This window comes from Sphaerodactylus townsendi, linkage group LG01 (assembly GCF_021028975.2).
Source record: "Sphaerodactylus townsendi isolate TG3544 linkage group LG01, MPM_Stown_v2.3, whole genome shotgun sequence".
In the NCBI taxonomy this organism is placed as follows: domain Eukaryota; kingdom Metazoa; phylum Chordata; class Lepidosauria; order Squamata; family Sphaerodactylidae; genus Sphaerodactylus; species Sphaerodactylus townsendi.
The window spans coordinates 61,095,217-61,239,395 of NC_059425.1; the positions used below are offsets into that span (position 1 = coordinate 61,095,217).

General features: G+C 42.1%; 3 protein-coding genes across 6 annotated transcripts; 1 reads left to right on the top strand and 2 right to left on the bottom strand.

Annotated features, from left to right (window-relative positions):
* Positions 1-1,671: 1,671 nt before the first annotated feature.
* On the bottom strand, positions 1,672-20,679 carry BPNT1 (3'(2'), 5'-bisphosphate nucleotidase 1). The gene is made up of 9 exons (XM_048497721.1): positions 20,570-20,679; positions 17,372-17,496; positions 13,481-13,585; positions 12,973-13,080; positions 11,536-11,584; positions 10,215-10,306; positions 4,722-4,919; positions 3,706-3,811; positions 1,672-2,265 (listed from the first exon to the last, which is right to left on the bottom strand). The coding sequence occupies exons 2-9, from the start codon at positions 17,489-17,491 to the stop codon at positions 2,117-2,119; spliced, it is 927 nt and encodes a 308-aa protein (XP_048353678.1). The 5' UTR covers positions 17,492-17,496; positions 20,570-20,679; the 3' UTR covers positions 1,672-2,116.
* Positions 20,680-21,649: 970 nt separating this feature from the next.
* IARS2 (isoleucyl-tRNA synthetase 2, mitochondrial) lies at positions 21,650-57,139 on the top strand. 2 transcript variants are annotated; one of them, XM_048497507.1, is made up of 23 exons: positions 21,650-21,939; positions 22,836-22,958; positions 27,095-27,251; positions 28,040-28,188; positions 28,278-28,327; positions 28,679-28,788; positions 28,875-28,965; positions 29,676-29,791; positions 30,343-30,512; positions 31,892-31,982; positions 32,097-32,248; positions 32,952-33,112; positions 42,874-42,976; positions 43,398-43,491; positions 48,365-48,473; positions 48,998-49,100; positions 51,619-51,744; positions 52,645-52,776; positions 53,344-53,450; positions 53,848-53,993; positions 55,296-55,486; positions 56,523-56,667; positions 56,790-57,139. In XM_048497507.1, exons 1-23 carry the CDS (start codon positions 21,739-21,741, stop codon positions 56,930-56,932), a joined length of 2,970 nt encoding a protein of 989 aa, XP_048353464.1. In that variant the 5' UTR covers positions 21,650-21,738; the 3' UTR covers positions 56,933-57,139. The 2 variants fall into 2 exon arrangements, with proteins under 2 accessions (XP_048353464.1, XP_048353550.1); XM_048497593.1 differs by having other exon boundaries at positions 56,523-56,706; positions 56,759-56,863.
* Positions 57,140-58,375: 1,236 nt separating this feature from the next.
* On the bottom strand, positions 58,376-110,460 carry RAB3GAP2 (RAB3 GTPase activating non-catalytic protein subunit 2). Of its 3 annotated transcripts, none has more exons than XM_048497894.1 (35): positions 110,265-110,460; positions 105,468-105,535; positions 103,442-103,565; positions 94,522-94,603; positions 92,313-92,360; positions 92,129-92,204; positions 91,668-91,769; positions 91,259-91,358; positions 90,420-90,518; positions 89,326-89,474; positions 88,283-88,362; positions 88,077-88,166; positions 87,337-87,476; positions 85,016-85,232; positions 83,707-83,850; positions 81,122-81,204; positions 78,072-78,136; positions 77,265-77,355; positions 75,801-75,928; positions 74,632-74,845; positions 73,833-73,930; positions 73,055-73,160; positions 71,249-71,409; positions 70,324-70,540; positions 67,810-67,974; positions 67,564-67,670; positions 66,364-66,430; positions 64,721-64,791; positions 63,897-63,932; positions 63,248-63,322; positions 62,651-62,869; positions 62,007-62,096; positions 61,702-61,920; positions 60,951-61,109; positions 58,376-59,660 (listed from the first exon to the last, which is right to left on the bottom strand). In XM_048497894.1, the coding sequence occupies exons 1-35, from the start codon at positions 110,386-110,388 to the stop codon at positions 59,517-59,519; spliced, it is 4,158 nt and encodes a 1,385-aa protein (XP_048353851.1). In that variant the 5' UTR covers positions 110,389-110,460; the 3' UTR covers positions 58,376-59,516. The 3 variants fall into 3 exon arrangements, with proteins under 3 accessions (XP_048353851.1, XP_048353922.1, XP_048353790.1); XM_048497965.1 differs by having other exon boundaries at positions 90,420-90,512; positions 103,442-103,568; XM_048497833.1 differs by having other exon boundaries at positions 103,442-103,568.
* Positions 110,461-144,179: the final 33,719 nt, after the last annotated feature.

Here is a 144,179-nt window from a genome sequence, read left to right on the forward strand (position 1 = left end):
CCTCACACACTATGTTTGGGAACCAGGCTTAGTAAATGAGTGTCAATTTTAAAAAGATGCAGCTACTAACCATTTTCTGTGCCATCATAACTGTAGTGGTCTTTGCAGAGTTCAATTTAAAATCTGACCCAGAAAATATATTTTAGTTAAGCTGTGAACAGTCATAATCTAAATAATGTCATTACCATTAAATATGCTGATGCTGAATTTAAAATATAATTTTCTTCTGAAATGAGTATGTTTAAAAAAACATTCTATTATTAATTCTAGATAGAAATCAAGTGAATTTAAAATGACAAAGACAAATGCAAAGATATTTAAATTAGGGAAAGGACATTGGCAGAAGCTTGCTTAAAGTTTCCAGGTCCAATTCCCAGCATTTCCAATTCATAGAATCATAGAGTTGGAAGAAACCACAGGGGCCATCAAGTCCAACCCCCTGCAATGCAGGAACACACAATCAAAGCATTCCTGCCAGATGGCCATCCAGGCTCTCTTTAAAAACCTCCAAAGAAGGAGACTCGAACAGCCCTTACTGTCAGGAAGTTTTCCTGATGTTTAGGTGGAATCTCTTTTCCTTCACCTTGAACCCATTACTTCTGGTTCTATTCTCTGGAGCAGCAGAAAACAAGCTTGCTCCCTCACCAATATGACATCCTTTCAAATATCTAAGCATGGCTATCTCTCCCCTCTTAACCTTCTCTTCACCAAACTAAACATACCCAGCTTCCCAAGTCTCTCCTCGTAGAGCATCAATTCCAGACTGATTGAAGGCATTAGGTCATAGGTCAGGGGTAGGGAACCTGCGGCTCTCCAGATGTTCAGGAACTACAATTCCCATCAGCCTCTGTCAGCATGGCCAATTGGCCATGCTGGTAGGGGCTGATGGGAATTGTAGTTCCTGAACATCTGGAGAGCCGCAGGTTCCCTACCCCTGTCATAGGTGATGTGACAGACCTCTGCCTGAAATGCTGGAGTGCCACAACCAGTCAGAACATACAAGAATGGCCTTGATACACCACTCCCTCCTCACACCCACTGCATAAGGAGCAACCCCGCTGGTGCAGGGAGAAAATGTGCTGGTGGCCAGCCACCCCTCAGCTTTGTGGTGGGTGAGCCCAGAAGTCCAGGTTGCCACAGAGCTGTGCTGGTGGCCAGAACAGAGGCCTCTATGCAGGAGGGGGCGAGTGACATTCTTGGGGGTGGAGCCGACATTAGTCAGCTTCTACCCCAGGTTTGTGGGCAGTTGCACTGCAGCCCTGATGGTGCACGTCTATTGGACCCCACGGAGGCCTTTCCAGCTGTGGGGAGGGTTTTTTCTTACTCCTCACGCTTCTGGAAAGCTCATTGGAGGTGGCACAGTGCTGCCTTCACCATGCTACCTCTGTGGCAATCTGGATCGTGCTATAATCATCCAATATAGATGCAGCTCCATCTGTGTTAATTTAAAACAGTATTTTAAAACAAAAGGAGCTCTGTACACTTTTAGTATTAATGCACATAAGCAAAGTGCTGGATTCATATGAGAGCTTTCTTCCAATCTTCTAAAATATTGTATTGTGAAAGATGTAAAGAGTGAGGCAAACTTGAGTCAGAAGAGACAGTGAGTGGGAATTGCTAAACCTTCAGTCTATCAATTCCTTGACAGCTTTTATAACTATACAAATGTGATATAAGAAAAATTACTTTATTCTCTTTGACATTTTGAATTCACTCAAGACAAATCATGTTCTACATATAAAAGCCAAACTATATACAATTTCATACAAAGATTACTTGGTACCATCAAAAGGCAACAGAGGTGGGATTACAGTTGTCATTACAATTTTTGTATCTTTCCTTCAGTTAAGCTAATGGGATTGATCTGGAATCCAGCTATTCAGTAGGAATGTATACTGAATTGTCATGTTCAACATGAAATTCAATTATTCCACTTAAAAAATCAAGTCAAATTCTCAACCAGTACTATACGTACACAATTTTTTTTAAAAAAAAGTAGATCTCGAAGCATTATGACAGAAAGAATAGTTAACCCAGTTCCACGAACATTAACCAATTGCGGCTAAAAATAATACAGACATTTTTCCCCAACTAAGAGGAATGTACCATCAATCTTTTAAGGCACAAGAGCTTGCTTAACTGCCTCAGGAACTCTACTGGCATAATAGCCATGATTTCTTAAAGTAGCGAGGACACCTCCTGAATTCATGTGCTTGACCTCTTTATTATAATTAAAGAAATTCCCATGAATATCAGTAAGCTTGCCTAAAAAAAAGGAAAACAAATATTAGTGTTTGTGCTTTTAGACTCAACAGTTGCATTAGACCTCTCTTTTCACAAACCTTGATTATCTAAATTGACATTCATCCCTGCCAGTAATCTCTAACAGGACACCCACAAACTTTCCAATGTGATTCCTGGCATCACTTCTTTCTTCCCCAAAACACCTCTTTTCCAGAACATAGAACCCGTTTTCAGCTTTCATCGACCTTACTGGCACAAGAGGTGCTTCAATAGGCCATAGGAGACATCACCTGTAGGTTTGCAAGAAGCTCTTATTTCCACCAATCACAGGGAGTTATCTGGCTTGTCCCTCACCCCACCTCCCACCTTGACATTCATTTTGTGGTGGTAAAGCGTTGTCAAGTTACAACTGACTTATGGGGACCCCTTTCAAGGAGGTGGTGATGGCCACTAACCTGGATAGCTTTAAAAGGGGCTTGGACAGATTTATGGAGGATAAGTCGATCTATGGCTACCAATCTTGATCCTCTTTGATCTGAGATTGCAAATGCCTTAACAGACCAGGTGATCGGGAGCAACAGCCGCAGAAGGCCATTGCGTTCACATCCTACATGTGAGCTCCCAAAGGCACCTGGTGGGCCACTGCGAGTAGCAGAGAGCTGGACTAGATGGACTTTGGTCTGATCCAGCTGGCTTGTTCTTATGTTCTTATGTTCTTAAGGCAAGTGAGATGCAGACCTTATTTGCCATTGCCGCCTTCTTCACAGTCTTCCTTGGTGGTCTCCCTTCCAAGTGCTTACCCAGCTTAGCTTCTGAGATCAGGTTATACTATACCATTCCACATGGCACCTACTACCCTTTCTCAAAAATTCAGAAGGACCCACAAGCTCAACATGGCTGAGGAGCTCAAATTTGCGTTATAGTCCTAATTTGTTTCCCACTTAAATTATGCTGCTAGAGAATATTCGAGTAAAATCAAATTTTAAAAGCTGGAAGACCTATGATCACATTGGTCCCTCATTTAAAGGAAAAGAGTGTAAATAAGTATGAATGTGAGCAGGAGGGATCTGGATAAGGGCCATGGCACACAGAGAGAAAGAAAATCCTTCCCCACAGCCATGCAGGTCAAACCTCAGCACTGTGGCTCCAATCTGAATGATTCTTCTCCCACCTTTTGCAGTTGCGATATACTTTTTAAAACACTGGGAAGATCCAACCACAAATCTTCCCAAGTCACATCTGCTTTTGCCCCTAATCTTATTATGACAAAGGTGCATCAAGAAAACCCAACTGACCGTAAAAAACACAGGTCGTAAAGGCAAAGCAATACTAGGTAAACTCAACACCTGGCTGACGGAAAGAGATGCCACCGGCACACGAACACCAATGCTTTTGTGCTGCATTTTTAAGTACATGGAAAAAGTTTCAATTCCTCCAAACATGCCTCACCAGTTAACTTACCTCCTACAGCATGCAAAATAGCTTCCGGGGCACAAGTATCCCACTTCTTGCACCCAGGGCTGGCAAATACATAAGCAGAAGCCTTGCCTTCTACAAGCTGAATGATCTGATAAAAAGAAAGAAGGTAGCGACATTTTTCATGACATTTTTGACATTTTTCATGACATTTTTCACCACAGGCTCTACACAATGACATTTTCACCACATGTTCTACACAATGTCTTTAAAAAACTAACATCCCACAAACTTTTTCAGTGATTAGGGTTACATATTTGTCTTCTTTAGTTTTGATAGCTACTCAGCAGCAGGCTTGTGTGCATATTTTCCTTTTATCCATCACACTGATGCTGTAATAGGATATACTGAATCCACTATCTGAACACAGGGAATCCTTTTTGAGATCTAAGCAGCCCACACTAATTCCAGCAAAAAGACCACTTCTGTTCAACAATTTTAGCTACAGGTAAGGCCTGCATCTATTTCACTAAAATATGCATAATGGGCACTCTCTTGGTCCTTAAATAAACATCACGAGCAGCAGTGGCGTAGTGGTTAAGAGCAGGTGCATTCTAATCATGCCTCTCTCTCATTCCTGTCATACAAGTACAAATACCAATATGGTAACTATTTAAAGATTGCCAAATATATCTTGACTATTAAATTGTGCTGCTAGAGTTAAATTAATGCCTAGTTAAATATCCAATGATTGTGGCTATTTTAATAGTAATTTTAATTCACTTTTAAAATATGTATTCAATATTTACTTTTTCCTAAAGCGCTCAATGTTCCTTTTTCTCATCTGTTTCAATTAGTTTATATTATTTTGTCCAAAAGCCTTTGTGCTATGCAGACCACCTTGAATAAATGAAAAACCCTTGCTCCTGATTCCTGAAACATCATGAAAGCTGAGGGAGGGGGAGAAATGCACTAGTTTCACTAACAGAAAAACTTCATATTCCAACTTAAAAAAAAATTATCCTCATTTTCATATAGCTGCAATAAAATGATCTCCGTACCTTATTTCCTGCCCCTCCAACTCTCACCACAGTATCAGGGTTCATAGCACTAACGCAGTCATTGACCAGTTTGCTGCTGTGTGACCGTGTAGTGGTGATAATGTGTTTCCCAGCAGGCACCTCTTTGAGCTGAAATCCAAAGGCACCCATTCCCAGGACTCCCCAGATTGTCCGCCCCAGGGATGCATCTGCACCGGCCTGCAGATAAGATAAAAAAATTCAAGACATGGTAATGGTGGCCTGCAGCATGGCTTTAAAGCAGGAGTCCCCAAACTTTTTAAACAGGGGGCCAGTTCACATATGGCCAGAGCCCAGCCGGGGGCCGGACCAAGTGCCGCCCACGGGGGGGCGCCATCCATCCGCCCTCGACCCGCCCCTGGCCAAGCCCCCCACCCCCGCGGTCCCCTTCCAATCCGGCCCTGAAGCTCCGCCGCCTTTCTCTCTCCCCCCTTTGCCGCATTGGTACGGTCCCCTCCTGGGGCCGCCTGGAGTTTGGCACCCCGACCCCCAGGTTTACGGTCCCCTCCGGCCGCTTGGAATGAGCAGCGAGTCGCCCGCGCTTAATGCTGTTTGTAAACCTGGGGAAAAGGAGATAGAGAAGGGGGAGATCCGTTTCTGCCCAGCGGGCCGGATAAATGTCTTCCGGGGGCCTGATTTGGCCCGCGGGCCTTAGTTTGGGGACCCCTGCTTTAAAGAGAAAGATGGAAAAAATATTAACTGGAAGTACTACCAGCTACATCGTATATATTTAAAAAACCTGATTTAGTGGCAGTATTGTCATTTCTCCATATTTTATGCATTTGCTGTCCTCTCTAGATACATATGAGTTCTATCAGATATATCAGATATTATTCTGTAGAGTATTAGCCAGGTTTTTAGGCAAGGGGGAGGGTGGCAGAGTCATGGGGGCACCAACTTTGGGGCTGGGGATCCCTGTATTGATGGGACGGGGTAGATACTGCGGTAGGCGGCGGCCATATGATAGAAGACACATGAGATATAACTATGCTCGTCTGCCTTCTGACCTCCGACCTATCCCGAGAAACGATGGTGGTTGGGATCAGGGACACTCTGCTTCGTCTTTGGTGCTAATTAATGCCAGGTCCATCAATAATAAGACCGCAGTGCTCCGAGATTTTCTCGGAGCCCAACAGGTGGACCTGGCATGTGTCACCGAGACCTGGGTGCGCGAAGGTGAGACCGTCGCCTTAGGCGAGGTCGCGCCCCCAGGTTTCGCGTGCCTTCACCAATCTCGAACACAGGGCTGGGGGGGCAGTGTAGCATTGTTCATCCGTGAATCTATTCCCTTTAGGGCAGTCCCCGTCCCGGAGGTCTCCGGCACAGAGTGTGTCGGCCTGGAATGGTTGGCCCCGGAGAGGTTGGCCGTTCTCCTAGTGTACCGGTCGCCTAGCGCACCGGGAAGCGGCCTGCCACAGCTGCTGGAGGTGGTGTCGGACTGGGCGTTGCGGTTTCCAAAGCTTATTGTTTTGGGGGACTTCAACGCCCATGTCGATGCCGCCTCATGTACAGCGGCTGCGGACCTAGTGTCATCCATGGCGACGCTAGGCCTCTCCTTAATAAATTCTGGCCCCACCCATGAGGCTGGGCACACGCTGGATTTGGTCTTCGGGTCGGGGGTAAATTTGGTCGTATCCTCTACTGAAAGAGTGCCATGGTCCGACCATTATGCCCTGAAGGTCCGGGTGGACCTGCCGCATCAACCCCGTCTAGGCGACGGGCTAATTTACGCCCGCCCGCGGAGACTTATGGATCCACTTGGCTTCCTGAATGCTCTGCAGCACCCTGCACCCGCCGCCACGCCGATGAGCAGGTGGAGGACTGGAATTCCCGGCTCTCTGATGCCATCGATGCTGTTGCTCCCCGGCGCCCTCTACGTCCCCGCGTGCGACGCGCTCCGTGGTATACAGAGGAGTTGCGCCGCATGAAGCGGGAACTTAGACGCCTAGAGCGAGTGTGGAGGAAAACTCGTGACGAAGCTGCGCGAACACCCTATAGGACGCTTATGAAAGCCTATGAGGTGGCGACGAAGGAAGTGAAGAGGGCTTTCTTCTCCTCCTCCCTTGCATCCGCTAGCTCTCGCCCAGCACAACTGTTAGGCATAATTTGGTCACTGACCTCCTTATCGGAGAGATCTTCAAATTCCCAATTGAGTATTAGCTGTGAGGCATTTATGAGCTTTTTTGCTGATAAGATTGCGTCGCTCCGCCGTGACCTTTCGCCCACATTAGCTACAATTAGTGAACTGGAGACTCCCTTGCCGTCTTCAGGCCCTTGTTTGGCCCGGTTCTCCCTGCTCTCTGAAGCCGCTGTCGACAGAGCCTTAGCTGCTGTTAGACCTACTACCTGTCCTCTGGATCCGTGCCCGTCCTGGCTTGTAAAACCTGCCGGGCGGAGCTACGACCCCATCTGTTGAGTATAATCAACGGTTCCCTTGAGCAAGGAACCTTCCCGGATGGGTTGAAGGAGGCAGTGGTCCGCCCACTCTTAAAAAGACCATCGTTAGATCCGAGTGATCTGGCCAATTACCGCCCCGTCTCGAATCTTTCGTTTCTGGGGAAGGTAATTGAAAGAGTGGTGCTGGAGCAGCTTCAAGGTTTTCTGGATGACGCATCGGCTTTCGACCCCTTCCAGTCCGGCTTCCGTGCTGGGCATGGGACGGAGACTGTTCTACACTCCGTATTCAGCTTGACCGAGGCAGATCGGCGCTGCTGGTGTTGTTAGATCTCACCGCAGCGTTTGACGTGGTCGATCACGACCTTTTGACCCACCGCCTGGCTGCCTCTGGAGTGCGAGGCACTGTCCTTCAATGGATTGTCTCGTTCCTCCAGGGCCGGAGTCAGCAAGTGAGGTGCGGGGATCAAGCCTCCCGGAAGTGCCCGCTCCAATGCGGTGTACCCCAGGGGGCACTACTATCCCCGCTGCTATTTAACATCTATATGCGACCCCTTGCTCAGCTGGTACGGAGTTTCGGGCTGGTATGTCATCAGTACGCAGATGACACTCAGCTCGTTCTGTTGATGGAGGGGGGAGCAGCCGCCGCCCCTGTGGCTCTACAGCATTGGTTGGAGACGGTCGCTGGTTGGTTGCGACAGAGCAGGTTGAAACTGAACCCATCGAAGACGGAGATCCTCTGGCTTGGCCGTAGGGGGGGGGGAGAGTCTTTCCAGCCGCCGGTGTGGGAGGGGGCCACTTTGGTACCGACCCCCTCCGTGACGCAGCCGGGGGGTCCACCTGGATTCGCCTCTGTCAATGTAGATCCAGGTTACCCATACAACCCGAGCTGCTTTTTTCCATCTTCGTCAGGCCCGGCGGCTGGCGCCCTTCCTCTCCCAAACGGACCTAGCCACTGTGATCCACGCAACGGTCATCTCCAGATTGGACTATTGTAACTCGCTCTACGCGGGCCTTCCCTTGCGTTTGATCCGAGATTAAAACTGGTCCAGCACCCAGCGCCACGCCTCCTTGCCGCTACTGCCCCCTCGCTACATATCCAACCTATACCGCGCCAGCTGCACTGGCTCCCGGTGGAATTCCGGATCATCTTCAAGGTGTTGGTACTGACCTTCAAGGCCTTACGCGGCCTGGGACCATCGTATCTTCGAGACCGCATCACCCCATACGTCCCCGCACGGCCTCTCCGATCGGTTGAGGCCAATTTACTGGTGGTCCCTGGCCCCTCGATGATACGGCTGGTTTCCACACGGGCCAGAGCCTTTACGGCTCTGGCCCCGCCTGGTGGAACGCCTCCAGCTGTCCGGGCCCTGCGGGACCTTTGGTGAGTTCCGCAGGGCCTGTAAGACGGAGCTGTTCCGCCGGGCCTTTGAGGTACTCAGCCGTTGATGGTGCTCCGCCCTTGGCCCGCCCTGATACTCGATACTGATACTTGGGCCGGGCCCTGACATCTCTAAGCTGCTATCTCAGACTTCGCCATTCCTCCCTTTTGGAAGGGGGGAGGGAACGTTTAGGTTAGAATGCTGGATCTTTTGGGGGGGATGAGATTACAATAGTAGATTATTGAACGCCATCTATTTTACTGTAAATTATTATATTTATTAGGAATGTTTTATGGTTGTCGCTGCTTTTAAAATGTTTTAAGTATTTACATTGTTTTCTTTCTGCTGTACACCGCCCAGAGCCCTCCGGGGATGGGGCGGTATAAAAGCTTAAAAAATAAATAAAAATAAATAAATCACTGGAAGTGAGTATGTAATAAAGATTAGGAAGGGCATCCATACCCTATGGTTCTAACACCCAGTTAAACCCATCCAGTCTTTCCCAAATTTGCTTTGCTGTGACATTTGGGGAAAGCTCACAGCAAAGCCAGGGTAACACCCATGTGAACAGGAAAGTTCTGTCCATATCAACATAATGTCCCTGCCCCAGTTCCCTGCAACAGCAATTTCTCTACTACCACCAGAGGGCTTTAAAAAAAACTGGCAACCAAATATAATTATATATTAATTATAACATTGTAACAATCAGCCTATTGGGTTCTCTGAATTCTCAGCTTTTAATTAAATATGTGTCTAGCCCGTTTTGTTGCAGATATACACTTTTCCTTTTATATCTCCACAACGAAGATGTTAGATACTTACTTTAGGAAAAAACAAAAGCTAAGAATTCAGGGAATCCAATAGATAGACTATTATAATGCTATACTAATACTATAACACTATGTTATTTTTTTAATGCCTTGGAACCTTGCTGGGTGACCTTGGCCCAGTCATATACTCTCTGCCCTAACCCTGGCTAGTATCTGAATGGGAGACCTTCAAGAAATACCAGGGTCATGAGATGGAGGCAAGCAAAGGCAAGCTACCTTCAAATGTATGTAGCCTTGAAAACCCTACAGAGTTGACACAAGTCAGCTGTGACTCGATGGCACAAAATATTTTTATTTGTATCATAACAGATGGACTTACTAGGACTGTCACATTCACTTTGTATCCCAACTTTTAGAACTTTTTTGATAAGGGCAACAGATGAGAAGTATATGATCATCTTTGAAAGGGATCTAGAAAGACTTTACGTATTCAGGCTTCATATTAACAGAGCATAGATTATAGTTATGCTTTATGAAAGTGAAAAAAATAAGAATTTTACAGTTATTTGTTATAGACATCATCATGCTAATATTAACCTCAAATCATATACCAATTCAAAGCTCCCCCATGAGCTCCTTTTTAAAAATCTCTAGGAATTCTGAACAGTAACTATGAATGATACCCAATAATTTTCTGTTTGGTTTATGGAGGGTACTGCCCCATGTTCTCAATAAATTGCAGCAAGTTTGCAGAGGTTAATCAATATTGACTACAGGTACAGCATCTGATAAGATGGACTTTAGAAAAAACAAATTATCCATCCTTCAATTCATCTACTGACATTTAGCAGTGCTGTGTACAGAAATGAGGATATGACCTTAAAATAAATATTATTCAGTACTTTCCAGGAAATCAAATAATCTTCTACCTCATAGTTGTAGTAGGGTTGGTTGATAACTCCTGCTATTGCTTTTCCTTCATAAGCAATTCCAATAAGAACAGTTACGTGATCAAGAAGGCCTAGAAGAAGTCATAAATATAGTTGACAGTAGTTATAAAAAGGAATGCGGAAGAAAATGATAAGCCACGTATAGTTCTAACTTTCTGCCACCATCACACCTTGTGAAGTAGTTGGGCAAACAGCATGTGACTGGCCCAATGGTCACCCTGCAAACTTCATGGCAGTGTTAAGATTTGAGCCTAGATCTCTCAGAACATCATCTAACGCTAACAACTATGTTATAACAGCTCTTCTCGAGATGAAGCTGAGTCAGATAAATCTTACATATTATAAATGGCATAACAGTGAACTGTAGATAATGGAGATTGAGGTTTTTGCTATTGCTGTCAAATCACAGCTGACTTACAGTGACCCGCGTAGGGTCAATAGCAGATCTGGGCAGGGGGGACCAGAGGGGTCAGACGATCCAGGCACCACATTAAGGTGTCACATGAGGGGCACTATTGGGCCAGTCTTCTCCCACCCCCCCCACCCCGCCTTTTGGTAGGGTACCTACCATACCATTAAAATCCCAGAGTTGCTGGGTCATGGCAGCAAGCTGCTTCCCAGCCCCATCTGTCCCTCAGGAAAGGTGAGTGGGAAGGCAAGCGCAGATGCTGGGTAATTCCTTGGCAGCCACTCAGCAGGGAGGGCAGCACAATACCCTTCTGCACAGCTGTTTCTTCACCCAGCTTGCTTGCCCATTCTTCTTCCCTAATAGCGGAAAAGGGAGAAGAGTGAGCAAGCAAGCCGGGTGAAAGAGTGGCCACACTGAAGGGCAGCCCAAAGCTCAAGTGGCCACCCAGGGATTACCCAGTGCCTGAACTCACCCAGCTGCTCACCCTTTGCTTGTTGCCACCTCTTCTGTAGGATGGAGGGGGTGGGTAAGCAGCTGGTCACTGCCATGATCCAGTGACTCTAGGATTTTAATAGTATGGTAGGTACCCTACCAAAAGGGGCTTTTGGGCAGGGTCAGTGAAGTGGGACTTTGGCAGGGGGCTTCTGGGCAGCGCCATTTGAGAGCTTGCCCAGGGTGCCATTTTCCCTGAATACATCCACTGCATAGGCAAGAGATGTTCAGAGGTGGTTTGCCATTGCCCTGCCTCTGCCTGCCCACTCACTCTGTCTGTCTAGTTAAAGAATATATTTACTTATGAAAGTTTAAAACTGAAAATTCCAGAAACACAGTGTGTTGTACTTATTCAAAATAATAAAACTCTCAGTGCATATAAAGAAAGAAATCCCAAACCTTCTGTGTATTCTTTGGTTCCATCCAGCGGGTCAACCCATATAACAAGCTTTAAAAAGAGTTAATACTAGTGAGTTTCAAGAAGACACACAAGTTAAGAATATGCAAATTCTGCAAACAGAGTTTCTGGTTTGAAAGAAGCCATGGCTTGTTTAAACTGGAGATCTTTAACAAATTGCAGTTTCTTTTTGCCTACAAAGTGGGGTTCTAAATCATGGCTTAGAACATCAGTTTGAAAGCAACAAACAAATTGCAATTATTTTCAAAAATGCTCTGTGTGTGAAGGGAGAGAAAATATGCAAAACTGAGGATAATTCAGGCTTACAACAAATGAGAGGTTACAGCTGACTATAGTCATTGTTTTTAGAGTTTTTATCTGTAAACTGCTTAGAAAACACTGGATCTTGGTGAGAAAGGCAGACTATAAGTAAAATAAATAAATAGAATCCCATTTAAGTTAAATAAAAGTTAACATCCCCTTCAAATAAATAAAAAAACATGAAGCTGCTTTAATATAAGGCAGACCATTGGTCTAGCGCAGGGGTCCCCAGTCTTTTTGAGCCTGGGGGCACATCTGGAAATTCTGATATGGCATGGTGAGCACAGGAAGAAGAAGAAGAAGAGTTTGGATTTATATCCCCCCTTTCTCTCCTGCAGGAGACTCAAAGGGGCTGACAAGCTCCTTGTCCTTCCCCCCTCACAACAAACACCCTGTGAGGTGGGTGGGGCTGAGAGAGCTCCGAGAAGCTGTGACTAGCCCAAGGTCACCCAGCTGGCATGTGTGGGAGTGCACAGGCTAATCTGAATTCCCCAGATAAGCCTCCACAGCTCAGGCGGCAGAGCTGGGAATCAAACCCGGTTCCTCCAGATTAGATACACGAGCTCTTAACCTCCTACGCCACTGGAACAAAATGGCTGCCACAGGAGGCACAGCCAGCCACAAAATGATTCCCACAGCTTAACTTCTACAACACAATGCAGATCCTTGTGATGTAGTGGCAGTGGCTGCCAAACCAGCATTTAAAAATCTGTACAGTCAGTCAGAATCTCACTTCCTAAAACACTTGCTGAGTGCTAGAAAATGTGTCAGTGGGCACATGGTGCCCTCAGGTACCACAGGCATATTGAAGAGCTCTGGTCTACTGAGTCAGAGGTCTACTCTGACTGGCAGCAGCTGTCCTTCCCATCACCTTCTACCTTATCCCTTTAAACAGAAATGCAGTGAGAATTGAACCTAGGACCCTCTGAATGCAAAGCAGAAACTCTTCCCACTGAGCCATGGCCTCCTGGAAGCCTTCCAGCAACTACTTTTAATGCTAATTTATTACTGAATTCCTCAATTGTGAACCCAATAGTAGCAGGTTCAACAAAAAACTTGAAACATGGGCCTATCATACTGAAACAGTTCAATCATTAGTAAAACCTAATTTTAAATACCTCTTCCTCTTTCACAGAATTATACTGAGGAGGACATGCTTTCTTCAGTATCTCCTCACACTGGCCATCCTCAAGTAGTTCTTCATTTACCTCTTCAGAAGGAAGATCCTGATTTTAAAAAAAGATACACACCTTCAAAGCCAACAATGATCATCCAAGCTGGAAAACAGAAATTCACCTATTTACATCTAAGAAGCCAGACAGGGAAGCTTTTACAAGCTGGATAAGGTGGGCTCAGCATGCCACAAATTCCTAGCACAAGCCAGAAACCCACAGGATGGTGGGAGTTCTGTCTCACCACTGAACCCCTTTCTACATATGAGCATGCAGATGTATACAGCTGCTTATAGGAGGAATCTCACAATGAGAGGAGACCATGACTAATGGTATAGATTTCGATGTTTGGGATTTTCCCAAATCAGCAGGTATGAACAAATAGCATATCAAACTAAGCAAACGATCAATGTAAACTACAAAGGGGAAAACTGCAGGATTTCAGAGTCCTCACCTCTTCCGCAATAATTGTCACCTTTGGGAATTTCCGGGCCAGGGAGGAACAAATGCTCATCTGTACCAGTCGGTCTGCTTTGGTCTGCAGGTCATTAGCTCCACACTATTAGGAAGGAAAATCAATGAGTTGATGTTTATAGCAATGATACAGGTTATGTAGAACTCCCAACCTCCCACTCCCAGTGGGAATACACTAATATCAATGACAGTGCAACCCTTCTAAGCCCACTCACTTTCACCAGGCTTACTGTTCTAGCAACAGAGCATATAAAAAATGTCTGCTGTCTGGGCTCCTCTTCTTTGTTTTCTTTCAAGCTTTGATTTCTGATTGTCAGTAGCTACATTTCTTTGCCTTAACCACCCTTCCCATCCTAGGTGAGTATTCCAAACAACAGAGTGAATACAAAAATAGACAGTTCTATATAAACATTCCAGAACACAGAAATGACAAACAATTTCCAGAGGACTCCCCACACCATTCCCAAATTCACAAAAACAAATGTCTTAAAAAAACAGGTATGGATTATTCTTTCAAAAGGTTAACCTTGATACTGGCATGATCCAGATTCAACATTAATTTAATTCTGCTGATAGGGAGACTTTTGATTCCTTCCACGTTAGTTGCTAAATCTATCCTTTTGACTTATAATAAGGTATGATATTTATTATTTATAAAGCATCTTGCAAGCTACATGTTGGACAATAATCACATTAAAAAGAATAAGGCTTGCTGTCTCAAAGAATCAGTCCAATTTGAAAAGTATCAAAATACTTTTGCACTGGACACACATTCATAAGTTGTACCTGAAATGGAAGGTTTTTTTCCCATTTAAAGCATAATTTATTGGGAATAAATTTCACTAATCTCAGTAGGACTCACTTCCTAGAAAACGTGTATAGAATCGGACAAGGTTGGTGCGTCATTCCTCTTTAGATTCCAACATGTCAGATACTAAATGAAGTAAGAAAGCAATATCATATACACTTCAATGAAGTGAAATGTTACTTCTATCGCCTGTAAAACTCTTGAAGAATCTTACCCGTTGCCATATCTAACTAAATCTGGCTATACATTTACCTTATTCACTTGAAAGGAACATGACCTTGAATATAAGATTTTTAAAATGTACACGCACAAAAGTGCTTTTATTATAGGATCAAAAATGTATTATAAATTTTATTATAGGATCAAAAATGACACCCTCTTTGTTTTTTGATGAGATATTTGGGGCGGAAACCTAGTCTTCCATTTGAGTAAAGACAGTAGTACAGCAGGGAATTCTTAAGGTCATTGTCCCCTGTATCTTCTTCCCTGTACAATTTCTGCTTTTTTCTACCCTTCCTTACTTCATTCTGTTCAACAACTGACTTTTCCTTTATCTGCTCCCACAGCTTTATTTATTGTTTTCTTCATTTATACCCCACCTTTGTCTCCAATGGTTTTCATATGCAAGCCCATAACTAAACAGGGGGGCCATTTCTAATGCCCTTAGTCAAGTCTTTATATCATAGACAGCTCAAACTAATATGAATGCCAATCAGTTAATGAGTTTTGAAACAAAGGGGGGTTTGTCTGACACATGCTTCCTCCTCCCAATTCAGGTATGCATAGCAGCTAACAACACTTTCCCTGAAGACTTAGCCTGTTGAATCTGGGAAACAACAGCACAGCCTTGAGAAGGCACACCTGTCTCTGACCTCGCAAAAAAACTTGTAGATGCCCATACCATGACTCTTATCAGCAAACCAGCTAGATCACCTGAATCCTTTCTCCAAAACATTAGTGTAATCTTAAACCTCCTATCCAGCCATTAAAGAACCATCAACCTTCTGGAGATTTATGTTTATAACTCTGGACTTCAAATGCCCCTGGTCTTAATTTCACCAATGCAGTGACCCCAGGTCTTAACCCAATCAAGCCGTTTTCCATGGCATTGTTCCTGCCTGGGAACATAACTCTGCATTGTTTCTGGAAAATAGCCCTTCTTATCCTAGCCAGAGGGTTAACTTTTTCCATAAATCAACCCCCACCCCCATCCATGACTCTTTGCAGCTGGATGTCCTCCTTGTGCCCATGAGTAGTGCTGGTGCTGTCTCTTGTTCTTCTTGGACCTCTTCTTCACTTCTGGAATGGTAAATATCACTGTTCCCTCAATGCCCTTTTCTGTCTCCTCTATCGATCATCACTCTTTACATCCTAGGCTTCTTGAAACTGTGTGTGTGTGTTTGCAACTTTTTCTGCAAACTTTTGGTTTTTCTCAGATTGGTAGAAAGATTTGTCGTGTGTACTTATGGTTTCAGTTTCTGGATTATAAATCCATTTAGAGCCATGTTGAGAATTAGACATATGGACAAGTGAGGACCTGTGAGAAATTTGTGAGGGAGCTATTCCCCACACCTTTGATTCCTCCCCCCCCCCCCCATTCTCTCAGGCTCTCACCTTTTCTCCCAACTGCCACACATTTTCTAACCCTTTCTTGCTCTTCCATGCCAGTCACTTTATCTCTCTTTCTGCCCCCCATCACTCTCCCCATCACTCTGTTTCTTCCTTTCTCAACACAGCAAGAGTGGTAGCAGCAACTCTCCTGAAATCACAACAGATCTCCCAATTACAGAGATCAGTTTCCCTTAGGGGTGCCAACTCCAGGTTGGAAAATTCCTGGAGATTTGGGATTAAGCCTTGGGAGGGTGAATTTTGGAGAGGGAAGCAACTTCAGCAGGGTATAATGCCATGGACTCCACCATCTACATTTATACTTTTTCTCCACAGCGGGGGCCAAAGCAGCTTACATTACTCACTCTCCTTTTTATCTGCAAACAATCCTGTGAGGTCGGTTAGCCTGAAAGTATGTGACTGATCCAAAATCACCCAGTGAGTTTCCACAGCAAGAGGTGGATTGGAACATAGGTCTCTCAGACCCTGCTCTGAAGATCTGACTACATCACACTGGCTTTCAGAGTGGCTGCTGTTGAACAGTAGCAAACGGTCAGGCCTAGTTGAGTCATGGAAGTCAGGTGAAATCCAGTCACCCCAAGGTTGCCATCAGGCATAGGACTGCCAGCCTCTCGTGGGACCTGGAGATTCCCTGGAACAACAACAACTGAACTCCAGAGATTTGTTGCCCTTCAAATGACAGAGTAACTCTCTGAGCTGCTCTCCCTTGTGAGGCAGGAACAAAACTGAGCTCCAAGGGCAGGAATAACCTGTACTCTGAAGATGTCCTCCTGCTCAGAGAGAGAATACATGTGTTACAATACTGTGCTAAGTCCTTTCTCAGTATTATAATGCAAAGATGTAGTTAGCCATTCACTGATTTGCCAAACATGTATAACAATTGGTCTCAGTCAAGAAGTAAACAACAACAATCCTCCTAAAGAATTAGTCTGCAGGGCTTTGAAAGTAATTGCCATAGCACAAGAGTGGTTGGTTGGTGTGTGTTTTTCACATTCAGGCTTCACTTTGGCACACATGACACAATAAGGGAACAAAAAGTCTAAATAGATCTCAAAATAAATCACATAGGATCAATATGGTACAACCCAAAAAGTAGTTACAAACTGTAAGAGGGGCAGAAATGTTTAAAAGCACTCAAATGAAGAAATGACACATCAGCATCAAAAATGATTTTACCTTTAGGTACAGGAAAGGGACAGGGCTTAGGCACTTCAGGTTCAATATTTCTTAAGTTTCTCAACTACAGCCTTAGACAAGTTGACTCACATTAATCTTGACAGTGGACAGACAGACACATTGAACACTTACAGAAGATTTATAATGGTTCAAGGAACCAGCATTTTTCTTGCAGTCATCTGATGCTGCCACGATTTATCAAAATAAGCTCAGATTTTTTTCAAGCAAAATTATACAGGCATCCATCAGTACAATTACCTTCTCCACTATGCCCAAGTCTCCACCAGCCATCACTTTCCTGACAATTGTTCCTGCTTTATTAGCAACAGAATATGCGGAAGCCACCAGACGCATCAAGACATTTGTATTAGAAGCCATGCTTACTGCACAAGGGGAGAAAATCAAGAAGTTTTGTGAACGATACAGCCAACAGCTATCTGAAACAAACACTGGTCACAGGAGTAGCACAATCAAATACAAGTAAAAAGGGACAAATTACATTTGGAGGACCCATATCAGAAGTATGCTGTCCCTCTGCTGTTACTCATATATTTATATCCTGTTTTTCTCCCTATGGAGACCCAAAGTCAATCACAACATCATTCACTTTTCCTCCATTTCATCCTCCCAATGACAACTTTGTGATGTAGGTTAGGCTGAGAGAGGATTACTGGCCTGAAGTCACCCAGTGAGCACCCATGGCAGAGTGGGGAGTCAAACATTTCATCTTTCAGATCAAAGCCCAACCCGTATACCACTGCTGCCTTTTTAGCAGCAATGGTCACATCGGAATCCATGAACTTAGTGCATCATTTTGTACTGCTATGGTCACACCACTGCTTTTGATGTGTTGCACTCTTATCCTGGTTGGCATCATCAAAATTTTTTTCAAAAGAATTAATCTTTGTTAGAGGGACTGACTAAACAGATAATGTTTAGGCTGCTGAGTTATGAAAGGTTAACTCACACAACCCTCTCTTCATTTTCAGGGGGCAATTTTAGGAGTCCCAGCTTTCATTAAACACAATATATTTCAAGTTCTCTTATATGTGGAAATATGTAATGTGGTTGATCAATGCTGAATATAAAACAAAGCTAAAGTAAAATCCTGTGCCCTGCACAAAATCCCGCATAACAGATGAGCACTGAAGAGATACTTATAGCTGCAAAGGGCACATCTCTAAATTCAAAGACTAGTTCATCTGGATCATCAAAAGAAACTAGAACACTCTGAATTAATCTTACCTTTTATAAAGGAAAATTTCCATGGGTTCACTCTGTTTGCTTTTCTCCTGATTCTCAGAGGTGTTTCTTACCTTTGATCCACTTATGCAATGAACAGCTTTTCTTGTTTTAAAGAGGTACTTCCTTATTCAACTCCTATTACAATCTAACTTTTACTAAGTATTTCCATTGCTTTGCCCTTCTTTTCTTTTAAAAAGTTACCAAAAATATCAGTGTAAACTTCCTTCAGTTTTGAAAATAGTGCAAAAAGGGCACCTAGATCATCCCAAGCATCATGGGCTACAATCCTGTGCGCCCCACTAGGCTTCTCTCAATCTTTGTCTGAGAGAGAACCAATAAGAATGACATCTCTGTACACAGATTCTATTTATGATATTTGACACTAGATTAACGAGATTTAATATCAGTCTAGATTTAATATCAGTCACTGGGTAACCTCTTCTTGAATTAATATGGTGAGAGGGTTTGTGAAAGTGCATTATTCAGCATGTGCGAAAGTACCCTAAAATTACCAAGAGTAGATGGCATAGCAATAGAGTTACTTCAAGCTATAGCACTTGAGTTCATCAGAATCTTAACAAAAATATGCCAACAAATATGGAAAACAAAACAAGGCTCACAGACTGGAAACACTCAATCTACATTTCAACTCCAAAAAAAGGAGATGTCAAAGATTGCCAGAACTATTGGACCATCACATTAATTTCTGACATGAGTAAAGTGATGCTCAAAGCCTTAAAACTGTTACTATATATAGAACAAGAAGCGCTAGATGTTCAAGCTGGATTCAGACAGAGGTGAAGACAGCAGGCAAAAAGGAAGATCCAATATGAGATGGTATTGTATATATATTAATGTTGTGCACCGCCCAGAGCCCCTTGGGGATGGGGCGGTTTATAAATCGAATAAATAAATAAATAAACTCAATAAAGGAAGCCATGGCCCTCAGTTTGCAGGGACATTTTGGAGGTCAGTAATTTGTAGGATCACTATAAATCAGAAGTGATTTGATGGCACTTAACACACACAAGGTTGACAATAGAGACAGTGAAACTTGACAACACAACTTTCAGACTGATGACAAAGAAATTGAAATAGTTAAAAGATTTTCTATTCCTTGGCTCAATCATGAAGAACAGGGAGACTGAAATCAAGAAATCAAAAGGAGACATACTAGGAAGAGCAGCCACGAAAGAACTAAAAAAGATCCGTAAGTGGAAGGATGTGTCACTGGAAATTAAGATCAAGTTAATTCATGCTGTAGTATTTACTATGTATGGATTTGAAAGATGGACAGTGAGGAAAATGGACAGGATGAAAGTAGATTCCTTTGAAACGTGGTGTTGGAAGAGAGTGTTATGGATACCAGGGATTACCAAAAAAACAAATAAGTGGGTTGTTAATCAAGCCTGAACTGTCCCTAGAAACTAACAGGAATAAACTGCGGTACCTTGTTCGTGTTATGAGAAGAGGCACTATTAAAGACAATAACAATAGGAAAAGTTTAAGGCAGCAGGAAAGAGGAATAACCAACATGAGATGGATTGACTCTGTAAAGGAAGCCTTGCAAACCTGAGCTAGGCTTTTAATGGTAGGACCTTTTAAAGGTCAATAATTCATACTGTCACCATAAATCAAAAGTGATTTGATGGCACTTAACACAAAGACTACACAACAGTTCTGATTTTTTTCTCGAAACAACAAAATTTTCACTCCTATTATAATTAAACTGACTTTATTTTAAGCAGCCCGAACCTATACTGCACATGGCTGGCAGTGATCAACAGGAAATGTTTATAGGAGTATGAGCACACAAATGTAATCAAAATTTAACATGGATTACCAGTCTCTTAAACACGAGTAATGAAAGGCAACCAGAGAATGCTCACAGGATTTGCTTTTCTTCTTTCTTGCAACATACACATTTGTGCAACAGACGAGATTGTTACATGAATGACTAATATCCTAATTAAAATTAGGTAGTGATCCCAAACTAATTTATGTAAATCAGTTCCGTGCTAACAGACCAAGAAAATTATGCAACAAATCTTGCAAAACCCTCCTGTTTTAGCAATCGTCCACCCAATAAATTACATGAAATTATATTTATTTCCTCCGCCACGTCGATCTTTATGGTTACCACATACATTCCATTAACTATAAAATAAACTGAAAAGGAATGAGAGAAATTTCCAGACGAGGAAAACATACCTAAACTTGCAAATGCAACTCGCAGACCAAGACGTACGCCGAAGAGCTTCGTCCTCCGAGCCCGAGAATGCAATGACTTCCTCTACTCCCCGCCCAGTCTCCGCCTCTTCACCGGCATCCACCGGGTCCTACAGATCGGGGCTCGTGTTTTTTTTCTACCAGTTTCAACCCATGGTCGGATATATGCAAACATTTACTGCATACAGGTTCAGCTTTGAGTATGTACTTAGTGGGGATGGTTACCCATCGTAGCCAAGTTAGGTCTATTTGCAGCACACGTACACTACTCTGCACTGGAGAGTGCTTTTAGACAGTTGAAGCAGGCATGCTCCTTCTTTCGCAGAGAACAGGCGTATAGAGAAAGCCGAAATTTTTGACGGCGTCAGGTTAAGAAAAAGGAACATCTGGCTGCAATACTAGGCACGCTTCTTCGAGAGTAAGTCACCGTGAATGAAAACAGGATGTACTTCTCAGTGCTCGATCCTATGCATGTTTGCGCAGAAAGAAATAAAGGTTGGTTCAATGTGTTTTATTCCCAACTAATCATAGATAGGATTGCAACCTATGTGAGAATACGCTCCATCGGAACTACTCCTGAGTACACACGATAAGGTCGGGCTGTTAATACAGAAGCCCAGCTATAATAAATACAGCAGGGCTCTGGTTCTGTTGCACTGACAATGCAGTCCTGTGCAGAGTTAATCTAGTTCAGTTTAGTGGGTTTATTCTTTAAAAAGGTCGCGTACCCGGTTCAGGTCGGTTGTTGTGGCAAAAAGCATGCAAATCCACTGGAGCATAGCTCTGCAGGGGAATGGATTCCCTTACAGCAAGCTGCTTCCTGCGCAGTTTTTCTGAAGACTCTCGGAACACTTGATGCGGCGGCCGCGATTCGTTTCTCTAGAAGGAGTCTAGAGTCTCAGTTCTGCCTCCAGCAGCAGGCACTCCAGGCACCACGACTCTTTCTATACAGCGCTTTAAGATTGACTCCTCAGTACCCGACCGACCGTCTGAGGTTGCAGAAGCGAGGACCGAGCTCTAGGGGGCGCGTGAGAATCAAGCCCCGACTGGCAAAGTCTTCGCGTGAAGTAGAATGTTCCCTCTCGCAGACCGTTCTGCGTCCTCTGTTAGTCGTAACGCGCCCGGAAGTGTTTGTCGGCCTGGTGTGGAAGATGTTGTGGGTGTCGGCGGCGGTGCGGTCCACGCCGCGTGCCTGGTGCCGGACTCGGTGGGTGGCCACCTCCGGAGCCAACAGAAACCAAAAAGCGAGGCCGGATGCCAAGTACCGTGACACAGTGTTGTTGCCCCACAGCGATTTCCCTGTTCAGCTGCCCGGCCGGCTGCAGCCCGAAACTGAGTTGGAAATACAGCAGGTACAATGGGGAGGAGAACGGAGGCTGTTTGAATAGGGTTGAAGGAGGATGCAGAGGGAGAGAGGGAGAGAGAGAGAGGAAATTGTATCGTGCACACGTGCTTCTCAAGCCAGACTGTGGCTCACTCACTGTTTGTACCCCTCAAAGTGAACGCCCATAATGTGCAGTACAGAGTGCTGTAATCAAGGATCTGGAGAGGAGCTCTTTATAGAGCAGATAATTTTAGATGGACTTAAGGGGCAATATTGTTCACTCTGAAGAAAGCCCTGTCAGGATGCGTAGGGTTGTAGCCTGCAGAAAATGAGTATGCCACAATCCAAGGGAACTAAATTAGGGTGTTCAGCAAATTTGATATTTGTGAATCACTTTCCTGTAAGCCTTTGGAAGAAGCAGCCTAATAGACCAGCCTGATATTGCCATAGCTTGGAAGTGGAGCGGAGTTGGCCATGGTTGGTATTTGGATGGCAGGTCACCAAGGAAGACTGGGGTTGCAGTATTAAGGAATACAATGGCAAGCCACATCTGTTCATCTCTTGCCTTGAAAACCCATTTTTCCTGGGTTGTAATGAGTTGGTTGTGATTTATTAACATGTTGTTAAACTGGTATAAAACAGTATAACTTTGTCATGTAACTATGTGCCCAAAGCAGTAACTAGAGGATGCAATTGTTAAAGAAGCGATGTGTCTGTAAATGTCAAGTTCTTTCAACATAATGCTTGTTTGTATTGTTAAACAAATGGTTTTTGTATTTGAAAACAGCATAACAAACATTTATTAGGTGCTACATGTTAGCTTGCTATGACTGAATATGAGAATATGTTTCAATCTCCTGGGTTTTTTTTACTTGTTAGAATGTGTTATTAGTAAAACTGCATTCTGATTCTGTATTTCTGTAGAAATGTGGCTTTTCAGAACTGTATTCACGGCAAAGACAAAGGAAAACAAAGCAAGAATTTTGTCTTCACGATGGACCACCATATGCCAATGGAGACCCACATGTTGGTCATGCATTGAATAAAGTGAGTATATTTATGTTAAATTAATTTTCTTTGTCTTCATGGCACATAAGAACATAAGTTCTTCACATATTGTATGAGAAGATCTTAACTGGCAGGCTGGCCAAGTCCTTCTATTTGTGCCCTCCTTTAGGAGTGAGGCAGGTGACAACCAGAGACAGGGCTTTTTCAGTAGAGACTTACTCTTCTCTTCCAGGCTTAGTTATCATCAGTGCTGTCAAAGCATCTTTTGTATTTCTATCACCACAACATCAGTTTTGAGATATAATGACCAGAATTGCACACAGATTAGGAAGCAGCATAACTTTGTATAAGGCTATTACAGTATTAACTGTTCTATTTTGATCACCTTTCCTAGTAATTTCTAGCATAGAGTTTGTCACTGCAGCTGCTCAGTGAGTTGATGTTTTCATTGAGCTGTCAGTCACTACCCCAAAATATCTTTCAGCTAGTTCCAACCTGATATATTTAAAATTAGGGCTTTCTGTTCTAGTATGCATCACCTTGCACTTACCCATGTTGAACTTCATTTGACTTGTTATTGCCCACTCACCCAATTTAGATAGAGCTTCTTGTAGCTCTTCACAATTTGCCTTGGTTTTCAGTGTCCTGAATAATGTGGTATCATTGACTACTTCACTACTCACCCTCAAATCCAAATTATTTATGCACAATTTAAGTAGCAGTGTTCCCAATACCAGTCCTTGTGGGACCTGTGGCTCATTTTCCTCCAGTGTGAGAATTGTCCATTTATTCCTGCTGCCTGCTTTCTGACTTTTAATCCATAAGAGGAGCTGTCCTATGTCAGCTAAGTTTACACAGGAGTCTTTGGTGAGGTACTTGTCACCCATTGTACCTTTTGTAACTCCACATATATAATGTCCATCTTGGTCACTTGCTTATTAACCTGCTCCAATAATTCCAAGACATTGGTGAAGCAGGACTTCTCTTTGCAGAAGTTGTGCTGATTTGCCATCATTAGGCTTTGTTCCTCTGGGTGCTTAATCACTCTTTCTTTAATAACCGTTTTTACTAATTTACGTGGAATACTGTCAGGCCTGTAATTTCTTGAATCCCCCTGGACCTCCTTTAAAAATTGGCATGACATTTGCTATGTACTCAGTATTCAGTTAAATCTTCAATATCTAATATATAATTTTAGATTTATATGCAATTTAGTGCAGAATGATTGCTGAACTCTTCTGCCAGTTTAACCCCATTTCTTCAATAATTTTTGCTGTATTCCTGCTGCTGGAAAGGTGAGACATTGCCAAAGTCTAGTATTCCATATTTGAAACATGTATATGTTTCATCTCCCAGCTGCAGTGTTCCCTTTTGCCTGGATACACATATGCTGACAGCATACTGAAAGAGATTCTCGGTGGACCAAACAAAGCTTGGTCAGCTTTATTCAAAGTGTTACTTGGTGCCTTCATATTTTGTGAGAGGGTTTGCAGGCTACAAATTAAAAGGACATTATCAATATTTGAGCAAGAAACCCTGTTAACTCAAGTAAATGTCAGATCAGATACGAAAAAGTGTATCCCCTGACTGTCCTAATAAATTTTCTCCAGGTCATCTTCTAATAATTGACATAGCATAGAGTAAGCTATGAACTGGCAAGTCTCTTAATTTGGTGTGAATTGCTTTAATGTTTCAGATAAGCCACTTTGTCCCTCCTAACTTCATTCACGTGCACGTGTGAAATGATTTGAGTGCTCCAAAGTGCTGTACAAATTCTATGTACTTTTAAAATTGATTACCTGGTGGTTTGAGAAGCGGTTGCTAATTTTATGTTGAAGGGTTATTATTGTAATCTTGACTTGCTTGGGGACTTTATCAAATGTTTTGGTGGTCTTGACTAACAATTGATTCTGCATTTTAGCTTGTGTTCATGCTGACATCAGAATTTGCTGTCAAGTAAATATCAAAAGCACTAAAATGAAAAGAAACACCAACTATCTTCTTTTGTTTTTGTTAATCTACAGACATAATGGCCTTCTTGGTCTGATGTATATGACAGTCATTACTTACAAGGTCACAGTAGCTCACTCTAGATTTGACCTTGACTATTACTGCCATGCTAGACCCATCTCGGAGTCCCATGACTCGCTTCCAGTCGTTTTCTGGGTGTTTTTTAAGCTCTTCCTTGTCTTCTTGGAGAAATGTTTCTACCTCTGGAAAGGTTTTGAGCCATTGTTGATCCTCTTGGAAATGTTCTTTAATCAATTCTTGTAATTCTTGAAATGCTTGGCTATTCATTTCTTTATCTCCGTACAGGATATCATCTAGCTCTGTTTGGGAAGACTCTTCTGTTTCCCCTGCTTTGGGTGCCAAATTTATCTTTTCCCTGCCTTCTGCTGCCTCTTACTGTTCGCTTTCTGCTTCTTCTGCCAATTCTTCTAATTGCTTAGTCATTTGATTGTTTTGTTGTTGTAAGGTTTGAAGGATATTCTCCCACATACAATTTGCTTTTTCCATTTTTTTCACTTCTTCTTGCGCTTCTCGGTTTCTCGAGCTATGTCCTATAGTTATTTTACGTGTTATTCCTCTGCTCCGCTCTTGGATTCGAGCAATATCGTTATTAATTTTCCTTCAGGATTTACTGTTTTTGAGTGTAGCCGAGGGGTCAGCAACCTTTAACACCCAAAGAGCCATTTGTACCCGTTTTCCACGGAAAGAAAACACTTGGATCCGCAAATACTTTTTGACATCTAAAATGAAGATAACACTATATATTCTCATGCAGGGAGAAGTTCCCTTCTTTGGGGCCCATTTTTACCCATCAAAGCAAAAAAAAAGGGGGGGGAGGTAAAAAGCCTGTTGTTTTGTACATGATTCAAATGACCAGCAATAGAAAACCCGTTTCACACATTTCTCTTTTCTTGTGTTGAAAGACACTGATTATTCCTCCCCAAAAGAACCTCCTCAAATTCCACTTTGATGATGGATCAAAATTGGTGCCTTTAATGGGGTTGTCAACTTCCGGGGGGAGGGGGGGCTGAACTTCTCCCCCCCGCCCCGGAGAAAATATCTGCCATGGAGGGTGGACTCAACAGCCATATTCCTCACTGAGCATGACCCCTGCCCTGGTCCCAAAAGCCACAGCTTCTGAGAATCTACCTCCAAATGTCCTGGGATTTGCCCGCCGGGAGTTGGCAAACTGCGACAACCATGGCTGAGGATGATCCTGGTCTTCCTCCTTTGGATGATCTACAAGCTTACCCTCCACTGGCTTACTCTGAAGTAAAGCTTCCAAGATCCATGTGTAAGGCTTTCCCCATGCGCTTCTGCCCTCCTTGGCAATGCAGAAGCAAACAATTCCCATCCACCCCCACCTCCCCATCAAACAGCCCCAACAAATGCAACCTTGCAGGTCTGCAGGTAATAACTCCTTTAAAACCTGACATCATCTTTCTCACCTGGACTCAGCCAGACTGCCATCCACCAGTAAAGCCATCCGCCAGTAAAGTAGGGCTGCTGGGGGGTCTGCAACCCAAGGTGGCATTGCTGGGGTCCCCCATGTAGTCCTGCCCCACAAGGAGGAACCGGGGGAGAGGAAAATGAGGCCACCCAAAGCAGGGGCGACTCCTGACCCCCCATTCAAGGGGGGTGGACTGAGGTTAGGATTTCGCTGAAAATCTGCGCTTCTGCAACTCCCTCCCATATTCCACCTTCGCCGCTCACCTGTTCAAGAGGATCCACCAGTGGTGCTCCGCTCCCGCTCTGCGCCATCATCACCAGCATCAGCCAACCAGGCAGCTGAGACAAGGAAGCCGGAAGTGGCTTGGGATAGCCGTCTCGGGCTGTGCCTCTCTAGGAATGGGGACTCTTTTCCATTAACCTTTAGGGCAACTCTCCAAAGGAGGCTGAGAGGACCCGAGCCACACAGAGCTACAAGGATGAAAGAGCTGCATGGGGCTCCGGAGCCGCAGGTTGCAAACCCCTGGTGTAGCCTATGCTTTTTCTTAAAATGCCTTAGTAACGTCCTGTTAGAAATTACATACTAGAGGATAGAGAGATGTGTAACGCTCCCTGTATGTTTCTGAAGCATTTGAAATGTAAACTAAACATTGTAGGGTGCTTGTGAATTTGAAGGGTAAGATTGGAAGCACATCCTTTTTTCCCTCCCCTTTCAGATTTTGAAAGACATCACCAATCGATTTTACATGATGCGAGGCTATACTGTACATTATGTGCCGGGCTGGGATTGCCATGGATTACCCATTGAGTTGAAGGCATTATCAGAACTTGAAGGGACACAGCATCTTTCAGCAATGGAAATCAGACAGAGAGGTATTTTGCAAGTGGGGGGGGGGGTTGTGACATGGGCATGCTGCTCAGTGAGCATGAGAGTCTTTGTCATGAAAATGAAAGAACCTTGAAACATTGTGTGCCTTGAAACATTTGAGGGATTGTACCCTCATAGACCAGTGATTTAATTTCAGATTGAAAGGGTGTTAGGAAGATGAAAATATACTAAAGAATTGTTTGAGTAGTCAGAAAAGAGCTGGGCTGCAAATCATATGATCAGATCTTTTGTTCTTTTGAAATGGGTTCTACTTCTCTGTGTGAACTTGGTCCAATCATTCTCTACATCTGATTACTAAAGCAGGTTTGTGCCATAAATGCTGAAGCTCGATTTTCAAACACCTTTTTGTGTTCTTTTTCAATGATCCTGCTGTCACCGTGTACTGCTGTGTTGGTGATGGTCACTTTCTTGTCCTTGATCACTGTGATATCTGGTATATTGTGTTTCAACACTTGGTCCATTTGGATTAAGTGCTGAAACACAGTACAGCAGACATCACTGGGGTAAGATCTAATAATACCAGCAGCGCCGATCTGCCTTGGTTGAGCTGCTTTTGGAGCACATCTGTGATGGCGACACTGTGACTGTCCCATGCCCAGCATGGAAGCCGGACTGGAAGGGATTGAGTGCCACCATATCTTATTGTGTTCTGCATTACCTTATGGCTTATGTTCCTGTTTTTGTTTTTGTTTTTGGTTGGCTGATAATTAAGCTGGTAACACTTCCCTGATATTGGCTAATTTGCTATTAGTCACATATTTTCCTTTTTCAGCCAAAGAATTTGCACAAAAGGTGATTGAAAAACAGAAATCAGCCTTCATTCGCTGGGGCATAATGGCAGATTGGGAGAACAGTTACCATACATTTGATAAAAAGTATGAAGCAAAACAACTGTCTATTTTTCACCAAATGTATGATAAGGTAGGTTAACACTTGACTCTATCACAGAATCTCAGCTTCCAAGAAACAAGTCTGTTTTGATGATTTCAGCTTTCTCTTTCTTCCATTAGGGTTATATTTATCAGGACTATAAGCCAGTGTTTTGGTCTCCTTCAACAAAGTAAGTACTCATCTTGGTTTTTTATCCTCAAATATAATTTTGGAAGGGGCAGGAGCAGAACTGGCTGTATAGTGGGTGGCAGATTTGGGGAGTGGAAGCTGTCACCTTGGTACTGTACCTATTTCCATTTCTTCTCTTTCCCCAGTACACCTTGCAACACTGGGTCTTTAAACACAATGTTGCAAGATGTATTGCAGGAGTTTGTAAAGCCTTATTGGGCATGCAGACCTGCCATTTTTTTAAAAAAGTGGACATGGGAAGAAATATTAGCTACCTTAGGGGAAGGGCCTCAAATTGCTGTTGGAAGAAAGATTTTTGAGTTGGTGTCTTCTGTTCTTGTTCTTTATCCAGTACAGCCCTGGCTGAAGCTGAGCTTGAATACAATGAGCAGCATGTTAGCCGTTCTGTCTATGTCAGATTTCCCTTGTTGAAAGCGCCACCCAAATTGGCTTCTCTGATAGGTATGCATTGTGTTCCCTGTACAGTGCAAGTTCATTATTTTGGTTCTCCAAATAGATGGGTTAACGGAATGCATTTCCATCTCTAGATGGAGCACCGGCTGCAAGTTTGATAGTTTGGACCACACAACCCTGGACTATTCCAGCCAATCAGGCTGTCTGTTATATGCCAAATTCAGAGTATGTAAGCAGTTTATTTGATTTGTCTCTGGTACTGGAATGACTTGAAATTTGTTTATATGTTTTCAGTGATGTGGTGTAAATAATAGTACTAAACTAATCATGTGGGCTGCTTGATCTGATTTGTTTATTCAGAATCAAATGCCACTGTTTACAACCAGGAAAGTGTTCCTGTAGGGCAGCATATGAATAATTTGACAGCATTGAATACATAAATCCAAAATGCTACAGTTCCAAAAAGGAGACTTGTACATCTGTCCCTTCCACATCACAGGGGTTTGGGGCATTGCGTCCCCCACGATCTGGAAAATCCACATAAATCTGCTCCCTGGCTTGCCTATTGTTTGAGGGAGGGTGTGGGGGGGGGGTGCCTGGCCCAACAGTATTGTTCTGTGGTTGCCGGCAGCTGCAGGGTGACAAGTCCTTTCTGGCAGCCAATATGCCTGAGTCCTAGGTAGCAGTGAAGTGAAGATTTCTTTAAAATAATTCTCTTGAAATGAGCTTTTGTTCTTTTTTACTTTTATTGCAATAAGTCCTGTGAAAATGATGCTTCCTTCTGTGTGACAGAAAGTTCATTTTCAACATCACTGTGTCCTGTGAATTGGCACGATGTAAGGAAGATCTGCTATGTTTATTTGGATTATCTGTAAAATAGCTTCTTACTCTTCTATACAGTATTATAGAATGTTATTTTGTGCATAAAATTGTAGGTATTCCATTGTGAAGTGCACTGATACCGGGGAGCACTTTATTGTGGGTGCGGACAGAGTTCAGTATGTAGCTGCCATGCTGGATACAGAGTTTGATGTGATTTCAACATGTAAAGGTAAAATTTTCAATACTCTGATGTTAAGAAACCTTAAACGTTTAGATGTAAAAATCCTGATACTGTAGAATATCATTTACTGAGTGACTAGTGAGTCCTGCTTGCATTCTGATGCCATATTTAATACATTTTGTTAAGCAATAATTAGATTATAAATCCAAGTATTCTACTTCAGGAACTGCCTTTGAGGTAATCCTTTGGTGTCAATTGAAGTGGTGTTGTTTAATTTGCTTTTAATGATAGCCATTCTCTCTGATTGGTTTATAAAATGTATAGTGTGTGGTAGCTTCAATTACTTGTCTAATTTCTCACTCGAAGTAATCCTGAAATATGATATGTATCTTTTTGGTGGGTTTTTTTACAAATCAGTATATTAAAGCGTTTGGCAGAGATGCTGAAGACTTATGAACAGGGGGGGAGGAAGTCAATACAGCTGGGCAACAATCTTCCTTTAAGACTTGACCAGAGTTCAATTCCTGTAATGTCAGAAGTAATTCTTGTGTTTCTATTTCTGTGTTTTGTGGTTTTTTGGTTTTCTTCTTTCAATTCAGGGGTAGATTTGGAAAGTGGTGCATGTTCACATCCTACGATTCCTGGGAAAGAGTCTCCACTGCTGCCTGCAAATCATGTGACCATGTCAAAAGGAACAGGATTAGTTCATACAGCCCCAGCTCATGGTATGGAAGATTACAGTGTAGCTTCTCAACACCACCTTCCCATGGTACTGTGGTTTTGCTTGCTTGGTTTTTTAATCTGTGTTTTGTTGTTTTCAAACATTCTTAATGTCAGACATTTATAGATGGAGCAAGAAAGACTAGAAGCTCTTAATGTCATTTTTAAAGCTCTTCCAAGAGTAGCTTATAGCTCTTAAAGCATTTGTAAAGTTACCAGCTATTCTGAGTTGGATCTTGTCTAAGAGGTCATCTCTCCCCCACCCCGCCCCCATCCTTGCCACTTCCCAAGAGAAGTCTGTTTCCCCCTATTATAACTAGTATATAGTTCTCCCCATATTATATCTATTATATCTCCCCACTCTTCATATTATATCTATTAGCATTTGCAGGAGGAGGATGTTCTTGTAAACAGTGTAAAGGAAAGAGCTACTTGCATGTATGCCCCAATTCAAAGTTACTCCCCCCCACCCCCCCACCCACCCCCACCCCCGCTGAAATCCTAAATTGGAAGACCCAGTCATGGACTTCCAACATTGTGTGTAATTTCGCCTTGGTGTTCTTTTCATATGATTGGCCAAGAAAAGAAGACTTCTGAGGCGCTTGTGTACTAGAATGGAATGATTCCATCCTGAAAATTATCCAGTTAGATATCGTGAATCCTTAAGCAAATTCAATTAATTGTATTGTTGAAGGCCACACAGCCCAGAAAACTCACCACAATCAGTTAACTGTATTTGGATAAACTCAATTTCTGTAGCCAGTAGTACTCTTCTCCTACAGAAAACATGTTAGACTGGAGAAAGACTGCAAACTTTGCTCAGTGAAATGGTAGGGTAACCCCCTCCTTCCTGCTCACTTTCTCTCTTTTCCCTGTGGATACACTCATAACAAGGGGAGAAATGAGTGTGGGGGAAGGAAGCCAGGAGCTTTTTCTAGTAGTTGTTGCTGCATTGTTTTTGAGATTTTTGGGTTGCTAACCAAAATGTTGTGGAACTTCAGTGTGCAGGGAATTTTGTATTCCCAATTTTTTAAAAAAATTTCTTGCAAGCTTGGGAGTTCCACTAGTTTTGTGGAAGCCTGCATTGTAGCTGTAGCTAGCCCTGTTGGATGGATTTCTTAACTATTAGATATATAGACAGATGTTTCTGTTGTACTTTCAGACGTTCAAAGCACACGTCATAAATTGCTTTGTACAGTTTATTACAATAAGCCTTATTAAAGCAGGTCAGCATTTTTCCTCATTTTGGAGAATGGGAGCTTAGCTAAAAAAGATTAACTTATGTCAGGTCACCTAGTGAACTCTTTGCAGCACTAAGAGTTGCACCAGGAACTTCCTAATTCAGCAGTCTTCAACAACTGTCTTTAATCAAGTCCTTGATCAGTTGTTCTCAACTTTAAAGTATAATCCCAGCTAATGTTCTTCTAGGATTCTCTGGTGGATGAAGGTGGATTTTTCACAGAAGCTGCAGGATCTGAACTTCAGAACAAAGCTGTTCTTGAAGAAGGAAATGAAACAGGCATGTATCACGATTTCTATCTGAAACTAAGGGAGGACATGGCAGAGCTCATCTCCAGTTGTGCTTGGCTATGACATTTGACACTCACAGTGATCTTTTCATGGCTTTCCGCAGTGATTCAGATGCTTCAAGCAGCCAAGAATTTATTAAAAGAACAGAAATTCACTCACAGCTACCCATATGACTGGAGGACTAAAAAACCAGTGATTATTCGTGCCAGCAAGCAGTGGTTCATTAATACAGCCAGCCTCAAGGCTGCTGCTAAGGTACCAGACAGACTCTCTGAACCTTTCACTCTTCCTAAATTATCAGGTGTAATTTTCTTTATTCTACTCGGTTGTGAATGCCAATAAGTCACCTCCAGATGAGAATCTCATGTAGGATATATAAAGGCAGTAGATAAGATTCTAAGTCATTTCTGCATTTATGGCAGAGGTTTTGTGAATTTCCTACTCAAGATAAAGCCTCCCCACAACCCTGCCCCATCCCGTGCTTTTTTGGCGGCACAGGGGTGGAAACAGATGGAGTAATAAACTACTTCTTGGCAAGACAGCGGTTCTTAAAAACACACACAAGAAAGTGCACAGTGTCCAGTTCTCTGGCAACTTGAAATTTGTGGTAGCTGCCATTTGCCAGGCCAGTTAGGAAGGAATTTAGACTGACCTGAAACAGATTTCTTGATGTATTGGTGCAGCTGCTAAGGCATTTGGGTCCTATGCAGTACCAGGCTTCAATGTCACTGTCCCCACAGCAACTCTGAATGTGAACTGAACTCCTAAATATGCAGTGTTTATTTCAAAAATACATCTGTGAGACCCCCTGTTTAAAGTAGTAGAAACTCAAATGGAAGGTTATGCTCTTGTAAAGTTTGTTTTTGTTAAACAGTTCTATGGGGAGATAGTGTCTTTGCCTCTCTTTGGCACATGAACTTGGTCAGACTCCAAGCCTTTTTCTGGATTTCTTTTTCAGGAAGCACTAAAGAAAGTTAAATGTATCCCAGCTTCAGGAATGAACAGAATGCTAGAAATGCTTGACAGAAGAGCATATTGGTGTATATCCAGACAGAGGCGCTGGGGCGTCCCCATTCCAGTTTTTTACCATAAGACAACAGGTGAATCCTTAATTAACAGGTATGTATTTTATGAGCTTTTGTTTTTCAAAATGCAATTTAGAAAATATGGCAATTTGTGGTTTTTTGCATACAGCATCAGTTGATAAAGGGAATACTTCAAAGCCCCAACATATTTTGGCCTTGGCTGTCAGGTGCTTTTTGGAAACTGTGCAGGCAATACGATTGTCATGCTTGCTTCATCAGTATACATATTTGCATAAGAATTCACTCAGATGGTGCTACAGCCAATGTGACAGGATGCTGTGTCCAAGTCATTGTCGTTCAGGAGTTTGATTGGAGCAAGCATGTTGTCCTCTTATTTTTATGTTTGGGTCTGTACGGAATGTCCTTGAAGTCCCAGGTTGGTGCAAAGTTGGCATGCATGTTTAAGTTTCTGCACATACAGATGACCACAGGATTGGGACTTCTGTATAAACAAGGCTTCATGATGTGATCAAAAAGGGGACCTCAAACAAATAATGGTTCATTTTGCATAATCAGATGCCCATCATCATGACAAACAGGGTGTGAAGGAAGGAATTTTGCATTTCATACACACATACACTTTGGGGTCTCACTGGGGTCTCACCTTCAAAACTCACTGAAGCAAAATAACCACTTTCAGACCAGACTTGTCAGATTTTCCACCTTTTCCCCAGGTATTGAGTGCTTCAGTTATGGTAGCATATGATGGAATTTAAGCACTTTTCCTCAGCCCTGTAACTTCCCCCAGAGGAGAGCCTGTTATTTCTACTTTCTAGGCAAACCCCTTCCTGAGGCACAAATAATAATGCTGAGGCAGATTTCAAACTCAGACAGAATCAAAGATTTATTTAACAGAGGAGATGGGAAAGGGAGGTAACTTAGATGGAGGAAAAGGAGGTAGGAGAAATATATATACAAGAGAGTTCTTAGTTCTTAGTTTCTGGATATATGAGGCGCAGGCTTGTTACATTTCAGTTTCAGTTCTCAGTTACCTTCGATGTTATAAGATGGCACTGTGTTAGCTGATGGTATGGGCTAATGGATTATGCACAGGGTCTAACACAGGCTGGTACATATACTCAGTACCCTCAGTCAGCCTTCCCAGTAAGAAACCCTAAATAAACATAAAACTCTCTCTGGAGAAGACAAAGCAAAACCCCCACTGTACCAGACTACTGGGAATTCTTTCTCTCTCTCTAAAATATCTGTTCCTCTCTGTGGTTTATTTATTTGGCCCCCTGTGGAAAAGACCTTTCCATTTCAACCCTCTGATAAACCTGTGCCAGTTCGCTAGGCTGGTGGTGGTGTTCATCCAAGTCTTTGCACCATGTTGCAGATCGGTGCACAACTGCACCATTTAACCTTCCTTCCTCATACTGTTTCTGAATTAACAGAATAGAGGTAGAAGAAAAGAATGAATGAGGGGAATGACTGTTAGAAATGCAGGGGGACCTGTGTGTTAGTAATAGCAGAAAACTGAAATGATGAACTTGGGTTCGGAGAGACCCCTGGTGGTGTAGAGAAGAAAAAATAGGAATCAAAAAATCCAGTAGGATGAGGAAAGAAAGAGAATTAGCTTGAGAGATGTGAATACAAAGATGTGTGAATTGGGAAATACAAAATAATGAGGAAAGCTGCAGGGAGAAGTGTATTTTCTCCTCTCCCAATATGTACTCTTCCCCTTCCATGGTGGCCTCCACAGCCTCTCCCATTTTTGCTTCCTTCTTCCTACCCACCAACCAGCCTACATTTATCTACCCATCTTCAGCTTTCCCTCCTCTCTGCAGTCTCTTCCTGGGAAAATTGTGGCCCAGTTGTACAGTGGTGCAATACCAACCTGGACTCATTTTCTTCAGTGTCTCCTTCCTCACACTAGTTCTTTCCCTCTTCCTGGCAACCCCATGTCCTCACATTTTTTCTTTTTACTTGTATCTTTCTTGCCCACCAACAAACCTACTTACCTTTTAACTGTTCCCCTTCAGCTATATTTTTATTTATTTACTTCATTTATACTTCACTTTTCTCTATAATGGGGACCCAAAGCAGTGTATATCATTCTTCTCTCCTCCATTTTGTCCTTGCAACAACACTTTGTGATATGTTAGGCTGAGGTAGAGTGACTATCTCAAGATCAGCTAGTGATCTTAGCGGGCAGAGTGGTGATTCAGACATGGGTCTCTCAGATCCTGGTCTCAAATTAGCCACTACAGCATTCATTTTTTATGGGGTTGCTATTGTTGAACTGTAGCAAGCAGCTAGATCTGGATGAGTCATGCAGGTCACGTGGTAACTAGTCACATGGTCATTGCTGCCAGGCCTGGCTCCAATGAGACTTCTCCTAAAGAGTAAAAACAGGCTTGAAAAGGGCCCTACCTCCTTCCCCTGATAGTACCATTGCATTTGCCCAGCAATGGCCAGCAAGGACATTCATTTCTTAAAGCTTCAGGTGCTGCTTCTATTATATTGGAGGGTCTCATCCCCAAGCTGTAGTTGCTTTTAGATTTCAGATCTTTCTGTAAAGCTCAAGCATTTTTCAGGTTTGTAGAAATATCTGTTGTGTCTGCACAGGGCTCAAGTTCTGGATTTAAGTATCCACAGATTTGGCTATGTTGAGAATTTGATATATTGATACAAAGGAGCATTCTCAGCTATCACCATCTACGAAGTTACCACCCTTCAGTTCACAGAAATCAGTTCAACAGATAAAGACAATTCATGCATTGGGGTAGACTGTTGGTGGCAATTTGGGAAGAAATAGTTGAGTAAATAGAATCTGGCTGCCTGGGAAGAAATGCCAGAGAAACTCCTTAGGTGAATGTGAGACTGAAAATTCTAAAAGTGGCTATTTAGAGATGAGAAATGCTTTGTGAGAGCTTTCTTCTAAATTCAGGAGTAGTGTTCTCTGGGAAGTTCTGTCTTATTGCAGATGGATGAGGTTTGGCTGTGACTTGTTCATTAGTAATGGGGGCTGTGGGGTTGGATGTATTGCCATTATTAGGGAGTTTGCTGCTATGTAGCCCAGTTTTAAACTCCTGGCTTCCTTATTCAAAATGAGAAGCCCACAGTATTTGACACAGTTCTAACTTAAGTATGTTCATCAGAAGGTGTGGAAGGGGTGCAATTTCAATTTATGGTGGAGCCATGAAAGTGAAAGAGTTCTGGTTCCAAAAAGAATCAGTGAAAATGTGAATTGTTGCCACCCAGAAGCTCCTGTGCAGCTTAAATTGGTCTGAAAATGTTTACTAGACTGAAGGTGTCAGAGACCTTGTCATTTATTGCTTAAATGTAGCGAAGACTCTCCTGGTGTCTCCTGGCTAATCATGTCTCTTGTAAGACTCAGTGGTCAACTAAATTTCAGCCAGAACTGAGCTTTGCACGATCGGAAATTTTAGGGAATAGCAAACTGGTGTTGTTTAATAGAGTTGGGTTCTGATGTATAGAATTAATCTGATCAAAATTTGCCATCAAAATTTGTTTTGCATTTATTCTCAGATTGCCAGTAATCAATAAGGTTGGTTGATATCTGTTTTTATTTTCCTTCGTTTAAAAACTTTTAGGACTCTAATTGGATTCATATTTTTGGTAAAGGAGGATTGAAGTTCCTTTTATTGAGCAAGCTTTTTTGTGCTTTGGTTTGATCTGTTATTTAGAATGTTAAAGCATGATTGGGAGGTGGGGGGAAAGGAATAAGCCTGACAAGAAAAGAACAATATACACACTATAGGAAAGAGGCGTTTTCATGTGTTCTTGTGCTGCTGTTTTTTTTAATCTTGCCAGTTTGCTTATGTGAACTGTCAGTGTTCTGATTTGATAGACGTTCAGCTTTATTGTCCTCTGCATGACAACTTAGAATGTTTATACTCAGTTCAAATGGATGTTTTCTTTAGAGCACATGTAGGCCGAAGGTAAATTGTGATCCACTGCTAGACTGATTCCACGAACCACTAAGTGCCTGCTGGGATTGTAGCAATTTTTCCAGCACTAGGTGTCTGCTCAAAATCACAGAAGGAAGTTTAGCTCATACGGTTTTAAGGAAATGCGTGTATGCCGTTTTCCTTAATAAATTAAAAATACATTTGTGATCTCAGAGATTCTAGTAGCACGTGTGTGTATGACACCCACATTCTAATCACTGATAATGGAAGCTTATTATCAGTTGCATTGAGTTCTTTCACAAGGCCAAGCAAATCCTGACGGGCTTAGTTTGTATGTAGCTCAGGAAGCAATTTGTAGGATTGTATGTGCCCTCTCTTCTGGCTTCCCCTCCCATGCCCAGATTCCACCAGTGTATGTTGTAATTCTACTTCAGATGATTACGACTATGTATTGGAAATCTTATGCGTTAGCCTGTAACACCAAACTCCAGTACAGCCAGTGTGGTGTAGTGGTTAGAGCATTGAACTAGGATCTGGGAGAACCCAGGTTTGAATCCCTGCTCTGCCATATACATTTACTGCATGTAGAAAGCATGGTTTACAGTACCAAACTCTGTTGGGTAAACATTAGTAACTGTTAACCATGTATTCTATGACCTGTCTTGAAAATACAGAAATATGTCTTGATAAACCGGTGTGGTATGGTAATTAGAGTGTTGGACTAGAACCTGAAAGAAGCTCATTGGTTGACATCTGGAGTGCCACAGGTTCGCCACCACTGTTTTAGTTATTTTATAGAGGTAAAAACAGTATCTATTGCTGTTTGTTTTAAAAGACAGGTTTTTTAAAAGACAGTTTGCTCACAAGAAACAACAAAAAAGCACTTTAATATTTCTGTCAGAAAATAGAATTTATAGATCTGTTTATTTATTTATATTTTGCATTTATATCCTGCCAATCTCCCGAAGGACTCGAGGTGGCTTTACAATCAATATATGGTAAAAACATATAAAAACAGGTACAGAATTACAACATACAAGATATAAATGCTAAAACCAGTTTAAAACAAGTTAATTTCAAGATAGTATAAAAAAATCCTAAACAATATAAGGTAACAGGCATGCATGTCATATCCCAAGTGAGGATCAAGAACGATATCAAAAAGGGTTCCTGGCCAGCCCAACTGTGAAAGCCCGGTGGAATAACTCTGTTTTACAGACCCTGCGAAACTAAACCTGATTCCGCAAGGCCCAGATGTCCTTGGGGAGTGCATTCCACCAGGTCTGGGCCAGGGCTGTAAAAGCCCTGGCCCATGTTGATGCCATTGACAAATCCCCCTTGGAGGGGCCTTTAAGGACAATAAAATGAAAATGTTGCATAAGCATTAAGAACATTGATGTAGAACAATTCTTATTTTTATCATAAGCCCAAGTACAGATCCAAAGTTGTCATGGTTCTGTCACAGCCTTAAGCTAGGGGAAGTTTATGGGAAACCATTTCAAGTAAATTAGAAGCTTCATGTTAGTTTTCAATACAAGAGTGGATTCCTAGCACTACTGAAGAGTGATATGAAAGAGCTTTACGTATCTTTAAATGGATTTGTTCCTTGAGTCTGAACTATAGTCATCCACTTGGCATACTGATTAATTTTTCCCCAGCATTGTCGTCTGTATAACTTGCCGACTGGTGAAAGTATGCAGTGTATTGGCCTACAGAAATGACAGGCAGACTTAAAAAGCACAGTCTGTCAAATCATAGGTCATTACCCTGGACCTCAGGTTTGAGCAGAAACATGGATGGATCTTGTGTCCCTTTGCTGCTTTTTCTGTGGAGCATGTAGTATTTAAATACGCTTGCACAATACAAAGAAAATACATTGGAAGGAAAAACAGTATTTTCCCTAGAGCACATGTATATAATAGATATAACTGGAATAGCAATTTTGGCTGATCGTGGTTCTCCGCTGTAAACTCTGTCCTGATGGGGAGATGTTCTTCAGTCAGTATCTACCCCAGTTTGTTCAGTGGCCTTCAAAAGTAACAGCACCTCCACTGGAAATTTGTCTAGTCCACATGGAGTTGCTGTTACACTTGACAACACTTTTAAACGGCATCTGTTTCCTGTCCACCATCTTGTCCATGAGCGCTCCTATTGCAGCTAGTTTGAAATACAAAAGTTATTTTCTCCTAGGCAAGTCTCAGTAAGCAAAGTTGCAGGTGAAGAGATAGTATTCTTGTTTGGGACGATTTCTTGCATAAACCATAATTTTTTTACTTTTTTAACCTGAAACCCAGACATTAATATTTAGTCTCTTTCCACCCACCCATTCTAATTTATATTCAATGCTATATGTTTGTCACTATGAATCTGATGACTGACTGAACCCTCAAGCACAGGACTGAAAGGTTGGAGCAGAAGCAGCAGGTACTGGTAGTTCACTGTGGACTTAAAGATAAGCAGATTTACTAAGGCCCCTTCCGCACACGCAAAATAATGCGTTTTCAAATCACTTTCACAACTGTTTGCAAGTGGATTTTGCTATTCCGCACAGCTTCAAAGAGCACTGAAAGCAGTTTGAAAGTGCATTATTCTGCATGTGCGGAATGAGCCCCTATGATTATAGACTGGGATGTACTCTTCTGAAAAAGTACTTCTTTGCTTTGGGGGATTTTCTGATTGGGGCACTGAAATTTCTCCTTCTAATCAAAAGAGCCTGTAAACTTTCAGAGAAATGAAAATTATTGATGAAAAACTGAACCTTTGATAGTGACTGCTGACTGTTTTAAGGACTGATATGTTATATTAGATAAAAATATTTCTTAAAAGTATCAGTGGATTCACAGTTTTTGTTTATCGAACTGTGAGATCGCAGGTGTACTTTTTCTACGTATAGAAGTAGCAGCAGCAGCCATTGCTGGTCTTGCTTAAATTTAATGCAGTCAAAAATTGAGAACCAGAATGTTCAGCGACCAGGACCCGTGGTATACAAAAGAAATGCATGTATTATATACTAAATGAAAAACATGCATATTTGCAGTTTGGTTTTTCATGTCAAATACAAGATATTAATCAATGTATTGAAATGAAGAGATTAGAAATGCATGCTGGTTCACAAACCCAGTTAATCAAAGTTTGCAGTTTAAGTAAATGAATTCCATTTAAATATTTTTTCAAGTGCTCCAGTTATTTTTTGTTAATTACTCAATCTTAGTGTTAAAGGATTGATTTGTATGTGTGGTTTTACTGCTAGTTACCCTACATAATTTAGCAAAGGACTGGATGCACCTAGCTTTTTCAGTGTCTCATCCAATTTTCCTTCTTCCTATATCCCTAGGCAAAATAGCTTTTGAACATGCATAGCCTTTTTTGGGTACTCAACAGGAAACCTTTTTTTAACATTCCCAAAAACTGATTGGATCCAACCCAGCCTTCATGATAGTGATTTTTTGTTAGCTGAAACGTCTTAAATTCCCTAAACTTCTAAAATACCTCTGCTTAAATATATTGAAAGGTTATCTTAAGTAAAAAAGAAGTTACCTGGCATTTCTCATTGTTGAATGCAAGGAAGCAATAGCGACCAACTGTTTCTTTCCCCTCCTGGAAAACTTCTCAGTGCTGCTTAATTTCCCACTAAATAAGCATTTGGCGTAATCAGTATCAGAGTTCAAAATGATTGGTTGGCGTCATGGTAGCGTGCGTTGCCTGGTGGATTTTTGTGGGTAGGGTGACACGTAATGCAAGTTCTATTCGATATGGCACATGAATACAGGGCAAAGTTTTACAACAGGTTTGCTTATTGCTTACTCTGTGAATTATGATTTTCAAACTGAAGCTTGTCATTTGTAGAGTGATAAGTAGTTATTTGAGCAAGGTGTTGGGCTGGCACACTGAATGTACACTGTGGAGAGAACTTTCACCTTGGGATGAATTGAGAAAAATACTTCTGGCATTCATAATCATATTGCAGAAACTTATAGGAGGGTTTCCAAGAGGAACTAAACTGGAACATACTCCAGTTTTGAGAAATATTGTGAAAGTATAGACTACCATTTGTTTCTTAGAAGCCAAATAATGTACAACTATGATTGCCAAATTATTAATTTTTAAAAACTTTGTATAGCTTGCCTAACCACATAACCATTCTGAGCATGTGTAATTTAAACCTTTCTTTTAAAATATAGTAATTTTCCTGCCTTCTTGTCTAGAAGAAAATTGTAATGGGCAAATGTTAATTTACAAACCTGCATATAAAACCAAAGATGGTTACCAGTTGTAGATTTGTTGAAAAACTATTAATAATGATTATATCCTATGGCCAAACTAGCTGTAACTCCCTGTGTGTGTGTTTTGCTAGCTTTCAACAGTTGATCCAATGGTAGAGTGAAACAGATAATCTAATCTTAGCATGTGTGTTAAATTGCTGTTGGCCTTCAGGTTTCTTAGGGAATCTGATATTGACATGGTATCGTTGTCACGTATCTATTTATTTGTACTGCTGAAGTCCAATATCTAGTGAGCCAGCCACCTTCGCCTGTTGCAGCAAAATCAAAAAGGGTCTTGTGGCACCTAAAAAATTCATAAAAGGATAAGCAATTCCTGCACTTCATCAGATGTAGTATGTTGGGCCAATGTATCTCTTAATAAAAGTTATGCTCAAATGCCTCTTAAAATGACTGCATAGTGGCAGGTAGCACACAGTGGCAGAACTGCTCCCCCCCCCCCACTGCCTTAGTAAGGATTGCAAAGAAAACCAAGATTCTTTTGAATTGAGAAAGGAAGCTTCCGTCCCTTTCCCAGGCTTTCATCTGCAAGTATGAAATCTAGTGAAAGCTTTAGGAGTGGCCCAGATTTAGCAGTCGCCATCTTCAGAAAAAGACTGTATTTCACAAGGTTTGAAAAGGCACTGCAGGAATGGGCCACATTAAAATGGCAGCTGCTACATGGATGCAATTGAGGGTCCCTTACAATGGAAAATCAAATTGATTCCTCTGTTGGCCCTCTCAACTTGGCCTGTGCAAACTCATGCCACTGATTAAGCCATTTCTGCAGCAAGAAACTGTGGAGTGGATTCTAAACTGCTGCAAATGAAAGAAGTTTGCTGAAGAAGTTTTGCCGCCTTCCAGATACCCTTTCCTCTTGAATGTCAGAATCTCAAGAGGTTCTAAACTGAGTTGGTTTTAAAATGTGGTGTCAAAAGTCATAAATCAACCAGCATATGAAAAAAATCAAAACGTTACACTGGGTGTAAGCGTAAAAACAAACAGCAGCAGCAACAAAAAGGTTTCAAGTGTTTTAATAAACCATCTGTTGCTTTTCTATTATCACCATCTGCTGTCAACTTTTCTTTATTCTTGATACTGTTGGATAGAACCTGCCTGTCTTGTAAATCTTCTTCCGTGGCTGGTGCCAAATGTGGGATATTAGTGTAGGAATCCATTGGCTAACACAGAGAGAAAAGGAGTTTAAATAATTCTGGTATTATTCATATTGGTTTTCAGGAGTCTCCTTTTGAGGAAATGTAAGAGTTTTTGCAACTGCATTTAACATCTGTGAATTGTCAGCAATTTTCATTGTTTTGTATCTTGTACAGATAGGGTTTTTTTGTTTGCAATCTAACTCTGTTGCATTGTTGATATGTATTATACTATTAGTTTATTAGCCTCTAATTTCATAATCCAGATTTATCCACTGATGTACATTTTATACTGTTGTTGCAATATTTTAATTCCGTAATCCCCCTTGAGTCTCAGTGAAAGAGGGGTACTAGAAGTAAGTAAGTAAATATATACTGGGCCATTTTTATTTACATGATACATTCATATAACCCTTGCCTCACATTTATAACCTGCTTTAAGTTATGTTGAAGAAGAGATAATAGTAATCTCCTGACCTGTTGAAAACTTCTTCATGTCTTTCACAGAGAAATTGTTGAGAATGTGATTAAAACCGTGGAGCAACATGGCAGTGATGCTTGGTGGACTCTTCCTGTGGAGCAGCTTCTTCCCAGGGAAGCTTTGGCAAAGGTAATTTTGGAGGTGTTCTGTGAAGACCAGGTTTGTACATGGAGTCACTCGTGTTAAAATTTGATCCAGAATTCACTAATTTGATTCAGGTCCCCTCTGTAGCAGTTGACTGGGTTCATTATGCAGAAGGGTGAGGTTGCTTGGATCTGAGCTAGCCTAGGTTCCTGCACCAGAAACCATCACCTTGTGAAAGGGTTATTAGTAAGTTGGCTAAAGCAATCTATTCAAGATAGGCATGGCAAACTGATCGATCTCTTTAAAAGTGATCAGAAGATTGTGTTGTAACTGATTCTTTGTGAATTTAAATGTAAAAAACATAAAGGGTAAAAATGGAAGAGCACACATCTGTGTACATACTCTGACTTGCTGAGTGTTCTGTCATTTTTCTTATTTGGCACTCTTCTACCCATTTTTGAATCAGGCTGGTGCCCATAGTATCCAAGACTATGAACCAGGGCAGGATGTCCTAGATATCTGGTTTGACAGTGGAACTTCCTGGGCTCATGTTTTAGAAGGTGAGTTCTAATTTAGCTGTGCCTTGAATCATGCTGTGGGTCGTTTTAGCTATCAGGGGATGCAACATTAGTCTCTAGGAATGAGGTGGGCTAAGCTGATAAGTGACTTCATTGCATTGCAAAACAATGACATGAATCTTATAGAGCACACATATGAAAGATGACTGATTATGTCGTTCTGTGGTTCATTCCTATTCTCCCACTTTCTGCAGCAGTCTCCAGGGACCTCACAACTGGCGCTGGATATGGCAGATGTTAAGTAAGCTAAGAATAGCTCAGTGAGCTGTAGTAAGAAGGGGGAACCATGTTAAATTGTTTTCCCCTTTCATCAGCAGTGTTCCTCTGCCAGTGATGAGTCGCTCAGACCATGTATTTGTTGTTGTTCATGCAAGCCTCACAGCTCCAGCATTAGTGGTTTAGGAATCTCTCTCTTTGTTCTCTATGTTTGTCTTAAAAAGTTAATCCATAAAAAGATTTCTCACAAATAGTAGGTTCCTTGTAGATTAGGTCACTCATTTGTCAAGTAGGTCACTATGTCTCCAGTTGTGTGCTTCAAGTATGAAAGTTTTGGAATATTTGTGGAAGTAGCTTCAGTGCAGTGGAAAAGCAATCCATGTCTGTTGTAGTGTTCAGAATAGTGAAAGAGAAGTTCAGTGGTAGGTTTTGTTGTGTGCTTCAAGTATGAAAGTTTTGGAATATTTGTGGAAGTAGCTTCAGTGCAGTGGAAAAGCAATCCATGTCTGTTGTAGTGTTCAGAATAGTGAAAGAGAAGTTCAGTGGTAGGTTTTGTTTGTGTGTAGGACTCTTGTCCAGGGCATCAAGTGCTTTTGAACTTTAAACCTGGAATACACAAACCTCTGATAGTGATCTCATACAATTGTAAAGCATATTGGCCCAGGGATTTTATTTCCTGGCAACACAGGGTAGAAATGGTATCATCAGCAAACAGTGGGTTTATCTAAGAGTTCTTTGCACCTTGCCATGAAATGGTTCAGTTAAATGATAATGAATTTTGCAGAGCTGATCTGCGGTTGTAAAATCGGTACAGAATTCATTGAGAAAGTTTCACTTCTGTCTGTTCTGTTCGAGAGAATGTTTTTACCACTGGAGTTCATAATCACAAGTTGTTGCTCTGACATAGTATTTCCCTTGAACGTATTTTGAGTGCGCACTAATCCAGAAGTTATATGTCACCTTCTTAAAATACATGCCAGCTGAGCCCAAATTGGGAATTCTTCTAGTCCATAAACATGTGCCAGGTTTGCAGTTTCTCTACATTCTTTGAAGTTCCAAGCAGTTTCAGAATGGTGGTGAATTTTATCACATGGTTAGAGGCTTCAAATAGCTGTCTGTCCATATGGCTGCAGTAGTCATTTGAGAAGTTTTCATGGGCGTTAGCATGTCTTAAAATTGTCTGAATACCCTTTTTACTATTATATAACACAGCACAAAGACGAAAAGAAGAAGCTACCCATTCTAAAAATCAGAGAAACAGTTTATCATATATACCTTTCAAGAAATTGTGTTTCTACTCCCACAACAGCATCACTATTTGTAGCAAAGAAGAATGGCCATCTTTAGCACAGTAAAAACCTCATTCAAAATGTTCCTTGATGATCAGAGGTGTCCACGCTGTTGCTGACAAAAATAGAGGCTGGAATCATGTTCAGTTGTAATTTTTAAAATACTAGTAAGTGCAGGGTTAAGGTGTTTGCTCATCTACATGACTGGGACTAACAGGGCTAGTGGCTGTGAGGACCTCAGGGTGCTGAAAGACTCAGCGAATAAGGTGGTACACCAGCTGCCTTAATTTGGCGCCTGCCAGTTTAGCATGACCTGTCCAGTTGTGGGCTCTTGAAAGTGTACTTGCATTTATCTGTGTTGCCTTAATTCACCTTTGCTTCAGGGTACCTCAAAAAGCCTATGCCTGTAACTAGTAGCTCTGCTGTTCTTTCCACCTTGAAGCGTGGCACTGTCTCCAACAAAGAGCATTGCATGGCTGACTTGAAGTATTTCCGAGGTTCCTGCCTCACTTGCGCTGTTGAAATTATATCCCTGTAGTTTTCCTGGGCGTGTTGAAACTGATGGTGACCAGACTCCCTAGGTTGTAGCTCGGCTTGACATTAGGCACATTCTACATTGTTCTGGCTAGACAAAGTGGACATGTGGTCTGGGTCCATGCTTGCCAGTATCTGCTGAAGAGGTTCCCATCAGCGTACATGTCCCCCGATGACATTTTTAAGGGTCCATGTTGTTCAAATTCTTGCCAAACATACCTTCCATCTCCTAACTCAGTCTGCCCTTCAGTTCTGGGTGGAGACATGAGAGAGGTTAATAAATGGTTGGCTGTCTCTTTAAAACCCTCAGAATTAATGAGCCCTGAATGCCCTCAGAAGAGTGTTGCATATGAACTGAGTGAAAATTGAGCGTCATGCTAGATGTGATTCACATTCACACATAAAGAAGAGAGGTTGACTCAGAAAGAGGTGTGCAAGTAAAGGGGGCTGAACCCATCTCCCTGGCTCGCCTTGCTACCCTCTCTTGCTTGCAGTGCTCTTTTCAGCTCTACCCCAGTACTGGTAGTTAACCAAATTTGGAAATAAATACTTTCAGAAACAGACTGTTACAAGGTGAGGCAAGGGAGTGTTTAGCTCCTTTTACCTGCATGTTTTTTTTCCATGTAAAAAATTGCCATGCACACTTCATATGTGTACAGGACTGGTCCATGAATAAATATACAAGACTGCCACATTTCACCCATTCAAGATGATGGTTCAAACCCCATTCTAGCATTTGGCACAGTGAGGCCTCAAGGAAACTGATATACATTTCTCATATCTTTTCTATGAGATCACTAGACAATGGGCTACATAATTTGCCCTTTAATGTGGGCTGAAGTGTTCTGTGACTAGGAATAACTCATGCTTGTATTCCATATCCCTTATGCAAAAGGATTTGCCAAGCCTTTACTGAAAGATGCATCAAAAACAGGACACCAGGTAGCGGCTGTAAGAACTCCAGCCTGCAGCAGCATAATTCCCTGGGGAGCTTTTCCTCTAATGTTTAACTAAATGAATGGGATCGTTTTATAACAAGCCTATCTTGTTGAGTTTTTGTGCTGACAGGGCATAGTCAAGAAAAGGCCTGGATAATTGTGGTTGCCATTAAAGTCCAGGATGTTTAATCTGTAGGTTAAAGTCCCTTATGATCAAAGATACTGATCTTAAAATGAAGGATGATCATTAAGTCCTAAAGACCTGTGCCCTCTGAACTGTAAATAATAACCATAATCAGAGCTTCTTAGCTTTGAAGCGTGTATGCTGCGGGAAGATTTGCTGAATGGGCAGGAGGGACAGGGAAGAGGGGCATAGCTGTCTGAATCAGACTCCTGAGCTGCATTCATATGTCACATTTGTAACCAGAAGTAAAACTAGGCTGTGCCTCAACTCTCAACTAGGCTGTGCCTTGCAATACTCTCATGTGCACTCAGCCTTCCTCCCCATCTCTTTACCTCTTGCATGAAAGAGCCCAGGGAGGAATTCATTCTTGGGTCCTGCTCTCTCCTTCCTCTTGCCCACTGGGATCCTCCACTGCAGAGTTTGCTCCTTTAGTTCTAGATGCTTTCTGTTCATGCAAGAGACGGCATCTTGCATGAGAAGAAAGCACCAGATATTGGAGAAACACACATTGCAATGGAGGACTCTGCCATACTAATGGAAGGGAATGGAATGGAAGGGTAGTGGTTACCAAGATGGACAGATGTAGGTTCATTGGTTATTCAGTTAGCCCCCACCCCCACATTCTAGACCAGAGTTTTTAATCCAGTTAAAGGCTGTTTGCTTTTTTATTGAAAGCTTGCGATTCTCAGCTGCTCCTCTCTAATCCAGACCTTTTGTGCACGTTGAGCTTTCACATGTGCAAGGTCTGTATGTTCCCTTCAGTGTCAGGGCAGTTCCATAATAGGAGTAGATGCACAAACGCAGCTGTCCCCACTTTTGAGAGGAGGAGGTAAGATCTGACGCAAAACCTACCCATGTGAATAGGGCTTTCTCTGAGGTAGCAGCCAGATGTTGGTACTCACTTTCCAGTTTTATTTGACAATCTGGCAGCATTTCAATGACAACTAAAGTTGTTTTGGTTGACAATTGTTTGCTTGATGTTTCTTTAAATGAATTATTGTTTCTTCATGTCTCATAATTTTTAATTGTTGCTGCTTGCTTACTGTGTTATAGGTCTGCACTGATGAAAAGTGGGATAGGCATTTTAAAATAATGTTATATCTCACAGCCATGCATGGAATCTTTCATTACTGGGCCACTAACATCATCACCTTGGTTGCCTCTTTCATTTATTTAATATTGAGTTGAAAAACAGATCTCATATATTCACATACATTTGGCAAAGTTGTAATGCTTCACATTAACCAGTATTGGGAGCTTCATTGAAAATGCCATGTTTGTTGTATTATCTAGTTGTTCCCTTTTGGAAATGTTGCACTTGTTACAACTGGAGGTAAATATCAAAATGTGAATGGAGGCTGTATAAATGGGTTAGTAAAAGGAGCAACTAAACACTGTGTGTTCAAAAAAGCCTGTCCCCTCATCCTCATGGGAAGCATGGGTTGTTTCTTCAATGCCACCTAAATCCTAAACACTTCTATGAATATGTATATTCCTTTAAAATAGTCAGATATGTCATGTATGATGTACGTTGAGATCATTATAGCAAAAAGATTCTGTAAAATTGTCCAAACTTTGATATTGGGTCTTTAAAAAAATCAGATTTGAAACTAAAGTACAAAAAGCTACTGGCATCTGGCTAGCAATGTAAAGATTCTGTTTTAAAATGTCATTCTTCTATGTCCCCACTTCAGATGTAGGTGAAAGGGCTGATGTGTACTTGGAAGGAAAAGACCAGTTGGGAGGCTGGTTTCAGTCTTCTCTCTTGGCTAGTGTGGCAACCCGAAAAAAGGCACCTTTCAAGTAAGTCCATGTTCCTGGAGCAGAATATTAATAGGAAGCAATTAACCTGGGCAAATCGAATCAAAAGCCTGAATTGGCATGCAGAATACATGATGTAAATATACAAAAACGTCATAAAACACCAAACATTAATTGATTTGGATTCAAGAAAACTACGCTTTATTAGCTAGCCCTTCCCAATTAGAAGAAGAGTTTTAAGAAAACAGATATGAATCTTAGCATAAAAAGAACAGTAGAAAAAAGAATGTGAAGGAGTTTCACTGCAGCTTTACCTACAGGGGCAAAATCTAGCTGGGTAGGTCTGCTTATGGAATCTCCGGGACAAAACAACTGAAGGGAGAACATTGAACCTGGCTAGTCTGAAGGCACAATACTGCTGGGGTACAGCTAGATGATGGAGATATGGAGCAGGAGACCCCTGGGCTTGGCAGTATTCCCTGCTTCAACCTGAGCAACAACAGCGTTAAGCACTGTTTACTGAATCCATTATGAAGGATTACATTGTTTGGAGTGCTTTGTTTTAGGACTCTTGTGGTTCATGGATTTACTCTTGGTGAGAAAGGAGAAAAGATGTCCAAGTCAATTGGAAATGTTGTAGACCCAGACGTGGTCATCAATGGAGGCAATGTAAGTAATTTCATGGCTGTATTCCCAGTCTGAAAACATAATCCAATGGTCCCTGAAATATGGCAATGATAGGCGCCACTAGTATCAGCTACTTACCTCCAAAGCCGGTTCTCCATTCAACCTCCCCCACTTCATCTCTGACAGAAGAACTGCTTTTGAAAGGCTGATTAAACGCTAACATGAGAAGCTCCTATTCATTGCATTTTTAGGTTTAGAAATTTGTGACAAGATGTTGGTTTTAATAGTGAAGTTAACTTCCTGACCCAAGCAGCCCTAGAAGAAACAAAGTTCCCAAGTGAAGCACTTGGTCATACCCAAGCAATATTGCTGTCCTAATTCAAGGTGCATGGGATACTAGCATTCTGCATGGCAATTTTTGGACACACCCTGCCAAGAATATCACCCACCCAAACTTGTTATAGTGAATGGTGCCTGCGTAAGAGTGCTGCTATTTGCCATTCAGGATTATTCATGAGAATGCCCAAAAATCCTTTCTGAGAACCCTGACGTATTAACTGACCCCCATATCAGTGAATCCTGAATTTGATCAGTCATCTGTGAACACGCCCTCTGCAGTAGTGTCCCCTGCCCTTTCCCGAGAATTCCAGTTTGCTTTCTGTTTTTTAAAAAGGGTAAGTCCTTTTTATCCCAATATTACAAAATAAATAAACATCCAGAACCTATGTGAATAACTTCTTAAATATATAGTGAGTTGGATCCTATGAAATCTCCATTCATGGAGGTAGATGTTTCCCCTTGCAGCCACTCCACCCCTCCCCCCACTCCCCCACCCCCTAAAAGCTAGTGCTGGAGGTTGGGGGAGCCTCATCAACAGATGACATGGAAGGCTGCAGTAAGCAAGGGGAATTGGATGAAATTTCCCACCTCCTTCCAGGGTAACTGAAATAAACTAGAAAGCTACAGCCGTGCTGCTTGTGACCCCCGTGGCCATGAAAAAACAGAAAATATTTTATGACTCCTTTACTTGGTTATCAGTGTTTGCTTTATTGGGTGGAAGGTTTCCAGGCTGGATGGCTTTATGCTCCACTTGAGCTCAACGTGAATCTTTTACTCAGTGGGCTGAAACCTGTATGTCTGCAATCCAGACATTACCCTGCCTGTTGACTTCTCCATTCAGATTTGATCTGCCCTCAGATTTCACAGGTCCAGATCTTTGAGCTCTGGTGACACACAGATAATGCCTGAAGGCAGATCTGGTAAATTGCTGGAGGGAGGGAAGCTGAGAAGAACCACCAGTGGCTCACCCTCTTATTCAGGGTGTGTTGTACACAACCTTTTATAGTATGTTCTAATGAAATCATTTCTGGGATAAACTTAGGGATATTTTACAACTGTTACCCAAAGCTCAGGGCTGCCTTTCATTGTGAAGTTTGCCAGCATCAGCCACACTTTCCCTTAGACTCCAGGACCAAACATTCCTGTTTCTGGAGCTTTCAACTGTTTTAATGGTCACCTTCTGTGAGGATTATTTTAGGAATAATATTTCAAACTGCTACATGTTATTTTTTATGTCCTGATTTGTTTTTATGACTTGGGTTTTTAATGTCATTTGTTGTTTTACTACTCTGAAAGAGTCGCTAGAGCACATTTTGTTTGTCTGCCCAAAATTTATGGAATTTAGACCCAGTTTTTTTCTTAGGGCTCCAATTTTGGCAGGCCCTTGCCCTCCTAACTCCAAACTGAATTATCTCCTGAATAATCAGGATCCCATGCTATTGGAAATGGTGGCCAATTTCTTGATTAATTCTCTGAAATAATCCTCTGGGCTTTCCTCTCTGTATATATTATGTTTGTGCACTTTTGACATCCCTCCCAGTTCTCTTATTTTGTCTAATTATATCTGGTGTATTTTTAATGCCTAATAAAGGTGACTGTACTGTACTGTTATTGTTTTACTTGTGAGACGCCATGAGCAGGCCACTGAAGAGAGACACCGATATTTTAAAAACAAACCTTTCCTTCTGTATCTGGTTCTTGATTGATCTTTTATCACAATGGCACTATCTTTGTGGGCTCCGTAGACTTAATCGTCCATTCCCCCTGCACCCAACAGCCTCTACCTAGGAAAACTGTGGCCATGTTGTGTGTGCCAGTCATTGGGATAGTCCCACTTGTGTGATAGAGAACCCTGAAGGACTTGCAGGGAATACCTCACTTCACCTTGTAACTCCCATTTTCACACTATTTTCTCTTTCCTTCTTCCTGTCAGCTCCCATATTCTCTCCTGTTTCCCTGCCTCATTCCTGCCTTCTCAGCTGTTTACCAGCTTTTCTTTTCAGATTTGGAAAAAACTCTGCCTGTCCATGGCCCTAATCTTTGGACTTAAGTTTCTACAGATGGAACCATGTTTAGAATTAGATATATTTGAGGGAATGCATTTAATGCCAAATTAAGAGACAACTTAAAAGCCTATTCTGAGAATTTTGTAGCACTTCTCATGTTCTTCCTTTGGCAGCTTTACAGCATTAAAAGAGTATCACATCTGTTCTCTATACAGGACCACAGCACAGACCCTCCATATGGTGCTGATACTCTACGCTGGTGGGTGGCTGAGTCAAATGTTTTTACGGAAGTACTGATTGGACCAGTAGTGCTTAACTCTGCACGAGATGATATCAACAAGGTAGGAATCAAAACTGAATGATAATGCCTCTTGACTTGAAGCCATTACAGTATGAAAATGTTAGCTTGGCATTTGGAATGCATCACTAAGAATGAATGTATTCAAACCTTTATTGTTTGAATCTTAACGCTAGTGCATGCCTGGCTTGTATAACATGATGTCAAGGGATAACTGAATCTTTTCTAGCATGTTTTGTCTTCAGCTGTTTGTTCATCCTATCTTTCATTGGTTTGCAGAATTGCTTAGTGGTGCACACTGGGTTTGGAAAGAACTTCTAAAAGTATAGCTCAAGGCTGCTTCAAAGTGCCTCTATATCACCTTTTCTTACCTCTCTGTTATCACCTGAATCTATTCTGCTTGTGATATCATCATGCTGAATTTTGCCATCCACCTACTTTTGGGGCAAGGAAACCACTAATGTAATGATATTGCCTCATCTGTGGAGTGTATCTCAGCACTTCAGAGGAAAACGAGAGGAGGAGCTGTTACTTTGGTCAACAGCCTCCATGCTTGCCTTTACATTTCGTTTCAGCTTGAACTCTGGGTAACAGCCAAAGTAGTCAGCCTTCATATTGGATGCCCAGAGCTTCATTTGGAGTTTTGAGAACAGAAAGGCAACCAAATCCTCTCCCTCCCCCCGCACCCCCGACCATTTGGAGATTATATAGCAATGACTAGGTCCCATCCTAATGTGTGCAGAGATTAGAGAGCTTCCATAATTGCCTTCCATGTAGTGTGAATTGCTTCTTTCCTTCTGTTCTCAGTTTGTCATGGTAAGGAAGAGACCCTTGGGGACAGAGCATAAAATTTAGAAGTTTCTTTGGCTGTCTTGACAGTAAATTCTACTATTATAGAATACCTTTTTTGTTTAACACATATTACTAACTGGTTTGTTGATAGCTTCGGAATACACTCCGGTTTTTGTTGGGCAATCTGACTGGCTTCGATCCAGGGACAGATGCAGTCCCCACTGCAGAGATGTATGTAATAGACCAGTATATGCTCCACTTACTGCAGGGCTATGCAAACAAGGTAAGCAAGGAAAACTTGATAGAGTTCCTAGGTGGTAGTGGTGTCAAGATGTGGGCTTATGGGTCCTTGAACAATCAGCTAGCAAGAGCATTATTTTGAAGCGAACTGAAATGATTTCTGACTAGCTTGTTGATTTTTGCTAAAACTGTGGGTGTAGTTGTAAGCAGCCATTTATTTTAATATCTATGTGACTTTATTAAGTGAGGTCATTTGAAGATTTTGAATGGTGTCATCAATGTGCTGGTGGCAGACAGCTCCTTTTTCAGAACAGTTCCGTGAGATGAACTTTCTGAGTAGGTGTCTGGAGATTGCAGTGGTCTGGGTTGGAGGCCAGTGAACAGAAGGCATAACTGAGGTTTTTAAAGCAAGATTTAATCTTTTTGTACCAGTGATAACTATGCAAGTCTGTGGGTTGCAGTATGCCACAATTGGTTAACTGACATTTTTAGAAAAACACCATTTTCTCCAAATCTCTGATGTGGTTTCAGAGGTCCCCTTTCCTCTCTATCTCCTGACTTATCATTGGCATATTTTTACAGCTGTGTATCTTTGCATTTCATGCCCCAGGTAACAGATGCATATAAGGAGTATGACTATAGCAAAGTCATTCGATTACTGCAGGCCTTCCACACTAGAGAGGTCTCCAGTTTTTACTTCAGTATAGTCAAGGACAGGTAGGTATCATAAGTAACACTCCTTGTTATTACTGTATTAAGAAAACTTGCCTTTCTGATCTTCCTCTTCTGCTACATTGTACCTTCCTTTCTAGTCCTTTTTGTTATTTGTGGAGACACAAGTACGGAGTAGGCATATCATCATTATTGGTTTACAGAAACTTCTCTGATAATTCCAGCATCACTTTCTCCCTGATACCTTTATTTCTTTTGTTTAATATGTACAGTTCAGTAATGTATTTTTAGTCTCATTCACTTGTCTTGAAGAGGTTGAATAGATTTTTTTCCCTAAGGGAAAAATCTAGGGCTCAATTAGAAGTTTGGACTTTTTGTTTAAAATTGCACCCACATAGAAATTAAGGATGGGTGAGTGCCACGTGTCTCCATTTTATTTCAGACTTTATTGTGAAGAAGAAAAGGATCCTAAACGCCGTTCCTGTCAAACAGCTTTGGCAGCGGTTTTGGACACACTGGTTCGTTCTTTTGCCCCAATCCTTCCTCATCTGGCTGAGGAGGTATTCCAGTACCTTCCCTATACAAGAGGTGAGATACTTGTGCAACCATGCATATAAAAGTGAGCTTCTGAAGCCCATCAAGTGACGGCTCTCCCAAAATAATTTGTAATCCAAATGTGATAATTACCAGTCATCCCAGGTGTGAAGACCCGGTTGCTGAGTATGTACAAAGTACCTTTTGGACTGAACTTACCTATGCATCATAGCTCCAGCCAGGGCAGCTGTATGCATCAAACCTGCATCACCACTGTTTGGCCCCTGATTATACCTCATCATTTTCTTGTTACAAAGTAGTACATGTGACCAAGGCATGATGTGAAATATCCCAAGCACACATACTTAAAAGCAAAAAGGTAAAACATTAATGATAGCAGGAAATCAAAGTGACAGGAAACTTTCAAACAAACCTCCCAAAATAGATCTTAAAAAGGCATGTACAGAAATATTATCTTTCACTGTCCGATCTGATAGGGTCCCACAAAATTGACACAGTTTAGACCAGGGGTAGGGAACCTGCGGCTCTCCAGATGTTCAGGAACTACAATTCCCATCAGCCTCTGTCAGCATGGCCAATTGGCCATGCTGGTAGGGGCTGATGGGAATTGTAGTTCCTGAACATCTGGAGAGCCGCAGGTTCCCTACCCCTGGTTTAGACACTCTGTTTGGGACATGTTGAAAGTGGAGTTGGGCACGCGCTTCTTTAGAACACAGCAGCAACTAGAAAGGCATTGGCTGAACATATCTAAGGAATCCTTACGAGCTCTAACAGGAAGGAACCAACCTCACTTTCTCCACAGTTAAAGAGATCCTGAATACAGGCTGTTCCCTTGGACGTGGGTTAAAAAGGCACTTAACCCAATAAGAGAACTAACTAAATAACCAATTAGATGGGGAGGAAGCCAACACAGTATATGAAACCTGGCACAGCAACCAGATAGCTTGTGAGTGAAATACCTGAGGAATTCCAGATGCAACAATGGTCTACCAGAAAAGAGGAGGTTCCTTAGAGAACTGTAAGAGCCTTGTGATTGTTTTGGTGTAAACTGTCTTTGAGTTTTATGGAAAGGCAGGGTTAAAAAATGAGTGAATCCCAGGATTACCAGCTTCTGGAAAGAAAAAAGAAGTGTCACATTTCTGGATTGGAAAATGGGCAGGTTGATAATCATAAAAAGAGCCCATGTGTGTGTGTAATTTTCTAACTAAAAAGCCTGATTTTTAAAAGCAGGATTTTTAAAAGTAACTGTTACAAATTCATAGTGTGTTGCAGCAAGAGTTTCAAAGCTATTATGGATCCTCTGGTGCTGACTTTTTTTCCCCCTTCCTTGGCAAGAATCAGACAGTGTGTTTTGCTCTGGATGGATGAACACAAGCCCGGTGTGGAAAAAACCAGGCCTTGAGGAAGCAGTGGAAGGAGCCTGTGCAATGCGAGATGCCTTCCTTAGTTCTATCCCTGGCAAAAACGCTTTGGAACATCGGGTGATCCTGGTAATTGAGCCAGGCTTGCTCTTTGAACTGATGGAGGTAAGTGTGAAAATCATCACCAGCATACCTGGGGAATCTGAACTCCACTTGCTGCTGCTGTCTTGAACGTTCCTGAATATTAAGCAACGGACTACATCCCACTAGCTTGTCTACTGACCCAAGAGGGGAAACAGTGATCTTTTTCAGTTTCTCTTCTCACTTATGTCCACATAGGTTGACTGGTCTGGCCTTCTCAGGAGAGCAAACTGCCCTTCCTGGCTCAAGTGCTAAGAGCACTGATACAGTGAACAGTTACAAGCAACACCTTGATTTGAGAACAACAACCCTTCCCAGTACAAAAGGCCACGATGAATTTCCCAAAGTTGACTTGTGGTTCAGTTTACCAGACTGGTTTTTGTAATTTCTAATGCTTTCCCCCATCTCTGCAGTACATTACATCACTGGGCAACTATGTACCCTTAAGATGTGAAATCTAATTAATACCTCTGTCAGCAGAAGAAAAAAATCTGACTAACCCTATCCCTCTAGTCTACTTTGGAAACACTGTTCTTTGCATGTAACTGTAGTATAAGTCTGACTTAGTTCTCTTTAGTTTTATGAATGTCTCTACCCATACTTGTGACGTAAAAGTACTTCTACCTTAGACAAAACCCCACACATATATAGATGGTCCATCATCCTATTTGTGTCAGTTAAGAGCTAAAGGCTCTCATATGATGCATGAAAATCAGGCATGAGTTTATGCGCACACCATTTAATTTTGGGCTGGTTTAGGCAAGTATAAGCATAAGAGTTGGCTGCATAAGAGTATTGCTATGGGTGTGTGGCTGGACTTTTCCCTTAGATTAGAACTTGGTAATACTAATCTTCAATTAGTAGCTGTGTTCTTTGCACTTTCTCCTATCAGCTCAGAATGATGCCAACTCACTCTCCCCCCCCCCCACAAAAATGGAAGAATGTACTTGACATGAGCAACCGAACTGTCAGACTCCAGTCATTATAAAAGATTGTCATTATAAAATATTTTATCATGTCCTCATTATAGATTTCACCATCAGTTTTAATTCTTCCCCAGGTACTCCAACCCGAAGAGTCTTCTAGTACATCCCAGCTGAATGAAATAATGATGGCATCACAGACTTGTTTGGTGACAGAAGTTCCTAGAGATGTGGTGACTGAGGGAAACATAATACAAGGGACATTTTTGATTAACTTGGAAGGTACGTGGTAGCATCCATAACTTTGGACTTTTCTTTCTTTCTTTCTTTCTTTCTTTCTTTCTTTCTTTCTTTCTTTCTGTCTTTATACTTCTATATGATACTTAATTGGATTCTTTCAACAGGTGGTGACATCCGGGAAGAATCTTCATATAAAGTCATAGTTCTACCAGCTGCCAAGTCAAAATGCCCCCGATGTCGAAAGTACACTGCTGATTCCCCAGAAACGCCATGTGCACGCTGCATGGAAATCCTTGGTGGGAAGTGATGAACATTTTAAGTTCCAATCAGACTTAATGCTACAGCTATGGTAAATGGACACATTTGCTAGATTCCGCCTTTCCGGAAATCAGGAAGGATTGTAGAAATGTACATGGAGAAGGTGTTTGCTGGTGGGGTGGGTGGGGGGTGGGGGGCTGATCTTTAAGAATATACATTCATACTGGTATACTTAATAAAGTGTTCATAAAAGATGCTCAGTGGTCATTCCTGTACTAACACAGTTCTCACTGCGTGGCCAGTACTAGCACTTTTCAGCAGTTTAAAGTTCTAAAAGGGAATCTATTACAAATGCTCCCATGTAGGAATACACAATCTAAGCATCCTTAGTATCAGCCTATGTTTAAAAATCTCCAAAGGAAGAGGCAGCGCATTCCACTGTGGAACAGCCCTATCAGGAAGTTCTTCCTAACATTTAGGTGGAATCTGTTTTCCTGTACTTTGAATTTGTTCCTTCTTGTCCTAGTCCTGGAGAGTAGAAAACAAACTTGTGCCATCTTCAACATGACATTCCTTCAAATATTTGAGCATGGCTATCATTTTACCCCTTAATCTTCTCTTCTGACTAAAAATACTTAGCTCCCTAAGCCATTCCTCATATGACTTGGAATCCAGACTTTTTGCAATCTTAGTCACCTTCCTCTGGCCCTGTTCCAGCTTGTCAATATCCTTCTTAAATTGCAGTGCCCAGAAGTGGACACAGTATTCCAGGTGAGGTCTGACATGCAGAATAGAGGGGTGCTATTACAGCCCTCGACTTAGACACTATACTCTTATTGATGCAGCCCAGAATTGCACTGGCTTTCTTGGCCACTGCATCATATTGCTGACTCGTGTTCAGTTTGTAGTCTACTCAGACTTCCAGATCCCTTTCACCTCTACTGCTGTCAAACCAGGTGTCACCCATCCTATATCTGTGCATTTCATGTCTTCTGCCTAAGTGTAGTATCTGACATTTATCTCTGTTGAAATTCATTTGGTTACTTTTGGCCCAGCTCTCTAATCTGTCCAGGTCATTTTGAATTCTGACCCTGTCTTTTGGGGTATGTAGCTACCCCTCCTGATTTGGTGTTATCTGCAAATTTGATTGGCATGAGTCATCATTTCAGTAATTGATAAAATTGTTGAATAGCACTGGACTCAGGAAAGAGTTAAGATCAGAATTGTTCACTGTTCTGAGCACGGAATACTGCAACTAGGTTTTATCAAACAACCTATTCTGCTGAGAGCAGTTTTATGTTAAGCACTCTAGTCATTGTTGAAACTAGTAGGATGCAGACTGACTGGACTTCACTTCAGCCTCTCATTAGCGAACTACAGGGAAAGGACAGCAGATGTGAAATAGTGGTGGTTGATCTCATGATTAAGGTCTCCCTAATGTAAACAAGTCATAAATTAACAGTTCCATTCCACAAACATAACTCCAACAACATTAGTATATAAAATCCTTTAATACATTATAGATGGAGTCAATTCTACCCCTGCTTTACATGGCAGTTTTTACACTGACCTTGTAATGAGAACACAATTTGTGTTCACCCTAGTCCTAATTACACGTTGTTTATGTCTTCACTCACTGTGATCTGATTAACTTAACAGAAAAGCACCCTATCAGAGGCAAGTCTCAAGCTAATGATTCTTCAGTTCAGCTGGTTAGACTCGAGTGTTCCTCACAGGATTGCTAGCTTCCTTTGAAGAGCTAGCATCATTATGTGCCTTTGAAGCAACCATTACAGCTTCTGTAGTGCTACCATTTGAAGATATCTAGAGCTTTCAGGGATCACCTGTAAATTGCCTTCCAAAATACAGATTATCAGTTCTGACAATTTCAATATCTTGAACAGCTATAAGGGGAGCAGAAGTCTCAACACAGGAAGCCTAGTGCTGGACACAATTTACAATTTTTTTACAGTAAGTTGTACAGCAGAGGGGGAAGAGTCACAAAAGACAGGTGTTTCCGTGGAACTTGATTAGATTCCTGATTGTTGTTCCATCAATGGTCAAAGAGCCAAGAGGAAATATGGTTCAGTATCTACATTAATGTAGAACACAAAACATCGGAGGCGCACCCAGCAGCCACTTCGAATGACCCAGTTAGGTCTTAACATGATGCTTGTGTGCTGTAGGCGTCTTGCCAGGCCATTTCCTTTGTTAAACCAGAAGCTCTTCTAAGCAACATTAATAAAATGCAGGTGTTTGAGATGTGGGGCTGGCTTCTGATTAACTTAGTCATTAAGCAACATCTAATTTCTTACCTTTAGCATATGAAAAATTCTAACAAGTGAATTGAAGCAGCAGGACAACTGCTCTGAAACCTAAACTACAGCACAAGTGACTAAATTCAGAAATAAATATTTAAGGGTATAGACAAATATACAAGAGACAGACTGCTACCACAGAAACGCAGAATGTCCCACCTCCTAAAAGCCCAGGACATACGTTAGTTCATAAGTAAGTCTCTTGGAATTTTTCACCTCTAGACCTCTCTGCTTCTGTATGTAAAAGAGCCATGTGTTTTATCTTATCCTAGAGAACAGTTTGAAACGATCAAGTGAAACTGGTAGTACTGGCTGTCATGACATAGCTTCCACTGCCTCAATTAGATTCAAGGCAACGCTGTACTGCCCATGGTTTTCAGGTAAGTGTTCTATCACTTTGTCAACGAGCTTTGCAGTTGTAGCGATTGGCACTTCTACATTTTGAAGATCCTGGGGGTCCTGCAGGAGAAAGAAGGGCACAGCCTTCAGGCATTTGCTTCTATCAGCCATTCCCAAGTTTGCATTTTCTAAGCAACACAAAGTAGGGGTAATTTGAGTTAGGCAGCCCCATCCCCGAGTTCAGGCGTCCAGCCATGCCATTCCTAAAGGGGCGTCCAGCCATGCCGTTCCTAAAGGGGCTTCCCAGCAGTGTGGGGAGGTTTCACAAGTATGACAGCATTTCCACTTCTGAGAACCTCCACAGTGTGCCAAGGCTAACGCCACCCAAGAGGGTTGTGTAAGTTGCATCCTGCAGCCTCCAGCATAACATGCTGGATAGCCAGGAGGGAGTTGGCTAACACTGGCTCCGCCCCACCACCACAGAGGCGCAGAGACACTGCCACAGCATCTTGTACCAGGGAGTCGGCGGCCATCCTGGCAGATTTGCCCACTCTGGGGCCCCACCACTCCCACAAGTAGATTCGGGGGGGGCCCTTTGGACGGGGCTTTAAATCTTTGTCCATTTTTGAGTTAAGTGGAATATTCTTTCAGATAATCCAGATCAGGAGGCCTCAACCTTTTTGAGCCTGTGGACACTTTTGGAATCCTGACACAGCATGGTGGGCATGGCCACAATATGGCTGCTGTTGTTTACCTTCGATCATGCAGTAAAGATCTGTGTGGTACGATGGCAGCTGCTGCCAAAGCAACATTTTAAAAAATCTGCACAACCAATTGGAAGACTGGCTGGGCAAGATCCCCACCTGGCCCTGCCCCCATCTACAAAAACCAAAAAGGTGCCAGTGGGCACCATGGCACACGCTTGGGCATCCCATTGAGAACACCTGCTCCAAACAAGACCAACTGAACTCAGGCTGGATCTCTATTTGTGAGGACAGCAGAAAGCGAAAATAAGAGACTTCCTGAAGTTACTGCACGTTTCTCAATATTTTTCCCAACAAATACAAAAAAATGTGCTTTCTTAAAGCAGGCAAGAGATTCTTGCATATTCACACCCACAACGATGTTATGTGGCACTTGCTGGCTAAAGATTAACAGTCCTTTTATAAACAATAGTCCAGATTCTGGAGGAAGGGAGTTTTTTTGTGCCTGTATCTTTACTCCATTCAGATGAGTAGATGCTGCCTTCTACATAGCCAAGAGCAAAACAAGTCTTGCTCTAGAACAATATTTACAGATATGCTTTTCTAGAAAATGAACTTCATTGCATGGTGCCTACTATGTGGAACACTTTACAAATAACAACTGCTAGATGCAGGACTTGGTCTGTGCCCAGTCCAAGAAACTCACCATAGCTTTAAGCCAAGTGCAGAGTGTTGGGGGCAGCCTAGCAAGCAGCTCCATACCTTCCTTGGTCTGGGTGTGCAACAATGCATAGGCCAACCTCTGGCCTGTCAGCACCAGCAGCTGAGATGCAAGGACTTCCTTGTCATGCACTTGAAGAATAGCCTGAGTATTAGAAGACAGCAGAGCTCCCAGTCAAGGCTTATTTGAACCCAGTGATAAAAAGCCTGCTTAGCTTGCTTCCCAAGCTGTTCATTTAAAACAGAAGCCAAAAAAAAGTGATGATGAATGAACTTCAGACTGGGTGGATGCCTGGTTTTCACTAGCATTGGGACTTGTGATGATTGACCCGGAGTACACAAAATACCTTCAGTACCCTGATTCTGAAGGTGAACTGTATCAAGACATTGTGGACCCATGTGTGTGCTGCCCCTGAAAATCTCTGCAAGCCAGAGAAACAAAAGAAGAGTAGCTATTGCACTGGCCTGTCCAGTCAACACTAAAGGCAGTGATTCTTCCCCTCAAGCAGAATTACTGAGACCCTCTCCACTGAACTATGAAAGCCCAGAGAAAGTGGGCCATGTTTTCAACTTGAACAGAAAAGAGTTCTACTTTCCCCCCTTCTGAAAAATTCAAGTTTAGCTATGTCCTGAAACTAATTTAAGCTGATGAAGGGCATACAAGGCATTAAGGTGAGATCTAGATCTGCTGCTAGAGAAACTGAGGTCATTACCCCACCCTCCTGGGATCTGTTTACCTCTTCTCCAAGATGATCTAGGCCATAATTATAAAGTTCACACACGTAGTGCCGCCTAATCGCATCCTCATTGACCTGAAGGCGCTGAGCCAAGTCCACAGTCAGTGCCGGCCAATCTCTATCTTTCACTGACAGGATTACCGCCTCTTCTGGGCTACCTTTATTTTTCCGGGATGAAGACTGGGCTTGTACTAACGCAGTCAACAGTTTGGTTAAGAACTGGAAAGAAAAACAAGATCCCCATGTCAGCAGCACTTCAGTTTTCGAACACAGTGTTATAAAATTCCCACAGAGATTCAACTTACTTGATGGCGCAGAGACAACAGAGCAGGATCCACCTCGCCACTAGGCAGCAACTGAATTGAAGTCAGGTCTTTGAAAAAGGCATTTTTGCCCTACACAAAGAACAAGAACAGAACAATACCCTCAACAGTAATAAAAATGGGAGATTAGCAGCCCCATTTAAGTGAGGGGGCAAATTAAAAATGTGCATCAAAGGTATGGTCACCTGTATCATGCCAGCACATATGCACTGAAATAAACCACACATACCCAATGGTCAAATAATGAATGTAGTTCCCTGAGATGGGAAGCAGCCCAGACAGCTATGAAGAATGCCACCAATGCTGTCTCTGGTGTTTTGAAGCATACAGAGCAATTGTTGAACTTCCAGCTTCAGCTCCTTATCAGATGGTGCTCCAGAGGGTAATGAGAACTTCAGGAACAGCTTCAGGGGGTCACAGGAGACTAATACAAATTGGAAAAGTTTTGGCAACCCTCTCCCCCTGTATATATTTTTATATATGTATAGGCAGTGGTTTGGATTCAAATTTGAGTCTTCAACCACCCAATCCCTGTACTGAATATGTTTAATTTATTAGCATAGGTATTTGTCAGAAAACCAAACAGGACTAAGTTATTATTTATAACAAGTCTTCTGTAGCCATACCTTACTATCAAAAAGAGAGAGGGGCTTCACACTCTTCAATGAAAACTTCATGATTCCATACAGAACAGTGCAGAGCACGGACTGGTGCTCCACAAGAGGGTAATGGATATGTTTCTGCTCCAGGGCTAATTCCACCAATGAGATCTGGCCTTCGACAGATGCCCATGCATCTTCTGTATCCAGCACAGGAAGTTGCATTTCATCGCTCCGTATGTCAGCCTGGGGTGACCAAGTAAAGCAGTGTTTTAATAGAAACAAATTTAGATGCCAGGCAGACCCAGTTTTTAATAGTTTAAAGTTCAAAACCAGGAGTCAAAAAATCTTACCTGCAAAAATATTAAATGTTCCAAATGAAGTAAAAACAAATTCACTTAAAGCTACCTTTCACCTTCTAAGATAATAGTTTAGCAGAAATTTCATTGGTATTTTTAATCAAATTATTTCTAAAAGGAGACATTTACTGTGCAATAAAGTTTTTGTGTCAACTGTAGTCCTTGGCAATATATGAGCCCTTTATTATACAGATGCTTTGAAACCTCTTCCCATGTTAGGGAAAATGCCCCAAGTATATTAAGTTAAAAGAAACTGTAGTAGTACCTCCATGAGAGTCTGAAGAAGATCTGAGCAACAGCCAAGAAAAGACGTCATTGCAGAGTCGCTCATCCCTACGTCCTATTGGAGAAAGAGCTGTTAGCCGGTGCAGAGTGATTTCTCCCTAAATACATTTTAAAAAACATTTTTGCAGCAACAGCTGTTAGGCTTGATGCTAAAATATACTCCTGAACAGTGAGAACCTGGGACCAGAGACATTTCTAAAATAGTCCATAACATAAGTTAAATATATCCCTGACCAAAAAGAGTTCTTATGATGAAGCTATAGAAATAACAGAAATGAGGAAATCTGTGCCTCAGGCCAACATTCCCTTGTGTGGCAGTTTTTCTTCCAACTAGTAGTTCAACTAAAATTCAAATTGGAAGGCCAGCTTCATCAATGCAACTTGTCCCTGGCCAGGCTGGGGAGGCACTCCAACTGCAGATGACTTGAGTGCAGCTTTGGGACACATGGCAGGGTAGTAAAAGGGCAAAAAGGTGTGTAAGAACTATGGATAGACTGGCCGGGTTCTGTTGGCCAGAGCTTAGGGAAAGTGCCTCAGGGCTCCCTTCCACACCTATGATCTTATTCAAAATCTCTCACCTCTCACCACGTCATGTATTTCTTCAGCAAACAGTAAAAAAAATTACTTGCCCTTCTGCATAATCTGTCCTTCGGTGCTTTTCCAACCTGTTGCAGACATTTTTATCTTGTTAGTCTACTAATCCATTTAGTAAAAGCTACTAAACTCAATGCATTCCTCTACATGCATCAAAGACCAGTTTCTCTCTTGTTTGCACAAACCTTGAAACACACATTTCCCACAAAACATAAAAAAGAGGAACTAATCCATCAGGTAATTTAGAATGGGTTTTTTCCTTTCCTAGGCTTAACACAGCTCCATAACACAAATAGTGGTGGTTCATCGACCAGAACGACTACACTGGACCTGTAACTAATAAAAGCGCCCCCACAAAGGGCACAACTTGAAGCACAAGCACCAAAACACCAAAAAATGAAGCCAGGCAGCGCACCTTGCTTAAATGAGTGAAGAGGCATACTCTTGCATTCATACAGCTTATTCACATACAAATTTTCAAAGACTTAACCAATCAAAAAGGAATTGCACGTGACACAGGAAATTTGGGATCAGATCTTGCAACCTTTTTATTTCTACTTTAAATCAGGTGGGCCGATTTGTTTGGAGCAGCGGTGCTGGGGTGCCAGCTTTCTTCTTTACTGTAATTGATTGGCGGGGTGGGGGGTGGGTAACAGCGCAGGAGAAAAAGAGTGCTGCTTTCAAATTCAGAGCCCCGTGCCAAATAAAAACAGAAATGCAAAGCTTTCTACGCATGGATCTCCTGAAGCTTGACTTGAAGACTTCTTCTACAGAGTGACATTCCCAGTTAGAAATATCTATTTAAAAATGCAATCCTTTTTCCATCTGGCAAAAATAAATGGGAAATTCCAACATTTACCTTGTCCATTAAGTAGGTAGCAGCAGAAAGCCTCTTCACTATAAAAGTGTTCCACATCATTAGGGCAATTCCTGAAACAAGAACATGACTTTAAAAGGATGAGATGTCAAAAATGAATTTTTATTACTCGTCTCTGGAAAATGGGTCAGCTTGTTTTAAAAAAATATTTTAACAAAGCAAAAATACTTTCAGTGACCCATTTTATCCATGTGGCTTCCCACGTATAGATCAGGACTTTGGTAACTGTTGAGAATCAGAGAGTGTTTTCAAAGACTGGTTTAGATATTGTTTGGCCTCAACTGACCATATCAGCATGAAATCAGGAGCAGGTTTCTGATTTCCATCTCCAGCTGATTTCCCAGACCAGGTGATTTTTGGTTTGGTTTCTGGGCTGCTTTCTAATAGTGGTAGCAAGAATGGGAACAGGAAAGAAACAAGCAACCCCCAGGGCATGCTTCTAAGTGACTTGCAGGGACAGAGCAGTTTCTGAAGAGATGCTGGACAATAAATGTTTGTTATGCCAATTCAACAGGAAGCTAGGACACGATCACCAGCAGTATCCAAACTTATCAAAACATTAATAACATAAGGTCGCCTGATGTTTGCAAGTCTAAGATTATCCAAGTCTAATTACTGGATTTATTTACTAGATTTGATAGCTGCATTTCAAAGAAGTGAACAGATTAAAAATCAGCAAAATGAATATTTTTCATATGTCACCACTCAGCCTCAGCTCTTGAAGTAACTTTCAAAGGGCACAGCAATCCTCCCTTCTCCTTGACGGTGGGCAGTGAAAGATGCGGAGAAAACTTGCAGGGAGTAAATGGCTCCAGGTCATGAACTAGGCAATGGCAAAGCTGGGCAAGTATCTACTCCCAAGAATCATTTTTTGCAGAAAGGGGAAAGAGGTGCAGCAGCTGGGCAGATGTCAGGATGCCATTGTCGGGAGGGGGGAATTACTGGGGATTGCTTTCGCTTTTTGCAGGTGCAGCTTTACTTGTTCTGGCCTTGAAGGTCTATGGGAGGGATGGGCCTCCAGGCTGGACTCTTCTGACTGTCTTGCTTCACATGTGGGGGTGGGGATCTGCTACAACATATCAACCGCTTGGCGCCTTTTTCGCCAGAACTGTCTTCCTATGTTTCTTTCATGTCTTCAGTAAAATCCTTGAAAACAGCAAGTGATTTATTGCCTGATCGGGGGAACTGACAGCAGAATACAGAGGAGCTAAGATGGCAGAAATGTATTCCTAATAGGCATCAGAGTTCCCGGCTGGATAGCTGCAAGGGGACAGAAAGGTGCATAAACACACAACATTCTTTTTCATAAGAATGAGTGTCAGCACCTTGATCTTTCCAAGGCTTTCTTGGAACACATGTCAGTAATAATTCAGCAAAGGAACATGGATGTAACCAAATCAACGAAGAATCTGAATTCTTTTTAAAAATACAGCACATTCTGAACCACATTCAATTTTTCTTTTTCCTGAGGTTCAGACTTCGAGTTCATCCCTCTTAGAAGCTAAGGCTGGCTTCATAAGATGTCAGTGTGGGCGGGTTGTATTTAAAAAAGACAACTGTACAAAGATTGAAGGATGACATTAACTGAAAGGCAGCATTCCGCTGAATAAGTGATTTACACTCACCATGCTGGACATGAGCATTATCAATGCATCTGAGATGATCTATAGACCTCGTGAGAAAGTGTGCTTCCTTGTATAAAAGGATTAAGGAGAAAATGTTAAAATCAGTAAATGCAATGAGAGAAACATGCTAAACATTGCTTCCCCCTTTAGTGGTTAAAAAGTGCCATCAAGTCACATCTGACTTATGGTGACACCTGGTGGAATTGTCAAGGCAAGAGACATTCAGAGGTGGTTTGTCATTGCTTGCCTCTTCATCTCAAACCTGGTATTTCTTGGAGGTCTCCCATCCAAACACTAGCCGTGGCTGCCCCTGCTTAACTTCAGAGATCTGACAAGATCAGGATAGTCTGGGCTACCCAGGTCAGGGTGTTGTCTCCTGTGCAAATTGCTAATTACTTCTTCATTTTATTTCCTGCCCTGGCTTTGAGGAAAAATACTTCACTTTCTCCTGCTGTGCTCCACAACTTGTGGGGGTGGGGATAGAGTGGCAAGCACCAAACAAGAAAGACAATGAATGCAAAGCAGCAGGTAAACAATTCTCCCCCTTTGAGTGGCTTGTGTGCATCTTATTCCTCCACCACCACTTTGTGCTGTATACATATGCATGTCTGTTATTCTCTATTTGGCTTCTTGTGTACATGTTTTATCCTTCTTTCATACCACCCTTGGGCTTTGGGGGTTTGTGTGTTCTGCCACTCTCCCTGCATCTTCTGTTTATATTCCCAGTCCTCTCTTTCCTGCTGACACGTATGTGGGGGGATTTTGGATCCACTTATTCTGTCAACCATTTTGTAGCTGGTTCTGCTACAACAGACATTTTATGGTGGCACCCTCCCCCTTCCCTCAAAATTACAAAGATGCCCAGAAATGTTGGGGATTCCAGCTGAAGCATAATGGAAGCTAGAGTCTTGGCTGTATGTATGTTGTCAGCTAACTGTTCATTTGTACATATATAAATGCAACGCAATTTCATCCCTCTGTTTCCAACAGAAATACAGGCAAATGCAAAACTGAAAGGCTAGAAAATGAAGTGTGAAGTAAAGTAATGTTCAAAAATGAAACTGATTAAAGAAGCTTTTTTCCCTAAATTATCCAAGTCTAATTTTAATCAACATCGTTTTAAATTATTCACCTGGACCTCCACAATCACACAGACAACACAGGAAGGGAGAAGTATACGAAATGAAAATGTCCCATTACCTCTGGGTATTTGTTCCACTGCACAACATACTCCCAACAGCAGTGCGCATGGAGTACATCCAGTTCCAGGCTACAAGGAAACTGCTGATATGCTAAATGCAGCAATTCTAGAAAGCAAGTAAGACAAGATTATTAGTAGCTTTTTTCCTCCCATTCTTTCACCCTTTATCAGCAAGAAAACTAGTGAGCAACTTCAGTTCACTCCCAAAATTACTTGACATTTAAAAGTTTGTTTCACATCTTTACCTAGTATGGATTCTAGTCCAGCCTGGTCTTCCTCACCCTCAACTACAAGGATACTACCAGTCTCTGGAAGTTCTTCTTCACTTTCTTTTTTCCATCCCAATCGAAGTAATAGTGGACTCAGGTCTTGCTTGAAAACCCATTTTGCTACACTATCGGCAATGCCTCCTGAAAGTTAAAAAAAATTAAAATCCAGAATCTTGTAAGGTAAACTTAGGGTCAGTTGGTACATACAACAGGATCATGCATTAAAGCTCTTGTGCAATGGGATGTTTTCAAATTAGAGACGAGAAGTGACATGTTTGAATGCTCCCAGGTGAAACCACCAGGAAAAGCTTTACCACTCAGTTCTGTTGACTGGCCCATGGCTTTCATTGTCAAGATGACTTGTGTGAACACCCCAAGAAAACAGACTGAAATAAACAGATCCAGCAAATGCACGGGGATTTTGATACATAGATCCTCAGGTATTTCAACTGCAGGATAATTCCTAAATTCAAGGATGGCTCCAAGTGGGGGTGGGGGGTGAGCTGTCAGGGCAACATGCCCCCAGGTAACTGGACCTCTTCTACTACATATATCACATTTCTCTGATGCAGGTACAAACACAAAAATACAAATGAACACTCTTAGAGGATGCAGTAAGCACATTCAAAATCTATAGTCCCATTCTGGCACCATAAAGACTGAAAGGAAAACTAAGGTACTACATTCTGCTCTTTATAGTGCTCCTCCCAAGAAGAAATGGCAGAGGTGTGTGGGAGGATCTTTTTAAATTCAAAGTGTCTTTAAAAATTTTAAGGAAATAAACCTGAAGGCATGAAAACCATCAACACACATTTTAGCACACACAAAGAACTATGCACGTTATGTCATAGGTGTAAGTGAATTCTGTCCCATGGAGGTCATTGGGATACCTCCATTTCACCATTATTATGTCACTTGTTAGTTCTATGCCATGTAAGAGAAGAGACAAGAAATGAAATATTGTTTTGGATTCGACCTGCACAGTGGGTCAATCACGGGAATGTGTAACTCGATTTTTATTTGGATTACAGTACGTATTTGCAGTTTTATTCTGACAGCAAAATATACATGTGCTCTCTTACACAATTCCTAATTGCAACTCTGAAACGGCTACGCTTGCCCAGCATTGCACTGACAATGGAACCCATTCATTGGTGTCAAGACTCAGTGAATCGTTAGAAATGGGGAAAAATTCCACTGAAAAATAAAGCACTGGAATTTGTTCCAGAAATTTTAAGCAAGACAATCAACAAGCTTCATGATGAATGCACTTGACCTGAGTTAACTTGATAATCTGTATCATCCTGGAAAGTGACCAGTTTTTTCTTTTTCTTTTCTTTCCTTTTTCTTTTTGTCAAGGAAAAATGATACTAATGGGGTGCTGTGTGGTTTCCGGGCTGTATGGCTGCGTTCTAGCAGCATTCTCTCCTGACGTTTCACCTGCATCTGTGGCTGGCATCTTCAGAAGATCTGAATGCCAGCCACAGATGCAGGCAAAACATCAGGAGAGAATGCTGCTAGAACGCAGCCATACAGCCTGGAAACCACACAGCACCCCAGTGATTCTGGCCGTGAAAGCCTTCGACAATACAATGATAATAATGTTTCCTGCATTTACATCTCCCACTTTCTCATTCAACTAACTTGGGGGGAGGTTCTTTCTGAAACTCTGCAGGGGCAACTTGTTAGATGGAACTAGGCAAGAGGGGCTCAGGAAATAAATCCCTCTACCTTCCCCTCTAAGTGGTAGCTATCAGGGCTGCCCCTTAGTAAACTGCTCCAAAGAAAAGTTCTGCTATATTCAGTTCAGCTATGATTCACAGGATTTCGCATAATGTATTCCTCTAGAAGACAACACTCAAGAAATGCAAACCACGATAGTCATAGTTATCATTTACAAGAAGATCCTTTTCTGCTCATTTTGTTTTTCAATTAAGATAGTGTAGTATATTTAGGTTTTCCATCTGACTGAAATTTTGATACCCTGAGTTTCTCTTCTGTCTCAGACAGAAAGTTGCAATGACTGTATGTTCAAAATGGTTTTTAAAAAAAGACGACACATTTTATGGCTGCTCCCTTCATACCTATCTACCCCATGACAATTCTCATGAAAGCAGGTAGAGGCTCCCAAAGGCACTCCAAACATTTCACCCCACCATAAAAAGTCACATAACTTTAATTTAACTGATTCTGCTTCTTTCCTTTTTTTATCAGATCAGTGCTGGCAAAACAATATAAAGTGATATAAGCTCTATAGTGAAGAACAGAGCACAGCTCCAAGACAACAGACTTACAGTACAATCCCAAAAAGAAAGACAGTCTTTACATTCATTTACTTCAATGGACTTCAATTTTCTGCCTAGAATTTCACTGCTAGTGAAGTTCATTAGATGCTTTCAAAGGGCTGGTCCAGGTACAAGTCGGAGGATTTGGTCTTGAGTTAGGGGAGAAAACAGAACCCAAAGGCCCAAGCTCTTCTGGCAAGCTCACCTTTTCCTCCTTGGAGCAGCTTCTTTACAGACAGTTTGCCAAGTGGCTCAGTCTGCACAGATGGCACCTGACTTCTCTTCTTGCTCACTTTACTATGCAGGAGGGTCTGAAGTATCAGGCAGTCTTCTAACTGCTTCAGCAGAAGCTTCCAGTACTCCGTATCAAGGGAGAGCGCTTCCCAAGGGTCTGTGTCAGCACCTAAAGTTATCTGGGAAAACTAGCAGAGGAGGGGAAATGATCTGTGAACTCTGATGTTCAGCTAAAGTGGCTACATGGGTAGGTTACAGCCATTTCACACATTACACAGAAGCAAGGGCCCCTCCTGAGTGCACACTGAACTGATAGCTGAAGTCAAATGCAGTTCCCTGACCAGAGTACCTGTAAATTACAGATCTGTCATATCCACAGGCTGCATGAAACCCACGTGACCACAACAAAGCCTTCCAATTTGTCACTTCTGACGGTATGAAGTGAGTGCTTCTCTGAGCTTAGAAGAAATTTCCCATGGAAATATATGTATCAAAACTGTAAGACCAACTTGTTCAGCAATTTTTCTGGGAAACTGTCCATCTATTTTAAATTATCTTCTCCTCAAAGATGGAAGAGTGAGAACAAATCTGTACATGTTTTGCAAATTGGAAAACTAAAGCAAATTGTCAGGGCTACTACTTGTTCAGCCAATAACTTTAACAGAGATGGGTCTGCAATGAGTCACTTACCTTTAAGCTTATTGAGTAGGTAGAAACGTTTTAATTAATAAATAGAACAGAAATGGGACTTGGGCTATTACTTTCGAGATCACTGTGAATCTAAAACCCCTTAACGAAGGGCTCCAGATAATGCTAAGTGCAAGCAAGGTCAGTTTTCTTCTAGGAGGCCATCAGTTACTCAAGGTTCAAGGTAAAGAAAGCTAAGTGTCACTTACCTTTTTCTCTGCTATGCTATCAGTTATCTGGGCTGTTACAGAATGCCCAACATGAGCTGATAATAAGGCAGCTCCGTTATTCTCAGACTGAACACAGGCCGTGCGCATTTGCTGCCACCAGGGGGAGACTGACTGGGAATCCCATGACTCATCAACAGCAGCTGCAACAGAAAGGGAGATACTGGAGATACAGATTGTGAACTAAAATTAGCAGATCCAAATACAGTCTAAAAGGGAAATAAACTGCTTTTTAAAAATCAAAGTCAATTAAGGAGCTGGTTCATACATGCAGGGGAATGAAATGGGAATGAGATGACAGAATTAACTACTCCTTCAGACTACACGCTGTGAATCTTCCTTTGCATACAAGATTCCATGCAGGGTTTTGCACAGTCTCCCCTCTTTTGACGGGCTCTTCTAACAAGCCATCCCTAAAATGCTAGGCTATGAATGAGTCAGCACTTCAGAGATGGCTTCAGAATTTTCCATGCCCTGTGCAAAGAGACTACAGGTACCCTCTCCTCACTCACAATCTCTTTGCTCTACTTGATGTATGAAAATGTAACTAATCATCTGATTACAATTCTGACAAATCAATGCGTTCTTTAATTGAGCACACTTTAACTGAGTATTTTCTAGAACCACTGGTGCAGATTTGACCACTGCACTGAGGAACATTTCTTCAGTGGACGAGCTTCCCCCAGTCAACCCTATGCATGGTTATACCCTTCTACGCCTACTGACTCTGAGGAACTGAGTATGGTGTTACCCTGCTTAGGATGGCACTGTCAAGCTGGAGGAAGGTCTGATCCGCTTCACTAAAGTCCATTATATGAAATCAGAATGAATTGTTAAGCTCCAGGGGGAAAGCAAAGTACAAATTAGCTAGCAGGAATCGTGTAAGCCACACCTGAAGCCCAAGCAGACTTTAGCAAGGAATGTAGAGCAGAATGTATTTCCAGAGGGATTTGGGTTTCCTAGAGGATGGGAAGTGCCACCAAGTTACGGTTTAGGGGTGGAAAGGCAAGAGATTTGCCACTTCCTGCTTCTAAGTAGCAACCTTGGACTTCCTTGGTGGTCTCCCACCCAAATTACAATCTGGAACTGACCCGGCTTAGCCTCCAAGATCAAAATAGCCTGGGCTATCCAGATTGGGGCAAGAAAACTTTACAAAAGCGAATAGCGAAGCTTAGTGAAGTCACTATGTGTTTTAAGTGGGCAGGGATGAAAGTTGCCTTCATCTAAAGACTCAGTGGAGGGGTTCTGGGACATTTATTGCAGCTTCAGTTCTTTCTGTCTTGTGGAACAGGGAACACTGTGATCCACTTCACAAGATGCTGAGAAGTTGAACACCAAGACACTTGTCAAACCCATACCAAGGCGCTACTTGAATGATAGGGCAGTGGTGATTATAGCGCACATAGCTTTCAACTGCCCCCCAGTGTGAAGGCCAGAAAGCTTATCTTGGATACTGCCAGTGCTTGAACATAACATCAAGCTAAGAGCAGCAGAGGGAGGCAGTTGCTCAGATGATGTTTCCACCAGAAGTTCAAACAGTCATTCAAAAGGTCTGCTGTCCCCCATCATGCAAAAGTTCAGGCCTTCTAGATACTACGAGAACACAGCTAAGCCCATGTGTCTCCCTGAAGCAGGCTTCTAAACCGGCTCATTTATTCTGAAATGCATTTAACGCAACACTAGCTTTGGCTTTGCTCAGAGTTTTAATTATTACTAACACAGTCAGGGCAACAGCACATTTTTAAGCAACAAGCACTGGCTCATCTCCATCCTATGAACTCATCTTACTAGTCATTTTGCTCAGAAGGGACAATGCAGCATGAAGACAGCAAATGGTCTGTGTCCCATGAAGAATATCTTTTTCCTTGGAAAGCCACACACTGAGAAGCAGCGACTGAGAAGAGAAAAAATAACCTGCTTTGAGAAAGCCTTCTCTTAAAAATGGAAAAACATTCAAGAAAGGGCCTCTCTTGAGCATTCAGGCTAAATGACAGCAATGATTTGGGGCCCTTGGTTCTAAATGGGATAGGAAGCTAACTACTAAAGGATCATGCTGGCCTCCGCAACACCCCAATACGACAAACTCCCATCCTATTTCAAATTGCTACTTCACAAGGGTCAGATCTCTCTCTCTCGCTCTTTCTCTCCCTCTTTCTCTCACACACACTTCCTTTACACCATCCAGGCCCTTACAGGCCTGGTGTACCCAACACACCAAATCCATTTTCATTCCATACTGAGGTACCCATACCATGTCAGCTGAATCCACTACACAAGACCAATTTGAGTGGAAAAGAGGTTTAACAGCTGCTCCTTTCACTACACTTGCTACCTCAGAAGTGATGACGGACAAACAGTTCATACCTTCAGCAAGAGACCCCTTTAGGTACCACTGCCTTCTCTTTCCACACATTCCCAGCTCCATCTTCTCTAGGTCTTAATTCCAAACTATTTTGCTTCCTTTTAGGTATGTATCTGATTTCTCAAGAGCAGACAACATCTAGAAAGTAGGTCCACTGAGCCCCAATTTTAAGAGTAAAACCATAAAAGATAATATGTTCCTCACCAGTAACTGTTGGGGACTAAATCCTGCTGATACCAAGATATGGCACATTTCTTCTGTTGAACTTTTGCCATGTAAACATTTCCAGAAAAAAAAACTTCCTACATGTACACAGAGAGAGAAGGAGAACATCAAACACAGCTTCTATCATAAAAGGGAAGTTTCATTTTCTTCTAGGAACCTAAAATCTTCCTTTTGAGGGACCAGTAATCAAACAGCACTTTGAGATTTGGACAGCTAAAATGGCCACCAGTTAATGCCAATGAGGTTAACACATGTTTTTTCTGTCCGTGAATTTATTTCTACACGACACATCTGGTTAAGGAGAAATGGTCAGTAAATAGTTTAGCAAGTCGGTGCACCCTTAGGGCTGTCTCATGAGGCTCACAATATCTTCCTCATCCATAGCTCCTTGTTTACTCCAGTGCTTACACAGGGAACTCCACCCATAATTTCAACAGATGGGGCAGTGCTCACTATCCAGAAGATCCCCTGGAAGCAGGGAAGTAGCATGTGAATATTGGCGTCCTCACACCTGCAAGTAGTCATAGGATTGAGGCACACCTCTTAAGCACCGATTAAGTAGCCCTGGCTAAGAGTTGCCAACTACCATCTGGTAGAGAGAGGCCAGGCACTCAGACATCATGCCTGGATTAAGATCTCGCCCCAAAGCAGTTACCTGTATTAATAGTTAATCCAAAACCATTTAGAGAAGCAACTGCTTTGGTTGGAAAAAGGGTAAACAAACAAACAAACAAACAAACAAATGGAAAGGCAGTGCCCAGCTGCAAAACGCTCTTACCTAAAGCCACATATTCTCTTTCCTCAAGCTTCTTCACATCAACCGTGTCTTTTTCACACTCCAAATGCTCTAAGAAAGTTTTCACAGGCAGCACTCCATCTTTATCCTCCGCAAAATGGACAGAAAGTTGGGTGTCCTGCACCTTGTAGTTCTCCAGGAGCATCTGCAGCCTAGTAAATGCTTTTTCATCTAACCTGAGTAATTTAGCCAAGTCCTTGAAAGTAAAAAAATGTCAAACATGGAACAGTAAAGATCACATGTGCCCAATACAGGTGGAAACACTGTAACCTGATTCCACCCATCACAAAGTTTCCTTCTCTGACAGTGTTCACTGGAAGCACTTTGCCACCCTGTATCTGTATCTGATTTATCTTATTACACATTTAGAGATGGGTGTCCCATGATGCTTTCACAATATGATAGGGATTCTTGAGAAAGAGGGTGTGTGTCTGACCACGCAAGGTCCATAGCAAAAGACACAAGGAAACAAAGAATCACAGTAAACAAGTAAAGAATCACACAAGTAAACAAAGAAACAAAGAATTGGAATAGGGAGGAGTTGGTCACGACCCAGCCCGGGTCAAATATGGATCACACAGGAAAAGAGAACTCTCCGAACTGCCCCAGATATGCTGCCCCCAGAACTGGCTCCAACCTGAATTGTCCAAAAGGTGGGACCACTACAAGGCAAAAACAGCCCCCCACCCCACCCGCGCAAACCTACCTGGGACCATCTTGCTGACCCATGTCTATGTTTCTCTCTCTACCCCCAACCAAGTATAGAGTGTCCCAGGTGGGGAACAGTTTCCGTATAAGAATATGCCAAATATAGAGCATCTCTTTAATACCTACTTTGGGACAGAAACCAAGATAAACATGAGTAAAGTACCTTCTTTTTTAAAATACATGAGTAGTGGACTCTTAACTGGTGAACTGGATTTGTTTCCCTGCTCCTATACATGAAGCCTGCTGAATGACCTTGGGCTAGTCACAGTTCTCAGAATTCTCTCAGCCCCACTTACTTCACAAGTGTCTGTTGTGGGGAGAGGAAGGGAAGGAGTTTGTAAGCTCCTTTGAATCTCCTCACAGGAGAGAACAGGGCATATAAATCCAAACTCTTCTTCTCATTTTATTAGCTAGTCTTAAAAAAAAATCTGCAAGTCACTCACATTATCAGATGGTACCATCTCCAGCGGCATGGACACACAATTTATCTTGTTGACGGACTCATGAAGTTGCAGTAGCTTCAACTTGTTTGCACAGAACAGTAGTAGTCCTTCATCGACACACTCTCCCTCTAAAGACGCAGACAGAAATAAAATGCATATTAGTCTCAACAGATGTGTAACAAAGCTGTAAAATCGCTTTGTAGTTTCTTTTTTAAATCTAGAGAGGGTCCATTTTGCGTGAATTTTGCCCACAAGATTTCAAATACCAGTTTAAAGGGTTTCCTATTCATATGTCCAAAGCAAATGGCTTGCACAGTAATACTTGATGCATATTCACTATAAATGATATTAATGGTCCTCAAAACTGGAACTCTCAAATCAAGCAACTTTCTAGACTTTTCTGGCAATTAACTAAATGAGAACATTTAGTTAATTCAATTCACTGGCTCATTCTCAAAATGGAGGTTTAAGTACTATGTAATAAGGAGGTATTACCCCACTCAGAATGCAATATGCTATAACACAAGCCAAACTGAGCTTTTTCAGATTACTCTCAACCTTTGTACCAGTTTCAGCCTTTGTCACTATATCTGTAAATCCATCACATGTATAAACAGAAAATTACTGAAATACAATATACAAGATCTATTTGTTTGCCAGTGTATATACGAGTTTGTCTTGCATGAGAAACTCATACAACAAACGATATTAAGTAACTAATGTTGCTATTTACACATGCAATGAATTTCCTACTATTTGTACAGAATGGAAGTGGACAAATGGGGTGGGATCTGTACTAAAATTAGAGATCTTTGACACTTGGAGACTAATGGAAGGAGCTGGAATGACCACCAGTGCCTTCTTCCAAAAGTCACAAAGACAGCACATGTTTGCTTTGAATCCCTGGGATTATAGGCAATTTGCAAATGCTAGCTCTCCCTCACTCCATGAAGAAAGCTACCACAGGGTTCAGCCTCCCTTTGCTGCTAAAGCAACTTTAGGTGAATGGGAGGCAGAAAATTGAGCTCAGAGAAGATGCACAGTCTGAACTCAGTTCCTTCTCCGCAGTGGTCATATCACAGATGCAGTTTCCTTCCTTCCCAATTGCTTTGAGGAGAGTTTATACTCCAAGGCCTAGTGCATGAAAAAAGGTGGTTTATAAATGTTTTAATTAATACATTTAATAAAAATAAAACTTTGTGAAAGGATGGTGTCTATTTTAATCATTTCATTATGGAAAGGAAGGGAAAAAAGAAAAAAGAGTTCCCCCCCCACTTAGAAGATCCCTCTTGTTTCTTTTATATAAAATCCTATCACTTCTTCAATAATTGCTCGTCACAAATGGAGATATTAAAGTTCTGACATTTGCAAGAAAACCGGATTTTTTTCCAGTATTGTTACTACGGATCCCAATAACAGAACTCACTGTTCCAAAATAATTTTCCAAAATACATTTTCTCTTACCCTGATTTCTTAAGGTATCCATCAACGTCTGTGTGATGGTTGTTAGAGAAGAAAGTGGCAAACGCACATTTGCGAGGATGCTCTCCAAAGCCTTAATTTTTAAAAAGTATATGAATGTAAATAAATGTGTAACACAGCAAATATTTCTCAATTCCAAGCTATGATTAAAGAATGAATACAGATATCACACACTAATATATTTTCAATACAGCTTAATGTTTCTTTCTCTTAAAATGGAAAAGTTTGGTGGGTTTGAAGTAGCTTCCATAAGTCACTTGTTATAGAACAGGACTGCAAAATAAAATGCTTAAATCAGTCCTTACTATCTTACTATCTAAATGGATTTGATCTCACAAATAAGATCTATTAATTCAAAGGTGACACTATAAACCATTCCAATGAACTGATAAACGAGTCTTTCTAAGAAGGAAAAGAGCGTTGCCAAAAGCCAAGAACTTCTCAATATATAAACACATTGGTAGGGTCAGAAGATCAAGTTTCACCTCGTACCACTATGCCATACGAAACAGATCCCACCTAGAGTTCCACTGGCACAAAGAAAGTCTTTCACAAATTATCTCCTCCCACAACAGCCACAAAACCACTCCAAATGCTGTTCAGGGGAACAAGAGGTCACTCATGGGGGCAGAGAGGCAGTACCTATCTCCCCTGCCCCATATTGTACCAGAAGAAACCTATGTGAGACCCAAGCCAATGCATTGTTCAAGTTGGTGGAAACCATCTCTCTATTGCACATGGAAGAAGAAGCATGCAAAAATAATGACAAGCCAAATGCAGTTGAATTACCTGTTTTTTAGTAGCAGGATATTTAATATCAAGAATTAATTCCTTCACTTCTGCCTCAATCACATCTGTAAACAGAATGAGGTGAATTACCAAGAAGATTAGAAAAAAGCAATTTAAATAAATTATTTAAATGTCTGTGAATATTGTTATATTCATCAAACAGAGCTCTTTCAGAGCCTCATTAACAGTCACTAGGGAGAATAAATCACTTGATATGTGTTCACACATATGAATTTTGCAATTAATGAATAACCCACCCCATGAAAAAAGCTCATGAACTGGACTAAAGTCAAATAAAAGAAAATGTACAGTGCCATCCATTGAGCTACACCTTTCTGAGCACATTGAAAGTCAATGAGCTCAGAAGGGTGTAATCCAGCTTAAGATGGCTTGCATCTTGGCATGTGAGCAATTCCTGGGGCTGTCAAGGATGGGAGAGGGATGCAAGGGATTGTCAGAATCTGTCATGCACATGGCTTGACCTCCACCAAGGGTTTAAGCCATAAGCTGCTATTTCAAATTAGCTTGTGAAAATCAACATATTGATCACTGAATCAGAGGCTGATTCTGCATGGGCCAAAAATAGCAGTGTGAAAACAGTGTAAAAGGGTTTAAAACGGTGTAAAAGGGTTTATACTGTTTTCACACCGCTGTTTTTGGCCAATGCGGAATCAGCCAGAGTTGATGTGACCTATTCAATTAAAATCAAATGGAGAATATGTGGCCCAATTCAAGCAATTTCTTCAGATTACAAACCACCATGTGGCTGTGCTAACAAAGTGAAAGGTTCATTTTACCTGCCCTCTAAAAGAATCCGAAATACTTAACAGCACAGATTAATTAACCTTGAATATTGACACATATACACCCCAACACACAGAGACACACACCAGGAACAAAAGTATGCTTTGGAAATAGTATTTAGTAAACTCTTTGATCTTTAATTTTTTTCCTTCCTGCTTCAAGATCTCCTTCCCTAAGTGAGCTCCCTTCACTGTATTTTTACTTAAGAAAAGGCCATTTCAAAATTGTTAGAATTCTGAAAATACACCCCCCAAAGAGAAATCTGGAGATAATTTGGCCCCTCTATAATGCTGGTAAGACCTGCTAAATTCACACGCAGACAAGTAGGCCACCTATGTATTTAGAAATTTTCTGTGCTGCTTCTGCATAGAACCTTATTGCTTATTAGAAATTTCACTGTTCATTATCACTGAGATCATGGCTCAAACCCCTTGGTTCACCTCCCTGCTAACTGAACCCCATGGGAGGCTTGATCCTGTAACTTCTGTCACCGTTCATTAAGTGTTACAACCATGTCCAGTCTAGTCCCTCACACAGAGACTAACACCTGAAGGATTCACAATGTCCTCCTCTGCCCACTCTTAAGTGGAATGATCTTGTGGAATGATCTTGGTTAGTGTTACAGGTGCCATTTAGTTTCTGTTTCACTTTGCTACAGCAGACTAACACAGCTACGCCTTTGGAATCATTAAGCTATGTTTACAGTGTTTCCTGTGTTTCCTGAAACACAGCAGGTAAAATCAGCAAAATGTACAATTCAGAACAAGGTCAAACGCACTCTGTGAAGTGCAAGGTCAAATGCACTCTCTGCAGTATCAAGTGAGTAACAGCAGAAGACACATTTTTCAAACTACTTCTTCAGTAGTTTGTAAGCAACACTACTGTAATACCCATTCACATTAAAAGGTTTGGCATGAAAAATTCCCAGTGAACGGGGAGATCAGTTAGATGTTATACCAGTTAAATGGCAGCCATCAAAACCCAGAATAGCAGAGAGTGCTCCACAGAAGCTGTCATAGAGATGGATCCAGAGATCCGTGAGAACAAAAATCTTAGATCTTCCCCAAGTGCCCTTTGTCCCACTAGTCCTTTCCAACCGTGGGAGAATTTATTCTCAGGGTTGCAGAATCCATATGGTCAAATAGCCATGTGGATCAGGAGGCTGCAAAGAGGATGGGAAAGGAAGAGGGAAGAAAGGACAATATTGCTCCTTTCCATCCACAGTGCAGCCTACCAACTGAAAAAAGATTTTTCATAGTTGGAAAGAAATTGCTGGAGGAAGCAGAACACAAGAAAGATCCAGAACCATCAGTAGATTCTTGGAGCCAACCTGCATTGACTTCAGACTGCCTACTGGACAGTTCTACAAAACAGTATCTGTATGAGAGGAAAAGATGTTTCATTAGCACTGAACCTACAAAACATTTACACAGAAAATTGTGTCCCCCCCACACACACAATTGTTATTATTTATTTATAGAAGGTGCATGCCCAGAGGTCAGATGCAGCCTATTCGCACCTATTCGGTAGAACCGGTTACTAAAATTTTCTCAGTTTGAAGAACCGGTTATTAATGATTAACTCCACTAGGGACAGGGGGGTAATCTCTGTCCCTGGGTACAACAAATCTCATCAAGTGGGGGATGCAAAATTTCACACCCTGGGGCCCCCTGCCCCCCATGGCACCCCCCCTCCAATTGTAAACAGTTTTTGGTTTCTCTCCTTACTTATATTATTTAAAATCAATCAATATAATTATATAAAAAAGAAATAATACACTATCTTTCAGTATATTGCTTTTTTAATACTTTAAACAGTCATTATTTGAATCTAGAGGTGGGGCGAAGGGGAACTGCACCTGGGGCGCACGCACCCTGCATCCTTGCCACAGCCCCGCCCAGGAATGCCCTGCCCCCGGAATGCCTGGCCACGCCCCCATCGTGCCCCACCCAGCCCCATTGGCACTACACCACTGTTTGAATCCCACCACCATCGGAACCTGTTACTAAAATTTTTGAATCCCACCACTGTGCATGCCCCCTTTCTGTCCAATTACTTGTTATGCCAACTAATTTACACATAACTCCCACTAAGCACTTGAGTCAAGAGGAAAGGCAGAGTATGAATATTTTAATATTTATGTGTATTTAATAAACAAATCGAAGTCCTTTTCCTTCCATGATTAGTGTGTCCCTCAAAACAGAAACAGAATCCAGGACAGAAATAGTTTTTTTAAAAAAACCTACCGAGATTTAATGTTTTAGCTTTCAGCAAAGCAGCTAACTTCTTCACTAGATGCATGTCTTTTGCTCGTTCACTTTTCTTATCACTAGAAAATATTTTAAATAAGCAGACAGTGAAATTGTTTGAATACAAAATAAGTTCATGAGTACCGCAGCCAGAGAAAAAGGAGCACTTTATCTTCAAAGAACTATTTAAACTAGAAAAGAGCCCCATGAAATTATAGGGGGGGGGAGAGAGAGAATAGAAGCACCCTTCTGGATCAGACCAAGGTCCATCTGATCCAGCACTTGGTTTCCAAAAGCAAAGGTGTTTAGGAAGTTGCAAGAAAAACACAAGAGCAAAAATATTCTCCTTCTGCTTCTTTCAGCATCCAGTTTTCAGAGGTCTTCCGTCTCAAAGTATTGACTTACTTTTTCTTTTTTGTAAAAGATTATATACAAATTCTGTGGGGGGAATGCTCAGTCTCTGAAATTAGCAAATACTTATGACATCTTTTTTGAAAGTTTAAACAACCACCCCGTAGATGAAACTTTGTTGCTCATCTCTCACGATTCAACAACACAATCACACAGCCACATTCCAATAGTCACCAATTGCAATGGACCTGTGGATGCGCAAAAATAGACTCTTTATTATGTGCAGAAATTCATTAAAAAATTAAAAACTAAAGCCTTGTAGAGGTATAAATGATAGTCTGTATAATCATGTATAAATGAACCTCTGTGACCAGATGCATTTCAGCCAAAAGGCCTTCCTCAGTGGTCTCTGGAAATATTTACAGTTGTATACAAAGTTAAATTACACAGTTATTTTTCAAACTTGAACAGGCTGCATGTTAAATCATCTAATATTATACTAAGGACTCCAAGAACTTTTTAAAATTAGGCCTGAACTCATCTAGAGCCCCTATCAATCTGCTTGGTATATGCCGGAACCATACTGCTCATGGCTGTAGTTCTATTTGTGAAGTGTGTCCATATGTGAACCAATAGAGTAAACAGATTAAATAGAATTCATCTTTGTACCAGTGTATATATTGAGACCACTGAGGAAGGCCTTTCGTCTGAAACACATCTGGTCACAGTGGTTTATATGTGTTACTGTGGAGATGGATCAGAATGTGTATAAAATTTGTATTTAATCAAGAAATATGGAAATCCAAATGAACCAAAGATGCTAAGAATCAAAATGGGTGCTTCTGTATAAGTGACCAAAAGCCTGCATTTTTACAGCAGGTCAAAGGAATGTTTTAGGCTTGTCAGTGAGTATGCAGGCAAGTACAGATAACATCTTTAGTATCTTGTCACTGAGGGCCAACGTGACAGCAGAAATATGCAATTTATAGCTTTGTTTTTGGGTTAGAAATCAATGTGATTATTTAAATAGAAAAAGTGTTTTTCTATATAGTTGAATGAACAGAGAAATGATAATGAGTGATTCACATTTACTTGTATTTGATCATAATTCTATTGTCTTAGAATCGAAGGTGTAATTGTTGTTAGAATCAATATTTGTAAATCATTTGAAGTTAAATCATCTCTAAATGGTAAAGAAAAGTTTTATGATCTAAAAGTATGTTAAGCCTGCATTGCCTAAAGGTATAGCTCTCTCTCTGGGAGAAAAACAGAAGAACAGGTTTTTCTTGGAGACAACAAGCTACTTTTATGGCTGCCCTTTGTATATGGGTAGAGGACATGCACTAACAGCATGTAGCGTTTGAGTAACAGAAGGAATGTAGAATAAGAGGCTGTCTAGATGTGACCAGGAGACAGATTCTATCCAATGAGATTTTTAAGGTACATGCTTGTAGCACGTGAAAGAGGTATGGATTAATACGAGAAACTTAAGGGGATGGATTGTGTGACGTCTGTATTCTGCATCTATAAAGACTGGGGTCTTTCAGATGCTGGGGGTGTCTCTTTCGAGAGCCACCCGGGAGGGTTAACCTCCTGTAACTTTCTGTATTTTTGTGTCTATAAAAATTGGTCCCTTTGTATGAAGTGGGTGCCTCTTACCCTTAAGGGGACACCCTGGTCAGATACTTATGCTGTCCAGTAAACTTATCTTCTGTTTCAAAATTGCTTCTTGGGTGTTTTCTAACTTTAAGTTTTTCTTAAACTAATTCAGCTGTGTAGGACCAGAAACGCGGTCCTGGCCCCACATTACCAAATCGTATTGTTTATATATGGCTGTTTTAATACCTCTATAGGATTTAAATCTTTTTTATGAATTTGTGCATACAATAAAGAAACTTTTTTTTGCTTTGTTATTTTCTGCTAGCTCAACCTTTTTATTTCCTTAATTGTCTGTGGATTGGGTTTGGTTCTCTTTTTTCTTATTTGAGCAAAATAGACTCAGAATAATATTTTTGTTGAGTGCCAAAAAAATGCAACATCCCTAAAAGTCTGGATTCCCCACAATATGAGTGTAGCAACGGCTGCACTTCTAATAGTCTGAGAAGGCCCCTCATGCTTCTTTGAAACAGCAAAGGAACCTGCTGGATTATCCATCAGCATACAGACTGCATCCATGCTGTAAGAAAATGTTGCATTAATAGCTTCAGCAGTAGTTGTTCAGCAAGCCTTACCTCAGTGCTAAATGGAAAGGTACGTGAACAGTTTTTACTGTTCCTGACACTGGATCAACAAGGCAGATCTGGTAAGTTTGAGGCTGCCAGCCCTTACTCGTTATGCTGTTCAGGCCCATTATTTTATAGCCAGGATACAGTAACCTAAAACACAAATTTAGTCATTAGAGTGAATAGTGGAACCTTTTCCTTTCCTTTCCTTTCCTTTTTTGGCATGGTGCAGAAGAACAAAAAGCATGTCATTACAACAATTGTCTTCCCTCATGCAAGTATCACTTACACTTTCCAGCAGACCAGTAAATATCAAGGGAAGATCATGAATCACTATTAGGGCAATTTTCCAGTTGAACACTGGTCCTCCCTCTTCAGTCTGCTTGTTGGAAGTATGATCAACATGAGATCCAGTTGGAATTTCAAGAGAGTTTTGTGCTTTCAGTGGTAAATTCTGCCCTGTTCTTCCCCTGGTTCTGTCTGGGGCTTTCTTTCCCATAGGCCTGCACGTGATCAACCCCAGGAAAAGGAGTTCTCACAAGGAAGCAAACCACATAGATTTGGTCACTGACCATAAATAAAGTATTCTATTCACATAGATAATAGAAATAAAATTCAAAATTACCTCTCAGTTGTTTAGTTTTTTGGCATACAGATAATTTTCATGGGGTTTCTATTTTATGTCATTGCTATAGCACTGAGAGGCACAGTTGTATCTGAACAGGTTTTCAATGTGCAGGACAGATCTATTCAAGCACAACGCTAACAAATGGAGCGTTGACAGACACTTGCTTCAGCCACCAGAACATGTTCAATTCTATTTTATAACCATTATTATCTAACAGAGGTGACAACTATGAATTTGGCTGCAGATACATCTCATCCCACTCCTGAATGAACTTGCTGGGAGTCCTTTCAGAAAAGACAAGTACAACTAAAAGGTTGGGATTGCACTAAAAAGGTTGTTTTAAATAACGGCACCCTTAGTTGTTTGGTTTAAACTCTGTGTACCCCTGGAAAACTGGCCTGGAAATTTCCATTTCTGTGGCCTTATGAGCTAGAATGATGCTCAGTGTCAGGCTATGATCTGGGGAAGACAGGTTTACATTTCCACACTGCCATGGAAGCTTGCTACCTGACCCTGGGCTAGTCACATACGATCAGCCTGACATACCTCACAGTGTTGTTGTGAGAATAAAATGGAGGAAGGAAGAGCAACAGTGGAGACAGAATTGGGATATAAAAGTAGCAAATAAATAAAATATCCCAGCCTCCTTCTATACTGCTATTCTGCGCTTGTTTTTCAACCAGTTCTCACCTGCAGTGTTTCCCTACATTGAAGGCTCCAACCCTTGGACCCTGTTGTGTGCTCCACACCTCCAGAATTCCTCTTCTGGGGGCATAAATCACCAGAAACTGAGCCACTCTGCTTGGCCCTTGAGAACTGCCAACAGGAGAAAAATCCATCTTTTCAGATTCCCTTTCATGAAGATCTTCCACAATCTGAATCCATCCAACCTGTGCATCACGGTACCCTGAGAATAAAGTACAGGAATTCATTAACTGGCTGACACCACATACATGTACGATTCTTTGGGTTGAATGTGCTGCCACTGGATCTCCTATGTTAAGCGGTGCACATCAGCCTTGCTGGCTGTGTTGAAGCAGACATTTCTCATGCCCAGCTCTGCTCAACTGTGCTCTTCCTCTGTGTCCACAGCCAACCTCACAGGCATCCCTTATTTACTGTCATGCTCACTTCTTTCCCCTCCTACTCCACAGGGCTCATGACTCTGCTGTTACTAGCCATTTACCATTACAGTATGTATTGTCCTACAGAGAACAGGGAAACATGTAAAGCACTTTACATTCCTGGCCTTTATCAAATAATGAGATCGCAACCACATAGATCGTACTGTAATGCTGTGCTCCTCTGACTAAAAACAGCAATAGCACCAACAGGGAAGAAGCAAGGAAGCAACGTCCAGACCAGCACTTTCATCATCCAGTTATGCCACTTTCAAAACAGCTGCTTCCCTCACCATTATACCATGCCCTCCCTCCCTCCCTCCCTCCCTTCCTTCCACTTGCTCTGGTTAAGAAATAGTCTCTAATTAGGGTCATAATGGACAAAGGCATAAAGGCTAGCAATACTGACTTGCAAGCTTAAATAAAAGGCTCCCTGATCTTTGAATGCATCTGCAGTATGCAATATGATGTCAGAATATTGTGCACCTCAGTCCGTGAGAGAATATGCCACAAAAGGGGAGGGTTCCCTTGACAGAAAAAGAGTTTGGATTTTTACCCCACTTTTCTCTTCTGTAAGGAGGTTTTTCCCTTCCTCTCCCCACAACAGGTATCTCATAAGGGGCTGAGAGAGTTTTGAGAGAACTGTGACTAGCTTAAGGTCACCCAGTAAGCTTAATGTGTAGGAGCGGGCAAAAAAATCCAGTTCACCAGATAAGAGTCTGATGCTCATACAGAGGGGAAGGAAATCAAGCCCGGTTCTCCAGATTAGAGTCCGCCACTCTTAACCACTATACCACACTAGCTGATACACCTTTGCAGCTCGCCTGTTTGCCCAAGTCTTGACTTCAGCATATGTTAAGGCAGTAAGAGAGGAAAGGGGTGTGAATGTCTGTGCATCGAAACAAATCTGTCTTCATTTACTGGACACTCTTACTGATGTTACCCATCCCAGAAACATTATTTATTTGGCATCTCTCCTTCTGTCCTTTAGATATTAAAGTATGGACCCTTGGTCCATAAGACTTTTCTGTTGCTTTACTGCTACCTTCCACTGAAGTTCTTAGCTGTTGCATCAGATAAATTTTATTATGTATTTATTGTTCACAACCCACCATGCAGGCCAATTTTACAGAGGGGTGGGATATGTTTTAAATCAAAATCTGAGTATGTCCATGAAGGCAGCAGGAAAAGAGGAGGACCCAACATGAGATGGATGGACTCCACAAAGCCACAGCCCTTTGTTTGCAAGACCTGAACAAGGCTGTTAACGATAGGATGTTTTGGAAGTCATTAATTCATAGGGTCACTATGAGTGAGAAATGATGGCACTTAACACACACATGCTCATGTAAGTCTATATACACATGAAGAAAAAGCCTGTGACATTAAACACCACATTACAGAAGTCACTATTTCAGAAAGTATTTCTTTGTAATCTTTCTTAAATCAGAATAGCTACTTTTTAATATTACCAGTAACTACCATGTTACAATTATATGAACCTAAAATGAAATGAAACATCTTCATTAAGAAGAGTTGGATTTATATCCCCCCTTTCTCTCCTGTAAGGAGACTCAAAGGGGCTTACAATCTCCTTTCCCTCCCCCCCAACAAACACTCTGTGAGGTGGGTGGGGCTGAGAGAGCTCCGAAGAACTGTGACTAGCTGGCCCAAGGTCACCCAGCTGGCATGTGTTGGAATGAACAAGCTAATCAGGCTCACCAGATAAGCCTCCACAGCTCAAGTGGTAGAGCAGGGAATCAAACCCAGTTCTCCAGATTAGAGTGAACCTGCTCTTAAGCACTACACTACACCATGCTGGCTCTCGTGGTGCACAGCCTACCATCTCACCTCCCCTCCATTTTCAAAGGCCCGCTAACACTGTCATACCCTTCCACATGCGAATAGCGAGTCCTCTTGCAACATCCAACAGAAGAACCCTTCCAAAATCATCAGTTACTGCAGCCAGAGAGTTACAGGGAGAAAGGCATATCCTCTCGCCATGACGGCGGGAATCTGGAATTCCAAACCTATAAACAAACAAAATTAAAGGTATAAAACAATGCTCAGAAATTATATGCTTGATGACTTCAGACAAATGCTGAGCAAAAATCAAGGTAATACCATCTATTAAGTTCCATTAACTGATCAACTGTCAACAGCACACAAATTCAGCAGATACAAATTTCCCTCTGAGCACAACAATGTCAGGAAAAAACAGTAGTAGTAAAAAAAAACCCCACTGAATGTTTTGCTGCATAAAATCATACTGAACTGAACGGCTCATGAAAGAACTCTTGAGTGTGCACCAACCCCCACTTTTGATCTTCCCCAAGCCTGGGAGGGGAAGGGTGGGATACAAAAATCCAATAAAAGAAAGCAAGAAAGAGTCACATTGAATGGTGAAAATTAGTAGACATATGAAGCTGCCTTATACTGAATCAGAGCAGTCATAAGCCACAGCTATGGAAATAGCCTTCGTCTCTTACTTCTTCACTGCTGTGATAAGATGACTGAAAGCTTTAAAAATGTCTGGATGCCTGCTCAATCAATATGGGGAAAAATAGGAATTAGCAGACCATGAAGAAACACATACAATCCTGTTAACATTAACTCCTATTAACACTTGCCTTACAGCTAAAGGAGTCGCCGGCTCTACTTTGGGTTTCTGCTTCTGTATTGACTCTTCTTCCTGTTTGTGCTTCCAGCCAAGCCAACCACTAGAAATAGAAAAATCAGCACAGTTGTTGCCAACATTTCAGGAAAACACCTATAAAATGCTGTCATTGAAATTTCCATCTATTCTATGCAACAGTATTGTTTTGACCATCGTTACCTGGCAGCGTTAAATAACGCAGATGTCAGCTTGCTTGCAACAGCTAAAGCAACATGAGACAAGAGTGGCTGCGAACTACCCTAAGGAAAGACACAAAGTGGCTTATAAATTATCAAATTAATCCATTATACCTTTAACATCTTCATGGCATGCTGCTCACAGAGGGAAAATTGGCCCCAGCTACAACTATGGATAAACAACCAAAACCTTGAAAGATCTACTACATTTCATGTCATTTTAGTGCATGAAAGTGTTATTTCTTTTTTTCCCCCTCTAACAAACTACCCAACCTTTCAGCTAGTTAAACTTTGTGATCCTAACCACATCTACGCTTTGCGAAACTTTGCTAAAAGGACCTCAGTTTTATACTGTGCTGCTTTCCTGGGAAATTGAAAAGATTATCACTTGGTTGGCTTTTACTCGTGGACTGGATGTAACAGTGAGTTATGATTTTTCATGAAAGCGCAAGTCCCACACAAATCTGGCTTCAGGGTCTGAGAAAAAGGAGAGTGCAAGTTGAAAGATCTACCAGGCATGTTTACACGATGATAAACCACCACTGCCATGACATCTGAATCATGCCTAAGAAGCTTCTTCCCTTTAAAAGTATGGTCAGACACAAGTATTGAAAGAACTGCAAAAGGTTAACTGTTTTTCCAAAAAATGATGACATTGTTTATTGTGGAAAACTGACAGGCTGGCTGGATGCTCAATCTTCACACCTCAGAAGAACTTTTTGGTAATATATCAAAAGATGGTTTTCTTAAAAACAAACTTTTACTCTAAAGTCATTTGTAGATTTTTTTTCCCTTTATGAAATGGACTCATAAATGCCCTACTAAGATCTAAACAGACAGCTAAATCCAAAATGTATCACTACACTTTTAAAAGCACTGATTTTCAGAAGCAACCTGCTCTGCTGTGTCACCTCCCATCCACAGCTCCCAAACTCTCAGAATTCCAGCAAAAAGGAAACAGATAAAAGACCAAGTTAGCCAGAAAAGGCAAAGTTCTTCTCCCAGCCACTCATTGTCCATGCTTACCTCAAGGGCATAAAAGAAACCAGCGAAAGGATTTGACCCTACAGTGATGTACTGAGACATAGCAGGAGGGCTATTCTTTATAGCAGCATGATATCCACCAATGTTGGAAGCAGTCTTCATTTGATCAAAAGGTGACAGAGTCATGATACCTATTATTTAAAAAAAGTTCAGCATGGATGATTCTAAATTTCTGTAAGAAATCAGGTCCAAACATAGTTCTAAGTTCAGGAAAAAAAACAGATCTGCAGTTTCCTAAAAAGAAGAGCATAAAATCTTATGCACAGTTATTCCAATCCATGAGTATTGAGAGACTGAAATAACTCGGCATAGCATATGTAACTATGGCATTTTAGACATTTTACTGAGTATGATTTATATTGATGTAAAGCTTCATTTCAAACAATTAACAAGAAAGAAAGAAAGAAAGAAAGAAAGAAAGAAAGAAAGAAAGAAAGAAAGAAAGAAAGAAAGAAAGAAAGAAAGAAAGAAAGAAAGAAAGAAAGAAAGAAAGAAAGAAAGAAAGAAAGAAAGAAAGAAAGAAAGAAAGAAAGAAAGAAAGAAAGAAAGAAAGAAAGAAAGAAAGAAAGAAAGAAAGAAAGAAAGAAAGAAAGAAAGAAAGAAAGAGCGAGCCATAACTACCAAAATATTAACACAGGGCTGCACTAACATTTTGGGAGAAGAGTACATCCCTCTTAACTCAGTGAAAAGGACTGGACTAAAGAAGGGAGAATGCTAGTGATGACTACTGTTCCACTGGCTCTTGCTCTAGCCTTTCCTCAAGAGGTGATAGGACACTTATCTTGGGTAAAAGCCATGTAACACAACCTGTGAATCAGGAATCTCCTACTTCGAACTAATTTTCTGCCAGTTACCCACTGATAGGCTTTGGGGAAGCCACACTGCAAGGGGACGATAATCATACGGATGGATGTACCTCACAAGGTTATTGTAAGGTTTATCGTGCTACTGTACATGAGGCACTTTGAATACTATACAATGCTTATTGTTACTATTAATACTCTAGATTGTTCACATAGTGATTCATGGAACAGAACTATTCATTCATGGTTGCTGGTCAATATGACAATACTTACCAATACTAACATGATCGACTATGGTATCCACATCCTGCAAGCCCCATTTCTTATAAGTTAATGGAGGTGGCTGAACATTCTCATTACCTGAAGCTGTAGCTGCCCATATTATGAAAAAGTAGAGAGATTATATAGCATTATTAGCTGGAATATCATCTTCATTACATGAATATATGAATGAGCAGCACTACTAAAGTATACTGTCGAACTCTTCTGCCTATTGAAGCCACACACAATTGTTCAGCAATTCTTTGAAGTAACAACATTTCTGCTTCAAGCCAGTGTGATTATGTTTCAGAAGGGAGCAATCTGTGTCTTAATCCCTACTCAGCAATGAAATTGAATGAAGTTGGCCTGAGGCACTAAGACCTTACAACAGACTGAGAAAGACATCCAAATAAGCTGTAATGCTTAAAGCTTTTTCCTTTTCTTTTTCTATGGTCATTTGTTGATTTTCACCATACAGAGGGAAAAGTCAAACTGGCAATGATTCCTTGATCCAAGAAGTAGATTTGCTTCAAGCCCGCCAAATGTAAGTTGCACAAGTCCAGCATTTAGAGTGCACTCAGAACCAGAGGCAGCTAATATAGCACAACATTAAAGCAACAATGAAAGAAAACTGGGGGATTCCCTCCTCCTCCACAGTGGGTCTGCTCTGGAAGAACTGCTGTGCAGTCACTTGAGCACTGTCAGGTTTCTGAGTAGAATAACATTTCCTTCTGACATATAACTGTTTATTAACATCTCCTTAGATGTTGACGAGGAGTAACACAGTTTAACACCTTTCACCATTAAAAGTTCCAAAAAATGGGTTAAAATGCCCTCATTCCCAAACTTACCTCTTGCCACCTGATTTCGACAAGCACGGAGGGACTGAAATAGGCTGAAACCATCAATTGTCACAACTGCAGAAGGATATAAGATACTCATTTCCTCATTCTGTGTTAAAACAAACAAACAAAACTACTAAGGAGGAGAATGCCAACTACTTCTGTAGCGACAAAATAAATGCATTTATTGGTAAATAGTTGTTTTTGTTATCCTGTTGTACTTTCATATTTTTTCTATTCTGCTGCAAGTACTACAATCCCAACTAGAGGGGCACCTCCCTCATTCTTTAGTGTTAGCCACGAAACCAGCCCCTACAGTGAAAAAGAAACAGAAGGGCCACCATTTACAGTGCAATGGGACTTAAGATGGCAGTATCTTGTGATGATCTCAATTTAGGGAAAACATCAGTCCTTGTACCTGTTCAGTAACTCCAGGATGCCGGGGAATATCGTATGTTCTGCATTTAAGCTGCAGGACTGGATCTTCATTTAAAAGCTGTGCCAGAAGCAGTACTCCATTCTAAAAAGATGAGACAAAAACCTTAATGCATAATCTCTATAACAATAAGGCTAAGGGGAGTAAAGGACATTACAATATGCCCTCTGGAACGAAGTTTACAAGCCGCAACCTCAGGGTCTGACACGTTGCGTTTTCCTAACACTGCAGGAAACAGCACAGTTTTTCCTTCACAGGGTTTTGCAACAAGCTCTAGCATCTCCCACTGAAAAAGGCATCCAATATATACTGCTGCCTTGCTGGAAAAGCCACATCAAACAGATGCACTGCGTTTCAAAGCACTATTGATTACCTCTGTGTAGGAATCATGATGTACAAAACAGTCCTCTGCAGGCAGTCAAACTACAGTGAAAAGAACTAACCTCTGTGTAGAAGCGAACGTAGCCAGAGGTGAAGCCTACAACAATACAGGTCCAGTCAGGTCGGCCTGTGGAGCTCCTGTCTCATACAAAGAAAATAAAAGGAGTTATTCTTATTCTCAGTTATATCATCGACCCAATTATTTTTCATTCAGGTTTCTTGGGTGTTTAAATAGTCTGCTCTTACCTCTTTTGACTTGCCAGCGGGATACACAATGTACTGCTTACACATTCACTAGAGGAAGAGAAAGGGATTTTAAGAGTTTTATGACAGACTGTTGCACAGAAAACAGAAAATGCAATCTTAATAGAATGGAGGCAACCTTAATAGAGATAGGGCTGCTGGTTCCTAATTCAGTGTTCGTAGCTGTGCCTGTCCTTTAAGTGAGTCTCACACATGCTTTAGAACAGCCCAAAACTGTATGCTACAAAGTATGCTAAAGAATTGTGGAGGGGGAGGGTTCCAAGACTGTTAATTACGTACTGCTAAAGGAAACTAGTGCCTATGTGAATGCATATGGTATAATGCACCATATTGGGATAAGGGGTGGGGGTGGGGGTACAAGCCTTCAACGATGAAAGTGGAAGAACAGAAAAATGCCCAGAAAAAAAATCACACAGACTAACCACAACAAGCTTTGGACCTTCATAACAATTACCTTCATGTAAAGCCAGACTGAAGAAGAGAATTAAATATACACATGTGACATATTAGAGAATGTTGTATGGACGATACTCTCTCTTTGACTGTTTCTCCATACCAGATTATGTGAAAAAGCTACCCAAGATGGCTGACCCAAAATCAAAGGAAAGCGCTCTTTAGACTTCAGTTGACTGCTTTAAATAGGACACTGCTTGTGAGGATTTTAGCATCCAAGGCAGTGGCCAGGGAACATAGAGCCAAGTATGTATTTCCTACAGGTCTTCTTTCACATGAGAAAGAGGCAGCAGATCACCTATCTGTATTCACTAAGGTATCACAGGCAAATTAGTAAGACAAGTTACTCATCTCAATCCATGTCCAACTATGCTAGTTACCTGTGCCAAGTAAGGAATTGGGCTTTTCAGATCCATGAGTCCCAAATTCAAAAACCTTAACTTCAACTTGTGAACGATGCCCAGAACAGAATTCCTATAGCTGCTCTTTCACTTCATCCTTCCTACTTTTCCCTGCCTTTCCACCTGCTACTTCTCAGCAGTGCTCAACTGCCTAGAGAATTTCAGGCAGGACCAGAGAGATCCTAAAATGGAAGTCTGAGACAGATGCTCCGAGCAGCTGCAGAGAATTTAAACCCCAACCAGCCAGGACCTAAAATATGATTTGGGGGGAGGGGGAGTCTACAGAGCTCTCAAAGTTGCAAGCAATTAATCAAAAGCAGAATTTTTAATATACAATATTTGAAATATTTAACCACATCACATCAATTACCAAAGTGTACATCTCTAATTAGTAGACAGTGCATTAAATGTCTGCTCATGACTTTCAACAAAGTTATTTATTGTCTATGACATTCTCATTCTACTGCTCCCCAAGGAGTTCAGGGTGGGGTACATGATCCTCTTCTCCCTATCTTAGCTTCATAACAACCCTGAAAGTTAGATCAGACTGAGAGACAATTGGCCCATGGAGACCCCATAAGCTTCACTGCACAGTGGGGATCTGAATCTGGGGCTCCCAGATCACAATATGACCTCATGCCTCTGTGCTGTACCCTCAGCCTTGATTGGCAGTTTATGATGCATAACTATATTAAAAGTGGTTGCCTTCCTCCAGATGATTTAATTGGCCATAAAAATCTTGGTTCCTGAAATTGTCTGTTTTCAGGGGGGAAATGAAAGAAGGATTTAGGAATAGCAGCAGACTAGGAATGCATCTGGTTTAAAACAGTATCTAATATCACCACATTTAAGACAAAATATAAAAGTCCAGTCTGAATGGTATTTGACATTTAACTGTTTATATAAATTCCATTGCTGGACACATGTTGGCTCTGCCATGGATATGGCGATTTCCTGCATTTTGGCATTCAATAATAGAAAATATCTGGAAGTAGAGTAAACTGACATCCACAGGGAACTGAAGTCCCTGATTAATTCACCGTGCAAGTTAACAAAGCTTTTTTCTGATCCTTGGCACTAGAGTGGATGGCAATACATAATGAGACCCCAGTCAGTATAATACCATCTACTCAATTGCCTTCTACTTCTCATGTCTGAGGCTCTCCCATTCTCTTCTATGAACAAGAAACTCCAAAGGGCTAATATCTTAACTGGAAAGAATATGCAGCCTGTGCATGCAAAGACCTTCAGATCACATTCTAGGCAACAGTTTCAACAGCAAAGTAATAAAAAAGGGACAATATAGTCATTCACAACATTTTTAGTTTCATCCCTACCCTTCTTCGACATTTAAAGAGCCACTCCAGCCAACGGCATATTGCATTTCTTCTTTCCCTTTTTCACTGTGCTTCCATTTTGCTGAAAGAAACAAAAAAAACCCCACAAAACTGTTCATGGACATTTTTTGTATTTTAATTTTCAGCAAAAAAACTCAAGAAAATACCTTGTCAAAGTACTCAAGTTTTAGATCCTAATTCCCATTCTAGAAAGCGAAGCGTGAATTTTTTTTTGCAACAACCCTTTTCCACTGTAGACAAACAGTGAACCCTGAGTGCATGATTTCAAGGGAGCACAGCAGGCTGCAGGGAGAGATGAGAAAGTACCTCTTTATTTAGCACAGCTCTGCTCATGCTAGACAGGATCCATCCTTAATCATCCAGAAAAATACAGGCTGACCATTATGACTGTAAGTTTTACAGGATGAAAATAATCATCTCCCTGGAATACTGGTGAGACAATTTTTCCAAATTTTCAAACAAGATGGATAAATGGGTATGAATAAAAAGTTGTTATAGCACTTTAGAAAGATCCTTATGGGGGATACAAAAAAGACTTCAATACTTCTTTCAGCACCTGTAGGAATGCTGGTTTTTCCCTTTCCAACATTCTTCCAAAAAAAGCAGACAGAAAGTATGGGTTACTGAAAACCATGCTTATCTGTTTGATTCACAAGGCCTGATGAGAAAACTTCCCGTTGCAGCCACTTAAGTTGGAAGAAGGCTGGCTGCTGTGAGTTTTCTGGACTGTGGGGCCATAGTCTGGTAGTTTTTGCTCCTAATGTTTTGTCTGCATCTATTGCTGGAATCTTCAGAGGCATGCCACAGTGAGATGTGTTTCTCTCCATGGCACAGTGTACAGTGATTGCATGGTGAAGTATATTGCATGTGAGCTCCCAAAGGTATCTGGTGGGCCACTGCAAGTAGCAGTGTGTTGGACTAGATGGACTCTGGTCTAATCCAGCAGGCTCTTTCTTATGTTCTTATTGGTTATATCCACAGGGGGGAGGCATATTTGCACGTGTCTGGTGAACTTGATTTACATTTGCAATCACATTTGCAACTGGATTCACAACTACACTAGTAGGTGAAGTTCATTTGCAATTGTTTTTGAATGTCTTTGATTTTGGTGTTTCTAGTATTGGTAGTCAGGTTTTGTTGATTTTCAGACTGTCTGCTGAACCCTAACAAGTATCCCATCTCCAAAGGCAGGACCTAAGGATGTTTCCTCAACCTCCTTCCCCTCTGTCACTAGCTCCAGCAACACTGCCTCACGCGCTCCAGCTCAGGAATGTGGAAGTACAGTAGGGATGGCAGCAGCCATAGACCCCCACTACTGTAAATTATCAAGCACAAGGGGGATTGGTACATGGGGTATGGGCCAGGACAGCAGTTAGGAGAGGGGGGAAGCTTTCATTGTAGAGACAATGAGCTGACAGCTACTCATTTGCCAGGCTCCTCCTTGAACAGGGCACTTTGGGGGTGGGGGCAGAGCTCCACCACACTGACTGAGTAGCCACATAGTGCTTGAGCTCATTCCCTTGCAGGAGCACAGCCCTGTGGAGCAGTTGAGAAAGTGGATCCAACAGGTGCCATTGCACCACATATGTAGTTCATACAGGTCAGAGTGTTTTAGATGGCACCAGGCTCTGCTGGGAGGAGCCCAGTTGTACCAGAGGACTGCCTCATGGACCCCGAAATTGACTTCCAGGTGACCCCTGAAGAACATGACAGCACCTCGCAAAGCATCAATGGCCCTTTGTTGTAGTTGCACATCTTCAAAAGCCAGGTGTAGTGGTTAAGAGCAGTGGACCAGGTTTGATTCCCTACTCCTTCATATGTGTGGCAGATTCTTATCTGGTGAACCAAATTTGTTTCCCCACTCCTACACCCTGCTAGGTGACCTTTGGGTGAGTCAGTTTTCTCAGAACACTCTTAGCCTCACCTACAACACAAGGTATCTGTTGTAGGGAAAGGAGTTTTTAGGCTTCCTTTGCATCTCCTTACAGGAGAGAAAGTAGAGTATAAATCTGCAAATGTGCTTTTGTGTCAAACACAGATGCTCCAAACTGCCTGTGGAGCAGATGTTGCTAATTCTGCAAGTAACAGACACCAAGCTGCTTGTTTAGACCAAGGGGTCCTATGCTGTCACCTCCTGAAGAGTCAGTCCTCAGCCAGTAACAAACTCCATGCATCTTCAGCTGGCCAACTGCCCACTCAATGATCACACGTATCTGGCAGTGGGCTTAGTGTATGCTTGGTTGTCTGGAGGATTCTACTCAAGATGTGGTATCAGCAAGTACTGGAGGAGTTCGTATCCATGGTTACCTAGTATGGATGTTTTCCCCATTTTTTTTATTCATGATTGTAATGTATGATGCTGTGATGTCTATTGCTGACTTTATTGCCCATGTTCCTTGATGTTAACTATTTATTGAAATGAACTTGATGTTATTGTTATTGATACTGCTGTTTATACCATTGTTGTACTCCGCCCTGAGCCCTTCGGGAGAGGGCAGGATACAAACTGAATCAGTCAATCAAGTCAATCATGGAATGAGACCCATGAGGAGTGAGGGCTCCTATCTGCTGGCCTACCCCGATTCTTAGACTACTGACTTGGAGGCATTCTTTGCCCTCTGGCCATGCAACCAACAGATAGTTGAGACCAGATGCCACAAATATCGATGCATGATGGATGCTGCCTGGGAACTTGGGCATGAAGTTTGTGAAAATGCCTGGGTGATCACAGGAAGTTTGAACATTCAGGCTTTAGAAGTGATAGAAGTTTGGCAACACCCACAGCTCCTCCCAGGGAGCTATGAGGGCAACATGGTTACAGTTCACAGGTCCAAAATGTTGGGGAAGTCTTTGACTGCCATGAACCCAGCCCATTTTGGTGTCAGGTCTGCCTCATCTCTGACCTAAGGACCACCACAGGGACTAGGCTGCAAAGGTGGAGTGACAGAGGTGAGGTGACTGTGAATGGTGATTTCAAAGCAGATGCTAAGGGGTGCCTATATGAGCTGACACTCAGCTCTCTGTCCCCCCACCCCAGAACCCTTTTCCCTGACATCTGCAGCTGGTGCCATAACCCCCATGAGGTGAACTGTGACAGCCAGGTCAGTTGGCATGCAGACATTGGGCATCACAGAACCCCCAGGGCCAGCAGCTGAGGCAAGCCCATGCTATGGGCAGACTTGATGTCTTCAGATCATGGCATACTGAGGCAACGGAGAAGAATGTGAATGTGGGAAGAATGTGAGGACCAAAGGAAAATCACATCCTCTGGAGTTAAATGGTGTGGCTTCTGGTACCCCAGGCATCGAAGGGGATTCCAGTCCCTTGTCTGTTCCCCCAGAACAGGACCTGTGCCCTACCCTCTCATCCATGAGTGCAAAGGTTGAGTAGGAAAAGCTGGAGAACCACCAAGAGTGGCAAGAAAACTTTTACAAGGGTCAAAGTGGTTGGAAGCACTAGCAGCATCTGTGATGGTGGCAGCTGGGTACCTAGAGGGGCTGCTTACAATTGCAAAGGCTATAGAGAAGGGACAGATGCATATCAAGCAGCTGCTGGGGGACTTGTGGGTGGCCTTTCAAGTCTCTGAACTACTTCCTACCTTGACAGCCTCTCTCCTGGTCAGAAGGGATGGTAAGGGGATACCTCAGCAGAATGCATTGTCAAGCTGGAGACATGTAAAGAAACATAGTGAACAGAGAGTGCTTACCCCACTATTACTGGAAGGACTGCCCACATCTCCCCTTCCCCCTTCTGAGGTGTGGGTTCTCGCTGCCCCATGTGGGCAGAGAGCCGGCTTGGGAAGCCTGTGAAGGGATACTTGGACCCATGGCAACTCTGGCAAGTACCCAGGGAACTTTTTGCAACAGGACTTCAACCCTTTAAGTGGATTGACAGTGAGCCAACATCTCTGGCCATGCCTCTTTCAGCCCCTGGCCTCCAGTGTGCACTTGGCTTGACCTTCATGACTGGTTCTGGCTGTCCTTTTTGTCACAGTTCTGCTGCCTCACCATAACACCTCCAAGGAATGCAGCGGCACAGTTGCTGGGGACACTGACAAGGTTGCGGCCACTGAAAGCCAGCTACTGACACTTTTTCTAAGCCCAGCGTTTAAGGGGGTATGAGGAAATAGAACAGCAACTACCACAAAACCCTTGAACCCCAAAGTAAGAGACAAACAATCTTGTTGAAATAAAACTGGCCACAACTTTATTGGTTACAGCAGCTGTCAGAGCCTTGGCATCACATGGAGCAATGGATCCAGGTATTGAGCAACCACCCTGTCAGCCAATATACCACTCTGACTTGCTGCAGCCTGCCTGCTGAACAAAGGGGAGAACACACAGGATGGCAGGCTGATGAACTCCACTTGGTCACCAGCCTCTATGTGGTCTCCCCTGCCACTCAGAGTTGGGTGTCAGAACAGCCCCTGAGCTGGGAATGTTCCCAAAGCAGTCATCTCAAAATATCTTAAGGGATTCCTGAGATGAGGGAAATGGGCACAAAGACCGATTTCACCCCTCCCACCCAAATGAATCTGGCTCCATGCTGATGCCACCAAAACAATTGTGACAAAAGGAACACCACTGATGCACAAACAGTAATTCCAGACACAACACCAATAAAAATAAACAAAGAGAAAGAGTTGGAGAAAGCCACAAGGCAAAGTGAGCCTTTCACAGGATGGCTGTGGCTTAATGCAATTCAGTTTGTTGGATTTCATAGGCTGCCCTTCCCCTGAAAGCAAGTCCCACCCCATGAGGACTCCAGCCTGCTGCCAGCCCAATACCTGACCCCAGATAGCCCCTGATAGGCTGGTTGGGAGGAAGAAACTCACATGGACAGGGGAGGGAAAACAACCAGCACCAAAAGCATAAGCATAAGCATAAGCATTTTATTGTCATTGTGCACGCACAATGAAATTTACAGCAGCATTCCTCGATGCACACAATTTCAGACTCATACATCATCCTCACTTTCCCCTTCCTCCACCCATCCCTACACAGCCCCAAATACATCAATATGAAGCAGCGGAGTTTAGCATAGCCACAGCTCTAGAGTAGAAGCTGTCTCTAAGCCTCTTTGTCCTAGTTCTGAGGGCCCTGTATCGTCTGCCAGATGGTAACAGTTTAAAAAGAGAGTGTGCTGGATGAGACGGGTCCCTCAGAATATTTTGGGCTTTATTTAGGCTTCGGGAATTATAGATTTCTTCCAAGGAGGGAAGAGGGCAGCCGATAATCCTTTGTGCAGTAGTGATCACCCTTTGGAGCGCCTTCCTATTCGCCACTGTGCAACTGGAGAACCATACACAGATGCAGTAGGTTAGGACACTCTCTATAGCACAGCGGTAAAAGGACACCAGAAGTTTTCCATCTAGTTGTTGCTTCCTTAAAAGTCTCAGAAAGTACAGTCTTTGCTGGGCTTTCTTAACCACCGCGGCAGTCTGTACGCCCCAGGTCAAGTCCTCTTTAATCATAACGCCCAGAAATTTTAAAAAAAACCTCTTGCACCTGTGCCATGCCCCATTCAGCTGTTGGCTGCTGCACAAACTGTTGACCACTCCCCCAGACTGCCACCTCCTTTCCTCTACCCATCTCGGGCTCGCAAATGGGGCTCAGGTAAGTCTGAGCTCCCTGTTTTTCCTGCTGGGTGCTGCATGACCAAACCCTTTAGGGAGCAGACTAACGTTGCCACAGTCACACCATTGCAGGCCGTTGTAGCGCAGACTCCTCATAGGATTGCTCTGTCCATATTAGAAGGTTGTGAAGTATATAGCATAACTTTCCAGGAATCACAGAAGAGGTCACTCAAAGTTTAGTTTGACCTACTGCATTAACATATGTAATAAAATCTGTCCAGTAGTTCAAAACTTGTAATTTCTGGCTTATGAAATATACTTTTAAAAACCTCAAATCACTAGTTAAGCTGTTCAATAGCCTTTTTAAATTATTAGAAATCTGCATTTGATTTTTAGTGTGAATTTATTTGGATTAGGCTTCCTGGTATTTAATGTTTCTATCTTCTGTATCACAAAGGCCTTGTCTAATAAAAGTGGTTCCTCTGGAATTATTTAATATGGTAATAAAGCCATTTAAACTTGCTCTGGGTAGCAGCAATCAGATTAAGACTAATATTTCTATCAATGGATAAAGCAAAGTGTAAACAGATGTTTTTGAAACCATTCTAGTCTTGTTATTTTCACAATGTGATCACTGTATAATTAGAAATTACTACTTTATCCCAGGTACTATTAAATGTTGAACAACTGCTGGAAGTTGGTTTAGGAAAGAACAATTTTTTTGAAACAATTATTACATATAATTTACTAGAGCGAGGCCATCAAAGCCAGCCAAACTTAATCAAGTGATTCATGAGCTTTTTAAAAATCCTTTACTGAGTCACATTTCTGCACAAATTAAAATTGATAATGCTCTTCTTCCACTTACATCTATAATCATGCTTATTTGTTGCCACTCTTACAGCTGACCTTTCTGCCCATAATTAAACAACTGCTATAGAGAAAGCAATTAAAATTATCTCAGAGCAGGTCAATTGAAGCATTGATTTCTTTTCAAAGAAAACAGTTTGAAAGAAGAACTTCTTTTATTTTATTTATTTATTTATTTATTTATTTATTTATTAGACTTATAGGCCGCCTCATCCCCGAAGGGGATGTCGAAGTCCTTCGTAAGTATAGTAGTTTGTGTCCGGGGTTGGTATTACCCTCGATTCACAAGCAATTTTGAAAGTCAAGCAAAACGTCAAGTTCCACCACAAATAAATGGAAAATAAATTATGAGTTATCTCTCATATGGATGGTCCTCTTTAAATCTCCAGATGAAGCAGGAAGGGAGGTCACAGCTCCTCTCAACTGCTGTGCAAGCAAGTCTCTAGTCACATAGCAGTGAAAAACTATAGAACACGCAAGAAAACAGGCAAGTTCTCCTCCCCTTCTGCTAGAGCAGGGGTAGGGAACCTGCGGCTCGAGAGCCGCACGCGGCTCTTCTGCCCTTGCACTGCAGCTCCACGAGCAGAGCCGCCGGCCCCATCCTTGCCCGCCCTGCAGGCAGCAGGGTGGGCGCACCAACTGCCCGCGGTTGGCTGCGCCGTGCCGCGGGCTTCCCCTCTCACCCGCCCCGTTGGAGCGGGGTGGGTGCTTTCCCGGTGGCCGGCAAGGCCGAGCCGCTGGCCCCATCCTTGCCTGCCCTGCAGGCAGCAGGCCGAACGGATCCATGCGCTTCTCAGAATGAGCGGAGTAAAAGGTAGAAAAAACCCCAATATCTATAGTGTTATCTTTATTTTAAATGTCAAAAATTATTTGCTGCTCCAAGTGTTTTCTTTTCCCGTGGAAAACGGGTCCAAATGGCTCTTTGAGTGTTAAAGGTTCCCTACCCCTGTGCTAGAGATTGAAAGGGCCCACATGCTACTAAGCAGAATAATAATTTTCAAAGAACTGAAAAATGCAATTTAGAAAACAGAAAATATCTCTCATTCATGCAATGCAAAGGAAAGTGGGTGATGGACAGCTCAATCTAGATGAGGGGGAATATGCTTAGGGACAGGCGCTGCCCCACCCCCGGTCACATAAGGGGCAGCCTCACCAGACGGCCAAGCCACTGCAGAGCAGTGCTGGCATCCATAACAGATGCTGGCATGAGGGGGTGGGCCAGGGTGTTCCATGGGGTGGAGCCAACACTAGTCGGCTTCCACCCTGGCTTTGCGGTCAGTTGCGCCACAGCCCTGGCCTTACGCCACCCTTTTGGGTGGTTAAATCCATTAGGCCCTATGGTGGGCTTTCTGATGGCAGGGAGCCCTTTTGCATTCTTCTCCCTCCCCATGCTACCGGAAAGCCCATCAGAGGCAGCATATGCAGCCTCCAGTCACAGCAGCACACCCCCAAGAACTGGATTGCGCTCTTACTGTGAATTCCATTGTATGAATGGGTATTGGAACAAATTTTGGAAAGATGGCTAAATTGTAAAACCTTATTGGCTTCTAAAGAATGACTACTGGTTTGTATGCTGGACCATGATGCTCTTTTACATGGTTTATCACGAACTGGTTTCAACTTCTGATACTGGAAGAAATCTTGCATTCATGAAATGATGGGATGCAAATTTTTAAAGGACGCAAAGCTGTCCTTAACATTCTGATGAACTGCTTCCTCACAAGAGTATTAACCATTTTTCACACGGCATCAGCATTAACAACTATATTATGTACAGAATGCAACCTTCATAACAATAAAATATTCTGCCAAGTTATATTCCACTGGACAACTCTTTACTTTAACTGCAAACAATTTTTGTATGTACATCAGTATCACATCATACCACCCTTCAGCAAACACAGCACACATACAAGTCCCTAAGTAGTTCATCTGAGAAAATGGACCAATCAATATTCCAAGCCATGTATATCATCTACACTTGTACTTGCTGTAGGAGATGCGATGTCAGTTTTAACTACGGTAACTGCTAAAGGTAAAGAAATATTTTGCCTTTATAGCTCTCACTCTAAATCAACTCCCCAGAAGAAATAAAGGGATACAGAGGGGAACAAGGGGAACAAGAACCTGTAGATAAAGATAATTCAAGATATAGGCTTGGATCCAGGAGAGCATTTTCACAGATAGAAGAATTTCTGTCCATGGTGCATGACTTTCTTGCCACTCCCCTTCCACTGCAACCCCAAATGCTCCATTCCCTGAAAAACTGCTCCCAAGAATCAGATGAGGGGGGCATTTGGGGCTACAGTGGGAGAAGGGAGGTGAGAAAGACACATGCAGAAATGTTCTGTTGGATCTAACCCTCAGAGTAGAAGCTCCAAGGCCATTTAATCCAAAAGCAGCAATTATCACCATCACAACAGCATGAATACAAAACACATACAGAATACTTACGCACAAAAAACACAGCTTTCTGCTCACGAGCTATTACCATGAGATCATTTGTTGGCGACAAGGATACAACACAGTCCTGAAGCCAGGAACTTGCCTGTATCTTGGAAGCAGACTCTTCTTCTTCTTCCTAAACATAGTAAATTTCAACATCATAATAATAATGTACACCAAAAAGAAAAATTTTGAGGAAACCGCAAATGAGAATATTTTCATAGTATTATGACTTCCTCAGTACAGTAGCTATCAAATTAGCTAAACCCAATAACAAGAAAGGAAAATTCTATGCAACAACATGTGATTTCACCATGTAAACTGACAAAACTAAAAGGCCACTGTATGCAGCATTTCTGGACATCAAGGGGGCCTTTGATTCTGTCCCAAGAGATAAGTTATGGGTTAAACTTGAAAAAATGGGTGTAGAGAGTAGATTGATCTTCCTCATCAAGGTGCTGCACCACAACACAGTTTGTCAAGTCAAATGCAATAAGGAGGGATTGCTTACACCTAAAATATTTATCTCCAGGGGAGTAAAGCAAGGCTGTGTTCTCACACCAGTTCTTTTCAATCTTTATTTAAACGAGCTAACAAGCATACTTAAATCTGTAAACTCACGCTGCCCAAACTTAGATGGATATCAAATCCCCCTATTACTATACGCCAATGACTCAGTCTTGCTGTCGTATACTAAAATCGGCATGAAGCAACTCCTTCATGCAATGACCTGCAATGAATATTGTACTGACAATAGTCTGACACTCAACTCTCAAAAATCTAAGGTTGTGGTGGATCCCGCTGGATGCTAGGAAAACATGAATTGGAACAGGTCAAATGCTTCAAATATTTAGAAGTGCACCTCCATTATAGAGGGGGTTGGGCCAGTCACAGAGACATGTTATTACAAACTCCATGGTCAGCGCATCAGCAATTCTATGTTTTTTTAATAACAAGGGCCATCAATTCGTGCCTGCAGCACTAAAAGTTTTCAACACCAAGGTGTTCCAGCAATTACTGTATGGAGTCCCACTTTGGATAGGCTCCTGGTCCAACACAGTTGAGCGTGTACAATCTCACTTTTTATTTAAACTCTTGGGAATGCCTCGCTGTGTGCCTTATGTTTTATGCCACTCTGTGTCTCAAAACTGGGCAACATCTCCTAGAGACAAGAGCATGGCTTGCTACGCTCAAATTTTGGCTGCGCATCTGTTTCAACCGTGATGCTGCCTCTTTGTCCTATAAAGCCCTTCAGACCTTTTGTCATTCTGAATGGTGGGGAACTATAGAAACCAAAATTAAGAAACTTGGCTATTCTTTGGACTCTCTGGCCATGTTACCTCCCAAATAGATTTTTCAACTTCTGAAGAGAAGGTTGTTTGACCAGGAACATCAGATTCCCCCTTGAAAAGACTTCCAGGACTTGCTCTCCTTTAGCACTGGGCATCACTTATACTGGTAACAAGGGGGCTCAATATTTACACCACAAAAACCAGTCTCCGTAGAGCAATGATGTTGGCCCGTTGTAATGCCCTTCCATCAGCCGTATCAACAGGGAGATTTATTAAAACCGCTTACCATCAAAGGCTATGTATATGTAACAGGAATTGTGTAGATTCTATAGATCACATTCTACTTTATTGCCCACTTTACGCTGTACCCAGAGTTAAATATTTGTCATCCCTGCTACTTAAAAATGCATCTGACTGGCAAAATATTTCCTTTCTGTTGGACAACCCCGGTAGTGATGTAAATGAAGCAGTTGCCAAATACTTGGATTCATATATGAAACAGTGCTCTAGGAGCAAAATCTGAACTTTCCCCTCTTTTTTCTTTGTATTTTATGGACCTGTGTATATAATACCTGACACTGTTATGCCAATAAAGGTTCTTTGATTTGATTTGACCATGTAAACTGGATACTTAAGTAAAATGTTTCTACAGGAATTATTGCAATTACTGTGGGAAGCACTGAAGAAAGGAAATCCATCTACAGACTGCGTAATTAATCATGGAAGCAAAAAGATAGACTTACAGGTTCCTGCACGTCTCCTCCTTCCTCCCAGGCTCCCCAGTCATCATCTTCCCAGTTTGCAGCCTTACCTAATGGACAAAGATTAAAGTACTGTAGCTTAGTTTAGCCTACCATAACCATGATGTATATGCCAGTGTGAAAAGTCTCTTTTCAGTGCCTACGGAACTGTGACAAGCAATTAATGGTAAATCAAGAAATAATCACATTGTGTTGATTATCACCTTCCAGCTAAAAGGTCTGAAAGCCCATGAAACTACTCTTGAAGATTATCCCAAGGATGCTGGTATAGCAGAATGCTGTGACTCATCGCCTATGATCAAGGAAGAAAGGTTCTTGCTGCAACTGCTGCAAAGACATTACACATAATGCGATGTAATGACATAATTTGGGTTCTACCAGGCAATCCACCACCCTCACTTTGCACTCAAAGGCAGAAAGCAAAATTAAAAAATTAATTACACCATTTTGTGGCCTAACACAGGCTGCATTCAGCTTCATGGGTCAAAAGTCATTCAGATGCACCTTGAGGTCTGTACTAGCTTCCTCATGGCTCTCCTGCCACATGCAAGTTGCCAGCTAACATTTCAGGATCCTTAGACATTTTTGCAGCATGCCAAGGCCACTTCTGAGTATACGTTTTTCAAATATACTGAACAGGAAGTAGCTTCTTCCATTTCCGGTTTTTTTTACATCTATTCAGGCAACTGACATATCACAACTAACACTTTTGGATAAAAAATAAAACAGAAGAACCTTCTGCTTGGGGAAAAAGTAATACTTTTTTGTTATCAACAGTGCAATCCCAAACAGATTTATATATGTCTACATCTTTATACTGTTTGACATCTATTGACTTCAGTGAACTTAGAAGGGTGTGCCTCTGCTTCAAATTGGTACTATTTACCACAACCTGTATCTTTTTGAAAACTGGCTTTGAACATTTTGGATTATTATTACCAAGGAATATTTTTCTTCCCTCAAATTTTGTTCAAAGTAGATCATGTGGCCTCATTAAGCTATGTGGGTTTGAACAACTAGCCAGCCAGCTGAACTACTACAGTAGAGCTAATCTGCCTTTTCCAGTTGTTCTGATCAGGTTTGAGGCTATCCAGTCAAATCAATTCAGGGATGATAATAAAATGCCCATGACTAAACGTACACAAAATTGTATAAGCAAAATTTGATGGGGCTGCACTCCACCTAATGGAGCAGGTTCGCAGGTTGGTGGTACTCCTTGACCTGGACCTCCTGTTGAATAAACTGGTGGTGGCAGTGGCCATAGGTGCCTTTCACCAGCTTTGACTGGTGAGCCAACTATGTCCTTTCTGGAAAGAAAAGATCTTGCCACTGAGGTGCATACCCTGGTAACATCTAGATTATTTTACTGCAATGGGCTTTACGTGGGGCTGACCTTGAAGACTATACAGAAGCTACAGTTGGTACAGAATGCTGCAGTCAGAATGTTGCCTGCAATGGGTCTTAGTGACCACATTATTCTAGATTTTTTCCATCTACATTAGCTTCTATTTTGTTCTGGGCTCAATTCAAGGTGCTGGTATTGACCTTTAACAGTCTGGGACCAAGATACCTTAAACAATGCCTTCTCCCACATAAATCCACCTGTAGACTGTGGCCATCCTCAAAGGTCCTGCTTCTATTGCCCACGCCACCTGATGGTAGATGGGTAGAAACCCGAGAAAGGATTTTCTTCATTATAGCACCAAACGTTGGAACTCCCACACCAGGAAAATTTGCCTATCTCCTTCTGCTGGTGTCTTCTACCAGAAGACAATGACTTTTGGGGTTTGTCTGCTGTGTCCCCAACAACAGTTGCTGGCCCCTCTTCTAGTGTTGTTTGTTGATGTATTTTTAATCAAATTATTTTATAATTAAAATTAATACCAGTGCTTCTATACTTGCCCAGTTATCAAAATGAAAAAGCTGGGTTTATAAAACCAAGCTAACTATGAGTTACTAAAATCTTGAGGTGCCTTCCTTTTGCTGTTACTCATTTTTCAACCTCCTGTGACCTGCCACTATTTTGTCCTTGCAAATCTTGCATGTTCAAAACCCATGCCATGGCTTAAATCATTTAGTTTCCTGCTTAAGCTGAAGAAAGGAGCTCTCATAACTCCAGAAGCAAGATCAGGAGAGACATGAGTTAACTCATGATTTTCAAAATCCCCCTTTCATTGTAATACACCCACAGTACTCCAAGAAATCATTTTGAGTTTATAGATCTCTTAGCAAATCTCACTTCATATTACATGAAAAGTTATGAAAGTAGAGCAGTTCACCAATACTTCCACCTTCCCTGTTTGTTTATTTGTTTGCTTGCTTGCAATGCGTGCACCAGCTCTGGCTTGCAGTTTGTTCACCTTGAGTTCTCACCCATTTGATACCCTCCTCCACTGCTTTTAGCATCCCGCCTCCAAACCTAGACTTGCTCAAGGCTCTGCCCAAGAAAGCTTTCCTTTAGTGAAAAGTCTGCTTAATTAATCTACGCTTGAATTGACATCTAATTAATGAGAATGTTAGACAGTGTTGAATTCCAGAGAGAGCCTAGGATTCAACTCTTTATTTCTACCAATAATCCTTGTCCTCTATCATCCAAGATCTGTCTTACAGCATTATAGAAGGATTACTATACTTTCGCAGAATTTCAAGGGTCACTCCTCTTCATTTTGTAACAGGAAAATGTTTTGACTATTCTACAATCCCTAGCCCTTCTTAAATAAATGTAACTCCATTTCAATAAAGCATATATGTAAAACAATTTAATAACAAGGTGACTAAATCAGTAGGAGCAAGAACAGAAGGGTCCTCTCCTCCCATACTGTCCAGACTGTCACTCAAGATCTGCCTCTCAAGTCCTGCTTTTTGTGCCTCCATCTTCACAGGTGAGATAGAAATACCTAACTCCTTTCAGTCAAGTATTTGGAGTTACTCATCTAACAGCTGCCATTTCTGCAGAGTGTGATCAACAAGAGATCTAAAATAGAGGAAAGAAGACTGAATTGTGCTTCAGCAGAATTAAGGTTCTGAATTATTATATCATTCACTATTTTTTCTCCTTTCTTCTGAGAAGTGTACTAAAAGAGGCAATGCATATCTGAACATGAATTAAAGGAGCAAATTCAAGTTTATTTAAGCACTCTACATAGAGAAAACTTTATTTAGTACAGACAAATCTAGTTAAAAACAAGGAATTGCCTGCACGTTAAAACTGGAACAATACTGTTCCCTTTGCAGCATGGTGTAGTGGTTAAGAGTAGCGGGCTCCAATCTGGAGAACTGGCTTCAATTCCCCACTCCTTCACATGAACTCTGCTGGGTGACCTTGGGCCATTCACAGTTCACTCAGAAGTCTTTCAGTGGAGACGGGAAGGCAACTGTAAGCTGCTTGAACAGTCCTAAAGGTGGAGCAAAGTGGGGTATAAATCTAACTCTTCTTCTGCGCCAATGAACTCATGGAAGAATACAATGTATCACACAGACCTAGAGATATGAAGACCTCATCCCTGAAAATGAGAAAAGCAAACTACTTAGCATCTCTGCTCTAGCCTCATAAATAGCGCACAAGACAATAAACCCACAACTTCAAACTCTAGTTGGGGAATCACTTTAGACTGCAGTTGGGGAATCATATTACTGTGTGTAAAAAATCCTACCCAGAAAAAAAAAATCTCAGAGAGAAGGGTAAGCTAGCATGCTAATTTTCTATGCATTAGGGGTTTTGTGTGTGCATGTTGTCAATCATGCAAGTTCTCAGCTGCATTCTGAAAACCAGGCACAAATTCATCTACTCATCTGCAGTTTGTAAAGAATATCCACACAACTACCCTACTTATAGATCATCCTATCTCTTGGATACAACTTACCCCTTGAAAGCTACATTAAGACATGTCAATTGCACATTAGGAACCTGATCCCCTGATGGATGCTGAACATAATACATGGGAAATACAACTGAGAACTTGTACCAATACATTATTTTTACATTTAGAATAACCACTGAAATGACCTTACACAATTAGTTGTATCTAAATTCCAAGGATAACTCTATCAGTAGGATCCAATAGGAATCTGCAAACCATCACTAGAAAGGTTGCATGGATAGTCCATTTTGACATAAATCCTCTACATAATCACACAATTAAGCCAAAAAGTCACTTCAACCAGTAGCACTAAATATTCAGCTCACTGCTTATCAGACAGATCATAAGAACATATAAAGAACATAAGATCAGGTCACAGAGTATAGTGTCCCATATTCCCCTTACCATCACATACAGCTACCTGTGACTACCTACACTACTTCCCTCCTCAACACAATCTAAGTAAGGTTTGCTCCACATATGAAGCAGAATGAGGCAGAGCCAGTAGCACCATGTTGGGCTAGGGAAGGGGTCATGATTCAGTGCCAGAGCATTTCAAGTGACAGAGGTCTCAAATTCAATCCCCAGCATCTCCAGTTAAAAGGATTACATAGTAGATGATGTGAAAGACCTCCGCCTGGGAACCTGGAGAACTCCTGCCAGTCTAAGAAGACAACATTGATTGTGATGGACCAATACTCTGATTCAGTGTAAGACACTCACGTGTGTTCAGGCTGCAGATGGTGCGCACTGTTTTTGACTGCTTCCCGCATAAAAAAAAAACCCTGCAAGTAAAGATCTAGCCTATCAGTGAGAAAGAAACTAACTCACTCCTTACTACACTGATTTTGGGATATGCTCCCACCAACATCTCATTCCGCACCGCACCCAACGGCAGGAGCCGGACACGCGCACTCACCGCAACTACTTTCCTTGACGCCCCCGGTAGCTCCAGCGCCGCCCTGTCGGAGATGCGAACACAAGAAATCCCTGGCCGACTCCAGGTCCTGGAAGCTGCAGAAAGGAACGAGGGCACAGGCCATAGCGCCCCTCTTCACTATCTTGACAATCCCCCGGCCCGAGACCTGCTGCCCTTCTGCCAATCCAACCAGGAAGCGGAGCCGATGCGCATGCGTAAACAGGAAAGCTCGTACGGGAAAGAGAGGGTGGCGAAGCAGTACGACAGGGCTGATCACGTGACTCAGGGCGGGGTTTCTGGTTTTCTATGGAAGCGACTCGGACTAAGGCACGTGATGCAAGGGAGGACGGACAGTGAGGGGCGGGGCTTGTTTCGTTGGCCGGCGTGATGCGGTGGTGGAAGTGTTGAACGGGAGGTTCAATGGGATTACTCTTTCGTAGGGTGGCTTGTAATTTAGCCTGTCTTTGTTCAGTCGGACGTTTAGTCGGAGATTGTTTGCAATTATTTCTAACTGGCATGTTCAATTCTGCGCATTTGCAGCATAAGTAAGGAAGAAGTCTTTTCGGCAGCAGGTGTATTTACTGATTTTGCAAAAACTCTTAGTGGTAGGTTTGTGACTTTGACTACTTTCCTGGACAGTCGCTAGATAAGACTGCCAGCACCTTGGAGGAAAGAAACTGCCTGTCCTTTTAATAAAGCCTTAATTTTTAGGAATGGACTTGTCTTTGTATGGAGATAAATAACATCCAAATAAGCCTCTGTTAAAGAGTTTGGGTACATTTTTCTTCAGTCTCTTGGGTAGTCTATTACTCTACTATGCCTTAGTTTTACGTAGCAAACTACTGATGTGTTACTTTACTCCTAAGAGTTAAAACATAATTGAAGTTTGAAAAGATAAGGGTCTCCTGGCACTGGTATTTAGAAGTTTACTGTGTCTGAATGGGGAGGGGGGGGGTCTTTTTAGTCACTGGCTGTTAACCACTGATACTGGCAGCAGCTGTTTGAAAGGACCTTTCTTTCCTTGGCAGAAGGGAGCTATGGATCTGCAGCAGAGTACCTATTTTACATGATGCAGGTCCCAAGTTCAGGCTTTGGCATCTCCAGTTAAAACGATCAGGTGGTAGGTGATATGAAACAGCTCTATGTGGGACTCTAGGTTGCTGTCAAAAGTGGTTAGTACTGACCTTGATAGACCAATAGGCTATTTCAGTATAAGGCAGTTTCAGTATAAGACCCTAGAGAGCTGCTGCCTGCCAGAGTGGACAGCACTCAGATCAGGTCATTAGTGTGACTAGCACAAAGCTTCATATGTGTTACCAGTCAATGTAGTATATGCTTAGAGTGTCCAAGTAGGATCTGTGGGATCCTGGTTTGTTTCCTCACTCTATCAAGGAATCTTGCTGGGTGACCTTGGGCCAGCTGCACACTCAGAAGAAGAAGAAGAAGAGTTTGGATTTATATCCCCCCTTTCTCTCCTGTAGGAGACTCAAAGGGGCTTACAATCTCCTTGCCCTTCCCCCCTCCCAACAAACACCCGGTGAGGTGGGTGGGGCTGAGAGAGCTCCGAGGAGCTGTGACTAGCCCAAGGTCACCCAGCTGGCGTGTGTGGGAGTGCACAGGCTAATCTGAATTCCCCAGATAAGCCTCCACAGCTCAGGCGGCAGAGCTGGGAATCAAACCCAGTTCCTCCAGATTAGATACAAGAGCTCTTAACCTCCTACGCCACTGCTGCTCCTTATCTTTCTCAGGGTTGTTATGAGAATAAAATGGGGGAGAAAAAAAGAGTTTGGATTTACATCCCCACTTTCTCTCCTGTAGGAGACTCAAAGGGGCTTACAATCTTCTTGCCCTTCCCTCCTCACAACAAACACCCTGTGAGGTGGGTGGGGCTGAGAGAGCTCCGAAAAGCTGTGACTAGCTCAAGGTCACCCAGATGGCATGTGTGGGAGTGCACAGGCTAATCTGAATTCCCCAGATAAACCTCTACAGCTCAAGCGGCAGAGCAGGGAATCAAACCCAATTCCTCCAGATTAGAGTGCACCTGCTCTTAAGCACTACACCACAGTTGCTCTGATATAAACTGATTTGGATCACCATTGATGAAAAAGGTGGGATAAAGCAAGTAAACAAGTACAATAAGCTTTCATGGCCTGAATCACTAGGATGTAGTGGGTTTCCTGTGTTGTATGGCCATGTTCCAGTAGTATTTTCTCCTGATGTTTCATCTGCATCTGTGGCTGGCATCTTCAGCCACAGATGCAGGCAAAGCGTCCGGAGAAAATACTACTGGAACGTGTCCATACAAAACAGAAAATCCACTACATCCAAGTAAAATAACGCTTAGAATTCTAAAGCAAGATCTGGGAGGCGCAGATTCAAATCACAATGAAGCTTACTAGATAGCATTGTGCCAATCACATTCAACCCAACTTTGCTGTGAGGATAAAATGGATAAAAACAAACCACCATATATGCTGCCCTGAGCTTCTTGAATGATAAAGTAATGGCAACACGAATAGAACAATCCAAATCCAAGTATAACCATGAAATTGTGTACGCATTTGGAATGATGGTTTATACTTATATATTAGTTAACACTGTTTCAGTCTGAAAAGGACTGCACTGGCATTTGTACGTTCACATTGCAAGGGGGTATTTCCCCAATTGTAAAGGCACTGTGAGTTGCACTTTAACATTGCAAGAGGTTTCATCTCTATTTGTAGCAAGTGCATTGTAATAAACTTGTTCCCCAAATAAGTTTTGTATATGTTTATAAGTGTTTGTTTTCCTCCTATCTGTTTGGCGTCCTCATTGATTGTAATTCATTTGTAGTATAGTGCATTACTCACAAGTTGTTTTTTCTTTATGCTATCTTATTGTTTTATTGTTGGAGTCCAGTGAGGCATTTGATATGTTACATTAAATTTGTTATTAGGTTTCTGACTTAAATTTGTAAATTTGTTTCTGACTACAATTTAATTTTGACCAAGGTCACCATGGTTGTATTTGCACTGACCTTATTGGAGGAAAAGTGAAATAGAAATATACTGTACAGATAGAAAGTAGGTTTTTATTGCAGGAATAGTGCTGTACTAAAACTGACAAGAAAAGATGTGAGGTAAAATCTAACTTAATAACAAGTGGTTCTACATTTAACTTTATTCTAGTCAGATTATCCCTCAACAGATGTATATAGTGTAGCATTACAGCTTTCACAGAGCTCTGTTTGGAACATATGGGATTGTAGGATAAAGATGAGAATGCCATTGAGCATGTACAGAGTACCTGGCAACTCTTTTCCTACTCTGTCAGTTCCCAGAGGACATAAGCATGGACACCAGTCACTTAAGAGATTAATACTTAATATTACACTATTATAGTGTGGCAGAAAGCAGTTTAGGGATCTTCTGTGGCACAGTAGAGCTCTATGTTTTTGAGGAAGTGTGCGAAAGATTTCAAGACACGTTTTAATTTACCCATAACTACAACTTCACTAGCATATTGTGAAGATAACAAAAGTGGAGTGACTCTTTACAGACCAACAATAGGAGCTTTTGTGAATCACAGCTCAGTTCTTCCTCTTATAGGGAACATTACAGGGGAAGGAGTTAAAGCAGAGAATGAATACCGTCATGAATCTTTCAAGTGTAAATTCTCTGTGTGGAGAAAAGGAAAACTTAGGTTTAGATCTTCTTATAAAGTTTCAAAGTGTGAACTTTCTTTTGTGATGATACCCTGGTTTAGATAAGAGTAAACTATAAATATAAAGCACTTTGAAGATTAAAGGGAAGTCTAGAATGGTGCCCCAAAACCTTTGTTGGTCATAAAAAACTCATTTTTCAGGCAAGGATTTTGTGAGGAGGCCAAAACAAGATAAGCCCCATTTTGAATCACAGGGAGAGGAAGGAGAAGCAATGGTGAATAGAAATTAAACCACACAGAGACTGAAGGAGTAATAAAGCCCAGACTAATAGGTGGCAAGTCAGGCATGAGCATGAGCATGAAAAGAAACACAGCCCAAGACAGGGCAGAAGTCAGGAGTTTGCAAGGAAGATCAGGGCAGCAGCAAGGCACAAGATCTACTAAGCAGGTATGGAGAACCAGAGTCATCAACAAAGTCACAAATTACTTATACTGAAAGATCAATCCTGGAAACAGCATATTTATATCTGCAGACTTGAACTGATTGGAGCCTTCTCAGTGGATCCATCTAGACACAGTACACTTCCTCTCCTGACCTTCTTCAGGAAAGTACTATAGTTCAGAGGAGATTCGGTCTAGGGGATGACTCTAAAGGTGAGAACTTCACATTCTGAGTTCATGTCCCTAAACTGTATGACAGGGTACGCTTTGTGGATGGTGGCACTCATAGAATTGTAATAGTTGGAAGAGACCACAAGGTCCATCAAGTCCAACTCCTGCCATGCAGGAACACACAGTCAAAGCACTCCGACAGATGGCCATCCAGTCTAAAAACTTCCAAAGAAGTATACTCCACCACATTCCAAGGCAATGTATTCCACTGTCAAACAGCCCTGTCAGAAAGTTCTTTCTAATGTTTTGGTGGAATCTGTTTTCCTGAACCTTGAACATGCCAAACTCCCTCCTCATAAGGTATGGATTCTAGACCTTTTACCATCCTTCGCCAGTAGTCCATGCTCATGAAACCACAGACCATGGTACAAGAAGCCAAAACATTCCTGGCAGGACCACCTGCCAAGCCAGTTCCATTATGTGTATAAGCCTAAGTGCTTGTATATGTTACCAGCTGGATGGCAGTTAAAATCGAGCTGATGAGTCACCAGAAACCCCACCTCTCAGAAGCCTGAGGCAAGCAGATGCCCAAAAAACAAAGAAAAACCTCCACACAAACAAAAGCTTTCCCAGGCCCTCAAAAAATAACAACAACAACACACACAGGCTCTCAAAAACACACACAATTAAAAATGTGGTTTAAAGGCTAAACGCCCAAAAACATAGCTCACCTTTTGCTCTCTGTTCAGCTGCCTTACACTATTTCTCAGATTTCGATTTCACATCTGTAGAACCCTGTCTATTTCAGGAGATCAGTCTGAATATTTGGAACAATTACTAGTTCTTAAACTTTTTTCATGCACATGCATTGTGTTCTTATTTAAGTTTATATACGAGTGTGATAAATTCACTTAAACAATATTGAATATTATAACATATAACTATTACTTACCTATTAAATAAACAAATCTGAAGCATTCATCATGTTCTGACCACCTTGGGAAATCACACCTCCCCCTTAAAAATACTTTCAGGGTTCCTGCAACTAAGTGTGAATAGAACTACAGCTCCTTTGATATGAAATAATATTGATGTCCCCCCCCCAAAAAAAACCCCTAATTTAGTTTCTTGTGTCCATGATTCAATGATTAAAGTGTCCACTTAACTGTAAAGAAGTATTGTTGAGCAAAACAATTACCCACATATTCAGATGTTCAGATTACAAAGGTTTTGCCTGATAAAGGTCTAAATGTCAGCTAAAAACCTAACAGTAATAAAAAATTAACTGGAAGTATCAATCAGGTAAATACATAAACACAGTTATAATTTATCATGAGTTAATGATTATCATGCTTTTACAAAAGGCCTTTAGAACGTCTACCCTAAAATGATGATTTAATTACAAAGCAAATTCCTTCAGGGATACTCAATGTAAGTGAGAATTTTAATTGCCTATAGAACTGGTACCCTTTCTTCTAGTTACCTAAAAGTTGGTAGAAAAGATCTCTTGGGTTATGAACATGGTGCCTAAGACCTTTGTACCATTTTGGGAAATCAGTTACATTCTGAAATGTGTTTTCTGTTTTGATTTTAATTACCTATAAAAAAGAACCCTTTCTCCCATATGTCTGAAATATGGCAGAGACTATCCATTGATCAAAGGAAACAATCTTTGAACTTTTCATCTTAATTGCATAGAAGATAAGAACCAATTAAAGCAACAACAAGAAACAACAAGAAATGGAATTTTTGAAATAAAAGACACTGGTGGAAAATTACCCTTTTTACCTTACTGCCCATGAATACACTTTGTACTAACAAGGGAAGAGGTGTTGTTCAGACCAGAGAGCAATGCTGACCCAAAACCCATTCACAGGGTTTGTGGTGGAATGGCCCCACTAAGCCATGAATGCTGCTCTGTCCGGCCCTTCAAGGCATCTAGGCAGTAGCACCTGCCCAAGTCTCTGCCTGGTGATGAAGTGCCCTCCCAATTCTCCTGATGCTCAGAGAAGTTCTCTCTTACTCTTTTGAAATTGCTCCCACCAACTAGCTGTTTTAGGAATTACCTGCCAAGAGGGCCAGTGCACTAAGCTTCATTTCACTTGTTGTCTGGTGCTGTGTCAGGGACGTAGGTATAGTTTTTTTATGGGGGGTTGGGGGTTGGGCCATGCCCCCACCTGCCCCTGGGGGTGTGGTCATGCCTCCCCAAGCCCCCATGGCCTCAGTGCTTATAAAAGCAGCTCTCCAAGGCCAGGTATGGCAGACTCCCCTGCCCCACCTCACCGGCTGGGCTCCCAGCCGGCAGCTGGCAGTCCCTTCTGCCCTCCCCTCCAGGCAGAGGCGTAGCTAGGGAAAATGGAGCCGAGTGCAAAATCTGAGTTTTTGCGGGGGTGGGGGGGCATGGGCAGCCGCTGTGATGCTGGAATCCACCTCCAAACAGCATCATTTTCAATTGTGTTTAAACTAGGGAGCCCAGATTCTCGTTTTAAATGCACCTTAAAGGGAGAATCTGAGGTCCCCAGTTAAAACAACATTGAAAGTGATGCCGTTTTGGGGTGGATTCTCCCACACCCTGAAACAGCACCACTTTCAACGTTTAAACTGCGGACCTCAGAATCTCCCTTTGAATTCATGCCAAAGGGGGTGGATTTAAAAGGAGAATCTGGGGAAACCGGAATTAGTTACTGGAATTAGTTAGTGGAATTAAATTGGAATATGTACCTACTGAACATAACTGTGCAGACATCTTAACCAAAGCAAGTACTTTGCAAAAGTATAGAAACCTGTTACCTGAACTTGGTATTGTATCTGTACCCAATGTGTTGCATGATGTGTAATGTAACCTTGTAACCTTGTAAAATGTATTGTAAATAAAATAATCTGCACACAAGATGAGAAGGGGTGTCAGGGAAGCAAAATAAATATGGTGCGCATCTTGTGCACAGATCATGGTGATCTGAATGACAGCACCTGTCATCCAGGGTCAGTTGGCAAAGCCTGATGCAACTGAACCAAACCAGTCTGATCCAGTGCAGTGACCTTCACAGTGATTGGTCAGTGATTGTATATAATCAGAGCACTATCGGTGGACAGTGTCCGTTAGGGTTTCTTGTTTACTGCGAGGCATGCTGCCCGTTTGTTCCTTGGTTTCACTGTATATAGCTTGCACCTGAAAGTAAAATTCCTTCTTTGAAGTGAAGCTACTGTGTGGTGTGGAATTATTCATCTGCCGTGCCAAGCCGTCTTCAACTGCGCTTATCTTACTCTGGTAACGCACCTTTCCGCTGATAAACCGCTTACTCTGTCACGTTAAAGTTAGCAGTACCAAAATTTCAGGCTATCTTCAGGAGACTCTCCTTCTGATACCACCCAGGTTTGGTGAAGTTTGGTTCATGGGGTCCGAAGTTATGGATGCTCAAAAGGGTAGCCCCATCTCCTATTAGCTCCCATTGGAAACAATAGGGGATGGGGCACCTCCTTTGGGAGTCCATAACTTCAGACCCCGTGAACCAAACTTCACCAAACCTGGATGGTATCAGAAGGAGACTATTCTGATGATACCATCTAGGTTTAGTGAAGTTTGGTTCAGGGGGTCCAAAGTTATGGATGCTCAAAAGGGTAGCCCCATCTACTATTAGCTCCCATTGGAAACAGTGGGGATGGGGCACACCATTTGGGGGTCCTTAACTTTTGACCCCTGAACTAATCTTCACAAAACCTGGCTGGTATCATCAGGAGCATCACCTGATGATAGCCTGAAATTTTGGTGCCTGTAAAGTCGAGGAACCTGCGTACCGGCGAGGCAAAGCGGCTCTTTAAGAGGCCTGTGGTGTGACTCCCGCCCTTCCTGGGCTGCGCCCGTGCGCGTCCGGCCCAGGCGGCCTCCCCGCCCGCCGCGCCGCGCCCGCTGAGAAGCGGCCTTCCAGCGCCGCCACCCGGGCGGCTCACGCCACCGCCCCAAAGGCGGCCTCCGTGCTGCGCCCCAGGGGAGAGCGGCCTCCGGCGCCACCGCCCGAGCGGCCTGCGTGCCGCCCCAAAGGAAAAAAAGCCAGCACCAGGCCGATAAGCCCAAAAAATCCCGAGCAGCTCAGCCCCGCAGGTTGGCAGCAGGGGATTTTGACAGGTGGCCGAGGGGAGGAAGGAGCGCAACAGCGGTGAGAAAGTGGCTCAGCGAAGCAGCGAAGCAGAAGCAGCAGAGTGAAACCAACAGCCTCGCTGCCTCCCCGAGAAAAAAAGCAGCCTCCCGGCGCCTCCGTCCACGCCCACAGAGGAGGGGGAGAGAAGTGGAATCCCAAGTGCGGCTCCATGAATTTTCTTTTCCGGGGAAAATGGGCCCAAATGGCTCTTTGAGTCTAAAAGGTTCCCGACCCCTGCGCTAGCCTAAAAACTTCGCCCCCTGCTGGGCAGCAAAGTAAAAACACTAAAAATATATTTAAAAATACAAATGAACCCAAATTTTTCTGTGATCAAATGGTGGACGCCTGGGACATTTGTCCCCACATGTCCCCATGGTAACTACGCCCCTGCCTCCAGCTCTATGATTCTGTGATTTGTCCTATTTTGAATATTCTGTCATTCATTTTTGTAGACTTTGAAATCTAATGTTCAAGAATTGGTACTAGGTTCACTGCCATATTCATGTCAAATGGAAGATTACACATACCAATAAAGAATAGAAAAGTCTAATTGAGTTAATGTATCACTGTGAGAAGCATCGTTTGAAATTTTGCCTCAGGCAGCAAACAAATTGCTTTGAGTCATTTCTGTTCATGGCATTTTTGAATGTTTTTTTTTAAATCCTGCCCTTCCTACAAGGAATTTGCAGCAGTATATGTAGCGCTCCCCCCCCATTGTAACCTTACAATAATTCTCCAAGGTAAGCTGGCCTGAGAGGTAGCAGCCAAGATTGTCTGAGTAACTTCATATTACCATGGAGATTTGAATCTAGGACTCTCTGGTCTAGTCAAACACTCTGCTGTACCAACTGTCTTTCTGTTCAGAGATGCTGTCTGGTTATTAAGATCTAATAGAATTATTTTAGGAAATTACAAAGTGAGGTTTGTATATAATGTATAATTCTAATTAAAATAGTAAATCAAAACAGCTCAAGATAAGTTCAGTTTCCACTGTTTCTTGAACAAAAGGTAAGTTAAGCAGGGATGGCCCAATCTACATATGCGGAGGACTGGGACATGGGCTTCCCCAACCCTTTTAGAGTGGTGTATGCCCACTGAGCCCAATGGAAGGTCTTTTCAGCAGCAGGGAGACTTTTTTTGTATTTTGTCTCCCCACACCGAAAAGCCCTCTGGAAGTGGCGGAGCAGCACCGGCGCTGGCTGTTGAGGACTCTGGATTGGGCTGCAAGTATCCATAGCTCTAGCCAAATTGCTTGTCTTCCCACACAAGTCTCTTGCGATAGCATGATCTAAGGCCTAAACTACTTGTGATGGTAGCATACTCACATTTTTTTAATGCACACCTACCACATACACATATGGAGGAAATGGTGTGATGCTAGCAGAAGTCCTGACAAGATAGATGTAATGTTGGGTGGGAAGGCAAGGGTCTTGAAGGAAATTATGATTCCTGGATTTGATGGTGTTCAGCTGACCAGATCAGCAGCTCAAAACTGGATCCAGTGTTACTCCTGGAGAAACAAGTTAATGCAGCTGCAAAGAAGGCCTTCTTGTAATTTAGCACAGATGTGCTAGATCAGTGATGGCGAACCTTTTCGAGACCGAGTGCCCAAACTGCAACCCAAAACCAACGTATTTATCGCAAAGTGCCAACACGGCAATTTAACCTGAATACTGAGGTTTTAGTTCAGAAAGAACAGTTGGCTCTGAGGCGTGTGTTACTCGGGAGTAAGCTTGGTGGTAGTCGGTGGCTTTGCTTTGAAGCAACCGTGCAACTCTTCCAACGGATGAATCACGACCCTAGCAGGGTTTACTCAGAAGCAAGCCCCATTGCCAGCAACCGAGCTTACTCCCAGGTAAAGGATCACGCTTTAGTTCTTTGCATGAAAATCAGTGGGGTTTAACAGCGCTTAACAGGGTTTCCTAACAGGGTTTAACAGTGCTTAACAGGGTTACCTACACTGCTTCCCCAAAACTAGGTCTTAGGTTTAATGCTAATAATCGAGCCCAGCGGTCCAGGCCAGCCTAATTGTGTGTGGGGGAGGTGACTCTGTTTGCGCGTGCCCACAGAGAGGGCTCTGAGTGCCACCTCTGGCACCCGTGCCATAGGTTCGCCACCATTGTGCTAGATTGACTTGGTTGATCTGATCACCTGGATCCACACCATGGTAACATTGGGAGTAGATTACTGCAATGCACTCAAAATCAACTCAGACTCCAGTTTGTAAGCCCTCTGACCAATCCTATAATATATATATATATTATTTCATAATATTTTCCTGTTAAACTACATAGGCAGAAGCCACCTCTCATATTTTTGTGTGGTTAGCAGAGTGTCCAAGCTGAAGGCAGACCACAGCCAAAAGGTCAAAACTACTTTAACAAAAGCTGAGTTAATGAGTTGCCCCAGCATATCCTGGAGGCCTCATTTTGTTTGTGGGCATGATCTTGATTACCACACCTTGCTATAGAGACTGTTACAGACAAAGAATATGGAAAGCCAACTTGCTATCTCTTCTGGAAACCAAGTTAGCAACAAAGGGTTGCTTCTTTGCATTTCCTTCCCTTTTGTCATGACTGTCCTTAAACCACTTACCTCATCCTGAATCAATCAAGCCTCATTCAAATCTGAATACTGAAGGCAGAGACTGTTAAGAGTTACTTTGCATAAAGCCAGTCTGTGCTTCCTGACTTAATCTAGGACCAATTGACTCCCATTGTCCCCAAAGTGTAGAACAATAGAAGAGTCGCTAATTAGCTCACCCAGCAAGCCCAGCATGGGAAATTCCAGAGAATTTAGAAAAAGGAAACTTATAACTCACTAGTTCCGCCTCTTCCTGGGCAAAAGAGTATAAGAGGTCAGTTCACCCCAACACATGTGCTCTTACTAGTCTGTACCTTCCTTGGTCTGATTAGTTTGAGACACGATATCGTCCTTCGCCTGGATTCAGATGCTGGTCATTTGAATCCTTGCCTTCTACAAGATCTTCTTCAGCTGAACTTAGGTAAAGTATTTCCCTGAAAACCCCCCTCCATTTCTATCTCCAATCTATATTTTTAACACCTTTATATATCTCAGGAACTTGAATGTATGTGCCCTTGTGTCTTGCTGTGTGTGTGTATTTTTAAACAAATTTATATAAACATTTACATTCAATTTGGACTCTTGCTTCTCTGTGGAATATTCATTGCCAGAATTCCTTCCTCGTAGACACTGCCTAAAAGATCTCCTCTCGGCCCCTCTCGCTGCCAACGTGAGAGTTCATTCCCCTTTGCTACTTTTAAAATCCTATGTGTGCTGTTTACACTTTTAGCAGCTGGTGGAGAATCCCTTTAATAAAATCCTTACCCCTGTTAAGGCCGTAACAAGTTGGTACAGAATGATGTAGCTCAGTTACTACTAGGAGCTAGGTGAATCATGCATTAGTCCCATTCTACAGTCTCCCCCATGGGTTATCAAGCTCAGTTCAAGATAACAGCTATCACATTTGAAGTCCTTCATGGCCTTGAATCTTCATATCGCTGGGACTGCCTCTCTCCCTGTACTCCACTATGATAGTTTCACGTCATCTGAGCAAGGTCTTCTGCAGGTGGAACCCTGCAAATGGGCAAGATCATTACCTACACATATGTGCGCGCGCTCTGTTCTGGCCCTCACCTTGTGGAGTGGCCTGCCTGAGGACATCAGGAAGGCTTCCACTCTCCTGGCATTTTGCAAACTTTGAAAAACTGTATTATTCAGAAGAACATTTTTATCATGAGTTGTAAATGGTTCAAGAAGATGTTTTAATAAAGGAAAAGGGATAGTCGACTATACTACTGAATTATCAGTTGCTGTATGCATAAGTACTATCTGTTGCTATATGCATTGTTATACTATGTAATTTCTGCATTGTTTAACAAGTTACATAGATACTTCTGCTTTGTTTCAGCCTTGTTTTAGATTTTTGTGTGGTTGTAGAGTTCCACAGTCCTAGTCCTATTACATTGCTTATTGGATCTCCCATCCTGATGAATGCATTTATACTGTTTAATGGGTTCTGAGTCTCAATAAAAAAGTGGATTATAAATAAATACATTTAAAGGATTATTTTTGTTTCTATCATTTGCATAGAAAGAAGAAAAAGAGCTGCAACTGGAAAAAAGGAGGGGGGCAAAAAAAACCCCTTAGATTCAAAGTACATATATTGAAGGCAGATCCCCCCAGGTCAGCCCCAACCATATACAACACTGGGTCAGCCCCATTCATGTACAACACTAGGTGTATGGTGGCATGTCAAAGTCTATATTGACAGTGAGTGCTCAACCCGCTTCTCCACCACTATCTGCCACTCCTAGGCCCCTTCCGCACACGCAAAATAATGCATTTTCAAACCGCTTTCACAACTGTTTGCAAGTGGATTTTGCCATTCCGTACAGCTTCAAAGAGCACTGAAAGCAGTTTGAAAGTGCATTATTCTGCATGTGCGGAATGAGCCTTACTCTCTCTAGACAAGTGGTTCTCAACCTTGCTAATGCTGCGACCCTTTAATACAGTTCCTCATGTCGTGATGACCCCCAACCCTGACATTTATCCATTTCACAAATGGAGAACATTGATGCAGAGAGTCTTAGGCAACCCCTGTGAAAGGGCCATTCGAGAACCGCTGCTCTAGACGGTTTTCTCCCAACACTGTTCTAGTGCTAGAAGCAAGCCAAGGTGGGAGAAAAATGACTCCTGAAGCTGGTTTGGGAGTAAAAGCCCTAGGAAAAGAAAGAAATCTTCATCAGTACATGTTGCTTGGGCAAAAATTATTTACGTGGGGAAGCTTGCCACCACTCGCACACGTTCCCACATGCTGCCCTTTATGTCATTCTATACGAGCTAGTGAAGCAAAATTTTCATTCTTTTGGTCTGTTTTCAGATGTGGAACAGAGAAAGAAGAACACAACTGCTAAAACCATGAGGGAAGCACTATTATTCCTCTTCCTCAAACACACACAGAACAAGATGCGCAATTAATTTAGGCTGAGGGCAGCTGAGTATCTTGAGCCAAACAGCCTGATGTTACAGCAAGTGTTCTGTTTGATTGGCACAGAATATTCTCCTGAACTAAAGTAAGCCTTTGACAGTCATGCTTTTACATAAGTACTCTGGACTGCTGCCAGTGTCTGCCTTGTTTATCTTTGGGTAGTGACACTTGGCTGTTCCATTATCTCATAGGGAAAAACAAAAGATTGCAATGAACATTGTTAATTTTTGTAATGTCCCACTTGGAATATGCTTGCGTGAAGCATTAAAGAAGGCAATAAATAATGCAGTAAATGAGTTATTGTTTCTACCCAAAGCTGAACTTCAGAGAACGAGATCCAACATCTAGGTCACTGAAATTTCCTGCAGTTCTCCATTGCTTTGATTAAGCCCCAGCGGGTGGGGTGGGGGGAATCCATGTTTGGGGTATGTTTGACCAGCAAGTTTGAATAACTTTATGTAATTGGCGAGTCAGTTTTACAAACTTGCTTCAGAGGCATCCCCCAAGGATTGCTTTTTAAAAAACTGAACTAGTTTTGAAATTGAAGCATATTGTGATAAACAATAGAGTGGTCTAAAATATGCCCCAAAAGGGCAATATGGTATTTCTAAGCATTCATGATTTTAACATAATCCTTATACAGTTTTCAGACCTCAGTTGATCTGTCTGCTTGCCCCCCTCCTGTTCATCACCTTTCAAGACCAGATGTACATGCTTTCTGCCATACACAGAGACCTGCTGTTGCTAAGCAATCAGCAGTTCCACATGAGAAGCAGTTTTCCAAAATGGGAAATTCACAAATGGTAATTAAAATTTAGTTTTGAAAGTGCTCTAAAAATTTCAAACTGAAAAATGAAATACAGAACGTTAAAGCTACTGTGCATGAATTCTGTTTTCATGCACAGGCAGTAAATAACCCCCTTAGTAGTTGTGCATACTTTGTGTAATTTCCACATCTATGAAATTTATAAAAACATAGCAATACGGAATTAAGAAAACTCGAACTGAATATATGAAGCACATCAGTCAAGTGTTGTTCATTCAGTTGCTCAACTGTATGACACAGATATTTCCCTTCAAAGTTCTGAACTTTATGATGCTTTCCTGTGGAAGCCCCCGTGTTAGTGGGGCTTCAAGATGGCAGGTTTACCCACATTTTTCCTGCCTCGGTCCCCATAATGGCTACTCCTCTCCACCCCCTAGCACCACTAGAATTCTTTTCTGAGAATATTATTTTACTGGTAATTGATAAAGGAATACACCATTGTAGCAGCTGTGGCAAATCACCAACCCTAATCCCAATGCAAATCAGTTTCAGGTAGCCAGCTCAATGTTGACTTAGCCTGTGCTACTGGCAGGCATCACCTATGGCAGTGGTGGCGAACCTTTGGCGCTCCAGATGTTATGGACTGCAATTCCCATCAGCCCCTTCCAGCATGGCCAATTGGCCATGCTGGAAGGGGCTGATGGCAATTGTAGTCCATAACATCTGGAGTGCCAAAGGTTCGCCACCACGGACCTATGGCGTAGTCAGGCAATCCAAGTTCAGGGCAGGTGGCAGGCTGAGGCATGGTCAGGCAGATATGAAGTCAGGGCAGATGGCAGACAGAGGCGTGGTCTGGCAGGTTGAAACTAAGATAGTCCAGGAATGGAAGCAGGCAGATGAGCTAGGAATTGAGGTTCAGAGGAACGAAACAAGAAGCCAGGTGTGTGGAGCTTCCCTGCAAAATACACTAGTGGCACCCAGGCAGAACAAAAGCCAAAACAGGGTTTATATACGAAGCCCTTACTAATGAGGCCAGGATCCTGCAAGGACTCAGTTCTCTCAGATGTTGTTGTTTCTAGTATGCAGAGTCTTTTATCATACCGAGATGCAGTGCAGGCACTTCTTTTAATACTGAGCTGCTGCCTCTGCCTCCTTTGTGCAGCTCATCTGGGGCTGCTGAAGGCTATCCCGGTTGTACTACGTCTGGCTCAGCCTGAGCTGGCAGGGAAGGGCTTGACTCTGTTACTTGCCCCCCCCCCCTCCTCTCAAGGAGTCAGCTCATAGACTCTATGGTGTCTTTATTTGATTTCTTGTCTCCCAGGGACTGGCTCATGGAACAGCCTTCCATACTTCTGAGGTTGGTAGAATGAGTACCCAGCTTGCTTAGAATGGGGGTAAAGTGAAGATGACTGGGGAAGGAAATAGCAAACCACCCTGTAAACATAATGTGACATCATCCATGGGTCAATAATGACCCGGTGCTTGCACAGGAGACTACCTTTACACATACCCTCCATCCAACTCTGCCATAGGCTGCAATTTGAAACACTGCAACTCTCTGCAACACTTATTTTGCCTGTAGCAGCTGTAGGAGAATTCACCCTTCCATCTCCCTTTTAGGTGTGTGCTCTTAAAACTACAGAACAGAATTAAGCTTTCTATTGCATCTATGGTGAGTACTACAGGTAAGTGCAATGTTGTTCTTCACAGTTTGTTCCTCTTTTCCATGACCTAGCCCAGGGGTAGATAAAGGATCCATTCCATGCACTCATACAATTAAATCTGGTTCATAAATATGAGATGTGCCAAAAGACTCAAAGAAGTGTCCAAGGAAGTATTCCATAATGAGCCTATAGTTACTGGAATAGTTAACAATAATGTGTATAGTTATTATCTTGGTAGTGGGGGCAGTTTTCTCTATCCTGAGAATCATTTTTTAAAAGCATATTCCAGGAGCCTTGTGTAAGGTTTCATGGCGTAGAGAGGCTGACAGGATTGCCCATCAGGGAGCAGCATTCCAGTGCCCTGATTACTCTTACTCACCACAAGCAATAGAACAATAAATTATGCAAAGCAACTGTATGCCAGTATGCTTAATTTGAATAACATATCGACCTTTTCTTTTTCCAAATTAGTACCATCACAGAATTTGAATTGTGTTTAAACCTAAAATGTGTACAATCCAAAACAGAGCAGTTGGTTACTGTCCTGAAATTTGCAACCAGTGTTCATAAAAATGCATTTTTCTTTTACAGGCATTAAAAATGAATCTCATCTATGGGCTCTTAAGCATGTATGTCTCTGAATTCTCATGATGAAAAGTACTTAAAAGTTATAGGCTTCTGTGCTTTGATGTCATCATTCTGAGCAAGGCTGACACATCCATATATTGTACTGTTACTGTCTTGTTAAGAAACCGTCACCCAAACAAAAATATTCATTTGCTGTATTTGAAGTGCAACTTTTCAGTGCCAGGATTCATTAGAATAAGACTTTGATGTACCAGATCTGAAAGAACCAGCAGGGATATGATCAGGAGGTGGAACAGTAAGATAGGGGAGAGGAGGCACATAAGGTGTTTGTGGCCTTTAATGAGGAAAAGTGGGGTGTCACTAAAGGAAATTTTACAGTCTATGATAATTTCATAAGAGGAAACGGCACTCAGATGCTTGGCAGAAGGATCAGGACACTTAACCCTAATGACATGAACATAGGCGCATTCATTGCACAGTCCCAATAGATGGAACATTCCTTATACATATTTAATTTTGGCCCACTTTTCTGTTTACAAATGGTCTTTGAATGGTACAGTCTTTACTCCTGAGAATTTGATATGATATTCTGCAAATAACCATTGCCAATTATAAATAACACTCGGCCTTCTGCTGTTGATGGACTGTGGCATGGAGAGCCAATATAGAGTGTGATTAGGGTCTTAGGCCACAGCTAGGGAAAACAAGGTCCAATCCAAACTTGGTCATGAAGTTCACTTGAGTGACTTTGAGCCAGTCACCTGTCTCACAGGTTTCTTGTGAGGATACACCACCCTGAGTCTCTTGGAGGAGTGAGTTCCTTGGTCAAGATGAAAATATTACGGAAGGTGAACTATGGAAGAAAGGTTGGCCTCTAGTTGTGACCTGAAGCACAGTTAGCTTGGGTCTACTTCACAAGGAGTTTCGCTCAGTCTCATCAGGCACATCAGTGGATGTAGTCTTTTCTTCATAAGTGATATAGGTGCCAATTTCAACATCATCAGTCAACCAAGCCAGCCTTTGGTACCTTCCAATGATTTTGATTATATGGACTTGTTTTTAGGTATTTTGTTTTTAGGCAAAATCTTATGTATATCAATTACTGTTTTGATTGCTGTTGTTCCCCCACTGATTTGGGGGAAATGTGGGTTTATAAATATTTTAAATAAATAAATAGTTCATTAATACAATTTGCCTGAGTTTGGAAATGCTGGGGTGGTCATGGGAGTGTGGTGGTTAGAGTGTCCGTTGAAGATCTTTGAGACCAAGGTTCAAATTCCCACTCTGCCATGGAAACTTGCTGAGTGACCTTGGGCAAGTTACAAACTCAGCCTAGCTTACTCCACAGGGTTATTGTGAAAATAAAATGAAGAGGAAAGTAATATAAGATGCTGTTGTGGGTCAGTCTACTGACACCTCAGATAAGGTGGAAAAAGTCCCAGCCCTGGACTGATAACAAGAGCAGTCACAGATGGAAGCTGTTACACTGTGCCCTCAGCTTAGGAACTCAAGCTGTGCCTGAAACCCAGCAACCATCGGCCTCTCCTTTAGGGTCACAGAACCTTTAGAATAAAAGAGGAGGCATTTACAATGGGAACTCCAGGAAACACAGAGAAATGCCAGATTGCTGGCTCAGCAAACATCAATCCCATCCTGCCATGCAGGGCTACTGAATCACACCTGGCTTAGAGTGCCAAATTAACTACAGCTGCCTTATCTGTCCCAACAAGTTAATTCCCTATTTAAGCAGCTAGTGTGGGAGCAACACGTCACACGCTTGTGTGCCTGCCTTTGTAGTTGTACTGTTCTTCCAATTTTCTTCTGGATTGGACCTGACCATGCTTTCTGGATTTACCATCTCCTGCTTTGGACTCTGAATTATTTGTGTTTGACCATGGACTACATCTACTGACCATGTCTTCTGCCTCCTGCCATAGCCAGTTACCTGATTCTAGGTATCTGCTTTGGTACCCCATTGTGGAAAAAGGAAGGGTAATGAATTAAATCATGGGCCCCCAACTTTTTTGAGCCTTTGACCACATTTGGAATTCTGACATAGTGTAGAGAGTACAAAATGTCTGGCACAGAATGGCTGCTGCAGTGAAGATCCTTGTGCTGTGGTGGCAGTTGCATAGCCAGACACCTCCTGGGCAGAAACCCCACTGGCCATCACCTGCTTTCTAAAAATACTTAGTGGTTACCAGAAAAGTTGTTGGTGTATGTCATGACACGTTGGGGACCCCTGAATTAAATGTTAGAGAGTTTGTGTCTCTGCATTGTGTTTAAACTGTCCTCTGAAATGAATTTTAACATACTCCAGAGATATAGGTCAAATATTTCTTGTTCTAAATATGTGACTGAGATAGCATTAGTGCTACACAAAGTATCAAGTACTGCAAAATAAGTACCACAGAGTGGGAGCTCCGGCCTGTGTCTAACCGTGTAGTCATTAAAACATAAGTGTATGCTGGCCTTTGACAACAATAAATAATTCATCCAACTTCAAGTGCCCTTTTCTTAAAAGGGAGCAACAATTTCTTCCTTTTGAAGACCACTGAGCCTTTCCCCAGATTTCTTCCAAGCAGGTCAGCAGACCATCAGAAGCTGCATAGTGGAAGTCTGCAGTGGGTTGGGGAAACTGGGAGAAATAATCTACCCCTCTTAATAAAAATTAAATGCCCATCAGAAGATCATGAGATAATGGCTATTTTCACCTTAAACTTATTAATTTAAAATATTTATCTCCTATTCTTTCCTTAGGTAAGCTAATTACAAAATTAAGAACAGGTATTTCAATCTAAAAAAAAGCGAATATAATTTATCTAGTTCTGATTTATCTAATTCTGATGCACAAAAAAGAACTGAAAGTGAATAGGAGGAATTTCTCTACAAATCTGCAGGAAGCCTCAAGTTTGCAGACAAATCTGAAATCTACAAAAAATAAGTGGGGGGATTAAAATTCCATCATATCAGAAACAATGCCTATAACTTTAAGATAAAGAATGCCCACTGAGTTCTGTCACCATTTTAGAGGCTATTAGACAATCCCAATAATATTACTGAACCTCTTAAGCCTTGGTTTATGCAAAGCAAAACCATGGATAGGAAAAGTAGAGGTGGACTTGGAGGCCAAAATGGCTATGGAAAGGGCCCACTCCCTCCCTTCCCTGTCAATGTATCCTAATGGTGGGATACTCACCAATGCAGACTTGTTACCTGAAATAGTGGGATCTGTCCCTTTTAGAGTGGGCGAATTAGCAAGGGCAATCCTATCATAGTAAGAGACTGGATAAACTTGAGATCTTTGTCACCAGGGTTTTCAAAAGAGATTCTCAGGAAATGAGAATAAAAGTTTATTAAAAGGCAAAATAATATACACACACAAAAATCAAAGTGGCATTCACACAGTCCTAGGATATAGATGTTGTGGAGGGAAAAGGTATGGAGAAGCGAGGAATTGGGGGGGGGGGGAGGATAAAGGCAATAATTAGAGGATTGGCCTGATGAGCAGAGTTCAGCAACCTGCACTGAGCTCTGGTAGAAGCAGAAAGGCATTGGAAACAGTATTGCATTGGGAACACTATTAGCCAGAGAGATGTCCAGGGAAATACTGAACACTGATGCTGGTCAAGAGGGTTAGTTATAGGGAGAAATGGGCCCTCAGGTTATACTAAGTACACCAATATCTTGCCTTCTGGAGAAAAGACAAGAGAGGGGGACTTAAGCGGTGGCTAGTTAAACTTAATGGTTTGGCCGTTGGCTTAATGTTCTAACCCAGGGAATGCCTGGAGATAGCTTTTTGTAGCTGATTTAATAACAACTTTAGGACAATGCCAATATAAATGAAGGTGGTTTTTGGAGGAGTTCGAAACTAGAAGATCGCCGTGCTTTGATTGTCTGTTCCTGCATGGCAGGGGGTTGGACTTGATGGCCTTGTAGACATTGTGAAACATTCCCTACCCCCCACCCCCCCGCTCGCTTAATTGCATTCCTCATGTTTGGATCCAATCATTGTGTGTGAACAGAACAAGGCAGCAGTAGGGGTTTTCAGCACTTTTTCCTTCTTGGTGCCTTCTCTAAAAAGCTATTTCTGAGCAAAAGGGAGCAGAAATTGCCCTTCATTTTGTGCAAGCCCCCCCCCCCTTTTGGAGCTAGATCTGCTTATGCAGGAGAGCCATGTGAGGGAGGGTGATGTATGCAGTTTCTCCCTTCTAACTTGTGTTACATCCCCAGGTTTCCTGAGGGTTCCCTGATGCTTAGGAATGAGATTTCAGTGAGCCTGCATTGAGAAAGAAAAGGTGACAAAACCCCTTGTAATCCATCTTAGCTAGGGCTGACAACATCCAGTTGGACCCAGAGTTACAGCTGATCTCCAGGTTAGTTTTCATTGAGAAAATGTTTGCTTTGGAGGGTGAACTCTATGGCATTCCAAGTCTCTGAACTTCCCCTACCCAAACACTGTCTTCCCAAGACTTCATCCCTAAATATCTAGGAACTTCTCATCCCAGAGTTGGCAGCTCTAGTCTCTGTGTAGAGCAAATTCACAGAACCAGCCCAAGGCTTTGATAATTGAACCATATGATATCTGCCCAACCACTATTTTAAGACAAAGATGAAATGGGACATCATATCTCAGTGTATCTTACCTTTTACTCATTTCTTAAATTCCCGGATAGAATGACAGAAAACATATATACTTCATCTTTCCAGCATATCCTTTTATTCACTTTTTTCTTAATTGTGAAAATAGGTCAAGCAATGTTATTGTTGTTTGCAGAACTGATTAACTGCAACTTTGATAGATACCTGCATGGAATTGTGAGGGGGAAAATCAGGCTAAGTCAATTTTGGAGAGTATTCTAGCTTTTCAAAACACAGATTGTATTGAAATCAATGGAATATAGGAACACAATGCCCTTCCTCTGGATTCTGACCATTGAATAAGTGAAGCCACAACACTATTTATTGAGATGTTTCCAACTAATATTTAAGACTTTCTATAATGAGGATCTCAGCGCCATCCTAAGTAGAGATATACCCTTCTAAGTCTCTTGAAGTCAATGGATTCAGAAGGGGATAACTGCTTAGGATGCTAGTGTCAGTGGAATAGACAGAGCACCTGCTTCATATGCAGAAGATGCTAAGTCTCAAGAATCTCCTGTTAAAAGGATGCCAAGCAGCAGATGCTGGTAAAGACCTTTCTCTACACGAGACCCCAGAGAGTAGACAGCATTGAGCTAGACAGATCAATAGTCTCACTTGGTATAAAACAGCTGCATATATTTGTGGAGATTCCTAGGCACTGTTTTCTCCAGGAAGGGCAGTTCCATCACCTAAGAGATGATCCCTTTTCTTCTCTTGCTAAGTAATTCTGATGGGGGGGAGGGGGGCAGAAGCAAGGACTTTGCTCATGTCTTCAGTTGGGAATTGGCAAGAACATAAGGATTGCATGGAGAGCAAGATTGTGGTTATGAATGCAGCAATGATTATTAGTAAACCTGTTCACTGGCAAACGGTAATAAATGACATCATAAGTAATGTTGCTCCAGAAACTATGACTTGTCTAGAATGCAGTGGTGTGAGTCCTTTTGGGGAACCCATGGAGAGAACATATTCAGCATATTCAACCAATGCTCTGTCAGCTGGTACAACCTGTGAAGAAGATAGATGGGGAAAAAAGAGGTAAAATAGATGGGGTTACCGATAGCTACCCTATATTTCACTGGTTATTTGAAAGTACATGCACCTGCTCTAAACTGCAATCTGGTTGTCATGCATTGCAGTGCTTGATCTAGGCTCTTAGCTTTTACTTTTCTGTTATCAGTGCTGGTGCATGGAGAAGGGACCAGTGTGCAATTTATACACAGTTACTACATAATACAGTCTTGGGAATTAGATGAGCCAGTCCCATGCCAGTGCCACAGACTACTATGAAACTCCCATGTCTAGTATAACATCATTCTGCCTGTATCAAATACACAGGTATGTACAGGTATTATGTGGCAAGATAATAATGACTTATGGCAATGCCATAGGGTTTTCGAGGCAAGAGATATGCGGAAGTGGTTTGCCATTACCTGCCTCCATGTGGTTCCAGAGGTGCAGCTAGGTACAATGAAGCCCGGGGCAGAATTTGAGTTTGGGGGGGGGGGCAGGCAACTACCCTCCCCCACCATGACCAAACAATATTTTTTTTTGCACCAGGTCATTTCAAAGGGGATTGGGGGGCCGGGGGGGGGGCAAGGGGAGCTGGGTCTGCCCATGGATCCTGTGATCCATGGGCAGAACAGGCTGGCTGGGGGGTGGGTGGGTGGTGGAGAGCTGGCACTGCCCAGAGCAGGCCCGACTGGGCTTTTGGGCTGGGGGAAGAGGGAGGAAAGGCTTCTGCTGGGTCCCTGCAGGCCCAGCTGGGTTTTTGGGGTGGGGAAAGAGGGAGGGAAGGCTTCTGCCAGTGCGGGAGGAGGGAGGGAGGGCTTCTGACGGGCCTGCGGCTGGGCTTTTGGGGTTGGGGAGGAGGGAGGGAAGGCTTCTGCCGATCCCCTGCAGGCCCGGCTGGGCTTTTGGGTGGGGGAGGAGGGAGGGAGGGAAGGCTTCTACCGGTCCCCTGCAGGTCCGGCTGGGCTTTTGGGTCAGGGAGGAGGGAGGGGAGGCTTCTGCTGGGCCAGGTCGTGCCCTCAACAGACTGCTCTTTCAGCCAGCTCTGCTGGAAGCGGGGCAGTCCCCAACAGACTGCTCCGTCAGCCAACTCTGTCGGGAGCAGTCTGTTGGGGCTGGGCTAGGCTGAGGGGTTAAGGGGGAGGGGTGTGGGCAGCGATTTTGCACACACACCCTGACTTAACTTGGGTGCGCCCAGGTCAAATGTCCCCGGATGTCCCCATTATAGCTTTGCCACTGTGGTTCAGAGAATTCTGACAGAACTGTGACTGGCCCAAGGTCACCCAGCAGACCTCATGTGAAGAAATAAAGAATTGAATCCAGTTTTCCAGATTAGAATCCACTGGTTTTAACTACTGCACCACAGTGGCTCTCTATGTTATGTGGTTAAAAGCATTCAACTGGGGACAGTTCAAGGCTTGTGAGAATAAAGATGCACACCACCCAAAATATATTTACATCTAGCACTGCAGTACTTCAGTTAATACTCATTAAAACATTACTGGTTAGCTGTTCATAATTCAGGAAAAATGCCAACAAGCTGGAAGGGATTTAGTGGAGAGCAATCAAAATGCTAAAATGATTAAGCTTCAGGATAAATATTTACTGTGCTAATAGTCTGTCTTTCTCACTAAGAAACAAAGCGGATTTTAAAATTTGAAGGAACAGTGGGAAAAAGCAGACTATTAGGTGTGCCATAAACAACAGCTAGATTACCAAGATAATATATGCAAGAAACAGTGCAGATGCAGAGACCTTTATTGGGCATATACAATATAGGGACAAAAAAGAGTAAATCTAGTAGAGAACAGTAAAAATAATATGGACAAAAGCCTAGGAAACCTAATTTAAAACCTGCAGCAAAAATTTGATTAAGATTTCCGTTATTTCAGTCTCAGGATTGTTGAGCAGGAAAATCATATTTGCGTTGATAGGAAGATCCGAGTATCCAACTGAGGTTAAGGCAGAGAAGTCTGGCCTAAAGCTGTTATACTTGGGGCAGGAGAGCAAGATGTGTTCCAGGGAATCAGTATAAATAGGGCAGAAAGTACAGTGTGGATCATGCTGAAGGATGTTTAAGAACTGGCCTTGAAGTAAAGATGATGGAAAGGAATTGCATCTTGCTCTTGAGAATGTCCATCTGAATTTATGGTTAGGAATTTGATTCAGATAATGGGCAACACAGAGCTTTCAGGGAATAATCCCAAAGTACAAGGGTGAACAGGAACTCTGTGCCTTGTTCAAAAGATATTGATATTCCTGCTCAAATAATTTGCTTTTTAGTTGAAGATAAACTTCATTGGAAGTGAGCATGAGCAAGGAGTCCCAGGCAAGGCCCAATGAGGAGATCTTGGCCTCAATTAGTAGCCATCAGTCAGAGGTCTGGAATTCATGCATCACTAATTGGGCCAAGCTGTATTAACTGGATGAAAGCACCTACATGACCAGTTCTATTTGCTACAATCTCATTCCCGTTACATAGACCTGCCTGAACATTCAAAAACAATGGAGTACTAACAAGATAATATGTATGTGTGTCAGGTTGTGCCGACTCACGGCAACCCCATGAATATGTATAATAAACTACAAATCTATTTCCTTTATAAAGGTGTTCTCCTGGCAAGTTATGTTTACTACAGCCCTCATCCTTTCATAGGAATGTCTTCCTGAATAATTCTGTTTTATGCATTCTGGAAATGACAGAAGTGTAGGTCCCTTTCTAACTTTCTCAAGCAGGACATTTCACAAGGTGGAAGCCCCAACAAGAACACTCAGCTCCAGGAAGCTGTTGACCTCCCACATTGGCAGAGTGACACTTCAGAAGACTGCTCAGAGGAGCACAACTATTGCAGTTGGAAAGGGAAGGAGAAATGGGCATACCTTACATACCCAAAGACAGGGGCGAATCTAGGCAAACTGGAGCCTGGGGACAAAATCTAAGTTTGGTGCCCCCCCACCCCCACCCCAGGTATGGACGACCACCCTCCCCCACAATGACCAAACAATGATTTTTTGCACCAGCTCACAAAACACCTCCCACCACCAGCAAAACATACGTGGCTTTCTCCCCACCAACTCTCTTTCCTAATTGTGTCCTCACACCAACCCTATGAGGTAGGTTGTTAGCCTGAGAAACAGCTCCAAGCCAGTGCAAGTGGGAATTAACTTTTAAGCATGTAAATCTCTCACAAGTCACCCCCCATCTGAAGGTTTACCAAGCAAACATCAGCATCCTCTCTTACAAATCATCTCCTACCCCCAGCAAAACAGGCATGGCTCTCTCCCCACCACTTTCCTAATTGTGTCCTCACACCAACCCTGTGAGGTAGGCTGCTAGCCTGAGAAACAGCTCCAAGCCAGTGCATGGGGAATTAACTTTTATGCATGCAAATCTCTCACAAGTCACCCCCCATCTGAAGGTTTACCAAGCAAACGTCAGCATCATCTCTCACAAATCACCTCCTACCCCCAGCAAAACAGGCATGGCTCTCTCCCCACCACTTTCCTAATTGTGTCCTCACACCAACCCTGTGAGGTAGGTTGCTAGCCTGAGAAACAGCTCCAAGCCAGTGCATGGGGAATTAACTTTTAAGCATGTAAATCTCTCACAAGTCACCCCCCATCTGAAGGTTTACCAAGCAAACGTCAGCATCATCTTCAGTTCTGCTGCTGCTTCTGGGCTCCCTGCTCAGCTTGCCTTTTCCTGTGCCTGCCCAGGAGAGAAGGCTTCTGAGAAATGCCACACTTAATTTAAGGCGAATAAGGCATGCTGGGTTAGAGGGAGGGGCGGCGGAGCTCCCCAGTCCTGCTCCTGGGAGCCCAGTGGGACTTCTCCCCCGCCCCCTGGACACTCCAGGCCACCGTACAGAGTGGGCGGGGCTACGACAGGCACTGGGAGCAGTCCACTGCTTCAGTGCCTGCTTTCTGGGGCTTGCTCAATCCCTCGCTCTGTAGGAGGATGTTTTGGCGCCCCCCCATGTGACCTCAATCGATGCGCCCAGGGACAAGGGGTACCCCATGTCCCTAGGCAGGAACGCCACTATTCTAATCTGCTAGAGAGAGAGAGAGAGAGAGAGAGAGAGACTGGCCAAAAAGTGAGCTTTTTCACGTATGAATGGAGATTAGAACTTGGGTCACTCTGGTCCTACTCTGGCACAGTAACCATCACACCACTCTGGTGCTCCTTCTAATATGACCACTTTTTACAGGTGGAATTTATTACACACACATATTCATAGCTATTTGTGTTTATACAGGTGAAAATTATTACACACACATATTCATAGTTACTTGTGTTTATACAGATGGAAATTATTACACACATATATTCATAGTTATTTGTGTCTATACATCTATGTTTATACAGATGTTTTTTCTGTATAATCTGTGTATATATCTACAATAATTGCTATCATATAATTATTGTTACTGCATACTAATGTCTAGACCTGGTTTGTTTCAGACCATGCTGTTCCGTTGCACAGAATATGAGAGTAATTATGTTTCCTCGTGAGTGCAATGATTCTGCTACGTGATGGAATCAATTGAGGGCCGAATTTGGTAAGATACCAAGAGATCCATTCTTGACTCTCCAACATTATTATTGGTAAATAGCCATAGAGTGTTAAATTCAGATCTCAGGCACAACCCTGTACAATCAAACCTTTCTGGCTGCTCCCCTCCCCAAAGGACAAATAGGAGCTATAGAAGCCTGCTTGTGATTAGGAAAATTTAAAAAAAAACTTTCTTTGCCTGAAACACAGATTGAATCCAAGTCTGGAATGGACCTGTAAGTCATTCCTACCTGCAGAACAAAAGGGGGCATGCCAATTTGTCATGCCTAATGAAAGCTCCTGAAAGGGTTTCTGGAGAATGTTTGGATTTTACTGGTGCTAAACTGATGTTACTATGGAATTACACTGTCCTATGCTTGCTGCTACAGCAGTGCACCTGCTCAACCTGTGAAGAAAGAAATTATAACAAATATAGTCCTTAATATGCCCTGGGGATGGGTGGGGGTGCTGTTCATCACTGGAAATATTCCTTCTTAGTTAATGTTACTAACATTCTCTAGATTATTTTTATTCTTTCTGTCTAACATCAGGCTGTCTCAGGTAGAAGCCCAAATCTCTGGGCATTTGTTAGCTGGAAGATGTTTGGCTCCACATTTGGATGTGAACAATGTGTCCATAATGGAAAGAATTACAGACAGAGCTCTACATCATGCAGCCTTGAACATGTCTCTTTATAACACTAGTTGCAGCTTTCAGGTTTATAAACATTATTAAATATTAAGAGCTCAGTTCTGACAGAGTGCCAAATACCTACAGACATCAGAGTCTACTTGCCATCTTGGAGTCTGTCTCTGCTATTTCCAAGCCATTAGGATCTGCCTCCTGAATGTTTAAGAATCCAATGACTTATATGAGCTCTGAAAAACATACCACAGGAGCAGAGGAAATATAAGAACTGCAGTGACCTCATTAAAACATGAAAAGGTTTTTGTTAAATGGTGCCAGGTTTTATATAATATAAATGTCATTGTTTACACATTTTAAAACTTTAAATAATTACAACAAAAATGCACTAGCTGCAGTGCTGGAATGCTTGGATTTAAGTTGTCAAATTTCTAGAAAAATATAGTAAGGACTGGTACTCCCTGACCCTTGTTAAATTTTTTGGAAAGTTTTTCCTGTTGATGCCAGTGGGCCTTATGCATATTGCAATGTTCCTAAAGCTAAACTTTGGTGGATTCTGCACAGGGCAAATATAACAGGTGTAGAGCACAATACAAACCTTTTGGGGGAGGGACTTCACACAGGTAAGTCCTGCACCCAAAATGTGCTTGCTTCATTTTATTTCCCTTAACCTGGGATTTTCAAACATTAATAAACCAGCGATTCTTTTGCAAAATCTTAGGTTGAAGCTGCTCCTGTGTGAACAACCTGGCAGGCGGCACTTTATTTTTCCCCCCTTCCACTGCACTGTCCACAGTCAGGGAGAATCCACCTGCCACAGCAATACATTCATTATTGCCCTGCCATTGCAGGGAGGTCTCTTTTTGTGTGTGTGTGTTGCCCATACACAGCTATGCAGGTTCAGCTGATCATATTGTGGGACAATCGGCATGGCTGCAGGGGTTCATTTCTCTATGCCTGCACAGCTACACATGTGTTGCAGGAAATTTTTTAAAAAGAGAAGCATCTCTGTGCAAAGGCATGACAGCAACCTGGATTGTTTCCATGGGCTCCAGTCACTGCCTGCATGTGAGCAGAAAAAAGGAAAACGAATTATTTTATAATGACTGCAACCCGTTATACATTTGCTGTACAGAATCCAACATAGTCTCCTTTTCCTACAAGGAGATAAATGGAGCAGGAACATAGTAATGTATGTAATGTATGAAGCAGAACTAACTTGCAGGTAAATGATATAATTCAGATCATAAAACCAGAGACGTGCCCTGTATGGTTTAAATCCCTTGATGCAATCATTGAGTGACTAGCTCAACTTCTTCCTTTTCACTCCTTTTTGCCCACAGGTCTTTCCACCTCATCTCCCTGTAGCATATTGCTCACTAAAGTAAACAGGGTAGGAAGGCAAATGACAAGACGAGAAGCAGATACTTTCCTTGGTGTGTATGTGCTACACACAGGGATGGGGGTATTAGGTTGTCCTGCGAATCAAGTAACAGTCAAGGCAGTGGGGCTAAATGGTCCAAGCCTGTAAAGACAAGTTAACAGACTGCATTTTACACAATTACTTGAAAGGCTGAGTCTTTGAACCAGCAATGCTTCAACAAAATGAGAACAAATTTGCAGGACCTCTGGGACCAAACAGCCATGGGTGTCCAAGGACTACACAGTGAGGAGAGGGAAGAAGTGAAGCTGTTTCCTATTAGGCACAGTTCCACCTGTGGAAGGTAACGAGGGCCAGGCAAGGGGCAGCTCTCCCTTTTAACTCTTAATTGTCTCTATTATTTAAAGCAGTTTCTAATTCTCATTGATGCTTAATTAATTGCTTTCTTGCTTACTGCGATCCTGGTGGTGGAGGAAGGTGCCGTCAGGTCACAGTCGACATATAGTGATTCAGTAGGGTTTTCAGGGCAAAGATACATTCAGAGGTGGTTCGCCACTGCATGCCTCCGTGCAGCAACCTTGGACTTCCTTTGTGGTCTCCCATCCAATTACTAACCAGGGCCGACCTTGTTTATCAGTCAAGATCTGACGAGATCAGATTAGCCCAGGCCATCCATATCAGAGCACTACTAGTCTAGCATATATGAATATATTCCTAATTGGTTTATTCTCTGAGGAGTGTTCTAGAGAATGGGAAGCTTTTCTCATAAATGCAATGTACTCTCATTGTTTACCTTTTCCTGAACACAATAGTGTAATTATGACAGTAATTTAAAAAAATAAATATCATATTTGGCAGTGGGGCTGTGCCTCAGCTGCAGCACATGTGCTTAGCATGCAGAAATTCCCAGGCTCAGACCCTGGCAACTGCAGCTAAAAGGACCAGGTACTGGGGGATGTGAAAGGCCTGGCTCACCATAAGGCAGTTAACCACATTCATACCTGGTGAGATATGTCACTGTTCCTATTTTACAAACAGAGAAAATAGACTAATTTCTATCAAAAGTTGTCAATTTGTCTAGGCCAAAGTCAGCTCTTGAATCCAATTCTCTCATCTAACCACAACTTTCTGTCACTTGAACTAACTTGGCCAGTGAACATATGTGAGTCATTTTTGCATATTTTTCTCTAAAGCTGTTTATATTGGTGTTTTCCAAACATATTTTTTTCTTGTTCACTTCAATAACTATGAGCTGACGGCCTCTGTTTAATCTGTATCATGTTTTTTCCTTCTAACCTTGGCAAGCAATTGTATCTCCAATTATGTTACATTTTTTGTTTCTCTTCTCTGGAAACTATCCGTGAGGGGGGGAAATAAAAATGATATGACAAACTACAACTGATTAAGGCTGGAGAGCAAAAGACCCAACTGCAAACTGACTAATAATTCATAATTAACAAAAGCTATCTCCAAAGTGACAAATACCAAAAAAAGTGAGGAGAAATCCATATGGTACTTAAATACAGTTTTACTATTAAAATGCAGAGATTTTAAGAACCTGACCATCTTCTTGAGTTAATGGTGGCCAATAGGATAGGTTCCTTTAAAGAAATAATGATTGAAATTGAAAACACCTACCTTCCCCTTGACATACTGCTTGTAATACTTAGAGTATTTCCCAACCAACATTTACAGCTGTTACACTATTTGGATTGAATGTAAGTGACAGTAGCACATGGTGACTTCATCTATTCAGTTCCACACTATGAGCATTTTGACCTGCTGAAGGATTTATTTTCTGCATTGAGCAGCAAGTGGAACTTTTCTGCATTGAGCAGCAAGTGGAACTGTCCTTCCAACTTCCTTCTCAACCTTAGAGAGTTGCAGAAACCTCAATTTCCACGCTTTACTCAGGAGGAGAGCTTCTTGAAGTGATGTGGGTTGTCTCCTAAACATTCTTTGTCCAGAGTGTTCACTTGGCTGGTAATTTATACTTTCCAACCAGTATTCCGGCTGCTAGGATCCTCTACAGTTCACAGAGACTTCAACAAGCCATAAACCCCATCACAGAAAGCTACCTGGAAGATATGAAGGGAAAGAACTAGAAAGAAGGAAAAGGGAAACATATATATAAACATGAGTATCCTGTGCTATCTATTCATCCTGTGCTATGTTGCAGCAGCTAAAATCACTCCTCTTTAAGTCAGAAAGAAAATTAAATGACCTGCAACATACAAATCAATACCTGTCTTTTTGGTCATTAAAATGCTGGCAAAATATCAGACAATGTTAATCGATCACAAAAGTCTTTTAATGTGTTCTTGCAGTAGCACAAGAGGATTTAATGCTTTATTAGAACAAACCACAATGGGGGAATGATATGCAACCTTTTAAACATTAGTGTTCTCTGATTCATTACATGATAGTTGAAAGTGGAAGAGGAAAACAGTTCAGTCTGTTTCCAGCACCTTGTGTTGTGGGCAGACTAGGGTTGCCAGACCCTCTGCCAGGGAAAAGGGATTCCTCACTTTGGGCACCTTCCTCCCAGAGTTGTACAGCTGACCAGTGGGGGGTCTTGCTGGGCTTAAAATGAGGCCTAAGTTTCAGCCCAGCTGGCGCAATGGCATCACCTCCAAAAGTGACATTATGATGATGGGGTGGGTTGTTGATGCCCTAAAGCCTGCCACTGCCTCATGCCCTGAGGATTCCCCCCCCCCAAAAAAATCCTGTCAGTTATACTTTGAGTAGCCCTTTTGTCTGTTAATATTGCTGCGCAGCAGCATGAATGTGGTGATTTAGAATATGTGCATACACTTTGCATTTCCCCCCTTCTATAAATTAAATCAAATGGTAAGAGTGTTTTTAGTTGTTCAGCTTGGGCACTTTGCAGACCAGAAGATTCACTGCTCTGTAGGTACACCTAAATATCCTTTTGGTATGGTAGAAGTGGTTTTTACCACGTGTCACCAGAGATGTGGTTATGTCATTTTCAATGGTTGCTGGGAATGACATCAATATATCACTGTCCACAGAAGCCGAGGCCTCAGTTTGCTGCTGGTAAGTTCCCTTGCCAGACATTTGAACAGTGCCATGGGAAGGATGTTGGAATGAGCGACTCAGGTTGCCTGGACATTGGTCTGCAGGAGCTGTGGATTAATACCTGGTTGGCAAGACCAGAACAGCTTACAGGGCACATGTGGAAGAGGGGGCGAGGAGGTCTAGTCTTGCAGGGACAGGTGGTTCCACAGGCTCAACTTAAGTAACTGCCCCACCGAGAGCAAGGGCGAGGACGGCACCACCAGCAGCCATGAAGGGATTGGAGGGATGGATTCACCACCTCAGGGGGTACCCAGTGTGGCAGAGGCTCACAGTGACATACCTCTGAAGATGCCAGCCATGGATGCAGGTAGAATGTTAGGAACAAAAAAGAACCAGACTATGGTCACACAGCCTAGAAAACCCAGAACAGCCCAGCTTTATAAACCTTCCCTGATCATGGCTTCAATGTAGCTTCACAAGAATCCTATTTTCTTCCATAAAAGTAATAAGTTTCCATTACTGCTGTAGGAGAATGTGAATAGGCTGCAACTGGGGGCACTGAAGTTGGATCAAAGATAGCACTCCACCCTTGACGGTTTAAAGAATATATAACGGAAGTTATAGAAAATATTCATAAGAACTCCCAGCCTCTAGATACTTAAATTTTCCATTACACAGACTATGGATACAAAAAGATGCAGCTTCTGAAATAGTCAACTGAGAGTTGAGTCTCTTCAAGAAATAAGGGCACTCTGAAAAGGAGTATGAGTGTTGCTATGAGACAGTAGATGCTTTATGGGCCTGTGAACCACTTGGCTTTGGTCTTGAATCTGCATCAAGCCAAGAAGGATTATCATGTGACTAATGAGGAGCTTAAATATGTTCTCCCAATGACAATATGACATGTAACAATAAGCAACTTCATTGCTAGATAAAAGGTAAAGGTAGTTCCCTGTGCAAGTACTAGGTCATTGCGGACCCATGGGGTGATATCACATCATTTACTAGGTCCTGCTGAGGACAAACTCAGGCCTTGAGCAGAGCTTTGACTGCAGCTTGCCACTCTTTCATTGTTAGGACAACTGACATATCCTTCGAGCCAAACCTGAAACTGCCTTGGTTAAGTGTCAGATCCTTTACTATCCCTGGATTGAGTGTGTTATGTGACTGTGCATGGCATTTTAATGAATTATGCACATTGCATCTTTTATATATGTGACGTTGCTGGTGGATGCTTCATTATTCATGAATATGTCTTTTAACTGAATATAGCTACTACTGTAATCATGGTTTTGTGTGCTTGCCCTGCATATGCCCAATAGGCATGCTTTAAAAGCAATGATGTTTAACTCATACAGTTCAAAAATGTTTTTTTAAAACTTGTCCACTGATTTTGAGTTTAGATATTTAATATTTCATTTTCAATGAAACAGGGAAATTCTAGGTTTTCTAGGCATCTATAAAATGCAGGCTTTTTAACAGAAAATGCTTGCCTGTGTGAATATGTTATTGAACTATTTCTTTTTTAAGCTAGTTGGGCCCAGTTTTTATGAATCATTTTTATGAAATCCATTATTCCATTTCTGTTGATTCTATTCACACCTTGGTTAGTTTTCCTGTTCTGTCTCTCTCGTTATTGTAATGCTCTTTATTTGATCTTCTTGATTCCCACCTTACACCTCTTGTTTCAGTCTTGCACTTGGCTACCCATCTTATTTTTCTGCCCACAAAAATGAGTGTATTTTTCCACTGTAACTTTTTTTGCAGATTGCTTTTACCAGCGTAAGATTCTGTTGCTTACTTTGAAATTATACATTTGGAACCTCTGCTCTCAACTTTGATCATTGTATATTTGTCTTCTCACTCTTGCAGCAGTGGCGTAGGAGGTTAAGAGCTCGTGTATCTAATCTGGAGGAACCGGGTTTGATCCCCAACTCTGCCGCCTGAGCTGTGGAGGCTTATCTGGAGAATCCAGATTAGCCTGTACACTCCCACACACACCAACTGGGTGACCTTGAGCTAGTCACAGCTTCTCGGAGCTCTCTCAGCCCCACCTACCTCACAAGGTGTTTACTGTGAGGGGGGAAGGGCAAGGAGATTGTGAGCCCCTTTGAGTCGCCTGCAGGAGAGAAAGGGGGGATATAAATCCAAACTCCTCCTCCTCCTCCTCCTCCTCTTCTTCATGCCTTGTAGTTTTTGTTTCATGTCTTTTTGCATTTTGTC

Bases quoted from the DNA above. Each gene is read 5' to 3' on its own strand.
- BPNT1 (XM_048497721.1), bottom strand. From the start codon at position 17,491: ATGGCTTCTAATACAAATGTCTTGATGCGTCTGGTGGCTTCCGCATAT. The intron at 10,307-11,535 runs GTTTGGGATTTC...GACTTCTTCTAG, and splicing joins AACCAAAGAATACACAGAAG to GCCTTCTTGATCACGTAACT. The intron at 3,812-4,721 runs GTACGGAGATCA...TCTTTTTATCAG, and splicing joins TTGGAGGGGCAGGAAATAAG to ATCATTCAGCTTGTAGAAGG.
- IARS2 (XM_048497507.1), top strand. From the start codon at position 21,739: ATGTTGTGGGTGTCGGCGGCGGTGCGGTCCACGCCGCGTGCCTGGTGC. The intron at 33,113-42,873 runs GTATGTATTTTA...TGTCTTTCACAG, and splicing joins GGTGAATCCTTAATTAACAG to AGAAATTGTTGAGAATGTGA. The intron at 52,777-53,343 runs GTAAGCAAGGAA...TTCATGCCCCAG, and splicing joins TGCAGGGCTATGCAAACAAG to GTAACAGATGCATATAAGGA.
- RAB3GAP2 (XM_048497833.1), bottom strand. From the start codon at position 110,388: ATGGCCTGTGCCCTCGTTCCTTTCTGCAGCTTCCAGGACCTGGAGTCG. The intron at 67,975-70,323 runs GTGAGCTTGCCA...TTTAACTTTCAG, and splicing joins GCTGCTCCAAGGAGGAAAAG to GAGGCATTGCCGATAGTGTA. The intron at 61,110-61,701 runs GTAAACAGATCC...TCTAATACTCAG, and splicing joins TAGATCATCTTGGAGAAGAG to GCTATTCTTCAAGTGCATGA.